The sequence below is a fragment of the Excalfactoria chinensis genome, chromosome 7 (assembly GCF_039878825.1).
Source record: "Excalfactoria chinensis isolate bCotChi1 chromosome 7, bCotChi1.hap2, whole genome shotgun sequence".
NCBI lineage: Eukaryota > Metazoa > Chordata > Aves > Galliformes > Phasianidae > Excalfactoria > Excalfactoria chinensis.
In genome coordinates this window covers 11,020,807-11,164,985 of record NC_092831.1, presented here as the reverse complement: position 1 = coordinate 11,164,985, position 144,179 = coordinate 11,020,807, and positions in this window count along the sequence as shown.

The window sequence follows — 144,179 nt, the reverse complement described above, 5'->3', positions numbered from 1 at the left end:
TCCAAAACTTCTGTGTCATTTGGCACCTAAATATTTTCCACGCCTTGAAATATCTTAGTCTGGACAGAAATTATTTTTACTCTTACAGGCCATATTCCTAGCTCTGAAGTCACGTCCTACAACTTTACATTACTACATATATATCTTAAAATTAAATTTTAAAATTGTGTAAGTGGGTTTAAACCCATTCTTGTCCTCTCAAGTACAATGATTTACATATAGGTGGCCTAGACACCTATCTCAGATGAAGTGCATAAACAGCTGTTTTATGGAATATTTGTCACTTCTGCAGTGGCGCGTTCACTTAACCACAAGAAATTTGTAGGGCAGCACTGAATTAGATTTCAGCTTTTTTTTTTTTTTTTTTTTTTTGCTACAGGAATGCTGAAAAGCTGGTTTATAGAGAATCAGTTTTGCATACTGTTTATTTTATGTTGCTCTCTAAACTAATAAGCCTACCTCACTTTTGTTTAAAAAGTAATATAATAATAATAATGAAAGCTTATCTGTATTTTGCATTCTTTTTTTCTTCTTGTGCATTTCCAGAGAACTCACTATAATTAGTCTAATTCTCTGCATATATTGTTTATTAAATTACAGCTCCCCCATCTTTTCTGCTGCAGTTCCAGCAGATGCAAAGTTTACCACACATTCTCAAGGAATCAGGGTAGCAGGAAATCAGCCTGATTTTTACAGCCTACTTCCTACACATTTCCATCATCTTCAGAGAAGAATTCAGTAATAGGTGTAAGGTGTCTTGAGGTCTGTTCCCACACATTTACCTTTTTACCTCAGGCATGTGACTTGATCACTGTATATCACCTACTGATTTGGAAATGTAACAAAGCTAAACAGCTACATTGGAGAAAGACACTAAAACAACAACAAAAAAGCATTTTATAAGTCTGACTCAAATAAGTGCCACAAACTTATACTGACGGCATTGAAGGTCTGTTAAAGTTGTCAAAAATCCATCTGAATTAGCAAGTGTTTCCTAAGATATTTAAAGGAATCACATTTGTACTTTTTTCTTTACCATCTTACTCAGAAATGCAGTTATATTGCTGACTCACTTGGTAGACAAAACAAATGGGCTCTATTAGCTGCAACTCAGGAATATAAAAGGAATATATAAAAATCCCTGCCACAAGGAGAAAACAAATGCAGAGGGCTTCAGGTTTTTTCTTCTGCTACAGAGAGGAAGAAAATATACCTTGCTATTCAACCACAGTTAAAGTAAAATATCTGAAGGAAGATCTAAACAAATGGATTTTGCTGCATATTTTAGGACCTGGGGATGGTAAGTACTTATGGTGTTATGAAGGGAAATGATTAAAATCGCTATATATACATATGGTATTTAAATGCATGTGTATAAATATATATACTTATATAACACATACACACAAATAAACATTTACATACCGTGAGTACTACTGGAGCCCTAAAGAGAAAATCAGTTTACTCTGATTCCACATGAAGTTTGATGACCAGTTATCAAATGAATGTACATGTAGGCTTAATGAGCAAAACTCAGAATTAATATGCATGCAAGGTCTGACAAGAAAAAAAAAAGCAATTCATGGCTGGGTCTATCAACACCCCTGAGGTAACAATGAGATGTTATTTCAGATGTGTCACTTCTTTTTATGGATCTAAAAAGTATGTATTAAAAAGATATTTTAAATAAAGCAACTCATTTACATTTCTACTGTTCTATTCCAACTGCTCTGTTCTCTCATGCTGATTCAACTATCGTACATATCAGATTTAGGAAATCATAAAAACTAATCTTGGCTTCCGATTTAGTGATAAATTTGTCATCAGAAAATTACATGTCAATCTAATTTCATGGCTGTATTATCCTTCTGTCTAAAAACTTAATTAATAATTTAATTAGTTCTCTAACTCAAATCAGAGTAAGTCCCAGACATTGCCTTCTAATCTAGACAAACATTTCTTTATAGAAAATAGAATTAATGCAGCTTCACATCTACATGACAGCTGAAGATATCATTTTGATATATTGTTGAGGAAATAATAAAAGATCAAAAGGAAACAATGAAAACATTCTCCACATAATTTTCCTTTCTTAATGAACACCTTCTCAAAGTTGGTTGTGTTCATTACACAGAACAATCTTTACAGGAAGTGTATGATCATTAGCCACAGGAAAGTGCTTTATTTTTTCTGGGTAACCAGAGCAGATGTGGTAAATAAGACAGATTAATGGACTTGTAGTTTACTTTCTTCATGTGAAGATGATGGTCCACAACAATCATCAGTATATTTTGAAGAGAAAAACAAAACAAAACAACATTTGCTATCATGCAAATTCCTGTTTCAAACCATCTGGAACTGATTTACACTGGCTGGAACCAACTTGAACAAATCAGAATCAGTTAAGAAAAGAAATCAAACAAAACTTCAGGTACCTGAAGCAGTTGTGTGGAGGTTATCGCAAAACAAATTGAACTTGTGTTTCCTGTTAAACACAGTGCATAACATATCCTTCTTTATGCTTTTAAAATAGATATACTATAAATTATTCAGGATTATTTTTTTTCTGGTGAAAATCAGAATAGTTCCTTAAAATGCTACATAACTGAATCACTACTGATTCAATTCAATACCTTCAGGATCAGCAATTAAACGAAAAGAGAAGCTCCCAACTTCCACTGGCACGGTGCTAATTTTTGTTTGTTTGATTTAAAAATGCATTTTTTTTCCATTCCATGTCAGCATAACAGTGAAGGACAGGAGTAAAAATAGGTCAGAATGAAAAAAGCCCTGAGACTTTAAAGAGGTAAAATTCTATTGTTTAGAGACAATGAGATGCAGGCAGTAAGAGCCTGTGAACTGAGAATAATATTCTTGCCTTTGATTTAGACACCATCCTGTGAGCAGCGCTTTGGAAGAGCAGATACAACTTTTGTCCTTTAAGGTTAATTTTTAAAGAGCATTAAAATGTTATAACGACAAATCTTTAAGAAAGAGCAAGTATTAGGCTTCTATTCCACAGTTCATCCTCAGTTTGTATGGAATTATTATATTCAGAATGAGGAAACAGTAATTCCAGATATTTTTTTCTGCCCACTTATTGCACTGTCAGATTCACAACCTCTAAAAGAAACAAGTTTCAAATTCATTACTGGGCCAGCTTACACGAAAGAAACTCAGCTGCAGGGAATCAAGAAGGAAATATAGCTGTGCTTTGAATAGCATAAGCAATGTGACAGTTTGTCAGATATATGTGATTCTTCATTGTACGTGGCACTGGGAACATAAGGCACTCATGTAACCACATAGAGAGAAAAATATTGTTGTTAACACATTATATAATAGCCTGGATCAAATTATACCATTTTCAACCAAGAGACACTCAATCATCTCCATTGATTTAAACTAGACACCCACTCTAGTAAAGTAATACAGTACACATTGAAAACTACAGACTAAGGCCATTTACCTCAACCTGTTCAGAAACTAATGATGTTTTCTTTACATAAGCACCATATATAGCAGTTTCTTTTATATTTACTAAATCTCTTCATGATGCTGAAATGCTCCTATTTATTTTGCTCATGTTTCAATATTATGATCTGAATATTTAGCATTCCTTTAGATGTTCATCAAGCATCAATACAATCTTTACAGCTTGCTATAAGACAAAGTAAAACCAGAAACGTGCACACAACCGAGTTTTGACCAACTGTGTGTTGCAGTCAGTAAAACACTTTAGCATCTGCTCATGCCTCCTCTGGGGAGTCCTTCTTTGCTTAAAATTAAGCAGTTTCTTAAATGCTTTGCTGGATTAGCTCCCTGGAGCCAAAAACACAAGATTCTACAGTTTGTCACAATATTTCTGATTTAATGAGTCCCTGTGCTTTTGTCAATTGGCATCTGAACGTTAATTTATTTTCAAACATGGTTATTGCTTGAATGAATAAGGGTAATAAAAATCTGTAGTGTTGCACAAAAATACTTGCTTCTGTCCGTTTATTTGCCACAAAGACACACTTTCTGCACCCATTCAATAGTGCAAGTTAATTGTAAAGTGGCAACTACTGTAGAATTCTTGAAGGGTTTATAGATACAGAGTTTGAAGGAATTCCAAGATCTGGAAATACTATGTATATCTCTGCGTTCTCTCTTCCATTTTTCTTCTGTGGCTATTATTTTAATGAATAAGTTTAGGTAACATCTCTGGAAAGGTAGGCACTTGAAAGACTCAATTTCTCTAATATTCATAGCTAATCAAGAGTTATGAAGTGGGTCAGCAGGGAGTCTAACTCATAGCAGAGACTTGACCTATCAGGAATTTGTATGGGACTAATTCATACCAAATGTTCTTTCTCTACCACCTCCCAGACAACCAGGCCTCTAAATTCAGTTCTTGGTCACATAAAGAGCAAAAAGTCTCCTCAACAACAAAACACAATATGGATACTCATCCCAAAAAGGGAAGATGGAATTTTTTCCCTTCTACTCATTTGGGCTACACTGTTTACTACAAGCTTCAGTAACGGAAGTATGTGTTGAGTTTATTGCTATAATCTTCTCTAGATCATTAGAAAAATAGCTTACAAATATACCAAACGCATCCTCCTTTCTTTCTTCAAGTCAGAAAACATTTGACACCCTATACGTTCGTTATTTTTTCACCTAATTATACATTCTGCCTTCTACAATAATTCCAGCAGATGGTAAGTTACACTCAGTAGCCGAAAAGCAGGAAGAAACTTCCTCCAATCAAGTAAGCTTCATACTTCATTCTAAAACCACCAATACATCGTTCACAGTCCCTTCCTACTTATCAGCTTTACTAAATACTGCACAAGCACTGGTGCAGTTCTTTCCCTAGCTTGATTGCTTATAGGATTTTTTTTCCCCTCTGTAGACAAGGACAGGCACGATTAGTTCTCATCCAAAATGCTGTGCTTCTGTCCCACACATCAGAGCTGATGCAGCTCCTTCCACAAGGCGACAATACTCGTTCCAGTAAACCCCTCCAGGATTTCAGAGGCCTTCAATGTGTTACAGTAACATCTGTGACCGTAGAGGCTACCAAAGGATTTTATTTCTATGAAGCCAGTTGTTTGGGCTTTGCAAGCAGCTCATCTACTTCAAATTTAAATCTTAGAAAAGTAATGAGGACAATTACTGTGCATATGAAAACTTTCAATGACTCACTCCTCTTCCTTAAGAAAAAATAAGCACATTCTGCAATGTGGAATGAAAACAGATATACATAAGTGCTTGACTTAATCTTTTCACTTCAATTGTGTTTAACTACTTCACAATAAAGCAAATCACCCAGTCTTTCTGTTAGCTTCTATATAAAATGCTGCTATATAAAATGCAAGACAATCAGTGTTAATTGCACAGGTCATCCTCCTGCAATCTAAAAGGACATGGCCTCTGTCTTCCCATGAATACCTCATCACTGTCCCAGAGGTGCACGGACCAGACTTTTGCCACTACTCACATGACAGCATTTCATTCAACATCGGTTCTCAAAAATAAACCATAGTATAAATTTGGCTCACAGACGGCTGTCAGATCTTGGTGGAGTTTGAGCCGTCATATTTAGAACTGTCAGTTATAGATATAGGTATACATACATGCCTATGTAAATGCACACGCACATATATTTAATACCTATACTGAGACTAAGATGTGGAGGAGTCGTTAGCTTTTCCAAGGTATCATCTGAAACAGCAAGCACAGAGGCACAAGAAATATAAAAGATGTAGGATATGATTTATGTATGATAGTTAAAATAGGCTTATTTAAGATTGCAGATTTACTAAGAGTTTATCAAAAGTGAACAACTGTTAAGTTTTTCCAGCAACTGACAGGAATTCCTTTTTCACTTTTTCCTTAAAACTGTCTCTTTTCTCAGCCACTCTCAAGGGTCACTATCCCTTTCAGCAACAATCTGACAAGATGTCAGGAAAGATGATAGAAAATGTTGTCCTGTCTTCAAAGGTCTTAAACAGAGGCAAGAAATAAAAGATGGTAAGGAATGATTTACACACAGGACTACAACTGCTGCTACACTTCAGGCCTGCATTTCTATAAATATTTTATTAATGAAATTTGCACTGATGTCTGTCAAATTCCACCGAGTTTATAACATCTATCAGCGGATAAGGCAAAATGCTAAAAGCCAACCTTATCAGCTGTGTGTGTGACTGGTGACATTTTGAGTCGTCCACAAAATTTCTAAGAAATCAAAAGAGAATTAAAAAAGAAAAAAGATGTGGCACTGTAGTGGTATAAAATATATATATACAATTGATAACCAGCACCCGCTGTCAAAAGGAGATTCAGAATCCAGATTCTTAACAGGACATGGATTCTGAACTCCTGAATTCCTTCGGAGAATTCAAATGGAAGTGTCAGTGTTCATTGAAATGCAGATGAGTAAAACCAGAAAATCTCTTTTGTTCTTGTGGGTTTTTGTCCTTGTTGTTTTTTTGAGGTTTTCTTTGTTTGTTTGTTGGTTTGGTTTTGAGCCTTTTCTGATTTCATTACTGATGAAATTCACATGGTTACTCTTGATAACTTGAAAAAAGAAATCGCTGGAGAAAAGGGAGCATTATCTCCTGGAATGCACATGAACAGAATGTTTTGAAACCTCATTGGGATCTGAAGAGTAAGATACACAGCCTGACAGTAAGATGCACATATTGACTACAGGTTTATCAGGTGTCTGAAGGAAAGGAAATGAGTAGTTATAAACTGCAAACCCATATTCCTAGTTTCTGGAATATGATATCATCTTTGATGGAAACACAACTAGTCAGTCATATTTTCAGCCCACATGGATTACTGAATTGCATGCAATCTAAAAACTGATGGAACATGTCTAAACGGGGGCTGCTGAATTTTTTAAAAACCACGAAGTATTGATGGAAAACGTAACTTTTGCTTTAAAAAACCTTACAGGAAAATTTCAGTGTATTCAATCTTATTGGTAAGAGAAAGTAAAACACCGATAAAGACAGTCAGCATCACTCTCTGTATTACTACTTTTTCGTTATTAGTGAGGACAAACATGATCAGAAATAACTATTTTTATATAAACTACTGCTGCCTTCATGCACTGAAGAAAATTTCAGAATAAAGTTCAGAAAAAGTTTAAGGAAAACTATTGAAATCTCAATGTTTTTTTTATTTCTTCAGAACTCTTTTTTATTTTTCAGTCACAGCCAACCAACTAATCTTCTAATAGAACAGGAGTAAACACACCCTGACTATAAAAGTAGGAAACCAGGTGATGTTTCAAGTGAAACTGGGGACCAGTTTGAGAATGTCTCTAATTGCACATTGGTGCTTATAAAACTACACAGCAGGGAACCAAGTACAAACCTCACACAAAAAAATTCTTCCCACTCAGAAAACCCTGCTGTGCTATGCCCAAGGGGGGACACAGTCACTGTGTTTAGTTCAGTTTCTTGTCATGTTTCACACAATAAAAACTTCCAGGCTTCTGCTCCTGTTTTAAGGTTAAGACTATATAAGCTTACAGTATATTTATGTAACTCCTCAAGCTACAGCTTCTACCATTCCTAAAAGTTGATACAAAGAAACATCCCTGTGCCATACTTCTGAAAAAAAGAGTCAGTTTTCTTCCTTAGTAGTGGAGGAAAAAGGTACAGTAAAAACCACAGCACACTATCACCGTAGCTAAAAATTAGACCAAGTTCTCTTGGTTACAATTTAGATTTAAAAACTAGAGCAGAAGCAGTCTTTAAAAGTAGAAACTCAATGCACAGAGCTTTCACTTGTTAAAATCATCACTGAATTTTTCTGATGGCCTTGTAAGGCAGATCAGCAAATGAAGAAGCAAGTTATCCAATTAAGAAGATCAATATCAGTACTCCTAGCAAATGCGCAAAACTGCTTAGGAGGGTTTGAGGAATACAAGTGCAGCAGATTCCCACTAATCAGGACAGAGTCTCCAATTCACCTCAGCAACCTTGTGAATAAGTGTCACATTTGACAAAGTGGTTCATGTTGAGACGCACCATCTGTAAGTAATATTAGAGACTCCAAGGAGATGTCATGCTTGATAAAGCCGATAATGTCAATGCCCACCTGAAGTACTAACTAATATTTTGAGCTCTAAAGAGCGGGGTCAAAAAGAAACACTAGCAATGATGAGTTATAAGCAAGCACCTGGGAATACCATCAATGAAAATGAGCACACAGGAAGCCTATATTCACTTCATTTGTTGGAAGTATAAGACACTTTGCAGGTCAGCACTGTCAAAACCATTCTTATATTCAGGGGGAAGATTTTTCATCCCTTTTCTGGTTCATCAATGTGCAGTCTCATCTCTGTTGTACAGTGTCTTTTAGATTTGTTTGGTTTCAAGTCCTTTTTTTCCTTAACTGAAGACAGACATGAAGGCGATCTTTATTATCTTGTTTCAATTTTACACTACAAAGCAGTTTTCTAATGGTTCAAATCCTGGAAAATTTGCAGCATAAACTGAAGTCTAACACTTGACAAGAACTTCCCTTTTTAGGGAATGGCATTCAGCACAGCACAGAGGTCTCAAAGCATGAGTGTTCGAAAAAACAACACACACACACACTTAAGGTGTTCAGGGAGAATTAATGAAATCAGTAGGACAGCATATACGTAAGATATCTACACTCCTCCTCAGTTATCACTATTCTCAGGAGCCCAAACATTGGCTAATGTCCACATAAAGGTTTTTTTCCATGCAGCTGAAGGATTTTCAGATACATCTCCAGTAAGATTCATACAACTACTATAGCCATAGTTGCAATTCAATATCTGTTCTTGGCAGCATGTCATTTGACAACACATACAGAACTCCAAAGCGATAAAGCAACTCCTATAGTACTAGGGAATTTTAATCCATTCTATACTCCACAGCCAAATAAACTAGACTGAAATATTACTATAAGAGATCTTTTCATCTGTTACTTTGAGTCCATGGTGACCTCTTTACAACAAAAAAAATGGATGGCCCTTTTTTTTTTTTTTTTTTTAAGCAGTCAATATAAAAGGAGCTTGTTGTGCTTTGCAGAAATAACCCCCTGAGAACAAATCTTTTATCCTATTATTTACTATTTCTATATACACTGAAACAATTTCAAGTTAGAAAGATTTCTAACACAGCAGAGTCTGGAATTCAGAAGTGAGAGCCTCTCCATCACTTGAGAGCAGACCTGAGATACCAGCCAACCAGCACCCACTTGCACAAATGCAGTCCTGATGGATGGATAGCTTAATGCTGCTATTGCACCCTGCTGATCGATTCATCACACACTTACAATTTCTCCACCATGATTCCCTTAAGCAAAAGGAGGGAAGAGGGAGAACAGAACAAGGGACATAAAAAAAAAAAAAGTAAAACAAAAATAATCTCCATTTATCTCATAGCAATTTCCCAGTGGCATCAGCATCTGACAGGCCCTTTGCACCATACAATGATGAAACTTGCAGTAAAAGATATGTCATCTGGTAGCTACTCTAGTTAAAACTGCAGGGCAGGGGGTGTCAGAATGACAGAGGAACAAACAGACAAACAACTTCATATATGTGGAATTTGTGAATTAAAGAGGCAAAACAAGTCACGTTTGACTAGTAGAGCATCACTATTTTTTGTTTTTATTTAAGCAGCAAGATTTTAATGCACCTAAATCTCCAGGCAAAAAGAAAAGTGACAATTCATATGCAGCTTTAATGTCTTGCTCCAGTGAGTCCTTAAAGCATTTAGTACTGATCTTTAAAAACAAAAAAACACATGCAAGAAGACAAAGATAGCAAGTCCTACCATCAAAGAAAGAGACATTTCCTGTTCTATCTGTTCGTTAAGTTATTAATAATGAAATTTAGAAACGTAAAAGCCCTGAGATCGAACTTGTTTTATGCACTAGAACATTTATAAAAAACATAGTATATCATAGAGTGACATAATTAAACCACTGGTCACTTGAATTGAAGGAATATCATGAATGAAGCATAACATATTTTCCAAGAGCAGAGTTTCAACTATTCTGCTTAATGTGCCAAAGTAATAAAAAGAATTCATGCAGTATTGACATTTTGTGTCAATATTATGTTCCTAAATTTGGAAGTCTAACACAGAACTAAAGATCAGGTCACTGTAGACAGAAAAAGAAAGGAAATTTAAACAATATTTTTAACTTCCCCAAAGTAAGAGTGGGAAGCAGGGCTGGTAAGAGGTTTGGCTCAAAGCAGCATATGTTCAGTGAGGGTGCCTGGAAGCAAGAACCCCAACCTTCAGAAAAACTACTTCAAATAGGAAATGAAAGAACAGAAAGTAAGAAATCCTTGGATCAGAGGTTGGCTGTTTTCTTTCTGTTCTATCCCTACAAATGAAGAGTCATAAACACTCTTCACTCAGTTGTATAAAGAAATAAGAAGCACATATAAATACAGATGAGAACAAATGGGGTTTAATAGATGTTGTTCTCCAGAGCTCACAAGGAGAACTCCGAAAACTTAGTTTGAATCCATCTTTTTAAAAGTGAGAGAAGTTACAGGCTCTAATAATTGCCGAGTTATACAGGATGGATTCAATATACCAGGAAACAGATTTATTACCTTTACACAGTATCTAACAGCACTGCTAAACCAGGGTCTTCTCTACTGGAAAAGGTGACAATCAGAGAAAGTGGCTCGTATCAGAACACAAACGAAGATTGCAACTGCAGTCAGTAATGTAGATGACAGGTTATGTGCCTTGCTTACTCTCTAATGAAGGGAGAATCATTCAGCTGGACAGTTGAAATGCTCTTAAATGAGAGAGGTAAAACAGGCAGATGCAATTGGCAGGTACCTGTTAAATTGACCCTGAGTAAACTGATTAGTGTTGCAACCAAAAAAAAAATGCTCCCACTGGGCGTTGTAATTCAGTGTAAGAGCAGATCATGCCCATGGATGAGTACTGATTTGCTGCCTAGTACCACAGAAGGTAAGTCCTTTTTGGTGACTTTTGTTAAGTGCTCTTTGCTTCTGGGGTAAAAACATAAGCAAAACAATAAATTCATCCTGCTTCATAAGAGGGAGAAAATTTAAAAGAATCCTGCATCCAGATTGTTTCGCTCTTTATTAAAGGTGTCTTAATTTAACAGCTGTCTTGAACTTTATTCAACACTATACATACTGGTTCGTCCCAGGAGAATGACACATTCTGCTGATATTTGCTCCCATTTTTCTCAGAACACTCTCTTCATTTAATGTTTTATTTCGAACACGTGTTTTTAACAGTTAATTGCCTGGAGACAATGAAAGAACGTTGCTGCTGTTGTTTATTGTTGTTTCTCTGTTCCCTTAGCAAGGAAATAGTGGTTTTTACTATAAAGATTTGTTTTAAACAAGGTCTTCCACAAAGAAGCAGAAACAAAGTCCATGCCCCCCAGACACTTCACTTTCCTAAGTAATTGAATCTTTTGCTTTTCAAGAGCAGCCTATTACAAACCAAATTGGTGCTTTGTTTCTCTATAACAATCTTTGTTCTTCCCTGATATCCTAATCTTGCCAGTCAGTTAGTAGGAGCACGCTGCTCCATTTGCTTGAATAAACTACTGTAAAAAGTACTCAATGACCTACACGAACATAATGTTCAATTTACTCCCTAGGACTGAATGACAAAAGAAAGGTGACTTTTAATGATTCTAAAAGCATCAAATGAGATCAATAAACCATCAAAGATTTGATCCCAGGAGACCTCTTAGCAGCTCTCTTTGCTCATAGTTTCCTTTCAGAGAAGATTGTACGAGAAAATGAAGTTCTCTGTCTGTTAATGGATTTTTAGGCTCTTTCGTATGCATTAAGTAAGGTATAATTAGCAGTTGCATTCTTCAGGCTTTCAAGAATGTTACTTGTGTCTGTGTCTGGTATTTTCTCCATGTTATGGAAGTTGAACTCTTCATCCCCAAGAGCTTTGTTACAAAAATACAATGTGAAAGAAAACAGTGCCATAAGTAGTAACTCGATTCAATATGAAAAATTCATTTTTCTCAGAGAAAATTCTGATGCTGAAGGAACAAACATAAATTAAAAGAGAAATACCACAGATAAATGTAGAGTTAGATTGTCCACATACAATTTTCCTCAATTAGGTTACCAGAGGTATTCATGGTTTGTTTGTTGTGTTACATTTGGCAGATCTACATTTTCAATATCCAAGTTTCTAACAGTTACCCAGTTTTCCAGAGCATGAGGGTTGTATTTCTATGTGGATTAACACTGCTTTTCAGTATTTGTATAAAATCCAATCTACATTTAAACAGCTTTTTACTTGAATTCAAAGAAACAATCATCATTACTGCAACCTGAGTATCCCGAGTCTTTGCCAGCACTTAAAAAGGAAGTTATCTGAATAGGAGCATAATTTGATTTTATTTCCCAGGCTGAGCTCTATACAAAATACTAACTTGGATAACTAAGTAGCTATTGCTGGCTTACTTTAAAGTGTACATATGTAACTTTAACGTAAATGAGAGTGAAATATATGTGTAAGAAACTACAGTAACTGCCAAAACAAATTAAAATAGAAATCCAACTACCAACGTGCCACTTCTAACAGAGAGAGCCTGACATACGTACAAATAACCACATATTTCATTAACTGTTCAGAAACTGTTTTCTATAACAGCCCTTGTTAGATGTCTCCTAGAACAAGGATTGTGATGCACATTCTTCTACAATAATGGAGACATTTTTGTAATGTAATCTTGTATCACCTTTGAAAGATCTGTAAACATTTAGATGAATAACAGTCACAAAGCTATAAGTTTAAGGGAACAAATGGACCTGCTCTGTTTGCAAATTACATTTAATGTAGGTGTCTGAGGTACAGCTGGCTGATCTGATGAGTAGTTCCCTTTGCTCTTTAAGTATTATGCATATGTACAATAAACACACAGGGGCTCTAAAATATTTCTTACTGATAGACACTGCAAATCTTAAGACAAATTGAATACTTAGACAAGTTAATAGAGATCTCATAACTTTATATGGAAAATTCTGAGCACTTTCTCACATGGTTACCCATATTTCTCTAAAAAAAAAAAATCCCATTTTATTGAAAGTAAGCCATGTGCTTGGCAACACTGCTGTCTCTTTAGGCTAAGATAACGTGCTCAAAACAATCACAGCAATGGTCTGGACAACATCTAGAATTAGAGCTCCTGAAGAGTACAGTATCATCACATTGATGCAGAAGTCCTGCTCTCTCCTGTGCAGATGAGAGTTTTTTCCTTCTCTTACTCATTACTAACCTGCTCATTTATCCTACATTTTACATTTTAAAGTGGTTTTGTGCAGTGATTACTTGGGGAAGGAAATTCTACACCAACACTTTCCACAGCACTCATTTTATTTGGTGCTAGATTTCCAATTAAAAGTCATTAGAAAAGTAGATTTCTCTCTAGTAGTCAATCTTAAAAACAATAACAACAACAACAAATAACCCCACAATCCTTGTAAAACAGATAACCTGGATTAAACCACAGTTCTTCTCCAGACTTCAATACAGTTCGATAAATTAAAATTTCATTAACAAATTCATTTCATTACAAATCCAAACTTACAAATGCAGTTTTGATTTCAGGTATATGTGGTTTAAGCATCTGACCTTCGTTTTCTGTAATGTACTGATGAACATGTGGAAAATTTGAGTTCCTAGCTCCTTGTAATTACACTTAATATTAATGTTAACATTAGTAAGAATCTTTCACTAAAACCTGAACTCATAGCTTCTTTCCCTGTTTTATCTTCCTGTGGACTTCATAGGAACTCAGAGAAATATAATAAAAATACACCTTGTCTCTAGTCATACTGCCTGGGTCACAGACAATGGTTTTCTTCAGTCTTTTTGTCCCCAGCAAAATGAAACTGCAACCTCTGACCTCCTCTCAACAACACAGCTGTAAGAAATCTAAATGCTTAAAACCTGTATAGCTTGAAAAAACAATGGAATCACAGGATTTTAAATGTTAACACTTTTTAAAAAATCCATTTATTAGGATCTCAAGTAAGTTCCTAATTAATATTAAAAATGGGTACTCTCTGTTTGTGATAACATACATAACTATATTAACAACCAATCAGCACAGAAGGACTGCTTCAATTTATCTTCTTGGATAAAAAAAAAAAAAAAAAAAGCCAGCCTGGACCTAGAAGTAAAAGATCTCACCTGTAAAATCAGTTTTACTTTTGTTAAGATGAAACAAAATTTTTCGTACTTATAGTCAGGTCTAGTCACAGATGGACTGAAAAACAACTCAGCATGGAACGCAGCTGCCACATCTATGCATAAAACACACCAGGTGCTGGTTTGATCTGGTGCCTTGTTAGGCATCATGTAACTGCACTGAACATCCACTGAATAAGCATTAGCAAACAGCTTAGTCAAAAACATTCTGCAAGCCAGTACTCCAAGTCAATCAGAATAAGGCTAAACACTGCCAGTCTCCAAATATTTACGTAGAGCTAAATAAAACAGAACCACAGACCAGATTCAAATATTAATCTTTGGTCTGCTCATTTGTGAACCCTCTCATCTGTTTTCAGTTGCTCTATTAGCTTTGTAGCTCAACTCTGAAGGTAACTAATGCCAAACAAATGTCAGTTACTATCATCTTACTAAGCTACTCTTAACAAAGAAAAAGTGTATGGTAGATTGGTAATCACAGCCTGAACCTCTGATTAATCAGCTGAGGCAAGTATGGGGTCAGCTGTGGGAGCACAGGTGAGAGAGTGATGTAGCTGTGCTCCCGGAAGGGGAGACCTCATTTAAGGGCTGACTCCCACTAAAGCAGTATCTCCTGGAGATTGCTCACCAGTGAGGACTGCCCCAGCTTCTTCAGCCAAGGCACCACCACTGGTGAGTTTTCCTTTACTTATTCCTTCTGTACATTTGCTACCATCTGTATATTAACAACCAATACAAAAAAGTTACAGGCTAAGTTATGTAAGGTAGTTGGTGTCTAAGCTTATCACCTTATATTTGTTACTGCATTAGTTATAAAAAACAAAAAAGTAAAAAGCATTTGATTAACCTGGAGCACAAAAAAAAAAAAATAAACCAACAACCTTAAGCACTAACATCAGAGCACTGAAGAAGCCTGTTAACAACATCTGCAGAAGATGAAACCAGTCAAGGCACAACCTCTACTCATGAGAGGGAAAAGATGACAACAGATTTCATGACTGTTCTTCCTCCTCTTCCCCCACATAACAATCTCATACCTAGAGTCCTAGGCACAAGTTATCTCCTGCATCACTTCCAGACATTATACCAACAGTCTCGCACTACTCAAATCACACTACTCAAGGAAGTATCACCTAATTTATAAACAGCAAAAGACCACCTTCTACTATACATTCTTGCAACCCCTCCTTCATTACAATATTTAAGCATATGCTTAATGATGTTAGACTCAACAGTCCCACTGATCAGTTTTTAAGTCCTCCATCATGAAGAATATACTCAAGTGTTCTGCTAAGCTGAGGCCTAACTCCCAAAGGTCCTTAGCACTCCCTTCTCTACTGTCATAGCTGAGGTTGCAGCTGTCAGTACTGATGCTCAGTTGCCTGTTGCTGGCAATAAGGATTTCTCAGTTGTAAGCCTTTGGCCAAATGACCATCGGAATTGGAATGGCTAAATTTACAGTTCTTGTAGGCAACTGGAAACTCTGCAAAACATGGTGTGTGGATGGATGTGATCATGTTTGTTTAATGGATCTATCGCCTGCTTGAGGCCAGATGTGCTTTTGTGAATAACAGTGTATTTTGCCTTTCCACAGTATATAAAAATATTGCCTTATCTTGGGCCAAGACTAACATCAACTTAAAGCAGTAGGAAAGGATAATGCTTATCCTTTTAAATAGTTCTATCCCATTCACTACCCAGAACTCTAGGTGATTTTCATCATAATTAAAATAAGTTTCAGATTTTATATATTCTTGTTTCTAATCAAGTCAGTTTTTAGCAATGCTTTTTTTTTTTTTTAATTGCTACTCTAGCTATTCTATGAATTTTAGAAATTAAAATAAAGTTAACCAATCATGTCACTGTCAATCAGTGTTCCTGATTATACTGCTATTTGCAATGTATAGCAAAGCACAAATTCATTCCAATCTTGCTGGCCAGCTGGTAGAATGCTAAATAACGTTATTACAACAAGATGGAGCATCAAATTAATCCAAGCAGTTAGACGGCCTTAGCCTGAGAGGCCATTTTTTCTTTAAGTGGTAAAGATCAAAAACATTTTAGCAACAAATATGCAAGTTGGCATTTGTAAGATTTGCAAATGATTCTTTACTAAAAAAAGACAGAGACTATGTTATTCGAAACAAACTCCTTACTGCAATTGAAAATAGACTATTTTTAAAGAGACCTCCATTTAAAATGCATTTATCTGAAGTACTGTGGACAGAGTAAAATAATTATATATCTTTATCTAGAGCACTACCAATTCAAGTCTTTGTGCAAATCTCTCTGCATGTGAATTGCGTTACTTGGTATGAAAATAAAAAAAAAAAAAAAAATCACTGCACAAGAACAGAACTTTCTCATAAACAGTTACATGCTACTTCAGCTCCTTGTTTTCCTTCTTTGCCCCTCTGGTCTTCCTACTCCTGTCTCCTTCAGCAGGAAATTCCAGTCTTTTGTCCCAGGAAGACTAGAACTGCCACTGCAATTAGATGTGCTTAAAGACTGTGCTCAACATAGAAAAGCAGTTTCCCAGTTGCAGTAAACAGTCAGGTAAGTATAGGAAACTAGAACTAAGGTAGCATGACAATAAAGTCCCACTGAACTCCAACAAACTGAACAGTAGTAGTATGTTGTCTTGCATAAACTTCTAAGGCACTCTGGAAGGCACACACAAAACTACAAAGTCCTGCACATTAATTACAATTGTTGGTTAGCATTTGTTAAACAAATTGTATGAACTGTCCCTGAGCTTCTAAATCATAATGGCCCCCTATTTTGAGCTACTGTCTCTGACATGGAAGTACATAATAAGCAAAGGTGCGTCACCAAATTCCACTAGAAAAATACTGTATCACTGACGTTCATTGACGCTGAACATTTACAGACACCAACCACAGTGTGAGCACAATGAGGTGTTAGGAGATGCGCTTCAGTAGCAGTGATAGCAACAGCAGGTCTTGCCCAATAGTGCAGATTTTTATGCAGCATGCAAGCTTTTATCCAACACCAATAAAAATAAACAGCTAATGGTAATGACTTCATTAAGAAATACTGCTTCATAATTGAGAATCTTCTCTATTGTAAAGCATTCTTTTGCTCTTTGTACCTACTGTAGATTCAATGGAAATAAAGAGAAAAAATTACATCTACAACAATCTATAGGCAACACAAGTAGAAGAAATGAATTCTTGTCTCCATTAATCAGTTCTTAATACACATTCAAAAAACTACTTTTAAACTCATTATAGATGATTGAATAAATGAATGACGCACCATCAAAACACAGATGCTGTAGAGACTACCCTTACTTCTAAGGTTACTGCATTGTCTGAAATAGAAGTACACACTTCCCTCTGACCAAACTCCCAATAACCCAAGAAACAGATCAGTCACAAACTTGTAATAAAAAAGGAATAACTTACCCAGTTCCAAAGATCAGAACTTGCTAGAAAAGTCCCCAAAGTAGGTGATCTCCAAACAAAAATGTTTCCCTTTCAGCTGCCATACTTCAAATGATGTTATAGAGGGGTGGACCCTGAGTCACACCAGTGAATTGCTTACACCTGTGCTCCCAAGGCTAGCCACACCTCTTCACCAGGTGCTCAATCACTGCTTCAGGCTGTGACCTAACAGTTCTCATGTTGCTACAAAAAGAGTATTCCTAACTTTTGTAATGAAAAGGTAAGGAATTTAATTGCTAACTTTGAAAAGAAAAAAAAAAATAAATTACAGTTCTATGAGTCTATGCAATATTCTTTCGTGGTGTTTCTCTTAAGCTGTATGGGTTTAAAGCCAAATACAAACTCACCCTGTTCATGATGTATCTGCTTTAGCTGTGGAAGCTATTTTGCCCAATGAAAGGCAGGAAATTTTTTGCTAACTATGCAAAGGTCTTTTCACCCTGACTTCATGAAGGTGCAGAAAACACCTCTGATCCACAAGTTGCCAAGGAGGAGCTCCTTGCTGTTCTTCAGCTTTATCTATAGTATAGTATCTATAGTATCTATAGATGGTACATGAAACAGTGTAAGCTTGCATATGTATGTATACATATATGTTCAATACATGCTCATATGTATATCAAACCTGTTGCTGATAGTTCACAGGCAGGGTAAATGTATCACTTAGAATCTCGATAGTATTTAAAGTAAAAATTGAAACTATTTTTCTAGGGCAGAACTTCAGTTTGGTTGCACAGCAAATCACAAAATTCCCCTATTTTCTCCCTCAATTTGCAGCTGATTCTTTTGTACTTATTGATTATGATTTATACTGTCTCTTTGATGTGTCATTTCCCATTTTATGAGAAAAGAAATACAAATGGAAAGACAATCCCCTTTTTTACTTCCTTCTCAAAGACATCGTGATTTAAAAGTAGAATTATTTTTCTTCCATTGTCATTTGTTCCTTGTTTATCTTCAAAATTCAAATGCATGAGATTCCAGTTCCTCAGCACCCAAGAGGCAATGGGCTGAAAGGGGGAGTAAGGCATGTTCCTCACACTCCTCAGCTTGACTGGTATACTCGCAGGCACAGTCTTGTTGTAACGAGGTTGCATCTTATGACTAATATAGCTGCATTTATAATCCCATAAAACATGATAGGTAAATATGTTCTTTTGTAATTATGGAAGATAATGATGCATCAGAGATACAGAAAAGTTCTGAATAAATACACTGGAGCCTCTAGCAAAGATAATAATACTTACACATTATGTAATTGCATTAAATATCTGTATAATCAAATGCATACTTACTGTTTTTAATGTACTCTTCTCTGTAGTGAAATCTTTTGCTTTCAGATGATCCTGTGGAATGAGAAAGGAATTAACTCCTTCCATTTGTATTTACTAAGAGACATACAAGCTCCTCATATGAGTATTGGAATGTTTTTTTCTGTAAAAGTCCAGACCTAGTTTTCAGAGACCTGGAAGCTTATGACGATATCTATCTAGCTTATAGTTATATTTCTTAGTGCTTTAATTTACTTGTTCATTTTTACCAAACAGGACTTTAAAAAATACTTAATTCAAGTGCAGGAAAAAAAAAACAATAACAACAACAACCCAACCAACACATACACTTCTGTCTTTCCAGAAGCTAAAAACAAATATTTAATACAACAGCATAGTTCCATAGACAGGAACCTACAAAGACTATCTAACATAATTGCCTAACAACTTCAAGGCCAATCACAAGATAAAGCGTGTTATCCAAATGCCTCTTGAGCACTGATAGGCATGGGACATCAGCCATCTCTCTATAAAGCCTGTTCCAGTGTGACCAATGTGTTACCTAAAGCATATAATGAGCTAATGACTTTTCCAGTATCTCAGGTGCACTCCGCACACTTTTAGAGAGCATAATTAGCACTGAAAAAGATACAATGTTATTAAGAAATATAGGATTGGAGTTGTTTGTTAAATGATTGCCTGCCTTTTTAGAACTTTTATTTGCTGCTGCTTTCTGGCTAATTTGCACTCTGGCGCTTTTTCATTTCATGCTTATTTCAGCACAATCTGACTTTGAAACAATCAGGTAAGCCTTCTACACTAAAGATGAGCATAGGGAAAGTATTCCTCCAACAAATATTGTTTTCAGGCTTTGCTGTTGGTGTCAGTTCTCAATATATTAACTGGACAAAACTACTTCCAATGTTTTCACCTATACAGCAAATACATCCATAGGAATAAGCAGCCACATAGAACTGGAAATAGAAGAAGAACCAAGACGTGTTTGTATTGGAAACGATCCATGTGGACACTGAGTCTAACAGATTTTTTCACTACCTAATAGGAGTGAGCTACAGTTATTCCCAAGAGTAACATGTTCACAGCACCAATTCAATAAAGAGATATTTTCTTTTAGTCACACTTTTAATTTAATTTTATTTTTTTTTCTGGAGAGGGACATCCTATCTCTCTCCTAAAAAACAGAAGTGCTTTAGAAAAACTGAGGCCAGGACTACTAAAGCCTCTGTGGATCTTTTTAGCCTCAAGGGATGCAGATGACAAAAAATGGGTTCTCTCATTGTTAAAAATACTTCACTGCTGGCTACAGCCTGAGCAAAATGATGGTGTGGTGTTAACCTGCTTGCCAAAGGGCATGTGTCAAAATCTCTGTGCAGCTGGGTCTAATTGGACAGTCTGATATCGATAGCCTGAGTAATAAATGCCGCAGAACGAATTATCCACGGGGACAGTACTTCACATCTGCTGCCTCACATTTCCCTGTTTGAGCTTCTCCAGCCGAGCAGTCTATGGAGAAGTCGGTGTTCTTGTTCTAGTGGAACTCTGGAATGTCAAACCAGCTGGTTTGTTGAAATTGATTTAAAATAGAAACCTCATATAACTTCTGAAATTTCAGTAGCAACACATTTTCCTTAAAGAATAGAAACCGAATTACTGTGAAAAAAAATGCATGTTTATCAGCTCTCATCCCATATCCTTCTAAGGTCCACTGGGAAATGAGATATGTCTCTCCTAAGGCTATCCCAGAGAGTAATGTTTGAAATAAATAAATCAGACCCATTTGTCTTTGCCAGGATACATCTTTTAAATAAATCTCAGCTTGTCCCCACTGACTGTCATGGTGCACAGCCACAATTGGTACTTTCACAATATCCAATTTCACTACTGTTGTTGCCACTCAGTGGCGTCCACACAGTGTATGTTTCACTTTCATTCTCTCCAAATAACCTCACTGTTAATCTAAACTCCAATTTGTTTTCCTCAGTTATAGTTTTTCCTCACCAGTAGTTCACCTTCAGATTAGCATTAATATCCAAACTATTAGCTGATGATGCAAAGATTTTTTACTCACTTAAACAGCACCTTTATCCAGGTTACCTCTATTATAAGATAAGAGTAATAATAAAAGCCAGAGATGCGTGGATGATTTTTTTTTATGCTTGATGCAGTGGCAATTGGAATGAACAAGGCCATTCTTTAAGGATGAGTAAATCAAGTATTATATTTGCTGAGCAGCACAAATTTTAGTGCTATTCAGGTAGCTGAACGCTGCTTGAATGACACTGCAGGCTGTACTTTATGCTATCTGAAATAAGTATAGAATGTTGGATTTCTGAAGAAGGAGAGAAGGGGCTCCTGGAATAAAACCACCAGATAGAAGCAGATTAAGGATTTTATCTTTGAGTAGTTTCACAAGTTTTGGACATCACAGGACACTTTGCTTATGCTACATTTTCTCCATCTGTTTTTTAAATCCATGCTTTGTTCTTCTAGCCATTAGGTCCTCATTGGTACGGACCAGAGAATACTGTTACGTACTATTATATAATGGCTTTGTGATGCACAGTGCAGTTGCTCACCACCAGCTGGCCAACATCTAGCCAGCTCTAAAGCAGTGGCAGCCTCCCTCAGCTAATTACCTGAGATTGATTTTTCAGTGTGACACACGTGGTATGGAATACCTCTTTTTTGTGTTTAAGTAAGTCAGCTGTCCTGGCTCTGTCCCCTCCCAGCTTCTTTTTCATCCACAGCCTCTTTCTTAGCAAGGCATTATGAGAAGTCTTTGACTTAGTGTAAGCACCACTGAGCAACAACTAAAAAACTGGTGTGTTATCAACATTATTAACCATAAATCCAAACCACAGCACCAAATCAGCTACAAGGAAGAAAATTAATATTGTCCCAGCCCAAACCACGCCCTACTTCAAGTCAACAACCAGTTCACAAACTTTATTAACACAGTGGCTGCATTTGGAGAGAACAAAAAAAAAAAAGAGAGAAAAAAAAAAGGAAAGAAAAAAAAAACATACTTTCAGAATAAATAGAGAACAGCTGTATTCAGCAGAATGTAATTCACCCTTCAATTTGTCTTGAAAGGTAGCTGTATCTATTTCTGCCTATTGAAGTCTTTGCAATGTCTTTCTGTGAAATGGTAGCTAGTAATTAGACTCTAAACACTGCTGAGGTCTAAGTATGAAGTTTCCTAGTGTGTAAGAAAGACGGTTCTAGGGTCTACCAGCAGAAAAATATACACATACATATGTATAACAACAACAACAACAACAAAAAGTATTTCTGTGCATTCTAAACTGCAAAAATACAGTAACAGCCTCCATTACCATGTGCTCCTATACAAATGTGTAACTTTTGTTGACAAAAGACTATCAGATTGGCCCTTATAAGATAAGAAAGTCAGGTAAATGTGGGCCAAGAGATTACCTGCCACACAAAGCATGGGTAGCAGCTGATCCAGTGAAGTTTTTTCCAGTGCGTTCTTCAATAAATCACATCATGACACTCCATTCACTTTTGCCTTATAACTGAAAGACTTGAGGGTGTGTATCTCATCCCACATGCTTCAACATACCATAATTCCAATCAATTTAAGCCATTTTTATAATAATGCCTTCTTACACCACTGTAGCTTAGGGAGCATAGCAGTATGTAAGAGAATTAACCAGAATCAGGCACTGCAGACTAGAGATACTCTTCACTTTTACAAAAAAACACGAGAGCAAAATCAGAACCCATAACTTGTTTCAAATGATCACAAGGTTTACTCTCTCTATAACGAAAGGAGGTGTGAAGATCTTTAGTTTGACTAAAAGTTGGAATATCTTTGTTTCATGCCTTTATCAATACAGAATGTAAAGCCATGTGAAAGATGATTAAACAGCTATAAGTGGAAATTCATGGATGCAAAGATTTCTGACTTAGGATCTTAGGTACCAAGATTTTTGTTTGGCAAGGCTCGTTGTCAGCAGAATATATGTCAACAGTTACAGAAGTTACTCTGAAGAAGTTTATCTGCTTCCATCTGGAGAAAATAACTCAGTCACAGAAATTCACATACCCAGAGTCAAACAAAGATGATAGTACTGAACAAGTCTGGAACCAAAATGATAGCCATAAAACTCTTTGTTTACATGTGCAGAAATGTATGTTTTCTATAACAGCCTGAAGTTTGGGAGGCTGCAATGTCATATACCATCAGTGGCAAGTGTGCACCTCTCTCTGTGGATTTTACATGGCACACAATGCATCAGAGTTATAAAAGGAATATAAAGAAGTAGCAATGAAACACAGAGAAGGGTAAAGTGGAGGAGCACAAGCTCAATTAGAGTTAAAGCAGGCCTTCTGACTATCAAATTTAGAGAGAAAGTGTTTACTAGAAAGTAAAGAGTGAACTTGTAGTTGGTATTAATGCATTATATTTCTGGTGTCCATACTGATTGTTTATCTTTTCTCCAATTGCTGGATTTCCCCATCCTCCATTTTACAAAGGTGATAAAAAAGAGAATAAAGCATTAAAATAATAATTAAAAAACTGAAAGGTTCAGTTCATTGTTTGGTTGCTCTGAAACACTCAGATAAAGCCTACTGAAAATGACTGTTGTTATAAATAAACTTGCTCAGCTGAAGTAATCTACTTCTGTGAAAAAGAAGGGTGATTATGAAGCTCAGCCATTCAAGAAGCCTGAATGCAGTGGCAAAAAAATAAAACTTCTCCTTCAGAAGTAAACACTGGTAATGCTGCCAAGATGGGAAGAAAGCCTGAACATGGCAGAAGAAGGCACTGTTGTGGGCTACAGCTGAATGTAGTTTTAGGAACGTTCCATTTTACACTTTCTCCATGTTCAGAAGGGACAGCTGTCTACCAATACTGAACAAGAGAAGACATAGGTACAAAGATAACTATTCAGACATATGCACTCTCTCCAGCCAAGTGCTTTTCTGCCTAACACTTCAGTGTGTTTCCTTTCATGTAAGAAGACAATGTGTCTTCTCGTATTGTTGCTGTGCAAAATGTTACTTGTACTGCACAGATGGCATTCTTGGTCTTGTATCTCCACTGCCTCAACTTTATTTAATTATTTTTATCACAAAATCCTGCAAAGTATCAAGTTCTTTTCTGTCCCAAGTTTAGTGCAACTCTTCTAGAGGACTCACCCAATGTGTGTTTTTAATCCTTTGTTTCTACCCAGACCAGACCAGATCTCACATTAACAGCTGTGCTACTTCATAGGCCCTTCTTGGAAGCTTTATATAGTGCAATTTTCACTTACTTTCTCTCTCCTGCTATTTGGACCTAAAGAAAAATAGCAGCCTACATAAGCATTCTCACTGAAGTCAATTTGGAATTAATCTTTCACCAAGAGATCATCTCACAGTATCAAGTGCTCTAGTCACTAACACAGTGCATCTGCTATTTTCCTATCATCCCATAGATGGTAATTCTGATTTTAAAAAAGCACTGACATTTCTTGCCTGTCAGTATCTTCTCACTGCTCGTGACATAGTTGTTCTTAAACAACACAGTAAGTCCTTTCTCTAGATATACTACATCATTGTTCAGGAACATAAATTAGATGTAAAGCATTTAATTGCTATAATCATGTCTTTGGACTTTTATCTTTGCATAAATTGTTTCCTCAGTTTTTCCCTTGTCCCAGCAAATCAAAGAATTAAATCAAATACCCACACATCCTCTGCTATATATACTAAAGGACTTATTTTAACATCACAGACAGATTTGTTTATGGCCAAACTTACCACTACCTTACCGATCCTCTCTCTGCATCTATCTTTAATGCATCTAATTTGTGTTACCAGTGAGTACACAGTCTTCCATGTGATATGAAAGACATTCTCTAGAATGTCAATCAAAGCTACCAAGTTTATATGAAGCAAATTTAGTCAGTGAATCACCATTTTTCATTTGCATATAGGACTTATTCTAATTTGCTTTTCAAAAGCAAATAAAGTACAATTATAACCTTACAGTTCATATAACATCAATTTCTTAAGTTACATAATGATGCACATGTTTCATTAGTACTAGTACTGCTATTATGAATTATCAGTTATGGAAAGAAAATATTGGTAATGTGGAATGGAAAAAGTTTGAAAGAATCTTTCTAATCCCCGAGTATTCTCAAGTTCGTTTTATAGTCTGCAATAATGTACCTAGAGGAGAACTCTACACTATGTTCAGGTGTTATGAATCCTCCACCCAGGTTTTCTGTGCCCTCCCTATAACAAGCACCAAACTATTGTAGCATTTCCTGGAGAAAGAAGGAACCTAGGAAGTAAATCTTAACATTTGCCTGTATGATAATGATTCCCTTGAGATAGAAATCGGTTGCTTCTATAGTAGAATAAGTTCTTGCAAAACTGGAAATCTCTGATGCTTAATTATGTCCCACCTCAGTTGTTTACTTTCAGCAGTTACCATCTGCAGCTCTTCTCTATGGTAAGCATTCCTTCAAACCTTTTGATAGAGACTATAAAGAATCACCTGTATCTGAAGCATTCTCAGTTAAATTTGTTGTTGCCTTTTGGGTTTTATGTGTGTGTTTGAATTTTTAGATCTTCCCAGACCAGGAGGGGAATTGCCAATTTCTCTGCAAGCAAGCAAATATTCCTAAAAGTGTGTTTAAAGATGCTGAAATCTTGCTGTGAGTCCTTGATGATGCACCTAATATTCAGATCTTTTTTTCCAAATTAAGTGCAAGCGTTTTCTCAGTCATTCATTTTTCCTTCCACTCAGGAGTACTGATGTGACAGGAAAATTATGACCCATGTTACAGAGTTGAAGAGGAACTGTTAAAATTGTCATCAGCTAATCAGTCACCTGTCTCTCATTTTCCAAATCATTTTATAATTCTGTGTGGACTTCTACAGGTTCTAGATGAATACAGGACAAGATACAGTTAACTCAGACCATCATATATTAACAACAAAATCCTTCAAGGACTTTCCTTCTTTGCCTCATTATGAAACAAAAGTAAAAGAGAACAGCATGGAGAATACTGGATTTGAACAGACATTATTATTTGTCTGAGCTGTTAATATGTCATGAAACATAAGTTTTCCTGAGCTTTACCTCATGCAGCACACTCAGTACCTCATGCAGCTCCATTGCTCAGAGGTGCTAGACAGTTTTAAAGTGTAATATTGTTCTACTATATCACTGACCTCTATGTTCTCTTAGGGGTTGTTTCAAAATTTCTCCACAATTCTGTCAGAGAGTTCCCATCTCCTAGAAATGTGTTACCTATCTGTCTTGAATTTCCCAACCAGACACTTGTGTGTGGCTTGCAGCAAGAAGCAGCATCTGTGCGTGTCCCACACACATGGTTTGGTCACAGATGGTGTGTCTACTGCATTTGAGATTCCACAAAGTCAGGAATCCCACTAGTTTTATGCTTTTGTTTCTCCCGCTTTTTTTTATATTCTGATTAAAAATATATGTTTTTAAACTGTTCATTACATGCATTAACTATATTACTTACAAGGGCTGCTCTCAAAATAAATGCCTCCCAATTTGTTACGCTGGCCTACGACATCAGAGGTGGATGTTGGCGCTGTGGTAGTGGAGGTTGAACCTTCCCGCCAAAATGTCCCTGTGAGACAGATGGCAGCAGAGGGGCAGTCTGACAAAATGGCGTCCGACATAGAAGTGCATGTGAAGGAAAGGTGTGTCAGAAGAAAATGGCTCCCACTGACATTTACAGAAATGCTGAACATTTACAGAAACCAAACAGCAGATGCGAGCACAATGAGGCAAGCGTGTGGTGCATTTCAGCAGTGGTGACAGTGCATTTGATGCAAATTTTGACAAACATGGCATTCAGATTCTTGTTCATCACTGGTAAAAGTGCATAGAGAATGGTGGTGAGTATGCTGAAAATCAGCATTTTCTCAGCATAGCTAAGAATTTCCTCTATCAATGTGTGATTGTGTTCTTATTATCTGTTGTAGATTCCAGGAAAACAAAGAGGAGGCATTACATTTGGAGCAAGTTACCTACTTTATACACAGCCCAAGACAATTCTTCTTCACTCAGGGTGGACCTGTTTTGTGACTTAACCCTGTTAGGCACCTCAGCATTGCTCAGGTCACTCCCCTACAGTGGGATGTGGGAAAGAATTGGGAAGGTTAGAGAATATTTGTGGATTGACATAAGAGCACTTCAATAGGTAAGTAAAAGCTGCATGTGTAAGCAAGGCATTGAAAGATGAATGTTCAGCAATTTTAATAAAGTGTTTGTCATGCAAAACAGTTTCTCTGGATGACAAATGCCATCACCCCCAAGCTTTTATTACCAAGCATGATGTCATACAGTACAGACTGCCTCTTGGCCAGCTGGGACCATCTGTTCTGGCCATGAGCCCTCCCAGTTTGTTGTGCATTCCCAGTATCCTTGCTAGCAAAGAGAATCGTAACTATCCCAGCTAAAAACAGTACACAGAACTTGTTACACAGGTGTTGTCAAGTCATTGTATGATTGAGAAATCCTGACTGAGTCCTTAACTTCCTTCTGAGGCAGGTAAGACTCTTTCAAAAGCACACTGAAAACACATTATTTGATCAAGGAATATGTGTAAACACCAAAGTGGTAACAGAAAACAAGTGTGACTGAAATACCCCTACTCAACTTACTCAAAATTGCCACAATTAGACAAAACATTCGTAGATCACTTTTATAAGGCAGTACAGTACAGGTCTGAATAAAGAATTTTTCAGTTCATGAGTCCTTTTACTTTGAAACAAGATAACCTCTTGTTTGTTTTGAAATACAGATCAGTCATCTCATGAAACATTTAAAGTATAACTTGGATAGTCCAGACTAATGCCATAAAATGTACTTGAACATAATAAAAGTAAGCTCAAAAAAATGTTTCCCCATGCTCTTATTGCATTTGTGCACACAGCTAGAAGAACTCTCTTCAGTAAGCATGTTTGTTTCCAAAATATCTGATCCCAAACCTGTTCAAATCTGAAAGCTTTCCCACAGACTTTCAAAGGCACAAGAGCACTGACAAGGGTAAAAGAAGAAAGACAAAAGTGAAGGCTGCTTGGGGGATTAGACAGAAAGCAGATTCCCCTGCAACATGCTGCCACTGAGCAGAACTCAATTTCTGTCTGAAATCATGAAGAGAGTCATGGTGAGTTAAAGAAACACAGCTCATTTTTTTGTAAGAGCTAGAACCAATGAAGGAAAAGTACACATCACAATATTTTTTTTCAGCTTAGCCTGTTTTGAAAGCTTCTGAACATTAAATACTGGCAAGATCACTGTAAATTGCAATTTGATCATTCACGACACAGAATCTTATACATATTCAGACAGAAACAGCTCAAGGTTCATGGTCACAATACTACTGACTACACAATCTGAGATCCCATCTGATTTTAAATCCTACTTACCCTAAATGTCTACAAGTGAGCTGGAAAACTGCATGTGCATTTTTTAATTCTGCAGTGAAGTCCATTATTATGACTATTAGAAAACTCTTTTCAACAACTTGAATACGATAATTTCCACTACTTAATCTTCACCCAAACCAGAAGACAAGAGAATACAGCTAGAGGTATATGAAATAAGCTCATTATTCATATAGAATTTACCTTTCTCCTTTGTCGGTTTTCTGTCTGTTTTTGCCATGTAAAGTAATGGAGCTTGAGTGCAAGAGTGAAATAAAACATCCTGTCCTACATGTGAATACATGATGAAATGAATTTTAGAGACCATCAGCAACAGAGTGGATTTCTTGTTCAAGGAATGCTGATAACTTTGATAAAGCCCAGAAATGTTCCAAGCTGAGATAAGTAATACAAGATTGGAGATTTTCCACAGAAGAGGATATGTATTCTTTATTCACACATCTTGACGTGCCAGATGCTGCTGTTGTATAGTTGAGATATTAGATAATGGCAAGAAAGCCAATACTGCCACTGTCACCACTGTTTGTTAATTTCCACACCAATTCTTAGTCCAGGCCATGGAATTCACCCATTTGGTGTTTCAAATACCCCCCCCTATTTTAAAAAAAACCAAACTCATGTTTCTAATATCGTTAGGATGCTTTTTGAGGTGAACTCCTTTGGAATGAATATGTTTCATAGATTACAATCTCAAAACATATGTCCAAAATCAAGTATTTAGCATTAAGACACCTTCGTTAGACATTCTGGTACATAACATACTAACACAGAGAGTTCCATGCATTTTTGGAGCAACATATCTCTTTCAATAGCCTGCAGGAAGAATTCATGAGGACTAATCTGTTGGTGCCTCAGACTACGAAGAGGATAAAGGAAAAAAAATCTATGGCACAAGCAGTTGGCTACATATGTTGGCCAAAGTATTACACTTTAAGAAGAGTGCTTCTTCTCCCTTGTCTATTTCTATTTGGCCCAGGCCCTTTCTGCTCCTTCTTACGAACATGTTAGGAAACATACTTCCTGTGGTTTATTTTGAGCATTCCTTTTTTCTGCATAACTCTACATGAGAGCTAGATGAAGGAGATGATGTTTAGACTCCTTGCAGAGAAATGGTATTTCTTTCAGTGCTCCGAGACAAGAATTGCTTTGAAGGCAAGTTTCACTTCAGCTGTTAAAGCAATACAGAAGACCGTGCTTGAATGGTATGAGAAAAGATTCTACAGGAATGCTACAATCTAAAATATTCATGTATTAAAATATATATATATATATATATCAGTATTGAAATTATACAAATGCAATCTAGAACAAGAAACGAAAAATAAAAAAAGAGAAGGAGGGGGGAAAAATAGTAAAAAGAAGAGAAAGGAGAGCCCAGAAAAAATAAAATACTTGTTAGAAAATACATGTCAATTTAACTTCCTCAGGGAAATAACGTAATTCTCATTCCAATGAAACAAATTTTAACAGGTTTCTTTGGGAATCAATCACGTAACAGTCATAATAAATAGCCTGATGAAGAACTGAATAAATACCTGCAGTAACACTGTTTCCTTCTGGATAGAAGGCAACTGACAAAAAAAATGACAAACCAATTCCATTATTTGTCCATCACGATTTCTATAGCCAGAAATCTATAAGTCTATCCTGCTTTTCCCCCTGTTGTAAATGTAAAATCCTTTAGAAATATTTCAGTGCTGAATGGTTTAGACAGCCAAGGGATTTTTTTCACAGTTTTTCCTCTCATCATAACTTTAGAACTAAAAGTGAAACGGAGATAAACGGAGATAGCTGCAAGCAGACAAGCACCCTGACTGCTGCACTTTTTTTCCCCTCCCACTGTTGAAATAACCACAAAACTCTATTTTTATTTTTATTTTTTCCATAGAAAACATCCTAAATTTGGGTCCTGTCATTTTGATGGACAACTATCAGTGAAGATAAAAAATCAACAAAGTCACAAGGACTTCATCCAAATTAATATCTCCTCAATGAATTAATAAATACTTGACTAGGAAACCTTCCTTCATAGGTCTCAATGGCAGTAGTGTTTGATCCAGCCTCTGTGTAGAAGCACGGGTAAGATGATCTCCCAAGATCCCCCAAGTCTTGCATTTCATTTTCCACACACAGAACTCAGCTCTCTGCACAGCAAACCAAGGGAACACATTTTCCACCTAATCCTCACTAGAATCTAATCTAGTCTATCTGGTATGTGCATAGGAAAAGTACAAATGTTCTGGGATCATGAGCTTGATTAAATATTCCATTCACAATGCATTTCTTCAGGTAAAAGGCAGTATTTGCAAAAACCGCACTAACCTCAGCAGCCTCCCAGTGAACATTTTAACACTAATCTGTATTTTAACCTTATTATTGTTTTCATCCCTAGCCAAATTAAGTTGTCAAGAAGTGTTCGCATCACTGAGTGAAACATCAGCACTGGACATATTAAGCTCATTTGCAGACAAAAAGTACAAACCCTCCAAATACTATTGTTCAAGAAATTCAGAACTGCATTTTAAAGGTCCATCTTGATTTAAGCTACCACGAATTTGAACCAGCTTGGCTTTTTACTGTTTCAAGAACCTTTATTTCAACTTGAAGAATTCAGATCTAATACTCTTATCTGAATACTCTAATATGACATTCAGGAAATCTGTTGTTGTTCACTGCAGTCATTGCTCTTACTGTTCTCAGTGCTGAATAATGTACCTCCCAGAAAAGGAAGACACACTGCAACTCCTCACAAGGACCTCACAAACAAACATTCATTTGCACTTACTTAATGAGAATGTGATGAGATGGGACTGATTAGGGAAGAAAGAAAAGAAATATTACTAAAAACATGTATGACTACTCAATAAAAGCTCCTGTATAGGTTAATGAGCTGAAAATAGTATTTTCAGAGGAGGAGATAAATGCATATTCTTTTGTATTCCATTTCGTGTGAATAACTAGCTGGTATCTTGCTGAATTTAGTCATTATTATTTATAAGCTTGAGCTGAAATGATGCCTAAAACATTTTGGTGTGGGTTTGTTGTTTTTTTTCATTGTTGTTGTTTTGTGTTAAGTCTTTCAATATTCTAAATGATGCAATTAGATTTTACAGTTGGGGTTTCGCTTTATATTTTATTCAGAGCAAATGTATATCCATAAATGCACACGTGTACATACATACAAGAAGAAAATTCTTCTACCAAGACATTAATGATTTGTTTGCAAAAGATAATTTTCCTGGAGCACTGCTACCTTTTCAGATCTTAGTAGGTGGACTCTAACTGCTGACTGTAATACCAGTTATTACATACAATTTCTATTACTAACCATGTAGAAAAAGGTTTTAGAGAAACAAAACTGTTTAAAATGATAAGTGTATGGTTAGCTGTAATATGATTTCATTAAATCTTAAAGCATTGTTTCTATATCGATACTGTTCCACTAACTTAAACTGCATACGCTCCCTTTGTGGGAGAATTACGACAGTATGCAAAGCCCTGGGAGCAGAAGCATGGGGGTTTTTCTTGTTGACAAACCAAGGAAAGAAATGATCCTGTACTTTATTGTCAGAACCGTAAGATGGATTTGTCCTACTATATCCCTCCTACTGCCCAGCAACTAATGAGGAAACTTAAAAAGCAGAGAGTCTCTCTCATAAGCCGCAGTGTTGGTAACCAGAAGTGCCTAACAGAGAGCATCCCTTCCCCTTCCTACCAAGCTAATTATGAGAAGTTTAAGAATAACCTGAATGTGCTAAATTCACACTAGATGTTGCAGAAGCAACAGAAATGCAGTAACAGATTCCTCTTGGCTTTATTTAATGTATTTGAAAAATGATATTTATTCAGCCCACACTGAATAGTATTTTAATTAAATATTTAACTTGCCATACCTTGCTTTGGCAAACTAATCTCAACAAGAACTAAATGAATACTTTTCACACAACTGTAACCCTAATATAAATCAAAGCATGTAGAGAAAAACAGATTCAGAGTGTGATCTTGCTGAGACATTCACTTGAGAATTATGCGAAACAGTGGAAAGTACACGCAGATGAAATCCTCTGAAGTTACCAGATGTAACGGTAATTCTAACACTCAGAAGTACTTCTCAGCAAGGCCAATTTCAGATACATTTTTAGGAGATCTCATTTATTTTTCCAGGGAGAAGGGGCATCTATCCAAATAGTTATTAAGCATTCAAGCGTACCACCCACTGGACTCTCAAATGCAAGAAGAGAATAGGCCATCTGATTTGTCAGAACCAGGTTTATCAAATAATCTTTGGCTTCTACTTGGAGACTCTGTCCAAAAATAAAACAAAAAACCAAAAACCTGAGAACTCTGGAGGGTTTTAAAGGACTGCAAACCTGAAAAAAACTGGACAAATCCTTCACATGCAAATCAATCCAAAGACTCACCGCACACTTCCCATCATATTCCCATTTCTTTTTCTTCACAGCCTCTTCCAGCATGAGTTAAAGAAGTGCAAGATTTGGTTTGAGAGCAATATTTACCACATACCTCAATCACCTCCAAAGGGAAGCTGCTTCATAAGGAAGGACACCTGCTTTTCTGTGTTTGAGGAACAGGCAGAACACTGAAGGGAGCAGAAAAACCCCCAAAAGCAAACTGCTCTTCTCTTTTTTTCCTCCTTTCCCACCTTGCATTATAAAACACGCTAAGTATCTGTATAGCTGGAATAATACAAATGTATAGTTGTGATTACTGGGTAAATGGATAGCCAGAGAGTACCTAAGAAAAGACTCTCCAGTGCTGAGGCTTTCCATCAAGATGGATGCACACCAAAATAGAGGCTCAACACAAAAACACCACAAAGCAGCAATAATCAGAAAGAGATGCTACCTTAGTGGTGGTCAGCCCTTAAATGGGATCTAGGAGAGGTGGAGTCAAGCTCCATCCCTTCCAGGAGCAAAGCTGAATTACCTTCACCTGTGCTCCCACAACTGACTCGTCACTTGCCTCAGATGGATAATCAGAGGTTCAGGCTGTGATTAACAGTTTCCCTCACAGTATCAAACTAGTGTTACCGCAAAACAAGTGTAAAGATCCTGTGCTTTCACAGTCAACTTAGAAAAAAATAAAAAAATAAAAACAATCCCATTTTATAAATAATATTGCAAGAGTTGTTAAAGGGCACATACAAAATGTTAAGAAAATCTATACTTCACTATTTGAAATCTTCTGAAAATTCTTATTTATCCAGATGCTTGAGCTGAGAGTCAGTCATTTGTGAATTTTTATTGTGATGCAAGCTACCAAACATGGGAAATACAAGATTGGATTCATTCAAACATAAATTTAGCTCCACATTTGAAATCAACCAGGACAAGGAAAAAAATCTGGAAGTATTCACTCACAGGCAGAGAGGAAGGGCAGCTTTGAGCTACCTGTGGGATCTACTTTGCTGCTCTTCTTTGCATAACACAAACATATCTCAGGAGCCAGTTGGGAGAAAAATATTGTGCTGGAAAATCTGATGCGACAGAATCAAAATCTAAGATGTCAATTCATTTCATGGGGTCATGCAGTTCTGGAAATGCATTCCCACATGCCCGGGCTGCCCAGTGTCTCCATAATTCCTACATAATCAGACTAAGGATGGATTTATTTTTTTTTTTTGTATGATAAAATTAACTGATAAGAAATAGATTTCAGCACCTGTTAGATCACTAGAAAAGACCAAAAATGTCCTTACAGTTTTGATGAATAATATTGATAGCTGTTGTTGTTGCTTTAATATACTATGCAAATACAGAAGCATTCCCATTTGAACACGAATTGTTGAATCCTATGATAGTCTCAGTTTTAAAATCTCCAGCAGGTTACTGCCGATACTTTCTGTCACACTTTTTTAACATGTTGATGTGTAAGAAAGTAATTTAAATTTCTGTATTCAATTGTTTTATCTGTGCAGCTCTGTGGAAATGTTGCTATAACACTGGAAACCATGACAACTGATCCTGGTTTCCGATTTCATTACAAGGTTATATCTTGCCTAGGTTCACAAACCCTCCATACAAGACAGAGTTAATTAATAATTGCACAACTGTATCATTGGTTTGGGAGAACAATATCGCTTCATTTGCTTTCTCATTTTAGAAACTAATACTTCAGTTATATTCCTCTATTTTTTTAATTCTTGCTTGATAGTCCAATATTTTTTCACAAAAGGATAAACAAAACCCTCCTGATACAAAACATCCTTGAGGAATAAATTGTGTGGACTTCTGGCTTTAATAAACTGCGATATTTACACCTGAGTCAAGCCTGTCACATAAACGGACTGAGCAGTCACGCTTTCTTAATTCACCCTTTTCAATATGCATTCCAAACATCCTGCAAATTATCAGTAACTGAAAGTGAACAAGAGCGGTCTGACTCTCCTGTCATTCTTTAGCATGGATCTACTGTACTTGTTGCCATGCCTTCATAAGATTGATACGTTTGATCGTATTTTGTTATGCTTTTTCTGTTCCTATTTTTCTTTCAAGTATAATCTTAGTCTGATTTCTACTACTCGCAAACTTTTTTCTTAATATTGAAAATTAATAACAGAATCTCCAATAGAACTAAATGGGGAGTGAATATGTTCAGTAACTCTACCGGTATTCTACCATCATATCTTTCTTCCTTTCTTTGTTTTTCTTGTTCTGGTAATGAGCTAATGCATAAGTCAGAAACTAGCAAGTCAGTTGCAGAATGTTTTGTGCCATCCAGCACAACCTATTGCACAGGTCACTTGTAAATATTCGCAAGAACTCTGACCTTCTGAAAAGGGGGATTTCTAATCTGCATTTCACTTTGTTCAGGATAGATCCAGACACCTGATGCTTTGCTACTGACTCCCAAGTAAGACTGGGCTTGTTTTTTTGTTGTTTGTTTTTTGTCTGTAGTCTTCTGTAGTAACAAAGAAGCACTTCAGAAGATCTGTACTATTTCAAATCTTAAAAATGGCAAAATTAGTCAAATTAGTTAGTGCTGGTTAGTGTGTAACCATTTCTGTTACATTACTTTGCTTAATAGCTTCAACCCTGTTCTGGTGTATCATTAGGGATAGTACCCTATTACCAGGCTGGTTTGGGGTCAGCTATTGCCCAAAGTTTTATCTGTTTTTTCCCCCCCTCTTTAGTTTCACTTCACTGATTCTTCTCCTACCATCTTCTGATGTTTTACACTTCTATCCTTTATTTTTATGGTTACCTTGAAGGTGTTTATAGACTGTAGAAGGTATTTATAGACTTTGATCATGTCCCTCCTGAGTCTGTCCTTCTCCATCATATATTAGTTTAGCTCCCTCCATGTCAGCTCATATATCTCATTTTCTAATCTATGCACTGTTTTCATTGTTGCTCTTTGTATTTTCTTCTCATTGTTCTGTGTGCTTCAGCACTGTAATAGCCAGCACTATGCAGAATAATACATGACATAGGAGAAATCCTGGTATTTTCCCCCCAGTGCTATGTAAAGCAAAACAAACACTGAATAAGCCATAAACATGTTGTTTTCTCTAGCATAATACTGGTTGAGAGTGCAATTTTGAAAAGCATAATTTGAAACAAGCCCAGATACTCTCTGTTATCTCTTTTATTCAGATCACAACAAAGTTTTCTGAGGGCTGAAGCCTCTGTTTTTTTTTCCCATGTTTTGTCTGGCCAATTGATTTTATTTCTGCATCTTGCCCTCACAGAATTCAGAATGTTTTCATCTGGGTTCTTACACTCTTCTCTCTTATAAGCAATGAGAAACATGAATACATGTTTCAAAAACATTTCAATTTTAACCAATCCCTTTTAAATATTTGTTTAGAGCACTGGCTTTTAAGTTCACTTAACCCAGTGCCCCATATTATCACTATTAATGGCATCTTTCTCTTTTAAGTTCAATGGAAATAAAGCCAGCTCCTGGGACTGGGTGATATCCTCTGCTTAAAAAAGGGACTTTTGTCCATTAATAACAATTGAAATTGCATTTCTTTTACTCTCCTGCTTTCTGTCAGTATGCCTTTCAGTAACACGAATGCTAACACTGCCTTTGTACAAAAGGGACCACAAATCCTTTTTCCACCTTATTAGAGTGCACGTACATAGACTGTACCCATTCTCATCCCCCACTAAACTTCGATGGACTCTCTCAGTTCCATGAAGTATTACAGCCTGAGATTCTCACACTTCTGCATACCATTTAATTCTTTGAATTGTGCTACTAGCTTCATTAAGAACTGTTCTGAAGAGCGAAATGAATTAATGTATTTTTTTTCAATATTCTCATTAAACACAATTTTTACACATTTCAAAAATATTCTATTTATGCTGCAGATTCTAAAAGCATTTTTTTATTCCTTCAAAAATAAAGTAATACTGCAGTAATACTGCAGCTCTGACAGCTTATGCGAGCAAAATGATTACATGGTAAAGAATGCTGTTTAGATTTCAAGGCTTTATGTAAATAATCAAATTATGCAATTAGACAAAGCCTAGTTAACTGGGGTAAAAACACACGCAATCAGATGGTGCACTTATTAGGTCAAATTTCAAAATGTCATCTCTCGCATGAGTGTAATGAGGCTGTAAAATTAATCTATATGTAAGTAAGTGAAGTTCTTGTATTTGAGGATAAACAAAAGTCACAGATGAACCATCGTAACTTTATCCATCAAAATCTGTAGATAATAAAGCGTAAGTAAGCTCATAAAGAGTTTTAAAGAGAACCCACTTTCAGACCAGGATCTACTAGTTTTTTTCTACACTGCCTCATCATGGACCATATTCAGAATGACATATTGAAGATACCTGTGAGTCTGCATAGTTTTCATTAACAAGTCACCCATCTTGTTATCCTGTATGTTTTACACTAGCAAATACTGATGTTCAGCAAAGAACCCCACTGCAGTAAATATTAATTGGCACATGTTTAAACAAATCATTTTTTGAGAACTCACAGGAGCAAGTCAGAAATTGAGAAGAAACAGAGGAAATAACTCTCTCCGGGTGTTTTCAGTGTGCACAAAGGAAGATACAAGCCAACTGAATTGCTTGTCAAAGCTTTAGATACGTGCTGTTTCAGAAACTACAGCCAGGAAACATATCAAAGGATTCAAAAACGTGCAAGTCTTGTGGTTCCAATGGAGATTTTATTAATTTATTTATTGGTAGGTCGGTTGGTTACTTGCTTGCTTAGTTTGCTTTAATTTGTTCAGACTACCTGTTTGTTATGGAGTTTTTTGTTAGTTTTTTCTTTAATTATAAATAAAAATTAAACAGAACTTGCGCTGGCCATAATTAAATAGTAATCTGATGCTTTATATCTCCATAAGGACGGAAAACACCCACAGCACCTACTCAAACAACTTCTGAAAACATTTCAAGTACTTGTCTTGAACAGAATAGGAATTTTTAACAGATTAAGTCTCCCACTGCTTCCCACTGCTCTTTTGTATTGTATTTTCATCTACAGAAATGCACCAGTTCATTTTTAATCAAATTTATGACCTTTGATTTCAAGTGGTTTATTTTTATAAATCTTTTCATTTTTTGTGGTAATAGGAAAGTATTTAAAATAAGTGCTAACCAGGAGACCAAACATATTTCAGGTCATTGATACTATCTTATGCTCTGCAGTGGGTCAACAAGGTTTTATTCTGTACTCAGTCTAAAAATCACTATGGAAGGAAAATACAAAGCATTCATCATAGAATTACAGAACAGCTTAGATTGGAAGGGACCTCAAGGATCATGCGTTTCCAACCTCCTTGCTGCAGACAGGGTTGCCAACCACTAAATCAAGCACAGGGCCTATTCAACCTCGCCTTGAACACCTGCAGCCCAGGATACCATTGACCTTCCAAACCTCAAACACACACTGCTGGCTCACATTAAGTCTTTCTCGGCAGCGCTGCTCTTAAGGAGTTCTCCCAGTCAGTACATTTATCTGGGATTGCCCCAGCCTAAGTGCAATACCATGCACATGGCTTTGTTGAACCTTACTTAGTTGATCCACTGACCACAACCCTATGGCTACAATCTTCCAGTCAATTCCTTATCCAATGTATAGCCTACCCTTGGAATCCACATATCTTCAATTTAGAGATAAGGATGCAGTGTGGGAAAATGCCCAAGGCCTTCCAGAAATCCAGTTGCATCAGTTGCCCTTCCTTTGTTCACCCATGTTGTCACTCCATCATAGAAGGCCTTAAGATTGCTCAGGCAAAAAATAAATAAATCATTGAACTGCAGTCTATACAGCACGGTCAGTTTCCCTACGGATTCCAGTCGTAGGACCACAATAACACATCCCACATAAGGTGCTACTGCAGCAGCACTGGACATGGGAGCAGGTGGGACAAAGGGGCTGCCTTCAGTGATCTGAATTGGAAGGAGAATGGGAGCTGTGCTACTTGTGAGCACCACTCGGCGGGTGGTGTCAGGATACATCCCACAATCCCCTGGTCTCACAGTTTTTTTTTCACAGTGAATTAAGTCTGATAATCTAGTCTGTAGAGACAAGGATTTAGGTTTGCAGTGGATGTGCATTCAATCAGCTGACTTGGATTTTGTAGGGACAGAGGATAAGTGTTGTAACAGACACATGCTGAATCTGGTACAATAGTAATAAACCATGAAAGATGAAGAGATGTATTTTGAGTCACCCACTTTTAACAAGTTCACATTCAGTCCATCTAGTTTTACTGTGGTTTGCTTCATGGATACTGAGTCACTCAGTTAATGAATCTACATGTAATAATCTGAGGTTATTAATGCCTAACCTGACTAAACTGCAAGATCTGGTGGCTTTGGGATTCATGTTTCTTTTGCTATCTTGTTTAAAGTGTCTGGAAAGCTCCATTAAGTATTAGAATACAACACCTGGGAAATGAACAAATACATTAATTTTAGAATAAACTTTAAACCCAGTAGAGGTCAGTACCATAGCCTGAAGCAAGCCTAAGGAGGTCCAAAGACATGAAATCTAATTATTGTAGTCATGCAATTGAAATAATGGGGACCTCAGAGTATGACTGATAAATGGCTAGAAAATTAATGAGCGGGATGCCTGTCATCCATCAAACAATTGCAAATGTCTGTACAAGACACCATGGAGGATACTGCTGTTGTGTACAGGGGACAGACCGGAGCACTATTTAAAGATCTGTGACATGAACTGAACACATGGTGTTGCTAATGATTGCAGTTTGTGTGCCCACTGTGTATGGATGAAGTAATTAATCACTTTAAAATTACCCAATGGGAGGCTATAATTAATACAAGATGACATGATACAGCATATGAGGGAAAGAAAACATAATTTCATCATTTGGATTCAGAATGTCAGGCTGTAGCAATGCTTTTCAGTTACTTGCACATTTTTTAATCACTGTACATATGTTTGACATACAACTGTTGCTGTCTGCTGTGACTAAAACAGTTCTGAAGAAGCCTTTGTCGTATCCAAAAGTCAGGGCTCTTAGACAGCCTACATATCCACCAGTTAGCAGCAGTCACTGGGTTGCTCGGTCTCAGGATCTAATGATAGATGATTCCAAGGGGCCTTGGATCAGCCTCTGTTCATACTGTCCTAAAGACGCATCATTTGTATTTATAATTAAGTCATAATTTGGAGCCACACTCCTTGTGCAAAGGAACAGTTCAACCTGTTAATTTTATTTGACTTGCATTTGTAAATGCTTTTTTGAATGACTTGCTTTCAGTTGGATGTAATTCTTACACAGAATGTTTTAGAGCTTTCAATCTTTTCCTCAGATGCTTTAAAAGAAAAAGAAATCTTTAGGGAGCATTAGTACTGTTAGAAACACCTTCTGCCTTTATACTTTCCAGGAATTTAATAACTTTCAAATGCACAGACTAAAGAAAATGTCAAAACACGGGTGAGAGAAAAAGGACATTATATCTGTTCAATTACAGATATGGGATATTACAGAAAACATGAATTTGTCCCGTGGACTGAACAAGAATTTGATGGGATTAGTAAACCAAACACCGTTCATGTGAATCATTTGTATACTGTATGTTTTACAGAACATTACCTGTGTAATAGCTGCACCAACTTTATTAGCACATAAGGCAATAACATGGATGGTATCTCCATTTGCTGGTGGTTTTGTTTCATTATGCTTTCTCTCACAAACTAACCAAATCTGTTAAAGCATAAACCTGGAAAGCCTTGATTTTTTTCTCAATTAAGGTTTGTATCTATGTAAATTCTGAAGCCAGTAGTGCTAGGATTGCCACATTCCATCACTGCATACTTGTACCTAGCAAATAGGATCCTCCCCAGTGATCTCAAGTTGAACAATGAAAACAAAACCCAAAACTATTACACAGTCTAACTCCAGTCCCCCTGCAGGTGGATGTTTGTGTTCTGCTTGCTATGTGTTCACTAGCAAAGCCAACTATCATAGTAAGAAGCAACAACAAAAAGCACTTCATAAATGCTTCCAGACACAGAGGTATATGGGCTGTCTAATTTTAAAACATTTAAAAGCAAGAATTCTAATATCTGAATTACATCACATTCTCATTTTAAAGAAAACACAGTTATTTTAAAAATAGGATGATTTCTTCTCCAAGTAATAAGCAACCCTCACAACATCTTCTGCTCTGGAAAACTGGAATGGTCAACATGAAGTTATAACAAGCTCTTGACCTTCCCTGGTCCCTTATGCATTTTCATGAAATGATGTAATTCATTATTTCCACTGATGTGTGCAGAGCAGTGGGCCAGCTTCGTTTGTATTCATTTATTCAGTCCTGAGTAATCTGTGCTTAATAGAGTGCTGGAGTGTGTCAGAATGAACAATTAAACCTGATTGTTAGAGAAGACAACTTGCCATTATCGACAACATTAGTTGTATGTGCTTTATTTTCTTAATAAAGAAGGTTTGTTGTAAATTCAGTGTATAATCCCTATGTTACAGTTATACATTTTTAATTCAGATTGGAAATATATGTCATATACTTTTAACCATTCTAGTTTGCATTGAGCTTCCTATTGATTGATGACATAGGCTGTAATGTGTGTCAAGTCTGTTCTGCAAGGATAAGCAGACTGGGAAGACTCTGAACAGCTGACTAGAGACCAGGCATCCCATCAGCAAGGTGCGAAGTTTTGGACAAGTATATTCTACAGAGCAGACATGGAGCATTTCTGATGATTTCTCAAAGGGAAAAACTGAAAGACAACTTTAAGGAAATACATTTAGGAAATTCTCCTCTGTGGGACAAAGAGAAAAATGTCCATGGGCATTTTAATAGGGAGGGGCAGAATGTGTACAGGGAACACAGGGGAGTTAGGGATCCATTGGAAAAACAGTTTAGTGTGGATTACAGAGGAACAGAAATGTGTGTCCGAGTATTGGTACACTTTCCTGTACCAGGGTGGTCTACAAAGCCTTAGAATTGATCTTTACTTCAACCAGTGTGAAAATAGAATAGAAATATCTAAGTTTTACATTCACTGAGAGCTTAAATTTCATCAGCATAATTACAACCTTGGATTATAGTGTTCAAATATAAGCATAAATTTTTCACAACCCTTGTGGCAATTTGGCCTTTCTTCATAAGAGAAGTGCAGAGATCTCTACGAATCTCTGCCCAAGAAGAGAGAATCCAAATTGAATTTGGATCAAGAAATGATGATAGCAGAGAGTCTGCGTGATCCAGATTCAAATGCACGTGTGTTACATTACTGTCTGCTGTGTTGAGTTCTTCATGCCTCTTCCTCCTTGATAAGTACAACAAAGCTTGTTAGACTGTGACACCCTCACAACAGTTACATTTGGAGATTTGGCTGGGTTAGAGAAGTTCTGTTCATTTGCAGCTTTTGTCAGATCTAAGCAAGCAGAATGTCAGCATACCTGAATAATGTGTGCAGCATCATCACAGAATCATAGAGTGGTTTGGGTTGAAAGGATCATCAAGCTCCAACCTTCCTGCCACACACAAGGCCACCAATCTCCATATCTAATACTAGACCAGGCAGCCCAGGGCCCCAATCCAACCTGGCCTTGAACACCTCCAGGAGAGGAGTATCCACAACCTGTCTGGGCAGCGCATTCCAACACCTCACCACTCTCCTGTTAAAGAACTTCCCTCTGATATCCAACTTAACTTGAATCTCCTCTCCTTCAACTTAAAACCATTTCCCCTTGTACTGCCATTATCTATGCTTGGAAAGAGTTGATTCCCCCGATGTTTGTAGGCTCCCTTAAGGTACTGAATCATCCATCCTCAACAGGGGCAACCACAGTACTCAAAAGGCACCCTTGCAATTAAGGGGATCACGTGAGACCTTTTGTTCCCTTGCACTACTTGAAACGGAGAATCACATTAAGAGAGGAACTGCAGGTGTTTGGGCCAGCTTTCCATGAAGGCTTTCTCAGGATCTTTTGTTCTCTCCCATAAATGTGACAGTGACTTTTGGAAAACCTGAACTGTCTCATCTTTCCTTAGGAAAAGAGCAGACCCTCAGGAGTTGGCCCACATGGGTCACACTGGGTAATGCTCAGTCACAGGAATGTGAGGAGAGATCAGATCAGCTAAAGGTCAGCCATTCAATATGTTTTAAACAATTAATAATCACTCATTGTCATTTCCATGCCCTGTATACTATCAAGAACTAATGATGTTCCATGCAAAGCAGGGTGTGAGGGAGGGAGTCATTGAGGAATAGTGCATACAAAACATTTGAATGTTGAAGATGCCAAATGCGGAGCTGTTTGCCAACACTCCTCTGCCCTGGGGTGCTCAAAAGGAAAGAGAAGATATTTTATGTCAAGAAGCAGGTGGCTGGAGGAAGTCCTAAGAGAGCCCTGTTATCCTGTGTCATCAGCTGTGACTGTATTTACTCCTCAGTGAAATGAAGCCTTAGAAGTAGCAGCAGGAGTGGTGTCTGCTGTTTATGTGCTTATGAATGTAGACAGCTATGAATTTTTAAGACTGCAGAATGAAATTCATTTTGCAATAATGAAGATTTTATCTCAGGTAACAAGAAACAGCAACTCAATGTTTCAATTCAAAGGGATGACACAGATAAAGCAAGCCTGCAAGTAGCAAAACAGATAAACACATGAGTAGGTTAAGCCTATTCTGTTAACACTGTGAGATACAAAGTTCTGAGAATGGGAATGAAAAAGTGCGAAGTGCTTATCAGTAGAGTGCATAACATCTCATGCATAGAAAAACAGAGATCTCATTCTCTTACACTGGCTCCAAGAAAGCTACAAAGCCAGCAGTGGAGAAGTTACAGAGTACCTTTTATATGGTTGTGCAAATGGGGTCAAACTTTACAAAGGATTAGGAGCAGCATGCTGGAACATATAGTAACCCTTCCACAGAACTCCACCTGCTGTTTCTGTTTGTTTATTTCATTGCCGGTTCTTGCAATGTCTTTCATGTATCAGAATCCCTTGGGACTTGGTATATTCTCTCAGTGGAAATACTACTTGCTGAATTGTGTTAATGTACCAGCTGGCACTGATTACTCTCTTCAGTTGATAAGTTATACTACAAATACTCCTTTCCTCTTGACCTCAATTGTACTTGAATCCCTAGTAGTCCATCAAATACGATAACGACAAGAAGAGAACAGAACAACTTGAGTTGGAAAGGACCCACAAGGACCACTGAGTCCAACTCCTGATGCACACAGCACCACCCAAAATTCAAACCATATTTATTTCTGAGAGCACTGGCCAAACACTCCAACTCTGGCAGCCTGGGACAGTGATCACTGCCCTGGGGAGCTTGTGACGGTGCTTGACCATTCTCCCAGTGACAAGCCTTTTCCTAATACACAGCCTGAACCTCTCCTGATGCAGTTTCATGACATTCTAGGCGTTGTAAGCAGTTTGCATTCAAGGTAAACAGTGTCTCATTGCCTCTAATATTCACCATCAAAGACAAATTCACAATCAATCTGCCAGCTATGCCAGCTAAAAACACAAGAGCTGTCAAGGATTGTTCATTGGATGCAGCTAGCAAATGAGCACAGTGGTGTAGAGCAGGTGTTGTTAATTGTGATATATTCAGAGCTGCATGCTATGTTTGAAATGACCTGTAAATGCCCACCTCACACCAGTGAGAAGACGGTGCACTGAGCTGTGAAATAAAGCAAGGAGGGGGGATGACAGTGGCCCAAGACCTATCCACCAGAATTCATTGCCACTGTTGTCAGGGTAGTTTTTTTCCTACCCTCTTGATCCTTAATTCTACTTTTAATATTTCTTTCTTATTTAGTATTTTGAAAAATGAGCTTAGCTGCTTTTAAGGAAACTTGTAAGATAAACTGAAACCACAAGGAGGTCCACAAGGTAGAAGATATGTGTGCTGAAGATGGGAAGAGCTTTATTCAATTCTTTGGTGTGTTTTTGTTGTTGTTGTTGTTTGTTTTTCAGAAGACAAATAGTGCTACATTTGAAGTATTTATTCCCCAACCACATGAGGAAACACTTATTATATAGGTAAGAGGGATTTTAGATCCAATTCAGACAGGTGCTGTGCTGGCAGCCCCTGAGGGGCCAAAAGCTCAGATTGGGGCACAGAGGACAATACAGGGCAGTCACTGAGACTTCCCCAAAGCAGCAGCTGGAGAACAGCTCTGCACCATGCTACAATTGTGTGGAGGAAAGGCTCATAGCAGTACAAAGTCTGAGGCAGAGTAAGGTACCAAAAATCACAGGATAATTGCAATTAAGCTCATGAATTAAAACTGATTGCAGCAAACAGACTGTCTGAGAAAGCAAAAAAGCCCTTTCTTGTTGTTTTTTGTCTGCCCACAGTTCTTCTATATGTTTCCATCTGAACTGTGTTTTCAGACAAAATTTGCTTTTAAAAATAAATAAAATGGCAACCAAAAAAAAACAAGCAAAAAAAACCCACCAAAGCCTAAGTGCCTAGAACTGAATATTTATTCAGTCACCATTTTTTTCCCATTTGTTTACTTTGTTTGGTGACAAAGAAAGAAATCCATTTTTCACGCAGCTCTGGTACAATATTAATCATCACAAGTACAAACAGCAGAGTCTAAGCCCACGACTATTCATAGCACTTCATGCTTCTGCATACTGAACAGTACCTACTCCAGAAGTAAAGAAAATGAGGCTGTGTGAGTGAATGTGTGAATAAGGCTGGCATTTCCAGGTCAGACAGCTACTCTTGGGATCTCAGTTATTAGCAATTTTACTTTAGCCTAAAGCGATTGTAACAGCAGTTCTCGTTCTTAACTACATAAACCTTACTCTGTTGTTCTGTTTGTTGTCTTTTCTACTCGTGGGTTTTTGAACATGACTTCATGCAGCTGGGAGCTCAGTGCAAGATAAAGGACGAGATACCAACTCCTAACAGTGTTACAAACATGGAAAATGTAAACTGGCTTTAACTTGCAGACAGAAAGGATGAAGAGTTCACAGGGTTTCTGTAAGTATGCAAATCAAGGAGAAAGGCATAGTACTCCTTCCCTCTTAGGCTTCATTCTGAGTACCAAGGAGGCTTTTCAAAGTGCTGTTGAACAAGTGCGTCTTCAAGGAATAAAAAACAATAGTTTTTAGCTTTTGAGTTGTGAGATCTGCTTCTCTATAAACATGGGTCACTGTTATCCTTAAGCACTACACTATAGGCTGACAATGCAAAAGCATTCAGGTTTCCTTCTGCCATGTGTTCAAATGTTCAGATTCTATAGCTGTAACCACTACTTATCAATAGTTTTCTGTGTGTTTTTTCCCCAGAAATCCCAAGAAGGTAGATAAGAGTCAGTGAAGAAAAATCAATAGTCAAAGAAACATCCCAATCTACAGCCCGTTTGTGCAGGCCATCTCATAATTTGGGTTAGAGTTAATTGCCGAAAGCAGAGCCTAAGATTCATAAGAAAAAAGACCTTAATCTTATGTCCTTAATTGCTTTTCACATTCATGAAACTACCTTGAAAAGTTTTCCTACAGTAATACAAGAAGGGTGGAAGATGTTCAGATGTGCTCATACCATTATAGCACAGAACAGTAAAGAGGAGTACAAAGACTTCTTAAGGCAGGTTTTATCCAGCAAGTTGATAAGGTAGTTGCTTGTAATTCTGGACGGTGAGATTTACTGATGAATAACTAACTACATTGAAATAACAAACTTTTCTCAAATATAAGGTCTCTCTAAGACGTGAGCAGCAACAATAACACCTCTTGTAGAAGGACAGAACAAAGTTCTTAAATAGTCAGTCCCAGAGCTGCACATGTGGAGCTGCTTATAGCTGAGGATATGTCCATAGCATCTGGAGACTGACATTATAAATAGATTAGTACTAAGAGCAGTGGTTGTTTAAGAGGGCCTTCTGCTTCCTAAATGTAAAACATTTCTGCTTATGTCACTTCTTTCTCTTCTAATAATCCAAGGGATTTGAGGCTCGGCCTTGGGCAATGAGATATGCATAAGGTTCACCAGCTGAAAAGCAGTCTCAAGAGGCATCATGCCTGAGGCTATGGTTTGATGATACAGTAAATTCAGTTTTCCATCCCCTAATATCACTTCAAAAGTGTCACATCTGTGTGAACAGACATCAGCCACACTCAAGCTAGCTCAAGCTTGTTTAAAAATATTCAGATGGCTGAACTTGTTGCATCAGGTTTCACACTGCATTGGGTTCTGCTTGCCCGCAGCACTCTAACTGGGATCTGGTGTTCAGCCCGAGCAGTCTCAGAAGCAAGTATTTTGGCTAGAGATCAGTTTTACTTAACAGTGACCTCAGATACCCAAGAAGCTGATGGAGAAAGAGAAGTTGTGTTTCTTCACCTTTCACGGGCAGCTCACTCCTACTCCTAAGGCATCACATCAGTGTATGAGAGTGTAGAACTCTGTCAGTGCAGGGAGCCTTTGACAATGCTTTGTCTAGCAGGAATTTTCTAACCTGAATCTGCTGCCTCTTTTTTTCACTTTCCTGATGCCAGTGACTACTGCTGTCATTTCAGACCAGCTTCTGCTGGACAAAGAGTAAGTGAGCACTGCTCTTTCTCTTGGAATCTGCCTCAAGCACTGGCCTAAACCACATCCAAAAGACTTATTAAAAATGTAGAGATTTTTTTTTAGCTCTCTAATCTATGGGGGTTCAAGCATAGCCTACAAGTGTTTTTTATTTCTTTGTTTGTTTCTCAATTACAATAACTCCTTTTAGCACCAAAAAATCCGAGTATTTTTGTTTCAGAGGAACGCAGTAGTTTCTGAAGACGTGCCATTTATTCACGTCTTGAATTCAACAGTCAAGAGACAGAAATAAACAAACAGGTACAACGTCCTCCAGGTTCCTCCACCCCTCCTTTTCTTTTTCTTTTTTTTTTCCTTTTCTTTTTTTCCACCTTTCTTGACATTTATCAACTGTTATAAAACTTTCTGCCAGAAAAAAAAAGCATCAACTACATTTACAGGGCAGCTCCTTTGTTGATTACAAAAACATTGTTGCAGTAGCAGTAAAGGGATGGGATTGTAAATCTCTGATGTGTACTTGGCTTTCATTAAATTTCATAAGGTGACAGTTACCACTCTGCAAAATACAATATCTTCAAGGGAAGATGCAACACATAGTGCTTCCCAGCCCTGTTTGTTATGGCAAGTCAGTCGGTTGTCACACTAAATCTTAACTGTAGATTGATGAGGATTGTTGGGAGAATCATATTTGTTGGAGAGATGCTGGGTCACACAGTCTTTTATTTTTATACAAGGGCACTTGGTAGACAGCATCAGTTACAGTCATTGCACCAGTGATTATTTTGGCCAGTGTGTGATCTCTGTTCTCCTTTGAACATATCCTGAAGATCCAAGAATCCCTGCTAAGGTTAACTGGCTGTCCAGAAATCTTAGTGTCTGTTGCTGCTGATTTGATGTCAGCAGTTTGTCTGTATCCACTGGACATTACTCACTGCTGCTCACCAGCAGCAGAAGGCTGAGCAGCAGATTTCAGTGAACTGAATTGTTGATGTCTGATATTCACACTGAGTGCTTCACTGCTTGTGGTATACTGTACTAACTTATTAGAAGATGAACTATTCTAACTTAAAAAAAAGACAGAAATGAGCACTGATAAACAGAGCAAACCAGGAATCAAGAATGACTGTATGGATATACACACAAGAGTACTAAACATTACTATTAACAGCATATCACTCTTAGAAATTCTTATTTGACTTCCATCAATAACAATTAGAAGTTTTAAGTATAGAGCTACGTTTACCTCTGAAATTGTGAACAGAAGTGCAGAATATGGTGTTAAGATCCAAGAAACTCTTACAAAGATAGTAGAGGTCGGTGGCAGAAGATGCTGCACTGGAACCTGGTCTGAAAACCCTGTCTAGCTGCTCATAGGGAACATGGCTTTGGTTTTGCTTTGCTTGGCCACCCGCCCAAAAGCCAGTTCCAAATGCTAAGCTAGAAGGCTGCAAAAGGTGTTACTGTAATCAATACAGACATGACATAGCATTATTCACACTGTTTATGGGCTGACTGAAAACCCCAATATATGCTTGCAGCTGCCTGCAAAAGGTGATGTCCTCATCATTGCCAGGGAGCACTAGGTCCCTCTGCTGTGGTTCAAGGAATTCTAGAGCATTTTTTACATTGCAAAGTATTATTCCATGGACAAAATCTCTAGGAAGAATTTGAGCTTATTTCAAGTGTTAGTACAGAGAGCAGATGTGCAAAATATATAGAAATCAACATGAACCTTCATTTGTGAAACTTCAGAAGGAACTGGAAGATTTAGTTGTTAAGGTAGCATGTTCTCTTCTTCCTCTCTGCCTTTATTTTGTTGGTGCCACAGAGACAAGTAATGTTTGTTTGTGGTTTGTTGGTATTTTTTGTTTGTCAATTTTGTTTTGTTGTATTAACACATCAGTGTTATTTTACTTTGATTTCAGAGTGACTCATAAAAAGCAAGTACAAGTACAGGCAGTAAAAAGTAATTAAAAGAACAAAAATGCCTAATTTATAAAGAGGAAAACAGTGTACTAAGGTTTCAAATAAATGTTTGAAAGTAGGTATAGTTTTGAAGTAATTACATTTTAAAACTCTACAAGAAAATCCTTTCTCCCCTCCCTGAAGTGAATATCCTGAGTTGCGTCCTTAGTGGAATTTCAAAGTCACCATTGCACCACTCTAACAGGAACACAACTTCAATCTGTGTTTTAGGAAGAGCCCGCAAGGAGAGTATCATCCAGACAAATAGGACAGGCCAAATCCTTAGATTAGTAAAATGGCATGGTTAATTGTCAAGTTGATGCTGAATAGACAGAAGAACTTAATTGTTGTGTATGTGCTCCATTGAATCACTGTCTCTTTGTGTTGTTTTTAATTTGCTTTCTACTGTAACTCATGAAACTTACATTACAGCCATTAAGGTGAATTTTTGAAGCTACATCTGCTCATTGGTTTGCCAATTCCCTCTCTTGAAATTAGATTGATGTAGTGTTATATATTCATTCCAATCTAATGGCTTTTCCAGAGCCCCAGAGTAAGGAAAATGGGTTTCATTAATTTCCCTAATAGCATCACTGAAAGACATGTAATGTGTGAAGTTAAAACTTCCTTTGTTTTTAATCTCTTAATGATATCTTTTTCCTTTCTTCAGACTAACCTTAGTTTTACAAAATACGGAGGAATAAAAATGTCTCTTGGTGGATTTGTAAGGGAAGGGAGGCTTCAGCCATGTTGGTGGAAATGTTTCATGGCATCTTTATGTTCTCTACTGATGTTTATTCCACTATTCAGTCCATTTATTGCTCCATAAATTGAAATGTGTATGGCTTCTTTTATTTTTTTCCCAGCCCAAGTAAAATGAAGACCAAGTTGTTCAGCTGCATCCTATTTGCCATCCTGACCTGTCTCTGAATAAAGTGTAGCACAGTAACAGGAATTATTTTTAGAGAAACTAAGATCTTGATATGTTTCATTTCCCCCGGCCTAACTTGGTTGAGTGAGACAAATTATTTGACATGTAAACTTTTTTACTAAATACTTTGCTTGTTATCACACTGTGACTTGGACAACAGGGAAATGGACAAACACCTTCAGAGTTTGCCTGAATCTACAGTGTGAGCCAACCCCAGAAGTGTTTCAAGGTTTCAAGACCTAGTTACAGGATGAGGAATATGCAACCTTTTTTTTTTTTTTTTTTTTTTTTTTTAAATATTAATTAATTGGAGAAGTTCACTCAGTTGAAGGGTGAGGTTAATAATTAATTACAAAATTTGGAACTTATGAATGTCTTCCCTTTCTCAAATACTGGGCTTACAGATTCTGATATAGTCTTGAACTAAGTTTTAGCCTGAATAAATATATATTGACCTAGGAGTGTTAGGATGCCACACAGAACCCAGTAGCAATACAGAGCAAATGCCAGACATTGAGTATGTCGCCAGCGCTACAGGAATTGTTAATCTTGAACCACATGGACCAAGGGCCACCGTTTCCTCTCCATCACAAACCACAAGGACAACAAACATGAAAATGCCCACTCTACCTTTTTTAACACTTGGGCTGCAGACAAAATTTAGCTTAGGAGATCAGCACTTCATGTCCAAGACTCAGTACAGTACAAGCAACTCTAAGCTGACCGTCACCAGACTATGTTAAATCAAGAATGGATTCCCAGTTTTCCATTAAGAACTGCTACTGTGGATCAACTACATCAGACTTTCTCAATGGGAAATGGAAAAGAGGGTGGCTATTCAACTCCTTGTGACTCTTGATTCTGGCTGCATTCTTGTTTCCGAACTTATCTGAAAAGTTTTTCTCTCACCAATTGAGCATGCCTCATTTTAATACTTCAGCTCTCCTGATTTTCAGGCAATGTTCTGCTAATTTACAAGTTCCAAATTTTAACACAACCTTTTTTTTTTTTTTTTTATGCTATTTAGCCAATCTTTTTCAGAGAAAATCCACTGTTTGGGGAGAGCGGTAAACACAAATTGACCTACTTTCCCAATTATTTACTAGTCAAATTATATACTTCAGAAGCTTCCTTGATGCTCTCTGGTCAACTCCTGCATGTTCCCAGCCTGACAGAAGAGTCAGCTCATTAGCGCACTGTCTGCACTTGTGTAGGAAGAATAGCATCCTATTTTAGCATGATGTGTATGACATTTTCTTTCAAATTGTATAATACAGCAAGAAAAACTAATCCTGAACTTACTCTGCTCGCCATGTATAATGGAAAACTGTAATTATATCACCCTGAATCCAAATCTATTGTTCATTTCATTTCAAGTCTCACAAGTCTATGTTATTCTAATGAATATTTCAGTTATGAGTAAAGGAAAAAAGTTTGGGAAGTTTACTCAACAGAAAGACAAGCACAAGTACAGTTCTGAATAGTTTGCTTATTGCATATAAATTAACACAGAAATACAACAGTGGCAGGCAAATCTCACTGCAAGTCATGAACTCCATAAACTTCCTTGCTTAGGTCATGTTCTGATTTCTGACTATGCAAATAATGTTTCTCTTCATTTAATGCTACAAAGTTCTGCTTGTGTTTCTCTTTCTCCACAACAGCTTTGACCATTTTCCTTAGTGTCTTATAAGCTTACATATTCAAACACTTTATATGCATTAACTGCTATATATATCTGTGGGAATAGGCATAAAGACGTAATCAATGGGACTGGAGATACTGCTCTTTGAGAAGTAGTTTTGGGTTAGGGACAAAATATCCAACACCAGCACAAACTGGAATTCATTCCTTCACTGTTACACTAGGGAAACAATTTTCTATTAACCTACAGAAGCAGGAGGCAGTGTTCATAATTCAAAGGAGTGAGTCCATACATGTCATGTTAAAGTATAGCAAGAGAAGGAACTTGAACAAGAGTTCCTAGGATAAGTAACTTGTTAAGGTATTCCAGCTTTTTGCTGAAAGCCAAGGGCTGCAAATTTACAATCAGTCACATCTATGCTTACAGTTCTCCATTCATCTCTGCTGAAACAGAGCAAGGAAATACTGTCATGGACATCAGCTCACAGCTAATCTTTGTCACTTATCACAGTAGTTGATAATGCTCTGAAAATACTGATATGGACTCCAGGTTTACTAATCACAAGAAAGAATTCCCTGCAGGTATGTGTCAGCTTTATCAACTCTACTTTAGATAGTAGTTGAACCATCTGAACTTGATTTGTGTAGGCACAAGAGAATAAATATCAGTTTACTCTTAGCCCAGCTATATGGGTTGATTCAAATGACTGCAAACTTATAAGCAAGAAGAGTCTTCATTTCTTTTATGAACACAGATTCATATGCACTGTATTTTAATCTGAGCCCCACAATACTTAGGCTCACAAGGAGATTACTAAAATGAATGAAATTCATTGGATTATAAAAGGAGATAGAAAAGTTAAATGATCTGGAGTACATTTTATGAGAGACTTTCATTTTTCAATAAACCTTCAGAAAACAAGTCTTGTCTGTTAGAGGAAGGAATATATTACTTCAGTGCAGGAGGTTTCAATAACCTCAACCACTCACAAAGGATTATTGAGTCATTTATGACAGAAGGAAAATGTTTCCTGTCAGAATAAACGGCAATATGCTTTCCAAGATGCTAGTCCAAGTAAATGCTGGAGGGGTCAGAAAACTTGCTTAGGCAGTACTGCGCATTAGCTGTTCCTATGACAGCACTCAGAGAAGTGCAGTAATGTGAAATGTTTAGAGTTGAACTTGACACACATAAATGTGTACATCACCTCTGCTTCTTGCACTGTACTTTTCCTATTCTTCTTAAATGCCACTGTATGTTTGGCACTATCTTTTACAAACCTATTTTGGTATGTACCTAATAACTACTTCCTCATAGATGAATTATTTTTTAACATTGGCTTGTTTCAGCTCAAAGCAGGAAATGTGGGTTTCTGTCCTTGAGGTCTGGATATTCTCTTGATATTCCTCATTATCCAGCAATTTTCAAATGTAAAGAAAGTGCTTCCAGGGAAGAGACAGAAACAGCTGGGCTCTTTCCCACTTATGAATGTTCTTAACACCCAGAGGCCTTTCTTTTTTCCCCAAGACTTGAGTATTTTCTTCACTGGACTGTACTATCAATCCAATGTAGATATCAGCACCTTAAGAGTAGCTTTGATTCAAGATCTTAAAACCAGCAGTCAGACGGGCAGAAGCTGAGTCAGCTCCCACTGGCTATCCCCCAGCAGCTATTATAGCACAGAACTGTGCTGCTGAGACAACGTATACATTCCACTGGAAAACAGACTTTGTAAATTAAAAATCTGAGCCTACTTCTATGGAAATTAATGGAAATTTTCACTAGTTATAAAGGGAGCAGGGCCAGAAATCAAATTTCTTGCAATGTTGAGTCTACATTAGTGGCAGAGAGTGAAGGAAGGCAGCAGTGGGATGATATTTTAATCATATTTGGCCACCTTGGCTTTTCTCTAAATTTCCTCTAATTTTCAAATCTCATTCCCTTTTAAAATACACTTCAAAACTACAAGCATAGATTAAGTTTTATTACATAGACAGTTATTTTTCTATGTAGAGACCGAATCTGTGTCCGTATTTCAGCTGGGACCACGCTGTTTTTCTTCATAGTGGCTGATATGAAGCTACGTTTTGGCTTTATGAGAAAACAATGTTGATAACACCAATGTTTAAGTTGTTGCTGAGCAGTGCTACACAGAGCCAAGGACATATCAGTTTTTCAGCTTCCTGTACTGTCCTGGCAGGGCACACAAGGAACTGGAATGAGACAGAACCAGGACAGCTTACCTAAAGTGGCAAAATGGATAATCCATACCATACAACATCATGTGAAAAGAACTATGAAACAGAGGGAACCTGGCCAAGAGAGCTGCTGCTCAGGAAGTGGCTGGGTATTATCTGGTGGAGTAAGCAATTGCATTGCATCTCACTTGTTTTGTGATGTACATATGTGTAATTAATGTTACTTATCTCTTCCTTTTCTGCCTTAGTTTCCAGCTCAACCTATGAGTTCGACTTTTTCTCTTCCAGTTTTCTCCTGCATCTGACTGGAAGGAAGGGAGTGAGTAAAAGACTATTTTGTATTCAGCTGCTTGTCAGGTTAAACAACAACAGCCTATCGTCTCATACCATTTTTGTTTCTTCTACTTATTTTTCAAGAGCTATATATAATCAGTGATAGCTAGCAGAGAAATACAAAACACTTCACCAAATAGCCAGTTTGTTTACTTAAATATCACACATTCTACTGTTACAAAGAACTGATGAACACGTTGTCTATGTTTTTACTCAGCTATGTTCAATGTATGGGACACTTTAAAAGGACAAAATGTTTTTTGTGTTTTTTTTTTTTTTAATGTATGATGTTATATCAGGATTAAATGTAGCCCAAAATAAAATGGAAGACTAGATCAGTGTTCTGGCTGGTCTTGGAGAAGAGGTTCATAATTAAATTGGTTTCTTGTTCCATTTGGTTGTTGGGAAAATACAGGCATCTAGTTTGTAGACTTCAGGGCCACCTCAGGTTTCCAGTGTGGTTTTAGTATTCATATCTTAGCCAAGAAAATGTCTATAAGCATATGTTGTAGGCTTCAAGACTGACAATAATTCTTCAGTAGTACCCATAGAAAGAGAATATATTTTCTTGGCTTAATCACTTAATTTTGTCTCATTTATTGAGCTTAATAAAAGAGTATAGTGGTGAATCAAATCCAAGTATGTAGAACTTTCTGCTTAATACACTTGTCTGTTCTATACCTGAGCAAGTGGAAACTCCTTTGATCCAGTTTTCTCAATAGTTCATCTTTTTGTTTTCTCAGTGACATAAGCAGAACTTACCCTGCACAGGAAGCACTGAACTTCATGTTTCTCCTTCTCCTTCTCAGTATTAAATGTTGGTTAATATTTTCATCATTGAATAGAAAATTTCTCCTTTTACATCTTTCCTAGTTTTAGAAGGTGATCCTAAGAAAAATTAACTTTTCACCCTCAAGTTCATAAACTTTTGGGCCTGTTATGTCTTTGCTTCCACTTTAAGACATCACAGCACAGCACCCTACAGAATGACATGGATAATAATATTTTGTCAATCAACATGCTGTCAATCAAATCCCAGCTTCATTAGTTTGTCTTTGTCCTTCTGTCAGGAGACATTCATCTCCCTTGCAATCTAATTTTGTGGTGCAAAAGGTCATGCTTTCTTTTTTCAGTTCTCATGATCCGCTTGCTAAAAAAGCCTCTCTCAAGTGAGGCACATCTCTCTCAAATTTAGAATGGTACTATTTTGTAAATGCATGCTAAACGTTCTTGTCAGCTTCCACTGATCACTGATGCTTAAAATGAAAGAACTGCATAGAACTGCACAATTCCTCTATTGTTTTTCAATTTTTCTCTCTTTCCCATTTCACACTTGGATGTTGTGTCCTTAAGTAGCCTTCCCTGAAAGGGAAAATCTCTACATTTTTCTCAGTATTGGAAACTATTCAGTATTTGAAGGGACCAATATGAAAAGAGGTTGATCCTTTAGGTATTGAGGAATCACGTGCAATCACTGATATCCCAAAGATGCTACAAAATGTAACTTTTTTCATAATTAGAGAGATTAGTAATATCCAGAGATCAGTGAGTTCTTCAGAAATAAAAATGTTATCTCCTCTGGTTACTTCAGACATTTTATTCCCAGCTCCTCAAGGAAATCATATAATCATAGAACGGTTTGGGTTAGAAGGGACATCAAAGATGATCTAAGTCCAAATCCCTGCTGAATACAAGGCTACCACCCACTAAATGAGGCACTAGATCAGGCTGCCCAGTGACCCGCTGAACCAGACCTTGTACATTTCTAGAGATGGGGCATATATGACAAACTACTAAATTATATTTAATTAGTATCCTTACATAATGCATAATGATGAACAGGTTTCTGATTCCTGAGTACTAGGGCATGACTTGGGTATTACCTTGCAGTTTTATAGTATCAACTTCTGCATCTATGAAGAGTGCATGGAAGCGTTGCAAGATACAGGCTTCCTCAAGCTAGAGGTGAAACTTAGGTCTTTCATCTAAAACACGACTTTAATTCATATCCATAGACTTCACAGACTAGGTAGATTCAGTTGGACTATGTCCTTATAAAAAAACCCTCCAATGAAGACCAAAGAGGTATCTGGACTACCACAGTGAGAAAGCAAGTGCTGCCATCAGAGCATCACCTGCAATACATCATTGTAACTTCTCGCATTAAAATGTCCTGTTTTGTTTCAGGTCTTCCTCTTGGTCACAGTAAGAGAGGACATGCAAAATCTCTTATATTTTACTGCTTACATGAATATGTGTGCAAAGCCAAAATCACTTTCATATTAGTCCAGAGTTTCCTAACTACTATCAAGTATAAAAGCTACGTATCCCCACAGAAAGGTGTCCATTTGTTCTCATTTTTTCATAATATTTTCAAGCCTTTTGCAACACTAATTCTCCTAGAAGAGAAAAATATGAAGATCTAACATCAGCTTTGATGTGATTTATCATAAACTCACTGCACAACTTGTGCAAGAAGCTTCAGATATTGATAGAATCACTTAAATATCCATGGATACTATATCCTTAATAGGACCATCTTGTATTTAGGGCTGGTTATTTAACCTTCGAATCTAAGCATCATGCCTGGTCAAAATGGAAAGGCAATAATTACTAGGAGAAGAAAAAACAGTGGGAATTTATTAATGAAACTTCTTCCCCCTTAAGCTGCTCTGCAGCAAGAAACCATCACAATAATAATGAACAGCGTTATTATTGGACACATTATGAACACCAATGATTTTGTACCAAGCTTTTTACTGTCAAGGGAATGGTTCATTAACCAGAAAGAACATTTCACATTAGGGATTCAGTTTATCTGGCCAATTTAGACATTGCTGAAGTTACTTTTAATTAAAATTGGTATCCTGCATTTTGGAATGGTATACTCATGTAAAGGAATTATAGGTACGACTATTAAAGTCAAGTTCTTGGTAAAAGTTTTTGTTCCAGATAAAGGCTGGACACTGGTCAATGTGTTAAGCAGCCATTTCAGCCTACCCTGCAGTTTCAGTTTCAATTAGTTTGGTGTGGACAAGAAAAGGAGGAGAAAGACAAAGCCTTTCATAACATAGAAAGATTTTTCATTTGGCAAGGGATAAATAAAATTCCCTGGAAAGCCGGTTTTAGACAGGAAAGGAAGAATTTTGCTTGCAACCTTAATATCAAAAACTGATTTCTTTTGATCAAGCCAGCTGTATGTCATATTATTTGCTGTAGTAAATATCCTTTTGGGAACGAACTTGAAGATGGGGGGAAAAAATCACTTACATTGCTCATAATATTTCATTCCATTACTCAATAATTTAAAATTAATGAAAATTGCCTTCAGCCTGGAGAGGAGATCTTGCCTACCAGGCAAGAAAGGTGCCAGTGCTAAATCTCTAGGAGGATTTGGTCTGAAACTCCCTTTGGAGTGAACACAATATAATTTCATGGATTTCTGTCTCAACACTTGTTGAGGATCTTTCACAGCAGAAGTCTGCAGTTCATACCAAGATACATCTTATTTAAAGTAAGAAGCAAGCATAAGTGATGGCTGTTCGTACTTTTCTGTATATAAAATAAATTGTACATTACGGTCAGGCATCAGTATAAAACACAAATATGAGTACAGAGATCGGTGAGTTTGCTGTTTGTTTTCACTGCTTACAGTCACCCAATAGGTGGATGCAATCAGGGAATCTCACTTAGCTGCTGCTGAATTGTCAGGGCGGGTGCAGTGCAGCCACAGCCTACATCTTTGCACACATCAGAGCTACAGTTGCAGGCACTGTCTGCCAAACTCTGTTTAAACAGCAGAATGTCTGGCAGAAAAAAAAAACTTCATAGGTATAAAGGCTCAAACCTGGAGGCCATAACAAACTGTATGGGGGTGGAGGAGAGAATAACGGCCACTGTAAAACCAGAAAATGAGACATCAGGAAGGCACTTTAAAGTACCTAAATCCATCATTCTTCTATGCAGAGCCAAAGCACATGCTTCAAAGCTTAGATGCTTCAAGTTAAGTATATGTTTCACTCTTCAGTTCTGAAGAGCAATAGGTTTTTAAACATAGGTTTTAAATTGAAGGATTCATGTTGTGGCAAACTTGCATTTCTAATTACCAAGATAAAACTGTTTAGCTCATCATTCGCAAAGCTGATTTACACCAGAAGTATATAATTCATTTTCTTGCTCTTGAGATTAATTATGATATAACTGTTCCAAATGTGCTAAATAATATAATGAAATGAAACGTATTTTTGTGCCTTATTGCACAGTTTCCTGCATCCTAGTGGAGTGTTGGCAAAGAATTACAACAGACAGAAATGACTCTAAAATGCTTTTTAAGATGTAACAACAAACAGGTAAAGAAAGATCACAGGGCCTCTATTAGACCAGTTTCTCTCTGATTGCCTCCTTTTAATTCACAGATTGCTGTCTTCACTAAAGAAATAACTGAGATGTCTTTTTAAGATTCTGATGACTCCATAAATAATACTTTTGTTAATTTTTTTTTCACGTGTGTATTCTTTCACAGGAAACATCTATGCCTTTAACATGGAGAAGAGACTTTTAGAGATCTCTGATGGCAAAAGTAGGATGAGTAGGTGGGACTGTGCGTGTCTCCATCGGGGAAGTAGAGAAAGCACAAGGAAAAGTATAACTTGTATTTATTCTATATTGTTAAAAAACCTTACTGTCAGGGAATGCAAGAGGATAAGCTGTAAAGATGTTCCCCTCGGCCTCTTTCTCTAGTGACTTAGGTAATGGAACAGGGAATAAGTGGGCAGCCTGCCCAACATTACCATCTAGCTTCAATTTTGATATCACAAACAAAATTTACATATACACAAACTGTTTCCTCCTCCTCGGAGGCTCAATTAAGTGTATATATCCAAACATACCCTGAGATGTTCCTACATGTTCTTGTTACCATTCTCATTCACTTTCACTTTAGAGTTTCTTCAGGTGTTCTTCGTTTTTCTGAAGTGTTCTTAACATCTCGTTCTACTTGGTATCCATCAAGTGTTCACTATCTGCTGTAGTCTGTTCATTGACTTGGAGATCAGATTCAGGTCTCCACCTGTCTCCAGAGAGAGATGCCACTTACTTCTGAATACTCTGCAGGAAAGGCAGATCTTGCCTCTGCTATCAAGAGGAGAGATCAACTTTCTAATTTACAGGTATAACAAGCTTCCAAAGATTGGAAATTAGCATCTAAAAATAAGGCATCCACGTTTAATAGTGAAGCTAATAACAAAAGTAACCAAATGATATAACAGCAAACAGTCATAGATTGTTACATGATACAGACTGATGCATGCAAAGCCAAACGAAAATTTATAAATCATTCTCTGAATCTCAAAACAGAAGAAACATTACCATGATTGCAGGAAAGTCAATTCAAAATTAAAGAGAATTAAGTCTTACACAGAAGCATGAGAAAGGGACATTTAAAATAAGCCAAGGTGCCAAAACAGAATCAGATGTTCTGATTTTTTTCAGTCCTCCATTACACTTTTTAAAGCAGTATTGTGAATGTCAATCAGATGTGGGTACATTACCAAATATACCTTCTTTGAATGCTCTTAGGTTTTAAATCTAATAGATTAAACCTGCAAAAATTAAGAGCCATAAAGAGGAGGGAATGACTGGAGGAAGAAACACAAAAGCTAAAAGAGATTGATAGTTCTTTTCACTCATCTTCTTCTATATGATGAATTGAATTTCTTTTAGTATCTGGGCACTTCTGCAGATCTGTATTTAATGTCATTCAGGGGAGCGGCAGTAGGTGTAGGCAGAAGAGGTGAGTCATACCGAACTCAAGAGGGAACCTGCTGTGCTGTTCATAATGCACTGAATTAAGTTCACAAGTATGAAAAAGTTTCTTTCTCTCTTGTTCCTACACCTTTTCTCTAGTCTGACACACACCCAAATTAATGACAGCTTGTTTCTATTCATTTGTACCATTGATGATTAACTCTGAATACTATTCTAATCCTGAAAGATGACGTCATTCTTCATTTCTACATGAATACAGCATAAGTTTATTGCATATATGTATAGTAATCATGCTTTATAGCTGGCCAAGAACTCATTTTATTAGTAAACTGGGAACTTCGTCAGCTCTCCCAGCACTGGTCCAGGCTGGCTGGAGCATATAGTCTCCACAATGAAGGATGTAAAGACAATCATCTGGCTGTTCCTCTACTGAAACATGCTACTGATGAACTGATAATGAATCGAACTACTTGGCTAGAAGTCAGGGAAGCACGTAACAGCACAATGCTCTGTCATTTTCAGACTGGAAGACACTGCAGTCTATTGTGTAGAAAACAGATTTTTGTTTTATTTTTTTAATGTTTGAGGAAAAATGCATTAGTAAACACAGGAAAGGTCTATTCTTTTGCCTTGCTTATTTATAGTGATTTTTAAACAGATCCAAATCTCATCTGTAAATTCAGTTAATCGGGAAGAGGAGACAGTTGGTGGCAATAATGGAGAACCTTTATCTTTTAAGACCCAGCTGGGAGGCCCTTGTGAATATGAGCTATCTTTCTTATTAAAAACATTAACTGCAGTCTGGGATGCTATATGGGGGCACTGCCAGGCCTCAAGTTTCTCTCTCTGCTTTATTTATTTATTTGTGAGCCAGTCGTCCAAGCAGAACAGGACAATTAATTACACCTCTCTGTTTCCCTCTGACAAACAAAGCACAAGTAATACCAGCAGGGATTAAACTGTTTGCTTTTGGTTTACAAGGAATTAAAGAGTATGTGCAGTAAATTTTCCCATAAAGGTCTTTCCTAAAGCTGTAGACTGGGGAAATAATATTAGCAGCTAACACTGTGAATGCAGAGCTAAGTTCAACAACCTTTAAATAAAAGGCCAACATGTTTTTCCCTCCAGATGGGCTTTACTCAAGGTGCATCTACGTGGGCTTTGGCAGACAGATGAGTGCATGCTACCCATGTGCCCTGCCAGCCAAAGATATGCACATCCAGACTGACAGCCCCATGTGGTTTCATTAGCCAGGTCCAGTGCTGCACTAACAGCAGCTTATGCATTTTTCCAGGTCAGAGCCTATATATATCTGCCAGGCTCTGACTGCAAGCAGGACAAGTACACAAACCACTGCAGTTCTCTACATCCAGTCCTGAATTCAGGATGTAGAAGTGATGGGAAGTAAGTCTCCAAGTTTTTAATCCTGACACTTTCTTGTCTTGGTTGAATTCCACCCTGTCCAAATGTTCTTTCTGTATTTTTTGTAACAAGACCTGTCATGTTTAGAAGAACCAGGTTTCTGTGAGGAGGCTGAAAAGTCAGTGTTGGGGTGGATTATTGACCAACCTGCAGCTAATTCAAACCAGATTACTCAGAGAAGTCGTGGATGCCCCATCCCTGAAGGTGCTCAAGGTCAGATTGGATGGGGACCTGGACAGCCTGATCTAGTGGGTAGCAGCCCTGTACGTGGCAGCAGATTGGTCACTAAGTGGTGGCCTTTAAGATCCTATGATTGTATGAAATCAGATCGATAGGAATGACGGCTATTTTCCTGTGCTGACTGTCTTGACAACAACAGTGCAAGGCTCAGGCCTTCTGAAACATAGGAAATCGTAACCCAGACCTTCAGACAACTTTAAGAAAAGGACCCAAAGTCTAACCTGAAGTGAGTGCTAAGAGCACACATCCAAGCAGAGCAGGTTCAGCTCCAGCACAAGGCTACTCAGACACACTCCAGTGGCCTTCTCTGCAAGCACATCTGTGCTCTGTGGGGTCCCCAGCAGGAACTGTCCAAGAGAAGAGGGGAACACAGGTGCTGGGGGGGCACAGCCAATCGCTAATTCTTTAAATGTTTGTAGAAAGCTTAGAATTGTTAGCCAAGAATGGATCCATAATCACAAATTCTAACTCAAGATATCCATCTTCTGCAGCCTGTGAAAACACACTGGGGAAAACACAGTTTGGTGCTTCTTGTTTTCTTTCTTACTAGCTAAGTAATTACATACACTGGGGAATTCCTGTTATGCATATTCTGCAAATAAGGAATTTTATCCACCAAGAACTTGAAATCATTAAGAGAAAACAAGAAGAAAAAAAGAAAAAAGACGTTCCAGAGCATGTTTGTTTAAGGTGCAGAGAGAATGGGAAAAAAGACAGCAATAGATTAAAAGGAAAAGGCACTGCAACTGCAATACTTAGTGGAGTGTTAATTGCACAATGGGTAAAAATAACAGCACAGAAGTTGTTCTTAGTTTAGAGGCTGATTGTAGACATTAAGCTCTACCGTTAACAGTAAAAATTATCTGAGCTTTTTTTTCTGTGCTGCATTTTGTATTAGGAGTTGGATGGACTTCTCTGTCAAACTATTATCAAACAACAATCAGGAGACAGGAAGGCACAGGCTGTGTTTTCTAGTGGTTTACCTACAATTAGCTCTAGTGCTCAAGAAAGTGACACATCCTTTAGTCTTAAAATCTCCTTTCTTATATTCAGCATGAACTGAACTTCCATTTAATGGCAAACAAATATTTCAAGGAGAAAAGTGACACTTATGTAGCACTCTAATTGTTAACATTGGTCCCCTGTCCTAGAGAAGATCTATAGGCAGGAAAGTCTTGTTGCTGTTAGTGAAGAGCTTTGACAATACTGGATGTTACTGTATAAATGATGAGACTCAAACCTGGAAATCTCAGAAGAATGCATTTCATATCAAATCGTTTTTCAGGTTTACAGCTGAACAAACTACACCAAATTGTGCCTTTTTTCTCTATACTTTCAAAATAATATTGGATGTTCATCTACAGCAGCATTCATTATTATTTATTAAATGTTTTTTCATGAATGCTACAAATCCATGGATCATTCAAAAGTTCCATTTTGTGACTCTGTCCCTGAGCATCTCCTGTTCTGATTCTTCTGGTCTGCTGTTACCTGTCTAAAATCATCTATAAACCTGACCAACTATAAAGCCCACCAGGATTTTTTTTTAAACACGTGCAATTACAGTTGGGTTTGCATAGATGTTCTTCAGTGTGTGCTTATTACACCATGGTGAACAAAATTTCACTGCCATGAGTATTTTGACACAGCAAATAAAAGGCAAAGTAATTACAGTTATAGCAATCATACTATTGGATGTATAAGCTAGAACAGTAAGTACCATTGAAGAAATCCCTTTAGCTGTGTTTGGAATTTGTGGTGTCTTTGTTTTTCCCAAAACAAACTGTGCTGTGGTTCTACAGTTCCTCTCATAGATACTGTAAGAATACATTTCTATTTGCCTGATTTTCTGTTTCCTAATCTGCTGACTTATCAGGATGCTAATGCTGAATATCACTTGTGAAACATTATCCTGTGAGCACAACAGAAAACACTTCCAACTATTTCAACTGCATTTAGATACACCTGTCTCTTCCCCACAAATTAGCTGTAGTTGATAAAATGGAGTGGAATAGCCAACTATCAAAAACACAGCTTACTGCAAAGGTCAGAAAGTTAACAGCAGATTTCCGTAATACACAGGAGGCATGAGACATTAAGAGTTACTGTCTCATTCACGTAACAAAGATTGTGTCAAGAAAATAAAACGGTACAATATTTATCTGTTCTCATGAGAGCGTTCATCGCAAGATGAGAAAAAAGCTTTGAAGAAGATCATTCATCTAATGCTACAAAGAATTTTAGCTGCACGATCCAACACAGAAGTGGGAGGTCATTGCACTTTTTAAAGCAGAGCAACAAGACACAGCAAAAACCCTAAAGGATTACAAGGAGTATTGCATGCTTCATTAGCAGTCAGAGCTTTAGTGTTCCACTGGGTAAAGTGTTGAAGAAACCCAGAATCTGTAAATCCTGTGCCTTGGGAGAAGGTGTCCCAAATTAGAGTGAGAGGCAACAGGCACAGAATGATGGATGTCCCTTCCCTGGAGGAGTTTAAGGCCAAGCTGGATGGTGCCCTGGCCAACCTGATTTAGTAATTGATCTAGCAGTTGGCAACACTACCTGTGGCAGAGGGGTTGGAACTTGATGATCCCTGAGATCCCTTCCAACCGAAGCTGTACTTTGTCTTTATGGTGTCCTTGCCTCCCCACATGCCCCACAGGCATAACTTGCTGTCTCATTTTCCATAAGCAAGTCCTATGGAATAATGACTCTTACAGTACTGAACAAATTCAGCAGCACACAATGCTTGTTTGATTAAATCCTTCTTTTAATTTTGAGAGCTTTTGTAGCATTGCTCTGACTTTACACCTCAGTAAAGTAATTGGTTGCGACACTGTTAGGCAGAGTGGACTTTCTATAAGCCTGCAACTGCTTAGAACTCGAAGGCTGGTTTAATTTCCTTCAGCAACGCTCTTCACAGCTTCAGCTTCCATCAGGATACACATCTAGACACTTATCAGCCCAGAGCAAACATTTCCTCTGATAAACTCTTAATTCACTTACGGACTTAATTCTGGTGGCAGTAAGTTTCATGTAACCAAATTAGCTTTATTTACCTCTGTCTGTACGCATTTTTTAACCATTCTTGGCTACTGAATACTCTGTATATTTTGAAAAGCAGATAAATTGATGTTGTACGGCCAATTGTGTTATTTCCAGTACTTTTTTGTGATATATATGTTTGCCATATTTTTTCCAATCTGCAATAACCTTTTTCATTGGTAACACATAGTCCAAAGTGATTTGTGAAAAAGAAAATCTACTATGGCTTTTTTCTAATTGCCTCTTCATTATCTGTGTCTTGAAATCTTATCTATTAATCTCTGTAAGCTACTAATATCGAATCTGTAGCCATTAAAATACTGATCTGAAAAAACAAGAGTACATAACAAAAATAAAAGCTCATTGTATTGGATAAGGTTCATAAATAAGGCAGAAGTATAGCATAAGTGCTGGCTTGTGTATATGGATATATCTGTTCCTAAACTGCTAAGTCTAAAGCGTCTTATTTCAGTTTCAGGTTATAATTCAATCATAAAAACAGCCTGACAAACTTGAAGTGAAACAAGATTTTCAATAAATATGGTAATATGTTACAGAAAACCTTGATTTCTTAAATGATGTAATTTTTATTACAGGCCATTTTAGCATTTAAGATTTGTTCTTCTCTTCTGAATGAAAGGAGATCTCATTACGGTGTTTCTCATAGAAAGAGTTTGGGTGTTTTTTTTAAATCCAAAACAGTTCTGACAGCATAGAGTAACTATTAAAAATTTAGTTGAATTGTTCTTAGTTTAACTACATTGTCCAGAGGTCTTACCTTTATTATTTCCACAGATCAATAATCCACACACTACAATACACAAGATTTCCCTTTAGGATTTTAAAACTGCTTGCATTTCATCATAAAACTCTTCCAAGACCAAATATTTATCTGTGCCTGGCAGAGTAGTCAATTGTGATGAGAAAGGAAGTTTCTCAAAGAGGATAATGAAAGATTAATATTACAAGTGGGAGTCAAAACTACAGCTGCAGAATGTGCTCTCTGGCAGCCTGTAAGATAGAAAGACTAATAGCTTGCAACAAAAATGTGTCTTCTTGTTGATAAGTCCTCCTATTCATGTATACTTCCTAACAGTTTTCTTTCATATTATAATTTCTAAATGATTAAGTAATGGAGAGGTGTCCATTGCATAATTATCTATCAATATTTCTAAAGAGAAGTTAACCATATGTGAAATACAAACATATCATGAGTTGCTCCACACAGTAATGAAATACTTAAAATCCAGAGGACAAATGATTACTTACATGAAAAAGAGGAAACAAAAGAAATCAGGATGAAATGGAACTAATAAACCAATATAAAGATATACACTAATTGCTATAGTGTCTCTAAATGCATAATTTGGGGGCAACTGCTGCATTATGTGAGCTATAGGAGTTTATTCTGCTGCCATTTTATTTTTTTCTGCTAAGACTGAAAGAACGAAAATAAATCTGAAAGAGAATGACTGACAAAACAGCTGACAGATACAGAGATTTCAGCCACGTACACATCGCAAAGACTCCCTTTAAAAATGTATAAAAAGACATCAAACAAAAACTAAACAGATAATTCAAAAAGCTTTAAAACTAACATCACTTGAAATTTTGCCCTGGAAGGCCACTGCCATATAAGACAATACAGTTTAAATCCCTGACCTCAACTTAAAACAAGGAGGCATGCTCCATATTCAGTATATTTTAGAATGTAACCTCAGTTTAAGAGTGGACGTCTGTCTCTATCAGTAAATAAAACAACTTTCTTTTGTACTTGTTTTTCTAAGAACTAGAATTAAATATGTTCCATCATGTGAAAAAGTGTAAAATCTTTTCACTGTGATCATGAACAACATCTTTTACTCAGCTATTTGGCATCAAAGCAAGCTAAGTAATTCGTCCTTATAGCAATGTCAGTTGAAGGACAAATAAACTATTTTCTGAAAGTGCATCATATTTCCCCCAAAACTGCCTGCCACTTTTTACTAATTCAGTAAAAGATAAAAAGCACAAGTTGTGTTCATTATTAATTGAGGTGTGACTCATAAAATGGGACTGTTGTTTTCTTGCAGTTGGCCAATAGCTATCTCCATTGACTTATGTTTCTTTGGGAAACATCCTAAATTGTTGGTTTAGCTTCCAAGTATACAAAGAGCAATTAGTATTGAATTAGTTCACTCACAGTTGAAAGCTGCTGTTATTTGCACTTGAAAACTGAAGACACAAAGGTTCAAAGTATTGACAGTTGCCCAGATTCTTAGAGGGACAGGATACTTGGTCCCACATCCATGACTGCTCCAGTTGTTAGCATAGATAACAAAAAGACTTTTGTCATTGCAAAATAACTTCGATTTTTTTTTTTCACCATGTTTATGTCTCTTACTACGGTTGTTTATTTTCTACAAAATAATGAAAGATATGTTAAATTGGGAACTATCTCATTCTGAACCTCCATGAGTATAAATCTGCTGCTTAATTGATCATGACTACTTTACATCTTTTCTGAGATGATTTTCCTTGTCTACATGAGGCAATAACCTTTAAGCATCTGTTATTAATATGTTAGCAGATATGATTTAAATCTTTTCCATAGTCTGGAAAAGGAAGACAGTTGTCCTTATATCTTTGTCATTTACACAATACAGTTCAGTAGTGGTTCATTCTGCAGATCAGTACCAGGAAGTAAGAATACATTTCACCTGTAATTCACAAACAAGTGAAACATTGCAGAAATACTTTAGAAAGATTAACAAAATATCTTTCTGGTTGTGGCCTCTGTTGACCAGCCATGTGAAAACACTTGGCTACAAACTTACTTAACAATAAATTAAACCCATATCCTATTATTGTAATAGTTTCCTCAACCTCTAAAACAACAGGAGCAAATTCAGCGTCACCTCCCCTTTGTAAAGCTTAGCACACTGCCCCATTGGATCCCATTAAATGAGTTTCAGCTAGGAGGCTTTAATATTGTTTGAAAATAAATTGCCATACAGCAGGCTTCCTGAAGAAAAGGTGAAAGATACATAATTATAATATTAGTTAATCCTCTCTTTACCATGCAAAGTAAAGTGTTTGGTGAAACAACATATCCACACTCTGAATGCCATTGTGTTTACTGGATGAAAAAAAAATATCTCCTGGACAAAAATATGTATCTTTAACTTAAGATACGTAATCAATAACCTTGTGAGGCATTCAGGCCGCATATTCACTAAGCAGATGCTTGATTCAAACACATCCATGTCTCTTCTAGGGTAAATCTCTGTCATCAGCTACACTAAGACAGTATTTTCAGCTCTTGTTTTCATAACATTAGTCCTACATGACAGTTTTGTGTCATCTGACAACCCTAATCCATCTCAAGGTTAGAATATATTTTGTATTTCAAATCTCCCAAATCTCTGACCACTTAGTCTAAGTAGGATTAACATAAGCACCAGAAACCACAGAGAAGCAGCAAAAGCCAAGATTACACTTTGATCTGCTCGTGTAGACTTTTGCTGAACTCCAGCAACACAATGAGCAGCAGAGCAGTGCAGAACAGAAAAGCACAAGCCTCCAAGTAAAGCTTTGTGATGAAAGTACTTTGGTAGAAAATAACCAGTTGCGTTGTATGCCTCATCAAAATGTCTTACTTCAAAAGTTAGGATAAAAATACTAAAACCCTTCTTACCAGTGGAGCAGAAACAAACTTCAATACAATGGTTAGTCCCCTAAACAAGCAAAATGCACTGGGGGGAAAAAAAAAAATCTGATGCAGTAGAAACCATTAAAAAAGTCATACTTGTTCTTATACATGTACTACTATGAATCTGAGTGAGAAGAATTTGTCTATGGGTAATCAGAGAGATTACCTCCAGCAATTAATACTACTATAAAATTCAGCTGACAAGGCTGGCTTAGCAATGTCTACTGCTGAATCTGTCTGCTACACCCTGGAACTCAGCACCCACACACTGGTAACCAGTCCTGTGAAATTACTGTGCTAACCTCAATAAAACAGAGTACTATTTTGAATATTGTAGAGCTGCTGGGAATGCTAATAAAGAGGATGAGATTGGAAACTGTGAGGGATGATGGGATTCTGATGTACAATAAAAATGGATTATTTTTCTTAATATAAAGGGCTTTTCTGAACCTTGCAAGTCCAAAGCGCTCAACTCTTCATTCAGTAGTGAAAATGACATTGTTTGTTTGGTTTTTTTTTTTTTTTGAGCTCATACACAGTGAAATGCCTTGCTGAATCTCCCTGTATCTTTTCCACTCCAAAAGTGAGTCTCACAATAACATGTTACAAGCAGGTCACCTTTGCTCTACAGCCTTTAGGAGATTTCTATGGGCAAAGGCTACATCAACTAAGATTTAGTTTAATTTAGAAACTAGTGTGTATTACAATAAACATTTTTCCCAGTGTCACATCAAAAACAGCCTTTTTTTTTTTTTTTTTAATATCTATTCTTAGTTTTGGAAAGATCTATAAATTATAAGAAAAGCACATAAAATTCCAGCTGAATAGTGGAATCCATCAAAGATTTATTTTTCCTGTTACAGTTGGTTTTAAACTGACATGCTTCACACTTGGCAAAATTCTGAGTATTTTAAAGAGGAAGTAGCGTCTGCTAAAGTCTGTTCAAGGGCTGTTTCACCTCATGTATACAAGGAACTCAAATGTGGGTTTCACACAGCAGAAAGAAAAAGGATCCTATCCATCAGGTTACTGCCCCTCTCAAGCTGTCTTACCAGAGAATTTCTATGTAACTAATTAAGTTGCTAGTAGGAGAAAAATAGTGAGAAGGATGATAGTCTTATGAACTTTCATGTAATTATTATTTTGGGGGGTAGAGGTGGAAGGACTTGGGGGTTACTATTCATTAGATTTTAATGAATAGCATTCAAGATAATATAGGTCCAACTTCTGCTCTCATTCACTATGATGTAGAGCTAGACAAATAAGATAAGATAGCTTATATCAGTAACACTTTATGTCACTGCAAGAAGGATGTATCCCATGGAGTATTTGTTGGAGGAAGAGAGAGAATTCTCCAAAAATAACCAAGAGGGAAATGTTTTCTGTGATTGTTTTCACTCCTCAATGTATGTTATTCATACATTAATCTATGTGGTTTTCTCTTCAGCACAGCAAATCAATATGTCTGAATCCCTCAATAAAACTGTTTCCGCAGCTATTCTACTAATTTAATAAGAAGTGCTTACTACAGATTCTCCCCTTCTACACTCAGGGAGAAGAAAATGCAGTAAGTAATACATGATTTGAGCAAAATCATTTACTCACAGATGATATCTGAATCAGAGGCTTGGACGAAGACAGGGGAAAGAGTTCATATCACCAACCTTAGGCTACTATAAAATAAGTAGGCTTCTTAGGAAGTCAAATATTTCTTTCCAACATGATAATGGTGCAATAGTAACTTGACAATTGGACCTTTTCTGTACAGGCTTTGATAATCTTGTTTCCCACTCTCCTTCAGGCCAATGAGAATGCTGCTTGGACCAGTCACCTCTGTCACAAGGTCTCATGTAAGGTTCCTTTCCCCATTTCATATAGCAAATATATCCCCATATTCACTTTGAAAAACTATCCTTGAAGTTTCTTTATTACTTTTCCACATTAATAATCCATGAACTTATTGACGCCCTGCACTTATACACTTCCATTAATGCTCACCTTGACATCCAACATATATTTTCTTCCTTACAAGGGAGAAGATCCTCAGGTCAAACAAGTATGTTTGCATGGGGCATACGCAGTCATTATAAACTTCTAAATCTCCTCTAACATTGTACTTATTCTAAGTCTCAAAGCTCAGTTAATAGTAACTAAGGATCAGTTTAGTTGTGATTTACTGTAACAGTTTTGCCTTCGCATTCAGCTATTTCTTTCCTATTAACACACACCTTATATGTACGTATGGGACACAAAAAATTTTGTTTACATTTAGGATTTTTTTATAAGGTCGTGGAATACAGATAGGGCACATTTTGTGACCCATTTCTTATAATAAACAGTCTAAAGGAAGCTATCAGTACTGAAGAAAGTGCAGAAATTAGATCTTATTATGTTTGGCCATATAACATTAAGTGGGGCCTAAGAGGATATGTATCCCTATCCTCCAAAGACTCTGCAAGAAGAGAACCCATTTGGACTGGACAGAATCCAAAAGTAGCCTGAAGGCAGCAGCTTTCTCCTTGGCTTCTCTAAAGCAAGTATTCACCCACAGAGAATAGACTGTAGGAATATTTTTCACATTTCTTTGTTCTGAAGTAGCAGGGCTGGAAATACAGAGGACAGACAAAATCCATTAAGTGTATTGAGAAAGATTCATGGTGTCTAGATTCTTTCTACCTATTATTATGCTGGCAGTTTCAAAGACGTGTCAATTTTCTGTGCCAAAATATGAGACTAAAACTGCAAATCTTCTTTTGGATTCATGAGAACTATTTGTGATTCATGGTGAAAACACACCTTATATGAGAGTATAAAAGTAGCCAGTTTTGTATTGCATATAAAATAGCCTTATAAACACTTCTTACATTGAAATGCTTAAAGATCTCATGCTTTATATGTGGGATAAGCCCTGGGTTTGAAGTGTGCTTATTATTTAAAGGCTTGTTTTGATATATCAAGGTCTCTCCCATTCCTCCTGATCATCTTTTCCTTTGAAGGTTCACTACCTGATTGAAATGAGAATTTCCATCCACTGCATCAAATAAGTAATGATCTGTCCAAAAAGCATCTGTATTTAATGGCACTGCATGTCATGGAAGTAGGGAGAACAGAGGAAAGCTTTCTTCCTAATCTCCCTGGTCAACTAATTCAGTGTGATAATATCGAATCTATAGCATTACAAATGGCAAAACTAACCTCACCTTTGTGATTCTCCAATAAACCAAATTCAACCCCAGGTAACAAATGTGTTGTCTATTAAAGACAGAAAGAAATTAAGAGAGGATTGGGCTTACTTTCAGCAAATAAGAACCTATCTCTGCCCCTGAATTTATAGTTGTGACCTTCAATTATCTGCAACTTTCTTACTAGTTTGACTAATATAGGCAGGAGACAAATCATGGCTATCTTGGCTATTCCAGAAAGGTAGAGCTTTCTAGAATTCAGGTAAGCCTCCTTGAGAGAAGGACAAACAATATGTAGGAAAACCTTATATTTTGGAATTAGTCTATCTTACAGATACAGAGCAAGTCAAAAATTCACTACCTTATTTTTGAAAGGAAGGTACTTTTTTTGGTCATTTTTGTTCTATAAAAACATTAAAAAAGAATGTATTTTCACCCATATTGTTGTCTTCCTCTACACTCAGAGATGAAGAGGCACCAGCTGGACAACTGTGCCCATTTTTGGTCCTCACTGGAGAAACTGGGGAGTATTCAGCAGACAGCAACTATAACAGTGGGTCATTGATAGTATGACCTACACAAAGTGGTATTGAGCTTGATCGCCTGGCAAAGGGCAGACTGAGAAGCTGAGGATCTGCTACTGCTTGAAGGGTTGCTACAAGGATGATGGAGTCAAGTGGCACCAAGTAGCTCCAGACAGTGTAACAAGGGCCAAACTTCATCTAACAGGCTTCAGGCTTAAAATTGGAACAGGTGGTGGACAAAACAATGCTTCAATGCTAGCACTATACGTGTTTCAAAGAGTCTGGACTAGATGACCTCCAAATGTTCACCTATTTGTAACTGAAAACTTTAGACCTGCTGGTTAACATACATCAAGAAGACAGGTAAATACAGTGGTGCTAAGGATAGGATAGGAAATTACAGTCTCTTCCTGTCTGGCAAACTTAGATGATACAGAACACAAACATAACAAGTGCAAACAACAAAATGCAAACTTCCTGCAAGCTGATCACGGAAAGGTGTCTGATAATTGCTATTTCTGCAGGGTAACTTGCATGCAAACCTAATTGGAAATTCCTGTTTTACCTATTTAAAGTGTTAAACAATAGTAAGACATGTAAATGCTCAAAGGCTGCAAGAGAGGTCCTTCAAAACAGTAGTATTTCAGTTTATTCTATGTATGAATATCCAGCTGATGTACTTTTATTGATGATCATCACAATAATCTGGAAAAAAAAAAACAGTTTTCTGAATTGACTGCACTGCATTTCTTTTGGACTTGTGTCATGCAGTGCTGTTCTGGTTTTGTTGATATGCTCTGATGACATAAGTGCGTGTCTTGACCCAGAAGATTTTGTACTTTAAAACTGAAGACTTTGCTTGCACATAACCTTTTATTTGGTCCACTGGTCTACTTCTCAGGCACGCAGCATATTTTATTTGTCAACAGAAAGGAAACTTGTTACCCTGCTATCTGAGATGTGCACTAAATGCACAGCCCAGGAAAGCTGAGTCTGCAGAAGTACTACTTCTAATGCAGAATGTTTGACAATGAATTTTTAAATCAAAGGCTGTCATTTTAATGATATTTGATGACATTTCTATTGTTATCTTACTATAACATTTCACAAGTTGGACGACACTCTAAGTAGTATACCCAGCAATGAAAGGTTTTCACATAAGAACTTGGTAAAACATTTCTTCCACTGAAGCAAGCAAACCCTTATCTCAAGCTTCCCTTAACAGTCAAGTTCTTGCTGATAAAACTGAAGAACTTCTTTAGGTTCACTTAAACTCTTTACTCTGAATTTTTGCCACCAAAATCCTAGTGATTCTACATGAGAAAAAAAAAAAAAAATCTCATGCAGCATAATTTCCAATTATGACTTTAAATCTATTATTCTTCCCTAAGATTTGATGCATTGATATTTCATCAATATCCACTTTATTCAGGTAAAGCCAAGTCCTACCTTGCTTAAATAGCACCTACTGTAAGAGCCCATGTCTTCTTCAGAGTCATCGTAATAATACAACTGTACAAGGGAAAACGAGTTCAGATGTATATGAAGATCTTATTGTCAGAACTGGTCAGAATGACCTTACTTATTACATTTCACTTGTTACCCTATTTCATCTATTGTGTAAAAACCTCTACCTAAAAAGATGCAAAAGAGCTTATTTAAAAAGTTATTTATTAAGTGTAAAACTAAGGGAAAAAATAAAAGGCAAATGATAAAAGACATCAGACAGGTCAACATTGTGCTTAAGGGTAATCACTGGCGGAATATAGATTGTTAACAGCTGTTTCAAGTTGTGTTCTTAAGGCAATGTATTGCCCTTCCATTCATTCTAATCCGATATATTACTTTTTTGTTTGTTTAATGAAACAAGACATGTACTTACAAAAATTGTGCACTGAGGACCTAATTTAACACCAAAGATTAAAATTTGCATGAAAAATACCACCAAAGCAGTATTTGACAGGTGCCTATCAACCCAAATCCTACAGGGAGCATTTCAAGTTAGTTGTGCAAGGAATTAGACATCTAGCTACCTATAACTTACACTTGTAGATCTGGGAACATTCAGAGTTTCTCAGGGAATAAAATTAAGGAACAAGTCTGGATGGATGTCTTCACAAGTATAATTCTGTCATCCTGACCCAGACAAAGCTCTGCCTTCATTCTACAATATACCAAATAACTTCAATTAACTTCATTTTTGTCTTCATTCTGCCAGTTCCAAGCCACTGACAAAAATTAATCCAGACTGCCTGAGGCTACACCAACCAGCACGAGGATATTATCAAAAGAATGATGTCTGTTTCTCTATGCATCACCCTGGAAGTAAGTCCAAAAGTTCTTTTAGAAACAAGTTTTCACAAGAAAACCTTTCATGTTACTAGAAAAAAAAATATGAAGCGGTCAGAGGATTTATCATTCAACCAATCACGATGCTTTGTCTTTTCCGTGTTACAATAGGGGATATAAATGCATTTCACTCAGAAACCAGCTACAAAGACAAGGTAACTGACTTTAAACTGTTGTACGGTCTGCCCACTCATTGGTAGAAACAGAAAAAAAACATTGGTAAGAAGAGAAAAAAATATTTCTTACCTACAGTTAAAGCCAATTGGAAATTTGCCAGCAAGAAAAAGTTGCAGTAAAACATAATTTTGTCATTACCATCTGTTCCTCAAAGTCATAATACTTCATAAACATCAGTGCACTAAGTCTTAAAATACCCATGTTATGAAGTGAGCTACTTATTACCCAGATTTAGAGGCATAGCTTTTTGTTGGCAATTTGCATAAACACGAATCCCAATGCCAGGGAAGCGCCTCTAGGTCTGAATTTTAGGTTGACGAGTTCTGCTTGCTGTCTGTGGTGCTTGAGCTTCCAAATTGCTGCTAAGCAGTACAGGAAGCAGCTGCCTGGTAGGTCAGGCTTTTAAAATAATCTTTGGACATATGTTGGCAGAGAGACATGCTGATAGAAGCAATATATCCATGGAGGGAAAAATAAGTGGAAAATCCTGAGGATATATCAGCTGAGGTGGAGGATCTGACCTGATATATTCCAATGTGCCAGGAAAGCATGAGGGCTGCTCCAAAAGCATTCCTAAGAGAAGTGGCTGAGAATGAATGAAGCTGATATTCATACCAGCATGAAAGATCACATGTACAGGAATGTATACAAACTGGGCATCAAATTAAGTCAGGACATCTAGTTTCTAATACCAGAACCTGACACACAACCATAAGAGAAGCTTTGGTTAAGTTGTCTATGTCTTTGTTTCCTTTTCTCATCTTACGTCGCTCCTTTCTACTTAGACACCAAACTTGTTAAAGCACTCTCACATGATGTACAGAACAGCAGCAGCAAGACAGCAGCATAAAAGTACGTATCAATGGTAGTGAGATCTGTGGAGCACTCCACACAATGGATTTTCAAGATATACATGCTGGGACAGAGCTATGAGATTTCACACTCATATAGTAGACCATATACCATTCAGTAAATCATATACCATTCCAGCAGCTTAAATGTCTGTCACACAGACTGAACAAGAAAAGCTGGTGTACCTAGAGGGTAGAGAACATAACTTCTCTAGCATCAAAGCACACTGGGAAAATTTGGCCAACGTGAAGGCCGAATGCAAAGAACTAGGCAAATTTATCCTGGCAGGTATAACAGTACAAATACACACACGGGGTTGTCTGAAATTATGTTAGAAAAGTAGTTCACAAATGAAAGTGATACATTTGAATCATTTGAGATACGTTACCATAATCTGTTCTTACAAGCCTCAAACAAAGGTAGTTCCCTAACAGCCTTTAGTTTTCTGATGTCCTTAGCACTTAGTTTTCATAGTTGTCATTAAACCAGCTGATGCTAACAAAACAAACAAAAAAAACAACTTTGGAAATGACAAACTTTTCCCATAAGTCTGTTTTACATCTGAACTCTGTTAAGATTCAGAGATCAGAACTCATCATATTTGTTTTGTTTTCACTTCTAGTCACATTTAATAGACTTAGTTAATTTCATAATTGCTGGATTACTCTATTGTTCATATAAATAACGTAGATGGAATTTACTCAGGAATTTGTTTTGAAAAGTCATAAATTTTCTCCTGGATTAACATCACATTCACTTAGCAGCTCTAAAGCTAAAAATAAAAACATGCCTTTTGCTGGATTAATAACAAATTGACTGATGTGCTCTACACACTTTGTGCCATTCAAATGACATTCAATAGCTTTAAGTATGGTTTTAATACCATTATTGCAACGCCGTTACAGAATCAGTATGCACCAGCAAATCTGTCCTTTGAAGTATAATAGACTGTATAGGCTCATTTCATGTTGCTTATATCCAAATGAGTTTAACACGTAGTTTTGTTTAACTGTAAAATGAACATACGGTTCAGTTCTATAGCTGCTACTGAGAAAAAGCTGTTCCCATGTTTTCTCTTCAAGCGAGAACTGCAGAAACAGGCCAGAAAGAATCATAAATCATAAACACATTTTCTGCGCTGAGAATTCTGCTGATCCACATTGTTAGTCCTTGTTTTGTAAGAAAGCGGCAATATAACCCAGCATCACAAAGGAAAGATGGGATGGACCATCTTTCATGAGATAAGTTCTGTATGAGCCATATCTCTGTGCAAATGCAAGCTACCACAAAGTAAACTGGGGCATGAATTTATTCCTAAGCCTATAACACAGCCTAACTTAATCTGAAGCCTCCTTTGTCTCCACAGAACTGATTGTGAGTAGCTTTATATATTAACCACATTCTTTTCACATTAATGTTTCCCTCCTTAAAGTGAATTTGTATAAAACGCAAACATTTTTGCCCTGTGTGAACAACTAGCAGCCTTTATGAACACCCATTTATACATTCATTAAGGAGTTAATAATAATGGTAATCAAATGTACTCAGCATACTTTCCTTTCCCTGCAATAAAACATCTTTGTTTGAGCAGGGAAAGACTGACACGTCTGTCACTTATCTTTTGCAGGAATTGCTAGAAGTGAATTCTTGTACTTTAACAGATAAAGTACTTCATAAGCCATAGCACAATGGATTTGGCAATCATTCAGAAATAGTCATACACTGAACTTCTGCTCCTTCAGTAGCTTTAAAAGACCACTCCGATTTTCTCTTTATTTAAGCAGTTTGTGAACACCAAACTCTATCCATGAGCAATACTAAACTGTATGCCAAGCTGAAAGATGTTTCTCATCTTTTTCTTCTAGCTGAGTTGAAACATCAGCACTAAACAAGGTCTTAAAGGGACTGAAAAACATTGTTGAGAAATAAGGTAATTAAAAACAAACATCAAAAAACAACCAATCATGTGGCTCTGGTGGTTTTCTCATTCTCCTGGGGGTTTTCTGAGACTCACTGTTAGGAAAGTATAAAGTACCTCATTCTGTTTTCTATAGGTATTATAAACAAAGTGATAGCACATCAAGTTCACACTCAACAAATGCTGCTCACTGTGTCTCATACTACATATCTGTACAAGAGACGAGTTTAATGTACTAGATAACTCCCAGAAATAAATAGAAAATCATGAAGTTACCTGAAATCATATTCACAATGGCAATTCTAATATCAGGTTCACAGGCACGTGTTTATAATCATTATGAAAATGAGATAAAATTCTGACAAGCTGATGATTGAAAAACAGTTTGAATTGATCAGTGCTCAGTAACATGGAAATGTCATTATCAGAGTTACCCTTCTAAATCACAGATTCTAACATATGCCAGTAATACTTGTCTCCTTAAGACTTCGCAATTCAAATGAACATTTCTTTGGACACTGATTTTCACAAACCTTCCTGAAATCTAGGAAAACTTCTACATATGCCTTTTCTTTAAATCTCCATTCTAACTGTAATGGGAGTAATTCCAAATGTCCTTCATCTTTGGAGATGCTAAGATGGACAGAAATAGGAAGTTCTTGCCTATATACATACACTATGGCAGTCATGCTTTGGTATCCCAACAGATTACTATTTGCTCCTTGATATCTATGCTGTTAACTTGTACTTTTTGAAATATTATTCATCCAAACCATTCTGTAGTTCGATGATTAATCTTTCTCAAAAAAAATACAGGGTGTGGCCTTCAAGCCTGTTGAATACTGCTGAGCAAGTGATGGTGATTGCCACCATCTATCCAGGCTTTATGAAAGTAAACTTGTCAATGGTTCACTGGAAAAACCCTTGGGAAATCTCTCATTCTCAAGGCTTAGTATAGGAAGCTGAGTAATTCATGCATGGCTACCACAATATGAGATTGAAAAAGGATAGCATTAGGGTTTTAGACTATTGTTATATGAGCTGGACATCAATCATTCTTTATTACTCTTGAAACTATCTATCATATCTATCATACCGGGATTTTGATAGTTCAGAATGTACCTGCTAGTGCTGGTTCATCAGTTTGGTAATCTCATATATTTTACCATATGATGCCGTTTATCTTTCCTGACTAACTTTGAAACTAAAATGCATTATGCTGGCAATGAAAGTCAGAACAAGGACTCAACCATGATCATGCATCTTGCTAAAACAAAAAGTTCATGCTGTTAAATTGATAGGACTTCCACAGTTGATCACATGTAGCTAACATACAAAGAGTATGGTCAGTTGAGCAAGCTAAAATAATTCCAGAAAGAGAGCAAAATAAAACATGATAATTTCAATCATCTGCTGATCAGGATAATAGATTGTTCTGCTTTAAACCTGCTTTTAAACTACCCTCCAAAACCACGTTTCCACTGAGTGAAAAATGCATCCCAAACCTGAGAAACGGTAAATAAGCAAGAGTTTGTAGCATCACCAAGTAGCATCTCTGTAATTCAGGTCTAAATCAGCTTCCCCCATTTGGATGGACACTGCACTATTGTGCTTCTAGTCACACAGCAGAAATATATGCCAGCTTTTGTCCACTAGTACTGACCTAAAAATTCCAGCATTTTCTCTTCTTTTTTAACAATTGAGAATCTTTGCCAAATTTGCATATGAATAATATTATTAAAATGAAATTACTAAATGCCTGCTATGTTTTTAAGTTATAAAGCACAGTAATGTAGAAAGTAGGCACAGAAAATTCCCAAATGTTGTTTAGTTCACTTCTCTTACTCAAGACAGAGTAAGCTGTACTTCAGATGCCACAATTTCATCTTTTTTTGAGGGGGGGGAAGAAGGGAGATGTCCTGTGATACAGGACTGAGATGTCTTACTTCCAATTAACAGCTACTGAATTGTTGCCATATCATACACAGGCAATAGCTACCTCAACTGTAATGGAGAAGAGAATTATTCCATAAAACAAAGAAGGAGTCTAAAATGATGCAATTCAATACAGCCCTACTGATCTTAAGCAAGCTTAGCACTGGCTAAAGAACTGATCCATAATTTATAAATGAAAGTATATAGGTCTTGGTAATGGGCTAGATAGAAAGCACTCTTAATATAAAAATCTATGAAACTATTATTTGCCTGATATTAAGTTCAAACAGAAAAGTGCATTTGACAAAAGAAAGGGAGATTGGAATTTGTGAGATGAGAAAAGCAGTATTGGAAAGGTCAGAAGGTGACAACAAAGGATTATATTAAAATTACGTTATGCAGTGAATATTGCTAAAATCAGCGTGGCTATTCCTTGAGTACTGTCAGCTTTTTGAATGACAAAAATCATTCAATCAGCACCTCGGTAGAAATACCATAAGCCGAAGCATTTCCCCACTGTCCTTAGAAAGAACCCCTACCAAAACACCAATGCTACAATGGCTGCTCTGAAAATGACACCTCCTATTTTATAATGTCACCCCACAACATCATTGGTGGTACAGCAGCAGAGGTTGAACCTTCACACTAATATTCCATTACTTTTTTTTGCTCCCCTCTGAGCAGCAAAGGGGCAGTCTGACAAAAAAGCATCTGACACTGGAGCATATATGAAGCAAAAAAAGTGTCACTGAATTCCTCCATGCACCCACAGACATTCATTGATGTGTGCTGAACATGATGAAGACCAAACAGTGGAAGTGAGCACAGGTGGTGCACTTCAGTAGTGGCAACAGACACAGTAGGTCACCTTCATCGGCATAGATTTTTACAAGCAGGGCATATAGTCTCAAACTCATCACTAGCGAAAACACATGGTTAATATTGGGGACTATGTAAAAACAGTGTTTTGTAGTTGAGAATTTAATCAAACAGTGTTATTGCCCTCTTTCTAGCTGCTATATTGTCCATGCAAATAAACAGGAAGCATTACTTTTTGAAGCAACCTGAATAGCTGACAGGAAGAAGAAAACTCCCTCTAACCACATTTCACACAGGATTGTGCCCTCATATGAAAATTACTTCCAGCCACAGTTGCAAAGGTATTTTGTAAATTGGAAAGAAGCACGCAAAGAACTGTAGGGACTGGATAGCAAAATTAACTACATCCAAGATTTATCATTCTACAAGAGCCTTAGCACACATAAACCAATCACATGGTATTTTAATATCTGATACATCAACAGAATATGTAATACTACCTACACAAGGTGAACATAATGTTACTAAGAGCAAGAAAAGAACATTAATTTCATACTTCCACTATTACAAGGGTGAGATGAAGATATATCCAGTCAACACAATAATTGCAGCAAAAATTATAAACTTTCCTGTTCTACTCAAGGTATGGATTTTCTCAACTAAGAACAATTTTGAAGTGCACCTGGAGACAAATGAGGTTGGGAGAATAATTTTATCTTTTTCAGATTCTGTTTCTCAGTATAATGTACTTTGCCATCAGCAGATAAGTAGAGTAGTATTTATCCTAAGTACAACCATGTTTATCACGAGAACAGATTATTTTGCTTCATATCCTTTCCAGCCATTTTCATGGTAGTGAAAATGAATCAACTCAACATTATTCACAAAGGATTTTCCTTACATACGTTTTATTGACAAATACATTTTAAAGGACAGAACAACAGCTGAAATCAATCCACTCATGACAATCCCTGTAGTTACAAGGGTAGGAAGGGAGCTAAACATTAATCTCATAACAGCCGAGGACTATGCCAAAAGATTTTAGAAAGGAAAAAGAAATGCCAATGTGGTTGAAAAAGGGAGATCAAGTTCATCTCAAATGAAGATGAAAGCTGACAAAACCTTGATGTTATCATACTTCTGTGTTAATTCATAACCAATTCACAGTTAACAAAAGTTTCAATCCAGAATCTACAGCAGTGTTTTGTATGACACTGTATCTGAGTTAGTCTGTCCTGTCTCAGTCAAATACACATACACTCACTGCAATGATGTAATTCCCCACTGCTAAAGGATGCTGCAGAATTTGTTTCATTTTAAAGAAATACTCAGAAAGCAAACATCTTTATCAAAAGTTCAGTTGTTGTTCAACAGTTCAAGTGCATTTAGCCAGCTGATCAGCTAACTGCTAAATGCTTTCAAAATTCACCATGTAGCACTGGATTTTTCACCACCTACTTCTATTCTGAAGTTAGCATACCTCTCATCAAATTAGAGGAGTTACTTGTGATCCACTAGTGGAAGTGAGGAGGAAATCAAGAGCTCTGCAGAGCAAGCTCCAGTAATTCCACCAAGTGATCTGAAATTATTTGTTTATCCACGGAAAGAGTGAAACAGGAGTTTGAGAAATATTAAGTAAGAAGTACAGTGTTATTATTCCATAAGATCAGGCTTAGTATAAACAAGCTACCTTCAGATAATACTTGCAGTGAAATGGACTCAGTGTTGAGGTTGGTCACAAGCAATCTTCCAACACGAAGTAGTACATCAAGTGCCTTCAGACTGTAACTACAAACACTTCCAAGTAAGTTTTCTTATTACAGTTTAAAGTGTAACATCTCTTTATGGACTTGGAAAGATTTTTCTTCAGTAGACTTAAGGGCTTCAGATGGTTTCTAAAGTCTTACTTAATTTTTATAGTATACAGAATGTCTATCAGGTTCTCTACTGCCTTCACAAATTGAGCAAATTAAATACTAGTGAAAAAGCAAATAATGTAATCCTGTTCCCCTATCCAGAGCTTCTGAAGAAGTTGACATTTCTTTATTTCTCACCATTCATATCTGACACTCGCTCTTTAAATGCCCAGTCCTCCAGAGGTATAAAGTTGCAAAGATCTACTGGCCTCAGCACAGTTATGCAAATTTACAGCATGTTATGTTCCCTTGTTTTTATTTCTCTACACACATGAAGCACCGAGGAATACTGGCAATGCTTTGTGCTGAACTCATTATTCATCATTTATCTATACTAAATTGTCTTTTTCATCTATTAGACTTAAAATATTCTAAGCTTTTCTTTATCTACCTACACTTTTCTTGCTATTTACCTTTCTTCTCACATCAATTCTGCCTTCTCATTATCCATACTTAATTTTCCAGACCAAACATCCACACTAGTATTACAAGTGTTCCAAATGCTTAACAAAAAAAATCAAATTAATTTTCTCATAAGCAAAAAAAAAATTGGATTTTTTTTCCCAAGTTTAATTAGTGTTCCCTATTAATATTCTTTATCTCCAACAACAAAAGTTCCTTCTGTTAAACAAAGGCTGTTATTACTATTAGGAAATGTCAGTGCAGTGAGAACAGTGATATTGCTAGTCCAGTTCCATATATCTAAAGGTGACAAGAACCTCATACCAAAAATAAATAATGAATAATATACCTACAAGGTATACAGGTCTGTGTCCTGAAGTAGAGCCTTCATATCTCTTTTGACAGGATAGTGCTTTTATCTTTCTGCACTCTATTAGCTGGAGATAAGTAGTATTCGATACCACTGAATTAGCAGCGCATTTTCACATGCTGCATCAGCCTCAAGATATTAACCACAGAATCCATGAAGTCCAGCCTGAAATACACCTGGCAGGCAGAGTAGTGACAAGACCTCCCAAAAGAGGCGACCAGAAATACAGATGGAGACACACACTTAAGCAAACTAAAACATCGAAAGCTAGGAAATAAGCTGTTTTGAATAAATAAGCCAGCACTGTTTGTCACACATAGTTAATGCGGAATAGCCTAAAAGAGCAAGGACAGCACAAGAGGAACAGAACTCATGGCTGAGTCCTCTTTTTCCAATCTGAACATACCAGATCTTTTGAATTTCCATCTGGAACAGATCGGTTACACTAGAAACAGCTGAAACATCTTATAGTCTGTCACATAAAGCAACTGTAACACTTGCTAGAGAACGCTGCCAGCAAGATCTTCTCTCCTTATGCTGTGGATACACTTAGAGGATACACTTAGTGGTGCCTGAACAACAGTAGCCTCAGTCATGTTCCTCATATCCCAGCAACCCCCCCATAGGGTATTCCAATTGTTTTCAGTTGCAACATACTCCTTCTCACATCCACCTAAGACTTGAGACAGATTCAGTATTAACCTCCTGGGGCATCAGGCTAAGATTCTTTTTGAAACAGGTTTCTAGTAATCTATTGCAGCTGAACATACTTTTTTCATCTCTCAGCTAATAGGGTTTCCATATCTCCCAGATGACAGATTATAATTGTTGTTACGTAAGTCACATTTGCTAGACTAGAAGTGAGCGTCCCCCTGAAAAGGCAAAAAGCCAAATTTCATTGCTCTGGTTCTTCAGTTTCCATACTAGAAACAGTTGCAATAAAGAGAAGATATTCTTTTCCTAAAAACAAGGAGAAATTCCACAGTAATCATTGCTATGGATTCTCCTGTTAAGTTTCGAAGCTGTTGGATACACACGCAAATATTTTCTTACCCTCTCCTTTCACTTTCCACCATAAATGTAACAATATTTTTTTCTTCCTCACCACCCCTTTTGGGATTTAGAATCATAGAATAGAATCATAGTATCACCAAGGTTGGAAAAGACCTAAAAGAAGAGATTTGACTATCAAAGAGCATAAAGCTTTGCAGAACAACAATTAATAGATTTACCCTTTATCAGGGTAATAAGACAGCAGTTTTAGCAAACCCAGAAAGGCTATAATATAACATCATTTTTAGAGCTTCCATTTTTCTAATCAGAGTTAAATTCATTAGCACCTATTCACTGGCAAAGAAAAACAAAGACAATATAACATTTTCCCCACTTAGTCTCAATTTCTCCTGCGTCCACCACTTATACAGTACTAAAGGGTTGATCCAACACCTATTAAATTAAATGACAAAACTCCAACTGATTTTGAACAGAGCAAAACCAGGCCCAGAAGTTCCTACAGATTTCTTTTGCCTAGGTGAACAACTGAAGTGCACTTCAAGTGAAGTACTGTCAGCACATGAGGCAGTGTTCAAACACTGTTAATCTTGTTAACACATGTTACTCTGCTGACTGACAGCTACCAGCCATCCACTCTGCAAGTTAGCAAACTCAAAATGACAGCACGAACAAAGAGTGCTTCTGAGACCTGGGAAGCCATTTTGCCCTCTGCATTATAGCATCGCTTCTTAACTATCTGCCTAAATAAGAATCTCTCTCCTGTTATCTACAGAAAGAATAGACACCCCTTCCTCTACTTCACTCCAAGCACTTGTGCACACTCTCAACTACAAGAATTTCCACAAGTATTTTTCATATCACACTAAAAAACAGTATATTATAGAATCATCAAATGGTTTGGGTTGGAAGGGACCTTTAAGATCACCAAGCTCCAACTACCCTGCAGGGACACCTCCCTCTAGACCAGGTTGCTCAAAGCTCCATCCAGCCTGGCCTTGAGCACCTCCAGGGAGGGGGCATCCACAACCTCTCTGTGCAATCTGTTTCAGCGTCTCACCACTCACACAGTGAAGAATTTCTTTCAAATTACCAGTCTAAATGTACCCTTTTCCTGTTTAAAGCCATTTTCCCCTCATTCTGTCACTTCATGCCCTTGTAAAAAATCCCTGTCCAGTTTTCCTGTAGGTCCCCATTCAGTTACTGGGAGACCACGATATAGAAAAGATCTGGATAGCAGCTCAGATTCTTACACATTGGAAACACTTTCTAGAATGCATTTTAACCACAGGAATGTTTCCTCTTAAAGCACACAGGCATACAAAAGAAAAGCACTGGGATATAAAGACTGTGTTCTAATTTCACTTTAGTGTTTGTACAAAAAAAATGGAATTCCATTCTTTAGAAAAAATAAATTAAAAACAGATGTAGTCTCCTTTTCATGTAAGTACATGACATTATGTCATTATTCAGTAATCTGAAGTCATATTTGGAGTGCGTGCAGAATGTGATAATCAAGAAAACATACACATTTAGATATAATATATACCACTTCTAATCTTATTATGCTACAGTACTTCAAGGAAGAACCTGCAACATGGACACAAAGTGGAAGGGTAGAGCATCACAGATGTCAACAGAAATTGTAGGAAATCACAGAGCTCAGTTTTGAAAACAGAAGTATGGAATAAATACAGAATCTGAAGAAATCCTCTATGATATTTCTGAAACACGGAAACAATTATCCCTGCTGCCAGTCAACGTCAGAGTAACCCTACAGGTTCTAAGCGTAGATCTACAGGCATACTCTTCTACCTCAACTGTATAAGTCAACCAAACACCAGCAATAGGAATGACTTGATGAAATCTCACTTGTAGAACAGCAACTTTCTCCGTGTTGGAGAAATTCCATGCGTAAAGCAGGATCTTTCTTCACATGAGAGCAACCTGAGGCATTCCACATAATCTACTTTTATATATTTCAGGCAGTTTCCAGTCCAACTTACATGTGACCAATATAATGAACCCGAAAGGAAAGCTGCTGAAGTAGTCATTGTGTCGCAGCTCAAAGGCAGCATGAAGATTAGAAGCCAGGCCTACTGTCTCCCCACTCAGCAGGGAAAGTGAAGTCTTTTCCTTGCCCTATTAGTCAGTCTATGAATACTCACTGCAGCCGGCAAAGAATAAGCAGGCAGAAAGAGTGCCTATGTAATAACAATCAAGAGGACAAAGAGCGCACTACAAGACATTCTGCACTGAAGCATTGCTGGCACTATTCATCTAGGCAAGAAATGGAAGAGGATTTGAGAACAACACTCTGCATACCATCCAGGGAAAGCAGCACTAAAAAAAAACCAAAAAAGCCAAGGGTGAATCAATAACAGTGTGCATCCTTATGAGAGTGCACAGGATCATATTTCTGTTGTCAGAAAAATTCCGTGGATGGGTAAACCTGTGGAATTAGAAGCATTACTGAGAAAAAATGTGAGCTGTGAAAGATGAGATAGAATCACAAATTAAATGGGAGATTCTAGAAATAGATGTGCCCTCAGATCTGCCACTATGACTAATCCAGCATAGTAAGTGTATAACACCAGGCCTGTCTACTAGATTACTGAGCCTGGAACCATAAACCAGCTGAAATTTTAGGTGTGGCATTATAGAAAAAAAGAAAAAAGAAAAACAAACAAAAAAAAAGGTATCTCAATGAACTTTTAAATCCAGCATACATTATGGGTCTGATCCGTAAGGAGGTATTGGCAACATTCCCTTAACAACTAAAGTCAGCAGAATAAGAATGTGATGCCTCTCAGCACGCATGCACAGCAACAGGTGAGTCAGGAAGGAGCTTTTAAATAATACTTGGCCAATCTGAATTGTGCCTGCACCTGGATACAGCCAAGTGAACACCTCTCCACTCAGTGCTGCTACTCACAGCACTGATTCCATATCAAACGTTTTTCATGTATGGTTTTGCTGCCAATGCTTTTGCAGGAGACTTAGCACTACAGAGTGCTGAACTTCCCTAAACCGCCTAGGAAACTTGTAAGACAATGAAGCTAAAGGTGCAAGAGCCTAAACATTTCATTGTTGGATAGATTAATTATAAAGCAACAGACTTACTGCTTTCTTTATGAGTCCCTCAATGGGAAGAAAAAGAATGAATGAAGCACAAAGACTTAGGGTTTTTTTTTTTGTCCACTGATCTTTCTGTGGATTCTTTCTACCTTGAAACTTGTAAGACAAATGGCATCAAATGCTGTAGATATTGAGCATATGTAACAGTTAAAGCACTGAAATATGGAACACATTTCACAGTAAAACCTCCAGAGTCAGGCACTTGTTTTTATTTTTTGTTGTGGTTTGTTTGGTTGGTTTTTTTAGGTTTTGTTGCGTTTTTTTTAATCTCTTACCATCATGTAGTACTGAGCAAAACTCAAGAAATACAAAGCAAGATCCTTACCTAAACTGCTCAACTCAGAACCATTTGCAAGAAATTAACGTAAATTTTCTTGTCAGCACTGCAAAGCAGCATAGGGAAAAAGTGAGGAGAAAAAAGAAAGGGCAAGTCATAATTAAACTTTACAACAGGCTCCTGCAGTGCATGGTAGGCAGAATCCTCAAGTCAATTTCCACTATACAAATATTAAACTGACATATCAAAAAAAATTGTGATGACAAATAACAGCAGATGATACAAAGGCTATGAACAAGCATATATTTGTGGCTGTGGGTTTGCTTTGCCCACTAGCAAGTATTCTTGCCCCCACAGACACTAAGGCTTCTACCAGCTTGTTTGGTTTACCTCTGAAGCCATTTTCAGTAAGTCTTGACTACAATTCCACATGAAATGCCAACAAAATAACTTCAGGATGATCCTGCTCTTGGTTCATAAGCAAGTTACTTGAAATTGCAAGAGCTTATTTCAGTGTGGTGTGCAGATAATGTCATACTTCAAATGGATATGCCAGTATTGGATCTTAAAATCTTGACAAACCCACTACTCAGTATTTTAGTCTGTTAAAGAATAACTTCTTCCAATCCCTTGAATAAACATTTGTAGAATTAACATATATATAATAAACCGCAGCTTAAGAACTTTCAACTTCTATAGCTAGTGAAAACTGTCAAAATGGAAAGCCCTTGTGATTAAATAATACATCGCTTATAATACAGCAATATCTGAAAGTGAGGTGCAGAACAAACCAGAGTGCAGTATAGGGTCCCTGTCCCAGAGAGCTTACAGTATAAGTAGGACAAACAGGTAAGCCCTCCCTTTGTCCCCTGCCATACGCTCACCTAACAGAGCCTCTTCAGAGAGCAGACATAACTGTTCAAATACACAACATCAAACTCTTCCCTCTCTTGTGTGATAAACCCAACCCATTCCCTGTCCCCAGCTTCTCTGTTGAGATTCTCAACAGAGTGTCTATTGATGCTAGTTATCTCAGTGGAGCTAGCAGCATGGAAAGTCTCAACTCTTATCTATCCTTATGTCATTTGTTAATGTATTGCTGGCTAACATATTGTGGTTCTAAAGCAGCTGACAAGACAGCTGCTATAACAGTAATCACTATTCATTTTTCAAAGTGTCTGCTAGCTCAAGAGTTTATGTACTGCATTGTCGTATTAAAGCAGAATACATTTTTGCTGGCTTTGATTAATAATTAACTTCTAGGTTTTGTTTTATGATCTCCATGTGGCTTATCACTGGTGTTACCATACCTGCACATTTCGGAGGCATACAAACACTGCAGAAAGCTGCCTCCTCTGTGCTGGTATTTCTGCTGAATGCCAATACAATCTCTCTCATCCTGAAGGCTTATAGCTACCCTGGCATCAAGCCTGAGTGACCACTGTGGCAGTTAGATAATACATACAACAGCAGAAGTGGCATGAAAACAAAGGTTTCCCCAGCCCTTTAGTTTTTTTTTTTCCTAGGGAAATGAAATCCCTGATTTCAGGGCTCTAATCATGGCAGGAACTTGGCAGGGATATTGGTTGCAACTGAGGCAAAAAAAATGAATGTTTGCCACAGAATCTCAGCTGGAAAAAAATATATAAATCCGTAGAACACTAGCATCACAAAATACTCTCCACTAATGTGCAGCAATATCTCTCTTGCTCTCTGACACCACCCCAGCACTCACAATTTATTTTCACAGTTAGCATCAGTTGTTGTGATGGATTCTGAAAACTCAGTCTCGGGCCCCTCTAAAAAGGCAACACTCTTTTTGTTTGAGAATCTCAGCCAGATATTCAGCATGAATGTGGACTAGTTAAGACTCTCAGTGTCACTACACAGGAACAGAAGACAGGGTTCACTTTCCCCTCCTTGGGAACATCCCTGTCTTTTGGAAGTAAACAGCCATCCATCAACCACTCAACCCAACATCCACACTCTTCCAGTAAGCCTGGAATTTTGGGCTGAGAAGACAACAAGAACTCCAGAAATGCTGACTGCCAATGCTTCTGCTCATGGGACAACCAGATGCCATGGGCATTTACCACACAATTTTTCATAATTACAACATGCTCCTGAGACCTGTAAAGGTGTTTCTGACAGCATGCTCCATGTGAACAGTTCCAGAGGCTTCAAAGGATGTTTCCCTATGCTCAGCAGCACAAACTTGTCAGGGCCTCATGTTCACTCACCCCTTCTGCAGGAAGCCAATGGAGAGGCTTGAGCTGCCTCACACCACAAGAGCTCCTTCACTAGTAGGAGCTGCTGCAAAGATAACAATAAGTAAAGACCTGTGCCCGTTTCTGTGGGGAACATCTTGTGAGCCAAGGCTATCCCATCTGTGCCATGCCACAGCTGTATACAGCTATGTCTGCATCCAGCCTCACATCAGTGGGGCACTGTTCTTGACCCAGCCCTGCACGACACCAGCCACTGTTTCCAAAACTCATTTACCCTTTTTGATGAGGCCACTGCTCCTGCCAACCTTGTTAACCTAGTGCAGTCCAGTGCAGGCAACTGGGGAATGGGATTGGTGAGCCATCAAGATGCTCATTTATCCCAATGTAAAGATTCAACCATATCCCCAAAGGTGCAAGCAAGAATTATCTGCAAGCTTAACCACAGTTTCCAGTAGATGCTTGCTGATGATAGCAACATGACATCCATAAACTATTAGGAGGTAGGACAGCCCAAAGGGATTTAACAAGCTCTGATGGCGTATGTTACGAGTCACCGACGTATCAAAGAATGTCTTTTTTTTGGTGGTCCTTACCTTTGCTCCATTGCAGTAAGACATTTCATCTAGACGCATAGGCATAAATCTAACAGATGAAAATAATTCCTATAATTTGCTGACTTTCTATGGGTACAGAACACACACCTCACAGAAAAATAGCCGGCAACCATTTCCACACTTAAGTTGCGTATTCAAAACATTACGTTGGCTCCCTTCTGGGAAGTGTTTCAGCTTAAGATCTTAATAATTTAAAAGGAATAAGTTAGCAGAGGGTGCAGTGACATTGATGCTTCAATTTTCTCGTAGATATACTGGAGTCAAAGACTAGAAATGTGTCACTCCTTTGGAATTCCAGCCAAAACCTCTCAGAATCCTCTGTAACAGCAAGCATTTTAAGGCATCCATGAATTAAACATTCAGTGGGCATTAATAGATCAGCTTCATCTTAATTTATCAGTAATTAGAAATTAAAATATGGAAAACAAATTGCATATGATAGAAATGTCATTGGTCATTCAGTGAAAAAAATAAAGTTAGAAATGTAGATAAAATTCTATTTTTTAAAAAGCAGTTTCCCCATGACTAATCAGATATTCCAAATTTCATTACAACTTTGCATTATGTATTCACATTGTCCATGACATGTACAGCTTTAATATCGATAATGGATAATTGTATTTGCCATAGAGAGACAGAACAAAATCAGCTGGCGTACAGTGCTTGAACATGATTCTAGTTCTGATATCTTCTCTTTTCAGAACACTCTTATTAATAATGTATGACATTAGATTTTCAAGTTTGCCTAGAAAATGTCGCAGCCAATGCTTTGCTCAGTAAAACCTTGCCTTTGAGCCAAGTACCAGCCACATGGAGAAACAGCGATATGACCTAAGGGGCCTTGTGTGGTTAAAATAAACCCTATTCACCATTTCACACTGTGAACTGTGCCAGAAGATGACCACGCCTAAGTCAGTGGTAAATTTAACTTTGAAGGTAGAAAGAGGTTTCCATAAAGTAAACAAAAAGCTTTTTCTAGTCTTACCCCTACATATCTACCATTTTCTACAGGTAGTCATTTATAACTTATAACAGAGGCATTACCTCCACCCTTCCTAGTTGCCTACATCTGTTAGCATTGAAAATATCTTTCTGCTGTGAAAATTTTTGGATATTTTTGTTTTATTGTATTATCTGAAAACTTATTTCCAAGTCACATGCACTGCAGAAGATTAAACTTCTGTAACATTTCTCTGAAGTCTCTTAAAATTCCATTACTTTTTTCCAAATTTCTTTGGAATTATTCCACTCAAGCAGCAAACGATAAAGCATCTGTTCTGTTTTGTCACTTCTTCCAAGCCAAATAAGCAGCAAGCAGGCTTTCTTTCCATAAACACCATATTTCAAAGGTAGCATAAGGAGTGTTTTTAAGAACTTCATCTCATTCTGCAGCAAACCCCCGTACGCAATCTGTTCCCTAGGACACATGCGTAGATTTTAATACCTTTAACTCAGTTCTCAGACTGGAATGTAACTGAAGGCCTCCCCAAGTTTCCTAAAGACTCTTAAGACCTTTCCAATTATTATTTCAAATAAAAACTTCAAGTAGCATGTTTGGCTTTCTGTAATGAAGGAGGGATGGGATGTAGAGGCACCTCTACAAATGCACAGTGCAGTAAAACACAACAACTTTGCATCACAATGCTAGCTGCGTTTCTCTAGCTGGTTGTTATGTTGGCCATTAAGACATAATTACACATCTACACACTGCAAACCAATAATTTAAGCAATAAAAAACACAACTTGTACCTTTTCCACCTACACCTAATATCTTTCTGATTACAAAGAAGAGCCCTAGTCTCACAACTACATCCATTCCAACTTAATTACTCTCAAGAACATGAACAATTATTGCAATCAATCTGATTATTTATGTGATTGCATGAAACTGGCCTTCACACATTAATTCTTCCTCCCATCTGTAAAATACATGGAACTGATATGTTCCTTGAGCAATATAACTACTTGCTTTGTCTCAAATGTTTTAACAGCAGCTCATCAAATCAGGAAATAAGGACACACGTATGCAAACCTATGTTAACAACTCAATGCAACCTTGAGCCACACTAAGCATTTCTGTAATTAAAAAGAGCTACCACGTATAAGGTTCTCTAATATCTTAGTGATGTATTTTTCAATACATTCAGCTCAGAGAACAAGTTTCTGTTCCCCATCTGCCCTCCTCACTGATTTTTCATTGATCATTTTTAAGAACAACAATTAATCTGTGGTGTCACGGGTGGTTTGTCAGCAGCACCCTAATGAAAGGCTGCATTCTCTATGCTTTAATGAAGTCATCTCAAGAAGTAGTCAGTGGATAAGATGGAATTCTCCTTGAGCTGGAAATATTGCTTAAGAAACACAATGAGTCTTTTTACTTGCAGAGAAATTAATATGATTACTTGAAAAATCTAAGCTTTGTTTTCTAGGCCATTATTTGTTCTTTTGCTATTCTTCTCAAGAGATTCATCAGTAATTGCACTGGAAGCTTTTGTCTTGAACAAAGTAATTAATTACAGGAAACCGTAAGAGACATAAAATGAGTAGGTGGCCTAAATCATTAGGCTAGGGAAGTCAGACCTTTAAGCAGTTTAACAAGAACAAATCAATGGACAACACTATGACAAATAACTTATATATACACCAAACTTAAATAAAGCAATGTGCATTGAAATAGAATTTTTTGTGTGTGTGCACATATTTCTATAATAAGTTTGGCAGGCAAAGTGACATCTGTCAATTTCTTTGAAGATTTAATTCCTCTGTTTGGCTGAATGAAGTATAATGTAAGAAGATAAAGCAGTTATACAGATCAGAGGTAAAATCTTGAGAAGCAATCCAGATAAAGAACAACATCCAATAAGCAGAATAGTTAGAGGAGATAAAGGTGGTTAGATCATCAAGACAACTTACCAAGAAAAGGAATTAAAAGCACCAGCCTTGTTTACATTGAGAAAATACGTAGATGAATAAGGCAAGCTACAGGAAAAGTATATGAAGTGAAAAATGAAGCGCTGCAAGTTTCCATCTCTCAGCGTGAGAAGGAAGAGTGATATTTTAAATTCAAAGGAAGCAACTACAAGAAAAGCAAAAATATTTTAATAAAAGAAGATAAGTTTCTTATATTAAAAGTTCTGCATTCTTACTGAATAGTTAAACAATGAAACTCATTGCTCCAGGTTTTCACCAATAACAAATATAGCTGACTATCTCAGAAAAAAAAAGCATTTACTCAGATAAAAATATCCAGAGCAAAAGAAAGAAGAAAAAAATAAAGCCTCACCTCATGTTTAAGGGTCAAATCAATTCCAAGGCAGTAGCGATTAGCATGGCTGCAAACTATTTCACATCTGCCAGGCATAGGATTTCTCAAACCCTCCTTTGTAACACACTGGGCTGCCCACTGTCAGCCAAGGGACTGATTCAAAGTTCCCAGCTATCTTTACATTGCAGATATTCTTATCACACATTCATACCGAACTGCTGCCATCACAGAAAGCATTTGATGGAAGAAAACCTTTTCTTTCTATGGCTCAGTGAAAATAGGACTTAAAGAAAAAACTCAGGTGAAGAGCATCTTCATTTGTTCTTTACTTCTGGCTCTTCTGAAAGCCCCTCTGAAGGCTGATGTAGAAAGAGTTAGAAGGAAAAAGAGCCATTTATCGAAATATATATATATTTTGGAAAAGCCACTTTGTAACTTCTGAGTATTACTTTATCACACTATTTCTTGCACAGCCACAAATAAAATTTCTCCTCAAATTTCACTTTTTGCTTTCATCTGAGGTCAATAAACCAATACTCTCACAAACTGCAATTACCTTCCAAAGAACATTCCACACGCAAGCACAACCAAAGTTGTTCCAACAGTTTTGAATTATTTCACTTATGCTCATTTTTTGTTTATCTTAAGGTATCTGAGTAGACCTCCTGTAACTCTTTATCTAAAGATAATTAAGATGTGATGTGAATAGAGCACCGGCTCATAAATTTAGAGAATCAACTAGAACATGAAAATATTTCAGTGTATAAGGTCTTCTGCTGACAAGTTTTGCTCTTCCTCCAGCTTGTTAAACAAAAAATCTAAAGGGGAAGGCTTCAAGGATTGCTTTCTGTATACTAGCCTGATCTGCAGTCAGTCTACCTGAGTGCCATACTCAAAGAAGCATAGAGACTGTATTTTTACCAAAGGCGCTTCAAGTGAGTCTAGGAGGATGAAAGAACCAATTATGAAAATGAAGTAGTTTGTACTATTTAGTAGCAGGTAACTCTCAGTACTGAAGATCTCATCCAGCCTGATATGAGAGAAGAGGTTCATAGGCTCAGCCAAACAGATTTAATTCATATTAAAAATACAGGCAAAGAAAAGCTGAACTTAAATAAATAAATAAACAAAAACCCAGAAACCTCAGCCTGCCATCTCTGATAAATTAAAATAGATCTAAACAAGAACAATGGGAGATAAAACACATCCAAACCATTCAGAGGATGAAATAGCTTGTGTTAAGTAGAGTAGAATACACAAGCAAATAATGGGATGGCTAGTGTTTGCTGTTAATTGCTTAACATATGCTCATTACTTGATACATGACCTCACACATCTTAGCAGTACAGCAATATCAGCTTGTAGAGTACTTTCAATCCTACATAAAAACAACCAGCGTAGCACTGAAATTTGCTGTGAGCTCTCCAATTAATCAGTATTTGATGCAACTATACCAGTTATTTTAGTGTCTTCTTTTATCACAATACAGCATGCTAAATACAGAGACAAATTTGATGGAAAACTTTTGCTATTTCTTTGCAATATCCAGAAGAGTGAGAACAGTAATAATTAATATCTCTATGCATCACAAAGAGTGAAATCGGATGCATTTTATCAGGAGTCTGTGCATGTACTTTTTCCAGTTGATCCTGCAGATAGAATGTCGAGAATTGTGCCTGTGGTGAATCCCAATGAAATGTACTCGTATGACACTGCTGAAGAAGAGGGAAAATAAGTATCTCCATTTTAAATTTTACAATTGTTTTTCATCTGAAATGTTTGGTTCTTAAGTTTCATGACTGTTTTAATGCAGTTGGTTCCACTTAGAAGAGACGACATCCTGAATGCTTCTCAAGTAATTGGAATTCAGTAAACAACAGCGCTTAGTATTGTCACAGGTTTTAAATGAAAGCCTTATATTATAGAATGTGATGCATCGTATTGCACATCACGATCCTAGACAACAACCTCTGAAACAGAAATTGAAAATATTTACTTAAAACTCCACCCAAATTTGGATCAAGAAGACACACAACAGTGCATACAGTTTCACAAGCAGTCAGCACTGCCCAGTTCTCTTGCCCACATAAACGGCTGCATACATTCCTGACAACAGTGACAGTTCCTATAGTATTTCAGTCCCCTCAGAAATGAATCTGAGCCACTGCTGGTGCTGATATCTTTGCTGCCTGTGAATCCTTTCCCAGAGCTCTTGAAGCAGGAAACAGCAAGGAGAGAGTGGGCACTGCAGAAAGTTAAGGTCTTACTTAAGAGCTTCAAAAGCAGCTCAGGGGGTTTTCATGGAATACACAACCTGATTCTCACTGATTCTTATTCTGAATTACTTTGCTACATATTAAAACCAGGAAACAAGGGGTGAGTTAGCTGCTCAGAAGACAGAAGAACGACTGTCACTGAAACCTTAATTCAAATCAAAGTAAAACAGACATTGATACCTGAAGGTAAGTTCTAACATCTTCCACTGTTTAGTTCCCACACAGTTCAGAAGACATACTGAATTTTCTTCCAGAAATTATGGACCTGACATTACTCACCTGCTCTTTTTACACAAATAATAGCAGTCTTTCTGACTATTTGCCTATATCCCAAAACTGAGGTGCTAAGGGTAGTTCTAGTTCTGAGAATCAGGTCAATTACACACTTCCTGTACTCTGTGAGTACATCTCTGAGCATTTTTCTTTAGCTAGACTATTCAAAGGGTAAGACATCATGTTTAGACATCAGACGGAGGCTTTAAGCTCATCACTGCTTCCCAGTTCTCACACCTGTTTCTTTCAAACTGAGAAAACAGGCAAATGAGTTTCTGATTACATCACTGAGGACTAAGAAATAAGGCACACCTTTCAATCTACATCTCTCAGCATAACACTCGAATTCTTCTGTAACCATTTCTTCTGCTTAAGAGACTCACGAACTTCAGCTATAGAACTTGTCCTGCACATGCAGCAAGATGCAAGTAAGGCTCCATATCTCTGCGTGGCACGGCTTCTTCAAAACCATAAGGTAAGTGCTTAATTATAGGTAAAGTCTAACTAAAGCCGCATAATCACCCTCTGCCCTTTACATAACAACAAAAGTGATTGGATATTGTTGGTCCTTAGAAGCAGAGAATATAGTTCTAAAAGGTTCTTCACAATCTCAAGCTAAGTACCATTAAGAATATCAATAATCATATATAAAAAGAAGTTAACTTACCCAACTGAAGATAGGGTCTCCAGCCATAGTGCACTGCTTCTCATGAAGTGACCAAGATCCAGAAATCATTCTCCTTTTGGAAGTTAGCCCTAGAAAACAGAAGGGAGTGAACCCTGGGCTCAGTTAAAGGCTAGACTCCTGTCATGTGGGAAGCACAGGTAAACTGACTGTACCTGTGCTTCCTGGGCCAGCCACCCTCCCCCTCCTTCACTAAGTGCTCAGTCATCAGTTCAGGCCGTGATATAACAGTTCTTCTACACATGGGTTGAGTATCAAGGTTGAATTTGGAGATGAATTATACCTGCCTAAATCCTACTACTAACCAAAGAAGCTTCTGAAGCAGCTCCTAGACTGAAAGGACCATGATAATGAAACAGACTACATCTTTTTTGTAAGAGAATATAACCAGGTACTTCTGTTGAACATCTGGATCCTGGGCAACTGGTGCCGCAGGAAATAATTTCCTTTGTAAAATACATTTAAAAAATCAAGTTATGTTTCTGGGCTGATTATTTCTGTGTATTTGAAATTGAAAGAAGGAGCGATTTCTAGTTGAAGCCAGATTCTTATACTCAAAACTTATAATCTGATAAGGCATCCAGGAAAATGACAAAGGACACAAAAAGCTGCTGGCTATGGGGTTTTTTTGTTTTGTGGTTGTTGTTTTGTCTGGTTGGTTTTAGTTTGTTTTTTGTTGTGATACTTTTAGCAGGAAGATGCAAAACACTGCTAATTTTCACCCAGCTACATTTCATCTCTCTCCCTCCCTGAAGTTTCTTTTTAATACTTTGGAAGTTTTTAGTGGGTTATCTCAGTTTCTTCTTTCCCAGCCTGCTCCTCTATCCCATGATAAAAAGATCTGGAGAGCGAGATATGGCAAGGACTGGGGCACAGTGCTGAGGTAAATAAATAAATTCTGACTTCTCATTGAGCATATGACATTAATCTTTGATGTTATGAGATTAATCTGTGCATGAAACAGAGAACCCACTGATTGATATTTCCCTGGAACAGATGCTATACATGCAAAGTACCAGAGAGAAGCACTGTGCAAAACAAAGACAATCTGGTACCTTTCCTGAAGGATTAAGACGTAGTTTATAGTGTTTCTGAATGATTGGTCCAACCAATCCATATCCAATAAATCATCCACATGCTAAGACTACATTCTCAACACAGTAACAAGATTGCTCAGCTGAGTTTTAGGTGTTTTGTTTGTTTTTATTTACGGAGTTTAAAATTCAGTCTCTCACCTGTGGCTATTTCCATAGAATTTAGTGACAAAATGCCCTGAGCCCACAGAGTCATGGTATTTAGTTTGATAATTCTGGTGGCTGGCATGTATGGTTTGACCACTGGGATTATCTTAGGAGGTTTGTTTTTAGTCCTGTCAACATAAGATTCTGTCAAGGTGAGCAAGGTTAGTGTACCTTAGTTCCCTTGTATGACAGAAGGATATAATTCATACTCACTAGCATATTTAATCTGGAAGAGGGTATGTGGCTGGTTGGTTGGATTTTTTAATTGTTTTTATCTCTGTTTTGTTTGTTTGTTTGTTTGTTTTCTAGAAAATAATATAACTTCATTTAACAAAACATGTACAACAAAACAGTACAAGTACCTCTTTCCAGCCCATGTTCCCAGAATTGTGCTGCGTATCAAAGTTTCAGCTTGGTTACTTAGTGATTACTTGTCCAGTTCAGACAGAATCAGAAGACAATCCAGAGTCAGAGCCAGGCCTCCTTACACCTATGCTGCACTGCAAGCTGAAACAACGTAACCTGATCTTACACCACTTTTGAACGTCCTCTGTCCCTTAGGCAAGCAACAGCGAGATCACTGTGGGAAGAATTCATTCCTGTCTGCCCAAAGCTAAGCACACAGTGCTGTCACAGAGAAGCTGGGAACATATTTGAGACATTCAGCCCAGGCATAGAGCATGATACCCTATTCTCAGAATACTCAGTATAAGCTTGAGTCTAACGTAAGATTTAGAGTAGAGCAAAATGTTTCCCTGGCTTGTGTGGGTCTCTCCACTGTAAGCAAAGCTGATGTGAGAATAAGGCTGAGATTGCAGGGGCCAGAAAAGCAGAAACCACAAAGGCCATACAGTAGTTTGCATAGCCAGAGTGTAGGCTGCTGCTAATGAATTCATACTAATTTGGAGAACAGTACAAGTATTTAGTAGTTATAGATCAGCAGCTATTTTAAAATGTCCAGTAAGACTTTAACTCCATAGAACTGGTAATATCTGATACTAGGAAATAGTGCGATTGTATTTAAAATCATAACAGCACAAGGTGGATTTTTTAAAAGCCATGACACTGTGGGGGTAAAGCAATATAAGAAAGTACAGCTCCGTATTATTTATGTGATTCTCTTTCCTTGCTCTTTCCAGAGGATTACAGTGCCAATTTGTAAAACACTATAAACCACTATGAAACTAAAATGCCTTAACAAGAGAAAATTAGTTAAGGAAAAATGTAGCTTTCAAGAGCAGAAGCAGGCAAACTACTTTCAAATCAAAAGTTCAATTTAATCTAAAAGGAAAACAAATCCATCAATGTCTATTCAATTTTTACTACAGCCTAGAGGGACACTCAACTCAGTTTCAACTGTCCTTTCTCTTTTCCTCTCATTCTCTCTCTCTCTGCTCCTTATCTTTTAAGCTCTCGTTTTGTTTTGTGTTGTTGTGTTTTCTCAACAGAAGATTTACATTGGGCTGTCTAATTTAATTTTCACTCCACATATTCATGCATAGCTCAAAAATGGTTAAAATGTGCTAACAGATATTTAGTTGCTCAGAATTGTCCTTGATTTTCTTGTAATTTTTTTGTTGTGGTGGTGGTTTTTTTGTCTTAAAACCCAGAATATCTGCACACTCTGCTTAACACTTGACATTTCAGTGATAATGATGATCTCACACTTATAGTACTCAAAGGGAACATGGCCAACTACACCACAGCAGACCCTTCTTTGCAGTGGGAAAATGCAGAAATGTACTCCCATGTTCTAGGTTGGGCATTACAATACAAGCTGAACAATATCTTGAAATAATAGCCTGAGAGAAATCACAAGAAAAGAGAAATGTGAGAAACCAATTTTAGGCTTTGCTGTTATTCAACATACTTCTCTAATAGCAGCGATCTGATAAAGAAAATTGAACACTGAATGAAGGCACAATCAGTAAGCTCAGGGAAAACTTGACTTCACCTTGAGTGAATGCAGAGGTAGTTTTACTGTTGGGCCTACCTTCCTTCTATCATACTTTTTCTTGATTATAACTAGGTTTGATTTCATCTGACTTCGACACTTTGTGAGATTTCTAATTGCACAGAATCTCCTCTCGAATGATATACAAGCAATAGTTTCCATTCTCTGTTTCATATCATTTCCTCGCACATTAATTTCTTACTGTATGCTTCATTCACCTGAAGTCCCCAAGTAAAAAGCATTCCATAGAGACACACGTGATATTTTGAAGCATATAGATCAGGCAAGAACTGGACCTACATACTGTCTTGGAGAGGTACCTCAACCAAAACTTTTCTGTAGTGGATGGGGGTGAGATCTCATTCTGTCTTTTAATCATCCACTCCTTTTATTTTTCTCCTGTAAAATTAAGTAGGCAGCCAAATGCTGAACATTTTTAAAAGATGGAAGATAAATCCAGGGCAGGTTATTTGAAATGCTATCAGAAACTTATTTAAGGTGTCACAGGCCAAATAAAATTCCAGTCACCTCAAAGATGATAATTTTCACATGCTTAATATTCTTAAAAAGGAGAAAGAGGAGAAGTAGTTTTGCCTTTTCCACTCACATCAACTTATTTAAATACCTTTGTATGCAGGGAAAAACTTCAAAAATCATTGGAAAGTCACCCTTAAGCAATTTGTGTCCTTAAGGGAGACAATTGATGAATTTCCTGTTATTACCTGATTCATGGCATATTTTCAGTTAGTGACTTGATCTCAGTTTCTCTTATACAGAGCCCAGTGACACATGGTTGTACATATAATTTGTAAATTACCTATAGAGCTGTGAAACTTCAAGTCAAGGTTGAGAAACATTTGCAATGGGGATTTCATCATATATTAAGGAATATCATCTATTAAGGAATGGTATCTTCACTGTATTTTTTCTTGTATATGTGCAAGGACACTCTCAGCAAGTTGAGAGTAAGCAAAAGCTCATTTTGACTTTTGGATTGCCTGTTTTCTTATGGTCAGCCACAATCAGAAACCACATCCCTCTTCCATGGACTCCATTATGACTTTGCAGCAGCTCTCTCAATCTAGTCCATAGTGGTCCTGTACCAGCATAAGGAAGAATTCATCCCAAAGACTTAATGTTTCTTGTAGACACATCTTTCTGTTGGGCTCACTCTTAGCTCACATTAAAACAACTTGGCTTGACAATTAACATGCGAACAATGGGGGTGAATGAATTTGCATCTTTTGCCTTCCCAACCCCTGCACTGAAGCAACCCAGGAGCTGGTATTTAATCAAAGAAGAACCCTCTGAGGAGCCAGTGTAACCTCTGGTACTTTTCATGTCAGCACACTAATGAAGTGTCACCTTCACAGAGGAACAAGCGAAACGCTTCATTCATTTTGTTAGGCTCTTACAGATCTTTCCCATAAGGCAAAAATTCTTTAGAACTCCAGTCCTAAATTGAGACCTAACAATATCTAGAATTGTTTTACATGGTTTGATCTTGTCATGTTTCATCCAACCTGTCACAGCAGCACCTTTCATAAGGTTTTGAAACTGCACATCAGGCTGCCCACTAAGTATTGGCGTAATGACCCTGATGTATGAGGGAAAGGTAGAAGAAAAAAAGAGAATGAATAGCAGTATTTCACATTGTTTCTGAGACATTTGAGTTCATGCTTTCAACTAGTTTGGATGGAAAAATACAGGAAGATTGCAAATATTTTTTTTTTTCCATTTAAAAAAATACGTATTATTTTTAAATTATATGAGTTTTCACTCAAAAAGCAATATGAAGAAATTCCTTATGGTAGGGCTGAAACTGTGGGTTACCTCAGTGTGGTACAGTATCTCACTGAATGGCAGCTTGATGAAGAGTCATTCCAAATGGTCTAAAGATGCAAATTGCTTTTGTTTCTACTAAACAAATGAATAAAAAATTACTTGTTCCCCCTTTTCATACCATTTAAATTCTATTACACTGATTCAGTGTGCCTGATTTTGGAGAGGATTGCTTAGGCACACGTAGGACAGAATGCAATTCTTTGTCTTTTGCAAAGCTTAGGCTGCTATGAACATAATTATACCTAGATGATTCCTTAGACTCTTAAACTTACTTGCTATGGAATGTTAGGAGATCTTTGTTTTTGAAGCAATCATTACAGTATGAGAACAGCAATATTTTGATCCATGGCATGCAGAGAAAAATGCACTCCTGATGAAAAGTTCAAAGCTTAGAAAATTCAGAAAAATTAAACATTCCCTTTCCAGGGAATCTGACTTGAAGGCAGCCAGCTGAGTCTGAAGCCTGAAACTGAGAAGATCTTCACAAAATTTATAATTCTCTCAGTATCCAGATATTGAGAAAATTATGAAAATTTCATTAAACTGAGTCAGGACTTTGCTATTGTCACTGTGTTTACATGGAAGATACACTGTGCTGTGTCTAACAGTTTAAATGTGTATCCCGGTTGATTGAACACAGATGAAACAGGCATCCAAGTTTCCTTGTGGTTTTCCAATAAAACATGCAAACGTTATCTGTTGTGGACACTCCCAGTGGGTTAATTACTGCTGTCTGGATCGTAATAGAAAATTAGCAGCAAAGTAGTGCTCATGGCTGGCAATGAAAATCAGGCTTGTTGAAATTTATATACATATATATATATAGTTTAGAATATGAGGCTCCATGGTACTTCATGGGATTTGCAGATCTGATACATCCCATTTCTACTTTCCACTGTGAGGTAGATTCCCATCTACTTTTTTCTGTCTTAGGTAAAAGAATCTGATTCAGTAAAATACTATAAATATTCTCTCCTGCATAGCTAACTTTATATCCAGATTGCTTATCTTCTGAATCACGTGCTTTTGGCTTAGTCTTCATATTTTTCTCCATGCCACTAAGCATTCACTGCTTTCCAGTCAATTTCTGTTTGTATTTAACGTGATTAATCATTTATGAATATTATGCCATCTAATTGATAGAGAACAGAATTTAAAGTGTATTTAAAGTGAAATTTCACATATTCTTCTACCAGGACAGACTGAATTTTATAAAAATTTCAAATAGCTGTTTGCCAATGTTGTCCCTCTCACATATGCAGTGAAAAAAAAAATAAGGTATAACAGGTAATTGGTAGAATTATCTCATGAGTTGTTTTTATTACATTAAATCCAAGTGCAAGAAGTACTTTCCTTACGAAAATAATTATGCTAGGTAGCATAACTTAAGAGGAAATCTGTAATGAGTTGGAGATTTTCTTTAGGTTAATCTTGTGTTTGTGTCAACTTACAGAAAACATGCCTAAATGCACAAAGAAAACAAAGAGTGACAGCAGCATCAGCAGTTTCTTGATTCTTTCAGTAATGGTTTGAATCTCTCTGCATTTCACATTGCATTTAATCAGAATTATGTTTATACCTTTCTGAGGCTATGCAGCCTCTGACTCAAACTGAACTTGTTTAGATTAATTCTCATTGTCTTTTCCTGCCATTTTGCTTGCTGAATCTTAGATACCAAACTCAGTCTTGTGCAAATTCTCTGAAATATACTGAGAGCCTACATCAGTCTGAACATTATTCTAAGAATGAAGGCACGCTTTTTCTAAACTCCTTAATCAATAATGTTTTAGTCAATACTCAATATATATGAAACACGTGAAATAAAGGGTGGAGGTAAATGGGAGGTATTTTTGTAAGCCCTTCTTACACAGGTTTGTACATAAATCCTAAACATAGGTCAACACCTGTCGCATGGAAAACTCAAGGAAAAAGTCAGTTAATATCCAAAAAGTTGATCATTCCCTTTCTGTTTTACTGTTTTTATTTTAAAGGTTGAAGGGAATGAATGAGTTCTTTTGAGAAGGATGGGGAAGGCACAGGGATTTGGGGTTATTTGGATTTTACATTGTTCAGTTAGTAGGTATTTATAAATGTCATTTCTGTCCATTGGCATTTTCTTCCCTCAGGCTGCTGCAAATGAATTGCAATTGTTTTAGATGCCATTCAGTTTAATGAGAGACTTTAGAAGAAAAAAAATTATCCCCCACACAATTACACATAGACATTTCTCTTTTGGATACAAAATTAAACACCTCCTTCTCTTGGTGCACACGGATATTCATCATGAAAATAATCCAGTCGACCATTTGCTATCAGCTATAACCAGACAGCTCTGTTGGTGCAAGTGGCCCAAGAGTAACCTCTGCTGCCGTTGGACAGAGCTGCCCAAAGAATTAGTTACACAGCTGAGCACAGTGGAAAATGATGCATGGATGGATACAGCTAATAAAAAGCAAATGACCCAGTGAAGACAACCACACAAAAAGGCCCTGACTGTTGTCTAAAAACACTTTTATTTCTCTTGTCTCCTGGTAAAGATTTATATTTCTAACTCTTATTTTTGAAGACTTCATAGGCCAGGCCAGCCCTATACACGAACTGTCCTCCTTCAGCTTCCCATCAATGTAACAACATACTCCATCCAATTTCTCCCCTAAGAAAACCTATGTCCTCAAAGCACAAGCAAAGTCAGACCAACTCTTCCCCTCCTAGGAAATCTTTCTCAAGAAGAGAAAGATTTCTTACCTCATTTCTTACCCATGGCTGGAGTTTTATCTATCGATTATCCCAAATCTTCCCTAAACTTCTGGCCAAAGATCCCTAAAAAAACACAGCTGTTAAGTATTTATCAAGGCCTTCTTCATCCATCCTTCAATCCTAGTTCTTCTATTTACCCACAAATCCCTATTTGTTCATCTCTCACAGTCAATGGCAGCCTTGTATATCCAGGAGGCGTCATCTATTTGGAGGTGACTGTACAACAAGAAATTTGTTCACCTGCCTCAAAGCTGTTCATTGTTAAACCAAAGAGAAGGTAAAGGTAGCTAAGACAGTGATAGTCCTCTCAAACCTGTAAGTCTACAGTCACTGTCAGTCTCTGTTTCAAAGTATGTGATAATGGAGTCAAAATGGAGAGGGTAGAAAGGGATGGAAGAGGGCAACAAGGAAAGAAATGAGAGAAGACAGAAGGAAAGCAGTGCAATTTAAGAGAGAAAAGTGTTGCAAAATGTAGGATCTGATCACCATCAGGATACTCATGTATACACCTATCACTAAGAAGAATATGGTCCGTGGGACCAGGTGTGATCTACCAGAAGGTAAAACTTACAAAACATGTGTAGTATAAAATGGACTTTTTAACATTGGATTGTTCCACATGTTTCCTCCTATTACACTGCTGTACTTGTTAATGTAGACTAAAGTGACTATACCAATGTTATATCATTTATTCCTTGTCACAGAACGAAAGAATCCCATTATCCAGTATCTTTGATTGAACCATACAGAATTCAGTAGAAATCCTGTATGATGGTGGATGTAATCATATTCAAATTTATACAGAACACTGTAATGCTTTTGGGTAAGAAATGTTAATTTATCTTCCACCACTCTTTTGGTTATGCATGTGTGTACATCCACTTGCTAAAGGGTCCAGGTTAACGATATGGTCTAGACTTCAGGTAGTTCATTATATCAGTATTCTATCTCATTACTGGATGGAATTCGCAGCATCCTCCAAAGCCCAATTTCATTTCTTTCACCTCTCAAATTAAACACTACCTTAAAGGTTCAGTTGATAGATGAATCCATTTTATTGAATGATGGTCTTCAAGGCACATGTGGCAGTATATCTTATCCTATTAGTAAAGATCATTAGCTACAGTATAATTGCCTCTCTATGACACATAATAGTTTCATCTATTTTTATCGTTCCTGTCCTGTAATTCAATTTCATGATTATGGTTTAACAAATCAAGGGGTATGGGAAACAATATATTTTAGCCATCATTTAAAGTAAAGACAAGTTGCTGACAAGATGCATAGGGCGTTGCTATGAGATATATTTCTATTTGAATATTTTTGGCTAAAAGTGACTGCTCCACTCTCTTCCATTTCTTAACATAGAAAAATACTAAATCATACAAAAAAAAGGCTAGATTAAATCTTCAATGCATTTGGTGGCCTCCTTAAGGAAAGCATCTGTAATTTCTAGGGCCTTTCTAAGCTTACACTGAGGCTAGTCCTTATTTCTGGGAGATCTCAGGATTGTGAAATGCTGCCACTATGTAAGAAATGCCAAGTTATGCTTGTCCAGAAGACATTTACTCCACAAAACTTTTCTAAATACTCTCCAGGTGACCTGAAGCTTGCAGGAGAAAAATAAAGCTGCGCCTTTGTCCTGTCAAAACGTACATATGAAATATTCACTGTGTACTCACACAAGCACATACACACAGTTAAACCAAGAACCACTCAACTCCATAAATTATCAGACAGTTCACCAGCAATAGTATTTTCCCTGTAATTCTGATGATCAAATTTGGGCCATGTCTCTCACACCATCAACTTTTCTCATTCCTTAACAAGCAGACCATTAAAGTGTTTCTGTCTCTCCTACTTATTCAGTTTTATTGAATAATTTCTCTAGGTTCCAAAAGCTGTAATGGATACTTTATCTCCTCTCCAATGACCATGCACCAGAAAATATTAAATGTAATTAAGTACTGTGGAGAAAAAAAAGGCGAGAAAACAACGGTATTCTTTATGTAGATGATATAAAATGAATTTTGTATGAATATGAAATAATATAATACTAAGTACCAAAGAAACATTAGTGCTAATGCACCTAAGTATATATAATATACCTAAGTAAACCCTGGTAGGAATGGCAACCAAATATTACCAGTTATGTATATTACTACCCAAAACTGAGTCGTGTTTTTATTTGGGAGTAAAGTGGCAATAAATTTCTCATTGCAATAGTGGTATTAGTCAGGTGAGCAGTTTCTTGAAAATGGGATGGAAGCTCACACGAACAGCTGAAGAATGACTAGGGTGTTTGTTGACTTGCTTTTGTTGTATGATCAAGTTTGCCATTTCTTTCCTGGCTAGATTTATCTTTTTGTCTTATAATCATGCTTTTGGAAAGTCCAGCTTGAAGGAAAGATGAAGTGGTGATAATGAGTCTTAGGAGTCTGAACAAGACCTTGAAAAGTTTTTTGCATGACCTTTCTAAAGTTATTATTAGGGGCTTCTATAGCAAGGCAATTAGGAATGCTAAACTAAGAAATTTTCACATTCCTATACATGCTGATCTGCATGTATATGTGAAAAAGAATGATTAATGCTACCAGTATGGAAGAATTGGTCATAAAATTCGAGCACAGTTCCTATACTTAGTATGGAGACTGCTCCAAAAGTAATGCCTCCTATTTTATGCTGGCCTATGATGTCAGAGGTAGATGTTGGTGGTATGGTAGTAGAGGTTGAACCTTTCCCACAATATTTCATTACATTCTGTTGCTGTACAACGGATGGCAGCAGAGGGGCACCCTGAAAAAATGGCTTCTGATGTGGAAGTGAATATGAGTTGAAGGTGTATCCATATGGAAAAACTTGCATCCACATTCATCAATGCTTGCAGAAAATCTATGGAGACCAAACAGTGGATGTTACCATGGTGAGGCAGTAGCTTGTGCATTTCAACAGTGGCAACAGCAATGTGAAAACCAAGCCATATTCCAGACAGCCATGCACAGCTGTCACACCAGCTCATTTGCTCAAACTGTCTAATGATGGTGACTGTGTTACAAAATAGTGTCCTGTAGCTAGGAATTTATTAAATAGTCTTACTGTGCTCTTCGTATCTCTTATAGTATCTGAGGAAATAAATAGGAGACATTACTTTCGGAGCCATCTATATTCTTTCTTACTGATTCATCTCTTTACCCTGCTAGAAACTTGGTTTCAACAAAGGATTTCACACCATTCTGTAAACAGTACGGAGACAGTCAATGCCAAAGTTTTTTTTATGTCATGATCTCTGGACAACAAATTGCCTCAGTAATCTCAGAGCTGTTATGTTTCAGAATTGTGGAACAAGTTGTTTTGGGACCTTCAGAACCCCAGAGCTTTCATCATTTTTAATTCCAAAGATATTTTCTAGATATTCTGTCTCAGAGTCCTGCCTCAAGTCAGAGTTTAGGGCAGTCTGCTCAATAGTTAATGATGGTGATACCTATGGCCAGAATTCTACAGTCTTTCACAGATAATTGAAAAGAACGAGGGCTATTTCTCCTAACAGAACTAAAAAATACTTTGAAATATCAATTACCTCCATAAGGCAGAAGTGTCTTTTCTGACTGAGATTGTACTACCTTAATCTCCCTTTAGGCTCTCAGTAGTATTCACATATTTCTATCCAAGATTCCCAGACACTATTAAATATTTTCTGTTATATAATTATTCTGTACATGCACAATATTTTATTTATTTATTTATTTTTACTTTAAGGCTATGCTGGACTTCCATTGCTTGAGTAGCTTCAGGTGATACAGTAAATCTAGTTACACTTATTCTAATGAATGGTAACAGATAACAGATCCTCAAGGCCAAGCAATTTCAGATTCTAGCTGGTTCCCCACATTCAAAGATTCTTGCTTGTTAAAGGCGGACCATTGCTAACTACATGGTTAAAAATTACCTAAACTGAAGTTGTACTTTGAGAAGGTAATGATCAGAAGTGACCCAAAGGAAGATGAGTGTTACTGTGAAGTAAGGTTGCATGGGATGGTTGTTCCATCAAAATACCTCGCCTTAATCTTGTACTTTAAGCACCGAAATTTGGGTTTTTAGCAATTTTAAACTGATGTCAGCATTAACTAGAAATTTAATATATTGAAATATAATTGGGATCTTCAAAAAAAAAAAAAAAAGAATATACTGCTTGCTTTTCATTACGCCTTCCATTTATTCCTTTGAGAATCTTGATTTATATACACTTTTGTTCTTTCATATGTCTTTTCAATTTAAGTCTCAACTTAATTCCCATAAGACAAAGTTAATTAACCAAAAATGAAGATGGAAAAAAAAGAAAAATCAAAAAAACCCAACCCTTTATTTCTGCTCATTTTCTACATTAGAGAACAGAGTTCTACATCATCTCTCTATTCATCTTTTATTTACTTGGATGCTTCTGATAAAATTAATTGGGAATTCATTAAAATATCTGTTAATACCTAGGGGAAGAAATACTTTTGTTTACTATACAAATCTGCTGACACAATATGTCAGGATAGACATGACCCTTAATTTGAGGGATTATTTGAGGAAAATTAGCTCTGTGCACCCATTCAAGCTTAATTTTATGCTGCTGAAGAGATGATCCAACAACTGAAAGGAAAAAGAAACATCTAAGAACCACAACACAAAACAACTTATTTCACACCTTTCTACATTTACTTTCTTTCTTTGATACTCTATGTATCACAAAATATGCTATGTGAGGAGGCAGTAGATTAGTATATTTTATACTAAATTTTATACTATGAAGCATCCTAGTGCACTTTATAGACGATGAAGAATGAAATCACTGTCTTTACTGTAATCTTACTCGATTAAAGGTCAATATCATCTGCTTGTTTATGCTTTAATAATCTCTATATCTCTGTTGGTTTTTCAAAGATCTGAGAGTCCTTGCTACTTATTTTTCTGAGTCACATATCAAATGTAAGTTAAATAAATAGTATAATATGAACACCAGTGTTGAAAATGAGCAAAATTCTGTATGATTGGTTGTTAGGTAATTAGAGTTCCTAATTAGTTGTTCAGCATTAAGCATTATTACAGCCTGAAATGACATGCCAAAAATTTGCTTCAGTTTCACTTTAAATGCTTCAATTTTGAAATAAAAATGAAGTGCTATAATTTATGTAATGTTTTTTTAGTTCCCCCTACATACCTGAAGTACTCTTTAGCTCGGACTGAGCAGTAACTAGTATAACAAACAAGTAGATTTAGAAGATAACTGCAGGAGGTGTGTCAGCACCAGAGAAATCATTCATCAAATATCCCTAACAAACATTCATTTCCTTCCTTCATAAAGTTTTGCTTTGCTAAGAGATGCAACTTCCTCATGTAATCTAGTCCTCTACTTCCTTGTCATCAAATGGTGCAACCTAAAACATGCTTCCTGTACCAACTGAAGCTGTATTCGAGTTGAGTGTGGGTTTCTCAGCCCATTTTCAATCCCACTGAAATCCAGCAAAAGTAAGTAAACTGGTGCCCACTCAGTTTGCTCCTCCTCCTTCATAAAATTATTGGGTTGTTTGGTTTTTTTTGCTTGTTTCCATGCTGTCTCACTCCAATTTACAGGAGGAAGAGAAGGTTATTTTATACATGCATAGCAGACACGAGATTAAGAAACAGGGTGAACCCTGGAAAAGGGTTCAAGTGTCGGTCCGGCCAACAATTATCAATCAGGGAGATGGGGGAGGAGAGACCAGCGACTATTACGAATTAGGGTAATGGGGAAGGGAAAGCAGCCAATAAAGAAAGATAGAAAAGAAGCAAGAATTATGTAAAGTGGAGATAGATAGTCACCACCAAGATCCAGCAGCGTCCCGTTGCATGCCGTTCCGACGGTCCAAGAGCAGCAGCAGCAGCATGGCAAGCAGGCACAGCGACAGGGTCAGTCTAGAAGGAAGCGGCAGGTCTCAGGCAGCAGGCCCAGTAGAATCACGAGCATGCAGGCATCGCCTCGTGAGCATACTGACGTCAGAAATCCTATCCTTATGGTTGTTGGTCCCTTTTTTGTCCTGCCCACGTGGCATTCCTGGGCACTCGGTTAAGAGTCGGTACCCCCTGCGATGGCTATCTTCCTCCAGAAAAGCCCAAACAAAAGACTGCTTCCCAGCCATTAAGCTGCAGCTTAACTCTCTTTTCTTTCCCCTGGCCGAAAAATCTTCAGACAAAAGAGTCTGCCAACATCTTTGACTAGGACTCGCCCGGACTTGTCCATCTGTGTCCCTCAGACAAAGGGTTTCTCTGCCTTTACTCAGGACTTGTCCATCAGTGCTCCTCGGCACGCTTTCAGACAATGGTGCAAAAGAACAATCGAGAACAAGCGCGTGCTTGAAGAGCAAGACAGCAGCACGTGCAAATTGCCAGTGCAAATGGCAGGAGCTGATTTATATGCACGTATGGCTGCACATTGAGATAAGGAGTTTTGGGGATGAGGAAGAATTGATCCAGCCTTGCAAATGCTGCTGTTTTTTTCCATCAGATATGTGCAACCTGGGTGCACTCTTAGGTAATGCTGCCATTGCAGTGTCAGAATAGCACAGGGAGTGGGAAGTTGATGTATCATCAGGTGGTAGCTTAACTACATAGTAAGCAATGCCCTGTGTTATTTGTATTGTGCACAAGGACTTCTTCCAGCATCTTTTCCAGGAGAGAGTCTTAAAGTGTATAAATAGTAGTTAAACCTGCATCACAGGCTGGAGGTGCTGCTGTTTTGTCTATCAGATAGAGAAGCCCACATGCAGTTGTACCTCATCTTGTAAAGCAAGCAGACTATAGGAGAGGCAGTGACAAAGTAAAGACAATTGGCTGCTCGCTTTGCTCTCATTCTTCCTTCTTGAAACAAAGGAACAAGTGATTTTTCTCCAGAAGAGAAGAGACAAGTACTGTTCTGCTCTGCTTGGGTGACTGAAGAAAGTGTTGTTTTGATCTGATCTTCACACAGCATGAGAAATGGAAAACAATGGTAATTTCCTGCCTCATAATTCTGAGTATGATGAACCAGCGAGGAAGTCCTAAGAAATTGCTTCTCTGAAGTAGTTGTTCTTTTAGTTTTTGTTTTCCATCTATCAAATATTTTTTTTCTTTCTGTGTGTACTTGATTCTCATGTAAGGGTAGCATAGAAATAGTCAGCAGTAAATGAATCAGTTTAGAAGGCCGTATCCCTTCATACATTCTCGTCCTGAAAACTGGAGTTGCTCATTGGGTTGAAGATTTTTATTTGAGAAGCAGCATATGCCATAATTCTAAATCAGAGCAGATCAATCCATCTTCAGGACATTTCTTCTTCAATCCTACCTGGACTCCAATCCTTAACTGTGTCAAATACTAAGTTCTCCAAATAAATCTGAAGAATTTATACCAAGTCACATGCATTCCAAGAACATTTCATGTACCCTTTAGTCTAAGATTCGTCCCTATAGAACTGAACTTCATAAATGCAAATACATAAATCCATTGAATTATTTCACACAGGTTCAGAAGAAACTGACTTGTTTTAATTGGTTTCAGTCTCTTCATGGAGAGAATGTACATTGGAAATTTAGGGGACAATCTGAATGGCAGCTTATGAGACCCAGTGGTTTTGTAGTGCAGTGGTGCCAGATAATGCAGGTTTTCAAGTCAAGTGCCAGGCAATCTCTCTGCTTGAATCCAGACATCTCATTTGATCTATCTGCAAGTTTATCTTTTGCATTAAAACATGAGTAATATTCCCTTTATCTTTGTTGTCATTTTAAGTAAAAAGCCTTTGAGGCAAACAAGTTGCATTTCATTTTCACAGCTCCTTGCTCAGTTTAGAAGTATGATCAAAAAAACATCAACTATTTTAACCTCTTCTACACTTGTTACTGAACTCTTATACAGAACTGATAAGTAACTGATAAATGTCTCTATTACTCCTATTTTAAACTTCAAAAAAAAGCTGTATTACCTCATCACCATGTCTGCAATACAGCAGCAGAAAAGTTCAGTGGAAAAGTGTACCATGAACTTGCACTTATATTCTAACACTGCAAACAATGTAAAGATTAGACATGCAAAGGTGAGAAGGCTGGCAGAACTGTATTCTCTAAAAGCCCATAAAAATGTGACAAGAAGTTTCAGGAGAGGAAATATGGAGTAGAAATGAGAACAAGAGCAGAAATATCTCCCTAAAATGACCTCATTATAAAAGCTACTAACATGTTTGCTAAACTCCTGCTGAGATGACATTAAACAAAAGATCCTTTACAACTGGAAGATATTAAAGGATACAAAATAGTAATTCCACATGCCCTTTTCAGCATCAGCTGAAACAAATATAATATATTCCTTTTGCAAATAGGACACTTCATGCTGTTCATTTCAATGACTGTTTCATACTTGCCCATCTCTCACCTTGATAATGTAATTATAGCAGTACAAGGTATTCCACATAGATGCCAAGATGCAATTTAACTGTCTGCTTGTTTGCTACTTAGACCGTACTTTGTGCTTGACCCAAGTATTAGTAGTTATCCTATGGGAAGTCTCACTGATATATTTACTAAGTTCCGTCTGCCCCTGTCCTCATAATGAAAGGAAGGCAAAAATGATTACTGCATTCAAAGCATAATCTAATCAAACTATAAGGATTAAAAATTAGTATGGATCATTAGTAAAATGAAATTATCGTAATGATTAATTGCACTGAAAGTTCTGAAACATTCCCAAAGGTGGGGCTAGAATTCATACATTTTGGGAAACATACAGTGATCCAGATTGGTGAAAAGCAGATTTTCCACAACTTTGTTGAAACAGTCTCCATTCCTATTACTCAATTATTTACCCTCTTATGCTTTTCTTGACTGCAGCTCTTTGTTTGTGCCACTTTGCTAGGAGGATGTAGCAGTTTGGCACGTTGCCTATGATCAGTAGTAACAGAACAAGTATATCATGACACCATCTTTCTCTGGCCAAGGCAGCCAGATTTAGTTTTCTGTGTTTCTATACATTGACCGCCATGTACTTCCAGCCTCTGAAGATTTGAAAATAAATTAAGAAAAATGACACTTAAAAATATATATATTAAAAAAAAAAAAAAAAAGTGAAAAAATATGTGGCAAAACTGTTCTGTTTTCACATATCTCTCCAAATACGACTCTCCCTTAGAATAAAGTGAGTCATGGAAACTGGATATGTACAAACACCAAATAGTAAAGAAATGTATCTTTGTACTATCTTTAAACACCAAGTCTTTAAGTTACAAAACCACAGGGATATGTTCAATCTGATATCCTCATTAATCATTTGTATTACAGCAGCCTTTAGAGCTCCCAGCCAAAACAGAAGCTCCACAGGTCTTGCACTGTATATATACTATGTGAGAAAACCTCCTTCCAAAGGATTTCCAGTCTAAGAAATCTACCAGCCAAGTTATGAAAGGAGAATGGAAAGCACAGTGAAATTACAAGACAGAGAGATCTACATCACTGAATCCATTCCTGTTTGTTTGATAACAAAACAATGTTGCCTCTGACCAAAGTTGCTGGATATCAGTGAATGGTGGTACTCCTATCTGTACATTCCTGTAGACTTCTATATCCCAGGACAAGCACTTCTTTAGTGATTTAAGTAAGAATCTGAACACCAGTCACATAATGTTGGACTCTGGAGCCTGTTTCTCCTACACTCTGCCCAAAATAATATCTTAGTTTTCATGTATCTTCAAACGGCTACAATTAATATATATACATATATTCCCAGCCAACCTGTTTGATATATATTCAACTGAAAACCCATTTCCACTTCAACCCACATGCTCTGATTTACATATTTTTTACACTTCTCTCACGCAATCACACATACAAGCAGAAGATCAGATGTAGCAGTACTATGCTAAGTTTAATGCTACTCTTGAAGAGTCCCTACTGTCTAGCCTCCATTTTCATCAAAACAGTGCTTATAGAGAAAAGAGAAAACTGAATAAATATTAAAATTTTCTTGTAGTAAGGGTCTTACTCAATCTTAGGATAGCGTCTACTTTTTATTTGAGAAAGGATGTTTTGATTCAAAACTTAGTTTAGTACTAGTTTAACTATTATCATTAGTACTTACTAAAGCCATGAGAATAAAACAAGCAAATACTGAAATTCTCATAGACCAATAACACAATCAGCCCCTTTGCTTCCATAGAATCTTAGAGTCCATAGAATCGTAGAGAATCTTAGAGAATCATAGAGTACTAAGCTTCATCCATTCTGGTTTACACTAAAGCCAGTTCTATAATTACATTCCAGACAATAGAACAACACTTTTCTTTTTCCCTGCTGAACTCCTGATCTACTGTCTTTATTGTGTTTCCTTTCATAAATAATTTTATGGTCAAATAGTCAGCTGAAATTTAAATAAAATGAAATCATGACTTCTTTTCACCATTAGCCAAAGATAACATAATAGCATTATGACAGGTGAAGGTTAACATTTCTAGTGGCAACTTTCATTTAAGCCATCTCAAAGCAAGATGGCATGCATAATTGCTTTGCACCAATAGAGGAAATAATTCCCATTAATCCTGTAGTGAAGGTCATAGAAACATTACACAGGCTCTGAACAGCTGCAGAATGAAGACAGAAGAGAACGACTGAGTCATTTAATTTATTCACCCTTAGCTACTAGCTCAACCTCAGAAAACTATTTATCTAGACAGTACAGAATTATTTCAGTTATAATACACTAGCAAACGGGAGTTCATTTAGAGGAAATAGAAATGAGGTTCATCTTTACTGAGAGTTAGAAATGTCTTGCACTGGTTTTGGAAAAAAAAAAAAAAAAAAAAAAAAAAAAAAAAAAAAAAGGAAAGGAAAAAGAAAAAGCAATAGCTGACTTAGACTCGGTCCTATGATAAACAACACTTAACATTCCAGCTACATACAAGAGGAAGTTCTGAAGCAGTGAGAATTGGGCAATCTATTTTTAATTATTTTTCATTTTTTTCTATTATTAATATGTCCTTGTTTCATGCAAAATTACCAGGAGACAATCTATTCTCATGGTACTTCTGGCCCAGTTTTTCAGGCCCAAGAGGATCTGTTAGTTTGGAATTCAGTAATTAGATGAAGAAAATCAGAACTCCATCATTACTTTTTACTTTGTCATTATAGATACAGAACTTGAACACGCACACTATGGAGTTTCTTACTAAATAATGCAAAGATTTCCTTCAGTTTTAAGGATCATAAAGTTACAGTTCACACCTAAACCAAAAGATTTACATAGAAAAATAATCAGGACTGTAACTCAATAATTTTTTTTCATGGCAGTATAATGGTGAGATGGTACGAACAGAATGCATGCAGTATTGAAGGGGGATTAAGAGGCATTCCATTCACCTGTATTTTTCAACCATTTAGGTCAGAGAATTAATCAAGATGATCCTTCTTCAAGAATGCTGAGGAATACAAATTTACATGTCACACTTGGCCATTTAAGCAATAGTATTGATCATGGGAACCATCAGTCTCTGCTTTGTGAAGACATGTTGAAGCCACATTTTCCAATTGTATTTTTGTTTCATCAGTGAAAAGCAGAAAGCAAATAGGTATGGGAAAGTTGCAACTATCATTGCATGTGGTGCAAGTAGTACTGTATGGAGTTCAGGACCATGTAAGTAGATGCCTCCATACTTGTTTTAATGTTGGATCCGAGAAAACTGTAAGTTCTTTGTAAAAAATTAGATTGATTTAATTATGTTCAGTGGCTTTTTTCTCTGTTTTCAGTTAAAAAATGCTCAGATTGATTAAATATCCTCAGGTACCAAAGCAAAATCATATCCATTGAACATCACAGCTGACTATAAGACAGAAATTACATTCATTGACAATGCAGTAGTTTAAAAATGACATATGCCTGGATTTTATTCATTCTTGGCTTTCTGGTGTTTTTTTTCCATGGTTTCTTGCAGACATTCCATTGGCCTTTGGTGCTCCTGAGGATTCTTTTCACTTCTGTGATATATGTGATGCGATGTGATGTAATGGCATTAGCTACAGAAACAGGTAAGGGATTGTAAGACCCAAATAATTCTCAATCAATTTAGATGATGGCATTTGATTTACATGTGACAAAATTCTGTAAAATAGCTATGCTCTGATTTGAGCAGAGTTACTCCTACTTATAACAGCTTTGGTGTTGATCCATGAAGCTGGAGAATCACAGCTATCAAAAAGACTTAGGTTAAAAAAGTTACTTGTAATTTATTTATTTTTTCCTCCGCTGTTCTTTTCAGAGCAAATGTGAGGGCACGTGGAGTCATAAGATACAACTGTCTAAAGTACTGAGTACTAGTTACACAGATACTGAAATACATAATCATATCAACTTCATTCAATTTAAACCACCTATAAAAATCTCTTTAACTCTGAAAATAGCAAACTGTGATTTGTGATGTGTTTTCTTTTGCTCTTTTCATTCATTTATTTTATTTATTTTTTTTATTTTATTTATTTATTATTAGAAAGAACTTCTTTACAGAAAGGGTGGTTAGGTACTGGAATGGGCTCCCCAAGGAGGTGGTTGAATCGCCATCCCTGGATGTGTTTAAGAGCCGCTTGGATGTGGTACTCAGGGATATGATTTAGCAGAGGTTTGTTGTTGTGGTATTGTTTTGTGGTTGTTTTTTAAGAGATAGGCTACTGGTTAGGCTGCGGTTGGACTTGATGATCTTCAAGGTCTTTTCCAACCTGAGTAATTCTATGATTCTATGATTCTATGATTCTATGATTTATTTACTTATTTATTCTTCATGACAGCATAAAGGTAACCAATCATTTTTCTGATGGGAGGTTAAATTGCCATGAAATATAAACCAGGCAATCTCTGAAAGTAGAAAGACTCAAATTATGGCTGGAGAGCTTTTGGAGAGAACTGGGGAAAGCAGGAGTTGTACTGAACCCTGTTCACTTCATTTGTTTTCATCGTGAAGGAAGTTAGGCAAAATAGCAGACCAGACAGGTACGTGGTATGGCCTAATTCAGATGTGCAACTGCTCATTTGTACTTAGGATTCTGAGAAATGATTATGCTTGGAGCAGTAGCAGCATAAACCAACAGATGTGGATCACATCTCACTCACAAAAATATTTTACTATGCAAAAACGGGATAAATACTTGGGCATTTTTTTGATACAATAAGTTCAACACAAAGATCTTGGTTATATATAGAGATGCTCTAGGGAATATTATTTATATATTCATTTGAATATAAAATTATAAAATGTGGCATGGTAATAATGTTTGAAATCGGTAGAAGAATTAGCTATATCTACATAAAATGTGGAATGATAAGTCTTATCCTTCTTCAGAGAAAAGAAAAGAGGTAAATAATAATAGTAATTATGTAATGCAAGTATTTTGTGTTAACCTTGTGAAGGAATTTGTCTGACATCCTTCAGCTGGAATAGCGAAGAATTGATGAATAACTCCATGATTTAATAACAGACACAAATGAAGTGCTTAGAGACCAAAGGAAAATGATGAGCACTCTAAAGAGTGCTTAGGAAACTTGTTTTGATACAGACAAGAGACAATCAAGGAACATACTTTATTTTCAGATATATATAAGTAACTGTTGAAAAGAAAAAGGAAACAAGATAGCTCCTAGATCTGTGGGATACTTTGTAATTGTAGCTCCTTTTCTGTTATACACCTTGCATTTATCATGGTCCCATCTACAATGTCTTATAACAAGGAAGGCAGTAATCAATCTTTCACATGTTTTCAGAACAGTGCCAGTCTTGCAGAGCTCTTTAGGTACCTTTGGCATTACAGATATTGATAGTAATAAAGTTGAACTTCACTGTATCATGTAGATTAGCCTTATTAAAGGTGTGTTGTAGGGCAAAACATGCATATTTATGCTGTATTTAACTTTCTATTAATAATAAATCTAGGTGAAATAGTTTTGTTATTAATATTGATCACTGTTCCAATTGAAAACTCAGAAGTCAAGGTTTCCTTTTGCATGCTTAGTTATATTTAATAGTGCTGTTGATGTGTGAGAGCCTAATGAAGGTTAGCAGATGGTCTATTTAATATTGCTGTAGGATTTGAAGTACTTGCCAAAACAGATATACAAAAGGATTTGACAGCCCTGTAACTGAAAACCTCTAATTGCATCTACTTCAACTCCTAGGGGTTTCTCTGAGGCTAACATAACACCGCAACTTCACCATAGGTCAGCATGACAGGGAGAGGCTTGATGGAGTCAAACAGCAAATGATGGTAAAACTCCTGAACATTAATAAATTGGACTTGGATTGGGCTTGGTGGAGGTGGTTTGCAAAAAGAAGCCTACAGAGAGGGAAGAAAATAAGTGATGGTGTTTTCTTGGCCTCTGAGAACGGTTTGCCCCTAGTCTAAAATACTGCCTCTTAAAGACTGTCATCATCTGTTGAGTGGGTAGGTGGGAAAAAAGCGTGTAGCTGAAGTAGGACTTGAATCATACCTGATTTATAGCTGGGAGTTCACTTTAAAATGATGTTAACTTCAGTCTATCCGTAGGGATGGAAAAGTTACAAGAAAGGTGGCTAAAATTTGCTGAAGTTGTAAAGCTCTTTATCTTTCAAGGAGAGCATAAATTTATTCAGGACAAAAGAAGATACATAAAATGCAGGAGTCTACAGTCCCATCACATAGATAAGGCTGCTTCTTCATCTGTTAGGTTTCTGAAAACTCCTTTGAATTGTTGATCTGATCCTTACTGGAAAGTAGGAATTTTAAGAGACTTTCCATGACTTTTCCCTGTCTCTACATGGAGAAATTTTCACCTGGTTTACTGGGTCACATTCACACCAATACCAAAAGGAAATAAGGCATAATTAGCTGTCCCATTTTTATTTTTCTGAACCAATTTCTGGGCAATTGCTTAGAAATTGAATCAGTTACTTCAGAAAGGAGAGTTTCCACTGCTGGTGCTGTTTCTGAAAGATCTGTTTGTAACAGAAGGCACTGATTTTTTTAGATGGCAGGAGAACAATCTGTGGGGTTGTTCATATACAATTCCAGATATCAGTCATTTACTGTGCAGTATTTTCTAGGAGGGGGGGGGGAAGTGCACATATGCAGAGATTCAGGCAGATTTTGAGACTCCTTGACAGTGGTTTGTCCTTATCATACCTTGTGTTGCTAGACCCAGTCACAGAAACTATTTTCATGGAGAAGGTGTAAACAAATAACAACAAGCAGGAAGCGAGATTCTCTAAACCAACCTGCACAGCAGGATGGGAGAGCAGAACAGGAGTGCCCTTGGACAACACCATACATACAGAAATGTAGCTCCTCCTGGCTGGCAACAAATTTTGTCAGTCCCCACAGCGTGAACAGCCATAGATTTCATGATCCAGTAAGGTGAATAAGGCTATGAATCTTTCAAAATTCAGGCAATGCATGAACAGATTTCAAGGTTGTGTATGAGGGCAGGTTTCTTTTTTCTTGGCAGTTGGCTTTTCCAATATGTGCTGACCAGTCATGATTTAGATCATGTGAAACCAGCTGCTTCTCATTATTCCAGGTAATGCTGGAGCTGACATTTTTACTACTTCATGCATGAATCTGCATTTTTAGCTTCATCCAAACAGCAACTGAAATTATAACTGAAACCAAACAGTAGTCTCAAGGAGAGAGTGTAGTGGCACTTGGCCCCAGCTACACAGGCCAAGGAAGCAGATATAAAGAAACAAGTTACAATTTACCATAATTCTGATCAAGCAACTGTTTCAGTAACTGGAAAGATTCTCATTGGATTCAGCAGGCCTCAAGAGACAAACCCTAATGGGCATAGTAAAATACAGCAGCAATGTAACATCTCAGGAGGAGATACAGTAGAATAATAGTAATACAGACTTGCTGAATTTGAAGGTAAAGGGAAGAGAATCACTAATTATAAAGGCTGTGAAATCAGACAATTCTTTCATCACTGTATGTGGTTGAACCTGATAAGCAATAGCAAGATGGTGGGAAGTTCTGAAGCTAAATATATTTTTAATGTGATATGCATCTTCTTTGATGTAGACCCCTTCATTAAATGTTCATCTGTTTAATTATTATTTATTTTATACAGAACTTTGGGATTTACTAAGATGAAAGAGGCTATTGTTTGTTCATTACTTTGTGAGGGATGGTGCCAAGGATGACTCGTAAACTAGTCCATCGGTTGTAATATAAGACCTCAAGCCATTCTAATATAGTCAGTATTCTTGGGAAAATCAGCTTTGAAGAAAATGCATATCCACAGAGGGTATTCCATAATTAGAGGAGGTACAAAGCATTGAATGTGCCAGCAAAGTCAATTAAACACTAATTACTATTGGATTCAGTTCTGCCATTCCATGATAAATTGCTAAAGTAAGAGTATCTTCTCCACGCAGAGGTGCCAAATTCACCCCTGCTGATCTTACAGATGTTTTTTCAACAACTCCTTTGATTCTGTTTGAGATAAAAATGCAAAACTTTCCCTTGTTCTAGCCAGGAGTGTGAAAAGCTCATTAGCTGATATAATTTTTATGGGTAGTTTTCTTTGTGTGGTTACATGGCAATCCCTTGCTTTCCACATTTCTGGGCTGTGCTAATGATTTCACACCCTCTTTTCTCAGGAGACAGATCTTCCTGCACTGCGTGGTTGACATATGGGTAGTGTCTGGCCCTTCGCTATCATTCAGGTGATGGAGAGCTTTGGAAACCTCTTGACTTCATATCAATCTCAACATGCTCCATCAGGAATTCTGCAAATGACTGTGATTCAGCTTTTTAAATGTTTCCAGGAAGTTCATTACTCATTGCCACTTTTCTCCTTACTTTTAGTGTTAACAAGTTTCTGTCTGCTGCCTCCATATGCTACGTGGCTTTCATACAGTCTGAGGCAGAAACTTCTCCAAAAGGTCAGCTACCTTTGCAGTGGTTTTGTTTAGAGGTATATTCATCCAAAATATAAATATGAAGTAGAAGACATTTATTCCTCTGGTTTCAATGCACTTTGGAGGGAACTCTGAGTCCAAATCCAAAGATTTTAAGATGGGAAAGGTCCTGTATGATCACGTAGTCAAATCTCTACTTCAGTTGAATCCCTTGGTTTTCATTCATTAATTTTCCCTCTACTTGTATTAAAACCATGAATATTCATATTTTTTATCTAATGGAAGCTTTTCATTGATTTTATTGCAAATTTCATGTTCACCTGTCTGCCAGACCTGTAGGAAACAGGTCATGACAATAATTAAAACTCATTATTGACTTACTAAAATTCCCTTAGACTGAAGTCAGTCTGCTCAATGAATGCCACAAACCCCAGGAAAATATCCCAACTGGTGACTCTACAGAGCAGTTACACAGGAGCTTAATTGTCTTTAGAAAGACAAATGCCATTTGTAAATAGTTTCTTGAATCTGATACCTCAGTCCTTTCTCCCCTAATCTCATTTCCTGTTGCTTGAATATAATATAAATGTAACAAGTATTCCTAGATATAACAATTGAGCTCCATTCCTCTACAGAGGGACTTGGCTTTGTTACTGCGTATACTTCCTTTCCTCTTTTCTGAAGCCTTTATTTTCCCCTGCTTCCCTTCTCAAAGAAGACTGAGATACTTTTTCATTGTGATTATTACAGACTACTATAGATTATTACAGACTACCTTGTTTTCTTTTGCACCTTTGGTTGAGGGAATTCGTATTTGAAACACAAATCTCCCTGTAGGGCTCTAAACTGAGTGGTCTGAGCCAAGCCACACAAGCAGAAGCATCTCATTACTTATTCTGATAATTGTTGCTGCAGCACAGTAGAAAAGATAACTCTGTGGGATGAGTTATTTAACTTCGGTGCAAACACGTCAGTCACAAGGGAACATGCTTACACTGCACCCACAAGCACGACCAGGACTACAGCTCATGAGAAGATAGAACAGGATTGAACAGGGTTTTGTCTCTGCTACACTTCTTTCTGCTACCTTGAGAGATATGTGTATAAGCGGTATCTAGCACTTGCTGCTCTTCTTTCTCCCATCCAGCATAAGCTGTAACCTTCACTGCTCAGGCTTTCCCAAAGGGATGGGAAAAGGCAATTTGGCAGCCACAATGTAAATAAAGTACATAAATTACGTAAATTAGATCTATTCTTCCTTTTCTCATGGCAGATATGCAGAAGATCTATTAGTTAATGCCTATTTTCTCTTAGGAATATGACATAGATTGTTTTCTCCTGCGTGTTTCTTTACAATTCGGAGTCCATTTAGAAGAAAACATGAAAACATAAAGGAAAATGACAAGACATGCATAGAGACCAGAAGCACTTATGGCTGAAACATCAAAAACGTTCAGCTTTCATGTTCTTGAAGGATGGAGAAGGGGAATGGGAACACTGTAGCTGTTCCTTAGAGGAAGGAGTGAGTTTCTTGAAAAACTGGGAAAAGAACAGGAAAAGCAGCATTTGAAATCCAGAAAACAATGTCTTCGAGGAAGAACTTCAAACCATCTGCAGTTTGTAGAACTTTCCCACAGTCAAAGTCAAATGTATTAGTTGTCAACTCAAACTGTTAACACATTACAAACAATTTAAATTGCTTATAAATCAAAACTGCTCATAAAATGCTTGCTGCACTTTTAGTTTCAAGAGTACATCTAACAAACAGTGTAACCTCACATAACCTATGATTACTATATTGTTACTTTCTATGGCTGCTAAAACCTACACTAAATTTCCAAAAGTCATTAAAGAAAGGACAGGAACACGAACACTTAATAAACTTTAAAACCTTGTTGTCACAAAATATATTGAAAGCCTTACATGAGAAGGAAACTCATTTATAGACCAACCAGAGCCATTTAGTTTAAAACCCACTTAATCATAAATTTTTAAATTAACATTTTTATGCATTCTGAAAATGTTTACCTTTTATTTAACACCTATCAAAAACACTTTAAGACCTTTTCAAAATGTATTCATAGGTCTTCGAATAAATAATAATAATAATAATAGTAAAAACATTATTTTAAGCTTCACTTAAAAAATCTGACAACATTTTCTTGATAAGGTGGAATTTTTACAAAATGTGGTTCAGCAATAGCAATTACCCAGTCACTTCAAAAAATGAAGAAAAAGGAATTCTCATTTTAAAATGTTTCACTTAATTTATATTTCACTCCTGTTAGCGTGCTAAATTATTTCTGCTGTTGTAATAGGGCCTATTTAAAATGCGGGATGGCAAAGCATATTTAAAGTGTGTGGTGCTCTGGAAAGGAAGAAAATAAATTCAGCAAGGCATTAGTTAAGCTATAAAGCTGTTGACCAAAGTAATTCCTACCAGCTGCAGTGCTGAGGTCTAGGCCCCAATCTAGGTGTGTATCCTTTGCTTAACTGCTGGGAAAACCACACATTAAACTCATCAATGGAATGAGCAATGTTATTTTTATCCCCATCATACCAAAGTCAGTAGGAAAAGCCTAATAACAAACCTTTCTCAAAATTAGTCCTTAATCCTTTCAGGGACATCTTTTGCCAAGGCCATTATTACTTGCCAAGGCTTTATTACTTGAACAAAAGAAAGCAAGTACATAAAGCCAAATGGAAATTGTGTGTTTTTTGTTTTGCTTTGGTTTGGTTTTTTTTTTGTTTTTTTTTTTTTTCTGTTTCAAACTTATTTCAGAATGACTGTGGGAGATATCAAGTTATTAAAAACCATGATGTGGTTTACCACAAGGTTTTATCTGATGTTTGTCGCATTGTATTTGATGACTGTTTCTCACACCATCTTTGTTTTTGCTATGTGGTTAACCTCCATCTTTTCCCTGTGCATATAAATCATGACCAAATTCTGTCATGTGTTCCCCTGAATCATTCCAAATCTCTTCTATCTCCTGTGTACCCAACACACATCTCTTGTCTGCATCTTTCCTGGTATTACTGCTGCAGCCTGCTCACCTCACAGTATCCCAGGTTCTAGTTCTAAACTCCTTTCATCACCAGCTACTTCAGAGTGGTAGTAAAGAAAATGTTTTTCTTAGTTTTTTCTCTTCCTCAAGTGCCATAATCTTTTTATGGGTCTCACCTCAACCCAGCCAAGGGCAGACATGCATGCATGTGCACACACACACTCTTCGACAAATTTCTCTAGTTTTCTAATATCCTGGGCAACAAATTCACAACTGTTCCTTTTGAAAGGTTGCAGCACAAATAATCAGATGCAAAAGAATACCTCCTTCTCCATACTCAACCAGATACACATGGGAACCAAGAGCTGTCACATGTACTGTCCAAGGGCTCCAAGTCCTTTCACAATCAAACCTGTTCTTTGTATTATTTTTGGCAAAAAATAATAATTTTTGGAGCATCTAGAATGGACGATTCCTCCAACACCACAACTAGAACCTTTAACTAAGCTAGTTTATGGGAGCAGAAAGCTGGAGGTCTCAGCCATGGTCCTATTCAAATAATTAGGAGCACCTTCACTGAATTCTCCCAGCACTGTCAGCAGCAAGAAGACTAAATATTGATATCAATGGGACATACATCCCTGTCATATCCATGCAATACATTAGGAGCCACCTGAGATAAAAAAATCCTCTGTGGTCTGTTTAGTTATCCTTCGTCCTCAAAACTATAGTCAGATTCAAAACCAAATAAAATCAGGGTAATATTTTTAGAACAAGGAGACAGGGCTGGGGACTGCATGGAACTGCATGCTTTCTAAGATTTCCAACACAATGTTTGCCCTTAAACAGTCAGTACTTCACACTACTTACTATAAAACTACATCTGATCTCTTGGATCCTTAGAAGTGGAATACATCTGAATTTGAAGTTCCAGAACTGCTTCCCACTGGTATAATTTTGCTGCCATTGAAACCATTTTAAAACTTCTATTTAAAAAAATAGAACAAAATTAGACTTACTGTAAAAACTTCATTATCTGCTATGCCAAAGTGGCATTTTATTTCATGTTAATGAAACATGCAACAGTTTTTTTAAAGCTTCTCGTCTTGCAATATTGCAGAAAAGGAAAAAAATAAAAATGGGCAGAAGAAAGTACAGTGAGGTGCAGTGCAGAAGAGATGAATGACTTCTTATTAGAGTTCAGCTAACCTTCGAACATCTTTAAAAATCAAAGTGATTCTAGGGCTGAAAACTGCTCATAATAAAAGACTTAAGGTGCTCAATCTGCTCATCCAATAAAAGATCAATAGAAACTTAATTACAAGATAGAAGTGCCCTCATGGAGAGAAAATACCACATACTAAAGGACTTAATCCATCATGGAAAAGCACAAGAATCATTGTCTTCAGGTTATTCCAAGTAAACTCTGTGTAAAAAAAGAAGACTTCAACATAATATGCTGATTGACTTTGCCAGTTTCAAGAGCTTCACAGCAAGACTGAATACTTTCCAAGAACTGGTGTGATGGTTCAACACAAGATATCTATCTCAATAAAAATCCAAGTGGGAAAATAAAGTGGGGAAATAAAAAAAAAAAAAAAAAAAAAAAAAAAAAAAATGGGTTTCATTTTGCAGGAGTCTGAACATACTTAAAAACTGTGAGTTCCGGAATTTCTTCTCACCTACCCCAAACTTCCAAAAAACAGAGGAAAACAGAGAGACTGAGGGAAGAAGAAGGAGGAATCTACTCATGGAATGAGTAAGTTTTCCAGTTGAGGACCAAGGTTACCAACCACAGTATTAGGGAAAAGTTGTATTTGTTTAATTTAATTAGAAACACGTACATCATGGGGCTGAGTGAAGACGTAAGTTGGGTATTACTCTGCAATATAGATCAGTATTTACTTTGTAAGGAAAAACTTGTTAATTTTCTGTTTGGTATTACTTCTAACTTTGTTCCATTATACTGCATGTCAGTGAATTGTGATTTTACATTACCAGAAAAAATTAAATGTAATCTAATATGAAACATCCATTTGGACACATTTACCCTTACTACAGTGGTTCTGTCATGATTTTTAAAAATGATTTTTAAAAATTCTTACACTTATTTGTTATTCTCCTGCTTTAGTAATACTGCCAGCTGTACTTTCCACTTCATATGAATTCGGGTCTATTCCAATTTTCCACTTCCCTGCCTTTAATCCCAGTGTTACAAATGGAATCCCATGCTGCACTAATATCTCTAACTTGCTGGCACAAAAGAGATCAATATTTCAGAACACCATATGTTTTATAGATCAACTGCCTCGTGCATAAGAATCCAATGGCATCTGAACCGTTGCACAATATCTGTAAGTTACACAAGGCAGTGATTGTGAAGCCTGTCTTTGCACAATATATCACATCCTAAGTTGTCTGTACTCATCTGTGAAGGGTTTCAGTCTTTCCACAAAACTTTACTAAGTTATTCAAATCCCAGATCTCCTCTGATCATAAACCATTCTCTGCGGCCTCTGGGCGTGGTGGAGTCTTTAATAATGTGAACGTGTTGCCCTTCACAGGCAGGCAGAGATATCAGAAAACTTTCAGAAAGATTTCATAGCTGTTCAGCAGAACTTTGCTGAACATTAGTATTTGTACAAGCAGAGGTGAAGCGTGTGGCTAAAAGACACACAGCTGGCAGGTGTTTGATCACCAGGTGAGTTTTGCCAGCACTTCAAACAGATTCAACTGACAGTAGAGATTCAGAGCCAGTCTTACAATGAGCTACTGAACTTATGCGGGCCCCGGGGGAAAGCAGTCAATAATTTGCATTTGTATGTGCGCTTCCTGCTGCTGCATGGATCCTCACTCAGGGCACTGAAAATGACACCGTGTTTTGTGGAATTATTTTGATTTTGACAGTTTTGTGACAGAACCCAAGCAAGGCTCAGGAGTTCAGAATTAAAGTTCCAGATGGGGTTCCTTGGCAGTGATGTTCCTTTCTGATTTTGGGGATTTTTTTTTCTAGTTTGCTACTGGAAATCCTTCGAGCTCCCCAGAAATGCACCTGTTGACCAGCTTCAGGGCTGAGAACTCAATGGCTTCCAAAGAACAAAACATACCATGCAGACTGCTCTGAAGAACTGGCTTCCTTCTCTTTCCCAAAATTTTGTGGTGTTTTGCTTCTACTCCAACCAAAAGAAGAACATGCCATGAAATCCCCCTCTTTCCCACGAAATGTAACAACTTCAGTCTGTGCATGCTTACTCCAGGTACACTTAAGGTGCTGGCAAAGCAGATGTGAAGGTTGAAAACCTTTCTTAGGAAAAAATCCAAAATGAAACATCACTGAAACAACTCGCTAGAGAAAAGAGTAGAGAGCAAGCATATATATTATGCATTGACACATCACAGACATTTAGAAGAATGAATGGAATAGAGGTAAGACTAAATTTGAAAATGAACAGGCAAACGAAGAAAAAACATTTGATTCCTTCCAAGTAATTTTAAACAAAGGAAATAGCCAAGGTATGAAAACTGAACCACAAAAATCGAAGCTTGGGTAGTAGCTTCCACTTCATCAAAAAAAATATTCCTCGGGTAGCATTGTATCTTCATGGCGCTGTTTACACAAAATTAGTTTACATAGCAGCCTGAGGCCCTGTTATGTCTCCAAGCTGGTAATCTGTATTTTAGCAATGTTGCTGTATTTCTTCTCCATATTATTGTAAATTTGTATAATGAGTAGTTTTCCTCTGGGGAAACGGACAAAATAGTAGTACTTGAGGGAAGCACTTTAAAGACTATTAAAATATTGTTATCATTAGCTTTTAATAACAAGTTGCAGAAAGACCTTACCAACGAGGTCAGCTAGAATCCATACATGAGACTTTAAACTTTAGATCCATCTACAGTGACTGCAAGCAGAGTTCTTCTACTCGGATAGACTTCAGTGCAGCCTGTCCAGGTGAAGCTGTTTGACTTCAGCCTGGTATGCCTTTTTAAAACCCTTTTCTACTGCTGAATGTGAAAATACGTAAAAAGAGGACTTTAATCCAGGCATAAGAGGTATTGTCCTCAGAAGGACTTTCTGTCTATAAAGAAGAGAAAATGGAAGCAAGATGTGAAGCCACTGAAAAAGTTTTAGTTATGTAAACAAATCCACTACAGTTTCCTCACAAATAAACTGAGTACTTAAAAATACCATTTCTTCTTTTCCCTGAAATTATTGGTCTTGTTGGTTATTTTTATTTATTTATCCTAATGGCTGGCTGATCTAAGTATTACTGCAAATAGTGCATAATAATAGTAATTCCAAGCTCTCCCACTGTATGTTGTTTGTGTATGGAAGGGCATTTCATTTCATACATCATTTACAACTCCTTCTATAATTCTAGGAAGTCAGAATGCTTTTAAAATTTAATGTGGAAAAATTCTGTGCTGTTACAACATCTAAAATTGGGATGCAGCAAGCAGTTACATTCAGATTTTCTCTTAACACTTGTTTAATTTTCTTTCCACTAGACCAATGAGAATTTATCTACTCATAAGTTAATTAAGCTGAATAGGAAAGAAGCCATTTATGTGAATCATCTCCAACATCCTAATCCATTTGCTCATACATTTCTCCTCTAAGATGCTTCCAGCCACGATAATCCATAAACAAGTTGCACGTGGAAGTGGTAATTTTTTTACCTCCTTAACAGAGTGATCCTTTAAAGGAGCTCTGCAGTATTTCTCTGTCCTAGAGGATAAATTGTCAGTCCCACTGAAGAGCTACACCCTTTTCTGTGTGTTGCCTTGCCTAGCAGCACTGCACTCTGAGTACATAAATGGTGGGTTATTACACTGGCATAAATTAGTTAATTTATCCTAAAGTGGTCTGCATCCATATGCAATGTCCTTTTTAATTATTCAGCATGTTTGCTCACAGTAATTAATCTTGTTCAGAACAAACTTTTTTAAGTTTGAAATGGCTTTAAAAACCGTTCAGAATGCTGCCCTAAAGAGGCAGGGATTAGAAATGGAATGAGGAATTAGTGTGTCAGTGAAATGCTACTTCTTCAAGTGTGACCTTTTTGGTTCTGAACATCACAGAAAAGGTAAACATTTGAGGAATCCATCTTGGAATTTCTGGAGTCAGAAATGGTGAATCAAAACTCACAAACCAGAAATTGTGTGGCAAAGTCTATTCATGAGGAATGGGGCAGCTGAAAAATCTGATGGCATGCAGGTGTACAAGAAGCTGCTGCTCAGAAATATGCAACCTCCTTTTTAGGTTGCAAATTTTAGTAATTAAAAGTAACATGGCTCAGGGTGCAGGTTGACTACTGATTAGGACATAGGCTGGCAGTGATTTCAGATCTCTGCTTTATCACTGGTCCAACAACTGCCTCTGGGAAGACCACTTTTCCTTCCCTATCTTTCAAAAAGAACCAGCACTGACCTCCTTTACAAAGCACTTAGAGATCAATTGATGAGTAATGTTACAGAAGAGTCTTGTATTCTCATTCACAAGTGAGGCAATATCACTTAGTTTTTAGAGTTCTATCCACTGAGAAAAGAATCCATCATCCTTGATTTAAAACCTAGAATCCAGCTTGTCTCACAGTCACAGCCATATGATGGTGGACTGAATTGCAATGGATGCACTCCGTCATACAGTTCCCATTTTGGAGAGTGAGAGTTAGGGAAAGGAGGAGGGAAGAACTGAGGTGTGAGCTGTTTTCATTCTGCTTTTCTTCTGATGACACACAGCATATGCTGTGATAACTCTGCTCTGTGCCAAGAATACTTTAAATGTAAAGTGCAGCAGAAATGCACTGCCTGACAAATGACAGCAAGCAAACCAAAGAATAGTTGGGTTGTTGTCATCCTCTGCAACCAGAGTTCTGTCTTTGACTGTGTCCTTGACTACCATTTTTCTCCAAAAAAAATACTGTGGAGTTGGCACATGCTCCTGAAAGTTTCTTGCAGGCACTATTCCCAGTCCTGCCACAAAGCACCAGAGCACCTCCATGCTCAGCCCATCTGTGCTTTGAGGATGCAATCACCTTTTCAGCTCTGTTGTCAGAAAGATTATTTTCTATTTTCCACCGAGATTGTTTAAATCATGTTCAGAGTTTCAAATGGCTCTTGCTTAAAAAGATTACAGAGGTGATTGAGGTAATTGATTAGCATACTCCACTATATGGAAATTATCATTTGATTTCTCAAACTTCAACATTTTTGCAGCAACAGTATTATATTTGAAATTGTGTTTAATCTGAATTGAAATCATTGGTTAGAGCTAGGAAATGGGAAAAACAGAATGATTCCACCTCATTTGTATTATCAAAACACAAGCTTCATGGAAATGTAAGACTTTTTGTCATACACAAATTCTAGTATTTCAAATACGATTTCTTTATAATTAAACTTAAAATAAGTCAATAAAGAATTCTCCTACATCCTTTGAAATACTGATTTAAACTGTGATTTCAGAATATACATGACTCTGCAGCAAGCAATACATACATTCTGAATTAAATAATCACAGAATCATAGAACGTCCTGAGTTGGAAGGGACCCATAAATATCATCAAGCCAAACTCTTGGCTCCACACCGTATAATATTCAATTTCAATATCATTGTAAGATTCTGGTTTTCAAAAACTTTAAAAATGTGAAGGTAAACAGTTAGGAGAATCCTTTGTTAAATAGTAACTATTTAGGGCTCACAAATCTGAAAACAGAGCGAAGTAATCTTTTATATCTACTGTGAATGAAACGTTTTGGCCTTATTCATATACTAAAGAGAAAAAATACCATAATTTTGCCAAGTTGTTTCACTGAACCCATTAGCATTTTCAAAACAACTCTCATACTCCCTGTTTATGCAAAGCACTGTTCTGGAATATACCTTTCCTTTCTCATTTCATTCTACAAATCTTGTAATTAAAAAAAAAAAAAATCACTCTAAAATTGTACGGGAAGTTGTTTCATGGGAGCAGAACCATGTAATAGTTAATTAACTACAAACCAAATTAGCTTCTACTCAGGTAATGCACCTGCACTGCTCTTCATAGAAACTCTGCTGCCCACATTGTCACCTTGCTCCTTGGGGCCATGAGGGACCACCATCACTCTGTGTACTTGACTTTGTCACCTGTTCTCACAGGTCTGTTTGGAGCTTGTGCAACAGTAAAGGCAGGGCACTGTGCAGGTTATGACATTTCCAGCTGAAGTCACAGTACTGAAGACATCTTGCCAGATGGCCATAAATGCCAACAGCCACGTGATGACTGATTTATTTCATCCTCAGGAAAATTCCTATCATCTCTGCTCTAGCTAAGAGGAAAAAGAGGTGATCAGACAGAAGATATTTGTTCTTCTTTTGTAGTTGCCTGCTTTCCTCAGCAAATAATGAATTCACCAAGCAGCTTTACATTGAATGCACAGGTGTCTATATTTGATTTCATTTCACTGGATGTTGGATGACAGCAGTGATTCTGAAGATCTAGGTGCTTACTGGTGATATTTTCAAAATGAAATATATCATTTTTCATTCTAAAACATCCAATTGTAGTTTTCTATCTAGTTTTGCTTTTAAAAGGTTAACTCTTCTGAACTAAAAGCGTAAAGCACTTTTTTATTTTTCTTTTAATTTTCACACTTTGAAACTGTACCAAATGTTTAAAATATATAAATAAAAAGCAGAAGAAAGTATTCTACTTTCTTCAATAATTAAATTCTTTTCTTTTCAAGGTTGAATGGCATCTCATTGCTCACTTTCACTAAACAAAGTAGAAATTTTTCTTATTTTCCCTTCTTCAATATTAACATACTTTCCCCCAGCTCCTTTGGAGCGGAGGTCAGCTAGCCCCAGAGTCACAAGACCTCTGATATTGCTGGTGGTTCTTTGGTGCATGAAAAGAGAATCTGATCTAGTATTAATACTACCCTTCTGTTGAAGATTTCATGTGAGACACTTGGAACAACACAGATACTCCAGTAGCAAGACAGTGTATCCATCCCCGTGAATTTTGTGAAGGATGTTTGTTTCTCTTTCCCTGAAAGGATAACACTTAAATGCTGTGGTTCATTTATTCTAATGTCCTTTAAGCAGCATCAAATCCTTACAGACAATTTAAAATTCTTTCACACTCCAGAAGTACCATAGGCAGATACAAGCTAGATAAGTCATTCTTAAAGCTATTAGCTGATAATGATGATAGCTTCAGTTCATCTGAAAAATTACTGCACATAAAATTACTGTATCGTAAACAAACTGCACCTTTTACTGATTTGTTTATCCTTGCAACACTTTCATCTTGGATAACACTTTTTTTTAAAGTTAATATTGTTATTATTTATTTCTCCCCATCAGTTCCATAAAATATACCATATAGTTGCGTCATTAAGAGAATCTCTAACTTCCAACCAAGACAACTGAAGGCAGAACTCTCTAGTATTTTTAGTGAGGGAGATGAAGCAAAAAGAAATCTTCAAAACCCAATTGATGAATTTTGATATTTTCCCCAGCCCATGAGATGAACAAAATTAAGTAAATCATCATCACAGTGCAGGACTAGTTCAGACTGTAATTCTCGAGAAAACGATGTAAAAAAATCACAGTGAATTAACAAATCTTACACACTAAGTAGAAAAAAACTCTTTCAAATGTTCCATCAATGGAATGGTCAGAAGAACATCAGTGATCACATTCCCAGGAAATACCAGTAGGACTTACACATCACGTGTCTCAGGATGTCTTTAGTCCCCTCAGATACAAGATACATATTAAGGTCTTAGTGAAAATTGAGCTGGAACCCTTCAAATTGGCTTTGTTCTGAAATTGTAAAAGATCAGATGAGCACTCTTAAAATATTTTATTGATTTTCAAGGTAACTTGTTTTACCTCTGATTTGTGGTGGGCTTAAGTGAACATATCTACTCAGTTATGGACAGTTACTACACCTAAGACATCATCCTATGCACATCTACATCCATTCAGCCTTAAGGGCTTGTCATCACTCATTTAACACTGATACCTGCACATGGGAGAAGGGACTGTAATAGGCTGCTCTCCTCTTGCTGTAATTCAGCAGAGAAATGTAAGACATAAACCACATTTTGGGACCTGGATCAATACACATTACTCTGTGGCCCAGCTTCATCCCTGATGAGGTAAAAAGTTTCACATGATCAGGCAGCTGTAAATTCTCTAACACCGTGTCTGGCAATAATGAGAGCATCACAGTGAGAAGCAGAAAGCAGGACAGCTGCTGTGATTCGCTATTACTTTTCTTACAGATGTCATAGAGAAAATATCTTTGCCTGGCTCTTGGGACGCAGCCTAAAACACTGCTTCTGATGTGCTCAGAAATTGTCGTAGTAGTAGCACCAAAATGAGGAGATTCCTTCAAGTTGTGCTCGGCAAGAAAGCTGCTGGGACTTGTTTTGCTTCATACCATTTGTCTTTTCTATTGCTTTCCTGACTTCTTATGTCATATGTTTCTCAATGCTGACCCTATTTTATTGGCCAGGGGCTAGCACAGTCTTGCTGGGACATCTTTAGTGCAAGTGTTCAAATAAATATTACAAGGTAGTAACAAATAGTGTCAATTAAACAAAAGCCAAGAAAACCATGGCTGTGCAGAAGAGGAGTTCAAAAGCTTCCAAGGACAGGATGCTATTAAAAACTTTTATTCCTGTTCCTAAAGCAGTTTTGCTTTGCAAACAAATCTTCAGGTTTTAAAATGCACAGAAATTAAAGTATCAGTCACACCTGTCTTCTTTAATCTGTAACATTAATTTGATTGCATGGAAATATCATTTCTTAGTAGTGATGAAACTGATGACTGTGCTAAACCAGAGTGAAAGCCAGATAGATTTTTCAGAGATAGCAGAAGCCAGCAGAAGTCAGCGTAAGTCAATTATAAAAAGAAATGCAAAATTGTTGAGTATTCAATGACTTCATTCAGATCCCATGGTTTAAAGGAATATTGCACTGCTTAAATGTCTGGCAATCAACAAGATTATACGGTAAGAGTCATTTTGCATTAACTGTGAAATATGTTTGGAAATCATCTCCTTCCCTTCCACCTGACTCCTGTGCTGCAAAAATTCGGCATACTTGACAGCTTTAACTAATTTATTACCAAAAACAAAATTTGCTAAAGAGGTGAAACAAGCAAATCAAAGCAATTTGTTGAAAGGTACAATGAAAGTCATACAGGAAAGCAAGGTTTTAAGGCAATTTCTGGGGATTTGGGGTCCCATCTTTGCCACATTTTTCTGCCCACAGTGCTTCCCCATTCAATAAAGTGAATCTGATGATTGCTTCTACCATTTCTCTAGGTTGTTTATTTCAAATTTATGGGTGCAAGCAGTATCCTAAGTTCAAAATTCCTGAGGCTCAGTGGAGCAAATTCATCAGCCTTACAGGCTGAGAGGGAGGCCCCTACTTCCCTTTTCCCTGCCTGCTTCTGCACTCCTATCACAACACCACTTGCCTAGTAAGAATTGCCCATTCTTTTTGTGAAGTTTAGTTGTGTTCAAGATCTGGCACAATCCACTGCATTATGATCCCAGTCTCCCCCTTTCACTCCTTGAAGCAAACTGCCTTGCTAAAGCCTACTTAACCACCTTAAAATAGTGAGGAAGTTTCAGCAATAAAGCTTAACCTAAGCTTTCTCTGCAGCTGGTATGGTGAAAGCTAGAACTGTACTTTCACTGAGCTGCCTTGATAATTTAAAGGGGGGGAAGAAAAAAACGTGAAAGCAGTAGACCTGACTATGACTAGAGGAAAATCAATTTAAATGTAGACCACAAAAGGGTTGGATAACAGACACAGCAGCTCAGTTCCGCTTATGCAACAGCTTCACTCAAGTCTCAGAAAGTCATTCTTCTGAAGCTTTAATACAGAATATAGCTCTATCAAACACTCCGGCTCATTCAAGCACAGACCTTCTTCACTCTCATGTAAATTCATCATGCTGAATTCCTGCCACCAACACACTGCTTCAATGGTGAATAAATAAAAGCCCTCTGAATTTGTGGTGAGTTTCATTAAACCTCTTCAAGCCTCCAGTAAAACAAAGGGTTTCAAGAGGATCATCACTAAGAGTGGGGAGGGAGTGGTCTGCCAATAAAGTAGCTTGTCAGTGAGTTTGCTGACAACTTCGAGGTGTTTAAACTACTGATTTTATTCAAGAAAGTGAAAACTTTGATGTTGGATATGATCAGAAGTAATAGGTGCTATTATATCCTTTATACAAAGTGTATAATTATTGATGCTTGTAGGCTGAGTAATCAAGGATAGAACAGCAGTTGATATGAACAGGCCAATTTGATATCTTCTATCTGAAAAACAAGCTATTTTTCTAGCTTTTTTTTCTAAATATACCTGGATGCACTTGATTTAAGGTTTTAAATTTCATGTGATAGATCACAGTCATTTTCCTACTCAGTATCCCTACACCTGAAAAACATGTTTACTGAGTGTTTTGCCTCTTGTTTGCAGACATCCTTTTTGTTCCAAAAAAAACAAAAACCAAAAAACAATTCACACAGTTTCCACATTCATAAGCATCTCTCTCTCAACCTGTGGAGCTTCTATCTCTCTGCATATACTGAGCCACTCTACAGCACTAGACTCACAGCTTTTGAGGACTACAGTGAAGAACTGCTGGCACTGCAACCCACTGTGCATAAATCGTCTCTGTCACCTGTTAATTCATATACACAATGCTATAGAATTGTAGAATAATAGAATACCCTGAGTTGGAAGGGTTTCACAAAGTTCACTGAGTCCAGCTCCAGACTTAACACAAGAACACCTGAAAGCCAAGTACCATATCTGAGAGCATTGCGCAAATGCTCTTTGGACTTAATCAGCTCAGGGTGGTGACCACTGCCACCACTACCCTGGTTGCACACCTACACATATACCTGTATTGAAGCTGCAAAAAATATTGATCAGGTGTTATGTAAAGTCTAGGATATTGAGTTAAGACACTGAAAGTACCTCTAGAAGATATTCAGAAAGGAGAAGTGAAATGCTACAGGTAGGCAAGCAGGACAACACATAAACTGACTTTGGTTTACGTCCCCAACATTACCAATCCATAACTCTCATACATACAGCAACTCTTACTGATCTTCCAGTAGTATCAGTAGGATAACTGTACTAATAGTAATATATAAAATATAATTATAGCAATAAATACACAATATGTATTATCATAATACTATTATGGTGTTTTTGTTTCTAGATGACATACATTTTATTATTTCATAACTGGTTGCTCTCCCAACCTTGTCATCATACATGTCATGTAGAACAGCTTGTTGAAGCACATGAAGTTTGTTTTGTCTCTTTTTTCATGTTTGAAGTCCCAGCTTTGTATTAATTTCACTCTTCATGATTAAGTAAATACCTCCTTATGAGAGAAAAATTAACTAAAGCAAAGATATAATTGTTTTTCTTCACATGGTTATTCAGTTAAAATAATCAGTTTCTGTTCATTTAAACTTGAAAGGAAATACATTTCAGGCAGTGTTCTGACTGAGCTGAAAGTATTATAAATTAGGCTGTGTAAATGAGTTTAATTGTATGGTTTAATTATTAGATTATACAGAAGAACACAAAGTGGGCATTTTGTTAGATGAAGACAGTGTCATCTATCTGCCTCAGGTCCTTTGGTAAAACTACAGGCTTCAAAAATATTTTTGTTTTGCTGACATATATAACTTTTTCAAGGCTCGGCAACTACTAAAAATACTAATTATATAAGTTAATAATCATAGCTATCCCAATATTAATTGTACATATAATTAAACTATCTGAACAAACCATCGGGTCACTTGTAAAGACAGCAGAAATCCTACTTCAAAAGCATGGTGTGTATATATCCAGTATATAACTTTACCCTTTGCTATAGCTCTCATGCCTTCCCTGTGATAGCAGAGGAGCTGATGCAGGAATGAGTGTGATCAAAGGCTGCTAACAAGCATTTGTGAACAAAAACTACCTCTGGAACTGGCACTGGCTTCCATTGGATCACTGCAATGTTCAGAAATTCATGGAAAGTCATTAATATCCCACAAATGTGAAACGACAACTCTGCACGTGTTTTGGAGTGATACAAATCAATGTCCTTTTGTCCCATCACTAAATTTGTAATCTTTGTATAATGTCATTACTCAATAACAAACAACTCTTTTTCTCTTTTATACTTGTATTTTCCCATATTGGAATATGCTCATGTTTCCTTTAAAACTTGCAAGGATCTGGGACTGTCTCTATCGCAGTCATCTAAAATCCTGTTACCCCCCTCTTTTTTGAACTCCAGCTATAGAGTTTTCCCTTCCATCTTTTATGGGACTCCTACACTCTCACAGACTTTACCATTGGGCAATGCTGTGGAGCTCCAGAAATCTAAAAATATGATGTTTAGTAATATCTTTCTTTCTAATAAAAACCTAGGCTGATATGATACATCTGCTACGTTTTCCAGTTATGAAAGATGACTTTTTGCAATAATTAATATTAACATTTTTCCTTTTTGAACAGAGAAAAGCCTTCTGCTGACTCTGCGTGGAGTGTCATTCCAGCAGTACAAATAAGGTCAAAGACAATCTTTTCTTAATTAAAGGGAGCACGTAATATTGATTTAATAAAATTTTAACATTAGTTAATGACAGCTAGATATTATGTTCAGAGCAGAGAGATTGACATTTCATTGTAATCAATATGTATTTTATTAAAATCAATGTGCTCCATGAACTGTTCTACAGAACTTTAATAACATCTAATCTGCCACATGACAGAAAAGGAGAGTTTGTCATCTGAAGGGAAGACTGTTTGATCGACAAATTGCTATATGTACAATTCACAAGTTATTTTCACTTTTTCTTAGAGGCCAATGGATGTGATTTCTATTATTCAAAGTGATGTTTAACCACAGTTAATGGAAAGAATGGTACCAAACCACCCACTACAGCTGCAACAGGGACTGCACGACTTCCCTTAAGTGAAAGACCTTAAGGGTCAGGTTTTGTCTTTTAACAGTAAGAGGAGAGAAGGTCTTCACAGCGACATTTACACTAGCAACTCTTACAGGACTTAGCATTCATTGATCACACTCTAGAGCATTAGCACCGATGCTCTCCTTAGCAGTATCCTAAATTACTCTGGTGGGGACCTAATCCTCCTTTATTTACTTATTGCTTTCCTTGACCTCAATAATCCCTGTCATTGTTATTTTTAAAGATGGTTTCTCACCCTAGGAGCTAATGGGTAAATGACCCATATCTGATTTTGTGATTCATTTCATTTCCTTCCTTTTTGTGCAGCTACTTCAGGGAATAAAAGGAATGAAAGTGGACACTATTGTTAATAGAAACCTTAACTATCTCCTTTCAACCATTCCATTCTTTCCTTCACTTTGCACACAGGATGAAGTGAGAAGTACAATGCTGCAACTTTGAGAGATCCCCATATGTGTTATTTTGCATCATACACTGCACATACAGTAGCACTGGGCTCTCTTTCTTGGACAAACAGAGGGACAAAGATTTCCTCCATTATTGTTATTGCATTTTACCATTGTTGCAGAATTGGCAACATCATACTGCAGCCATCGCCCACTGTTCCTTGCTCACCATAACCTCAGTGAAATTATTGAGGAGAAAAGGAGGTATGTTGTGGTGGAAAAATGTCCAAATGAAGGTTGAGCAAGTTTGGAGGTAAAAGTTGGAACAAATAGAGATAAGTTTTGGGTGTACTGACAAAAAAAAAGAAAACACATAATATTCGTGGTAAGTACTTCCCCTGCTTTTCAGTTAAGTTCTGTTTGAGCACTTGGGTGCAAAGAGAAGAGAAAAGAAAACCTGCAGCCACCTTTAGGATCCTGCAAGAAAAAGCTTTTCTCACAGATGTAGCTGAATCTCTGGATGTGTTCAGTTTGCAGCTTGCACTCCTAGCTTTAACAGAATTTATATTCATCAGCTCGTGATTCACCCTCAGTGCTTTCTCATGATTACCTGGCACAGAAATAAGCACTGTTTTTCTGTCCCTTCCATGACCACAAAATCCAGTGAGAACTGATCTGAATCTTCCTTACTCAACCAAAGGGAATTTAAAAGCACAGTTTTCTGAACAGTACTATACAAAATGTAGGATTAAGATATCAATACAAATTAAAGATCCACAGAAACCTATTTCCATTATCAAGTAATATTTAGGATAAAAACTCGAGGCAAGCTAAGATAAGAAGTAAATAATAAACATAACTTTGTCCCAGCTTAGTTACCAAAGCAAACAAATATAACCATGTTGTTTTGGATGGAAAGCCTGCTCATCCACATACATGTTATGCCACATTTGCCTCTTAACCTTTTCTACTTAGATGAAGTAGAAAGTAGGATTGGACTTGAGATCCTAAGATATCCTCCGTAAGTATTACCTCCATAGTATTTCCACTTAAAAACACAGTCATGTTTTGCTTTTTTTATTTGTTTGTTTGTTTTTACAATAACATGCACATTACTTCTACATGTATCTTGTAAAGAGCATATTTACTCCTCAGCATGAGTATTCTTGATTATGATTCAATTTTAATTGAAATCCTATTATATCTTGATTTCCAAACCTGTGTTTTTCATTAACTGTAAAGCAAAGTGAGAGAAAAACAGAGTAATGAAGGAAGTATGTAAGTAGCACACATTTGCTTTCCAGAAGGAATCACTGAAGATATAGCCCAAAAGATTATTACATAAGAACTAGAAAATTACTAACATGGGAAAGCCTTTAACCTAATTATGGTTTTCTTGTAATTTTATTGGCACTATCTAATTTTCATGGATGAGCCAACACAACTGCTATAGCTGTGCCTGCTGTCATTGCTCAACATTATCTTTTATTTATACCAAATTATAAATGTGCAAGAGGCACTCTGCAAACAAGCAAGAGATGTAGAAAGTGTTTCCTGGCTAAATATTGTGAGTGCTATGCTCTATACACATCTTAGCACTTTCTTGAAGGCAGTCCCACTGCTGAGAAAGGCACGTAGGACAAGGAAGCTGCAAACAAATAAGGAACTCTATCCTCTTAGTCTTTTGACCCCAGTGTGGATATTGTGACTATGTGATTCAAACCTTGCATATATGGGAGAAGACCTGAAAGCATTACAAAAAGTCTGCCCAGAGTCCCTACACCCTCACAGGCTGATCACTTGCCACAAAGGCCAATCCAAACACAAGACATCCCTCTGCCTGCCTCACCTATGAGGTCCTGCTAGATGCCCCCAACCATCTCTAGCAAGGCCAGACACTAAGCAAAACTGAAGGAAAAAAAAAAAAAAAAAAAAAAAAAAAAAAAGTATGGATTCCTCATTAATCCAAACATTAGCCAGTGCTTGGAGGAATACTGAGCTATCCTAACTAGTTAACAGAGGACGTTCAAGAAAAGCTGGATTAATGTCTCTTACCCAAGTGCCTAAACACTTGTCAAATCTGATCACTTCTCTTTCTCTAGACCAGTGAATAAAGAATTACTCCGTGCAACTGGAACAACTTCAACAAGAGGAGTGCCTCCACAAGACCTGACCTGCAGCTCAAAGAACATGTTCTAGGAGAGACCATATCATCAGTATCTGAACTCAACTGGAGCTCATGCCACCAGCATCATGTTTGGGACTAAGCTAAAAGAGGATATGATAAGGGATGGTAAGAAACGTTATATGTGATGGGGTATGATTTACTGAACTAAGCCTTTATGACTGGTTTGCTTAGCAACACACCCCTGGAGGTTCCATATATTTTATTTTAGAAAAATACTGCTTCCACTGTATACTCAGAAATCCAGAATTTATGGCAGAACATTTCAAATGATAGAAATAGAAAGCAGAGCACATTCTTCAGTGCTTTTTGGGGGGTAAGAAAAGGGACTAAATTTAGAATACCATGAACATAACACTGTGTAAATGGCAGACAACAATCATTTGTGAAAATTACACAGATCACTTATTTAAAATATTCTCTATTTTATAAGTAATTAAAACACATGCTTTAGTATTCATTATTTCTTATTCCTTTCAAAAAAATCTAGTAGAAATGTTAAAATAATTTTGAACACAATCTCATTTGATTTAATCACATAATAGTTAGGTTTCTGATATAGAGTAGACTTTTTGTATTCTTTTATAGGCATTGAAGGGAAAGGAAGACTGCTCCATGTCTCAGTGAGAGACCTTTCTCAAGTTAGGTTGGAATAGCTCACTGTAGAACAAGTGTCTCTATACCAGCAGCAGGAACAAACTTGATGGCTGGCTTAAATAGGATTTCTGATTTTATTTAGTTGGGCCACATGCAATGTGATTTGGGTAGAATATTTGTTTACATAATGCTTAAATGAAACAAAAACAAAAAACAACAAAACAATTCATAAAACTCAGGCATATGATAGCTAAATTTGAGAACACTCACACACAGCAAGCATAAATACCTGTTGATTAAGCAGCTCTCAGACCCCAGAATCTTTTAAACCCCTGTTATTCACTGAATACCTTTCACCCTTTATCAGAAAGAACAAACATGTGTCCTCTTATTTTTATGAAATTACTTAGCTGTAGGTGAAAGCATCACAGCATGTATGTGCAGCTGTGTTATCTTACTGTACAGTGTGGAAGCTGATAAGCATTGTAAGAGTTCCTGGGACACAACTAACCTCAGTCATTTTCAACTGAATCTGAGAGCAGTCACACCTGAAATCTTCTGCTCTTTAGAAAAAGAAAAACTAAACTAAAATTCATTTTTAAAATGAGAATTTGTAAATCATTTTTTAGAGTAGCATAGAACACTTTCATTTTTTTCAAGCAGAAAACACAATCTGCTATTAAGTATGTTTAAGAAACATACTGACTTTCAACAATGATCTGAATGATCTTGATTTCCAATTACATTGATATCTCTTCATAAACTCTACTGTTGCATAGGGGAAAGGCCAGAGTGATTTTTTTTTTTTTTTTTTTGACTGGGTAAATCTCTCTTGAAAGAGAATATTCCTTTTCTGTTCCTTTCCCCATGAATGCTGAATAAACAACTTTTCATAATGCAGTGTAATGAACGGCAAAACTTGCCAAAATCTAATTATTAATCTGATATGAAGAAATTTATTTCATTCCTTGTAAGAATGATGCAAGATCAGCACAGAATAATTGCTCTCCCTGAGAGGTTCCCCTATTTAAAATAAAATTATTTAACGTAGTACTGCTGCAATGCCATGAGGATACAATAATATTGTGCACACTGTCTAGAACTGTCTGAACTACTGGGAAAAAAAAAATACTGAGTTGTATTCACTGAATGTTGCAATGGCAAGGAGCTGGCATTTTCAGAATTCAGGTGCCTTACACAATCTATATAATTAAGTAAAACAAACAGCAGTGAGAATTATAACATAGAAACTGGATACATTGACCCTGAAACCTATTTTTCATTATTAGAAAACAACTTTAATACAAATGTATGTTATACCACCATTCTATAAAGTCTTTAGTCTGATCAAAGTCAGTGGTAATGCTCGAAAGCATCCTAATGGTTTAGCTCCTCACTCTGACACTTGTCTCTCCATCCACATCCTCACTTTCTCTTCTGCCACACATGGGTAACTTCAGTTCACAAAAATACCATGGCAACAACCAAATAAAAACATTTTTCAAATTCATCATTTTCCTGCTCTGATGCTCTGTGTGCTTATATAACTGCTATCAACACTGAAAAGAAAGGGATAAAGTTCAGATTGGTCCATCCTTTTTGGCAGTATTACAAAATGTGATATACTAAATTGATGGTGAAAAAACAGATTTTGACTAGAAACCCTACCTAGGACCTAAGAAAAAAGATTTTTTCCATCCAGAATGCACTGAAACCTGGAAGTCTGAGATTGTGGGGGAAGGACTAACACAAGAGGATTTTAAGAAAGCAGACTAAGATAAAAGACCAAAACTTTTTTCCCTAGAAATATGTGAGAGAACCATTAACCTACGATGCTGTAGGGGCTTTTGAGATGCAAAGTGAAAGTTCTGATTTTCTCTTGCAGCAGACAATAGGCCACCTGCATAATGCATGCTGCTTTAAGTCATTATACAACCTGGGGTGTGCAGTAAATAAGTAATATAAAAAAGTTTCATTGCTTTCTGCTCTATAACTGCCTGCAATGTAATTTATACCTCAAGCAAAATGAAACAATCACCTACAAAAGCTATTCAGCTACCATGAATAATTGAAATGACCACCAAATATGTAGTTCAGACCCATCCTAAACTTTTTCACAAAGAGAGACAATAAGTTTTAAGTGCTTGTATTGTATAAAATCAATGATATTTGGTGTTCTGATACATAGGTAATTCAGAAGCTTATTCTCAGCCAGCTTGGAGACATGTATATATATACACATACATTTATATTTAACCAAGTGTTATTCCACAGGCATTAATATTAACATACAAACATTCTTTAACAAATTTAAAGCTAATGAAACCAAACCAGTGAAGACATAATAGAAAATCCCTGTGGAACTGATGAACTTATCCTTGGTAAAGAA